The sequence below is a fragment of the Lagopus leucura genome, unplaced genomic scaffold (assembly GCF_019238085.1).
Source record: "Lagopus leucura isolate 7727_CA_CO unplaced genomic scaffold, USGS_WTPT01 Super-Scaffold_100019, whole genome shotgun sequence".
In the NCBI taxonomy this organism is placed as follows: Eukaryota; Metazoa; Chordata; class Aves; order Galliformes; family Phasianidae; genus Lagopus; species Lagopus leucura.
The window spans coordinates 8355765-8496166 of record NW_024962273.1 but is presented as its reverse complement, the minus strand read 5'-3'; the positions used below and the strand labels follow the sequence as shown (position 1 = coordinate 8496166).

Here is a 140402-nt window from a genome sequence, read left to right as displayed (position 1 = left end):
AACATCTGTGAGCGTACGGTAGCAGAAATAAAAAGGGCCTGTGAGATGTTTCTGGGTGAAGGCAGCTTGCTGCAGGAGACTGTTCCAGCTTCACTAAGCCTGCCTGCACCTGTCATCAAACATGGAAACACTCAATTGCGTATCATAAAGGGACACATTGAAGAGCAAAGGGTAAGTCTGTCCTGCAACGTGACGAACACAGAGCTTCCTCCAAGTCTCTGCAGGCTTTGGAACCTCAAAGGGCAGAACACGCATTGTACTGGCCCACTCAGTTTGATGAGAATTTAGAAAGGGTAAAAAAGTGCTGTCCACAAACAGTTATTATTTAAAATGGGTACTGAGCATTAGAATTGTTTCTAATAGCATTGCTTCTTTCTAGCATACATGCTACTACGGGATTACAGTAAGCAGCAAAATACTGGATGATTAGTAATAATATATTATTATGTTTAATCTTCTAATAACATCGTAGGAGTTCACATTTTACCACGCATTCCCTAGAAGTTAATTCTGTCTTGTCTTCTGTATTTTATATTCTTATAGCTGTCAGCTGAAAATAACTTGCAGAGGCGATGATGTACACCTTACCTTTAAACAGTGCAACATTCAAATTGATGCATTTAATTTGCTGGACAGAAAATTTGATGCAAAAGATGTGAGCTTAGTCATAGTATTCCAACAGAGGCATTGGACAGACAGCTGCATCACAGGAAGAGCATTTCCTTTAATAAACATAACATAACTTTTACATTAAAGAGGTACCTTTATTCTAAGCTTACAAGTAGTAAACTTGAAGTTTCCTGAAACTTTGAATTCTTTCCTTCTAGACTACAGCTATTGTTAGCTCTGTGTCTTTGGATGGGAAGTTTTGCTCTCAGATCTCAACGCCAATGCTGCAAAAAGCAGGCCCAGCCCTTCAGGAGGAAATTCTGTCTCAGCTGAAGCATTTCTGCTATTATAAGGAGATAATAGTAACAAAAGGGTATAATCTACCCTGTGAGTTTGTACTTCACGTCATATGGCCACAATTTAACCACGTGGTACTACTGTGTGAGGTGAGGATCAGTTAGACTGGATTTTAATTGAAGATTTTAACATTGAGTGATGTGAGGACTAAACCACTTCTTTTTCCTGCAGCAACTGAAGGAGGCAGTTAACAATTGCCTGTGTTTTGTTCGGGATTATCCATCGCCCTCAATTTCCTTTCCAGAAAAGAATTGGTCACTGATGCTGCCTGAGGCTACGGTGGCAGAGACCATGATTGAAGAGGTGTTAGAATTTGCCAGGAAATATCCTGAGAAGAAAATAGATGTGCAGTTCGTCCTTTGCCCAGATGACAACGCTACCTATCAAGTAATACATTTCTTGCTAACTATCGATAAGTTGAACCCAAAATAGCTGTAAAAATATTCCAGATGACTACAAGCTAAAATAATGTGAATTCCATGCTATTTATAACACTTGTGAGTGGCTATTTCCTCAGCAAACTACTTGCCTCTCAGCATGAGATATTATTCTTCACAAATATTTTTCCTCACTGACTTGTCATCACCCTGTGATCTGATAGCAGGGAGAGAGAGCTCTGAATCTGTCACATCTGCCAGCAGTTTTATGGCAAGGAGTCTACTCTTAACTATGCTAGTTAGGGAGTAAGCATATTCTTCATCAGCACATTTCTTTGAGGGATATTTTTGTTCAAAGTCTCTTATCAGAGAAGGGCTTCTCACAAACTTCCATAATGAGGAGTGTTGGGGCAAAGGAAGGAGGCACACTCTGTTTTAAAGCTGAGTAAAGATTCATTAACATTAACCTGCAAATAATGTAATTACATCTGCTGTGGCTTTGTGAGCTCCATTGTGACACCAGAGCCGTGGGGGATTGGGAAAGGTGCTGTTTAATGTGTACATGTGTTACCTTAAGGGACTTGGAATTGCAACAGCGCATTTGAAGAGTCAGAAATAAAATTCTGGCTAAAGCTGACAAATATTAGCTGTAACATCAGAATTGCTTACAACTGCCAACTGCTTATCTAACAGATTTTTGAAGAGACTAATAGGTTGCAAACTGCTCCTAAACTTTTCTCTTTCAAGATCTTCCAGGAAAAAATGAATTTAGCAGCAAGCAAACTGGAAAAGAATAACAACAGAAGTGATTATTTGAGTAAGTAATGAACAGAGGGGGCATTTCAAGTGAATAAGCAGACCAGATCTAAGGATCTGAAATCACATTCCTTTACAAATAACTTAGTAACTGCATTAACTGTCACAAGCAAAGAAGATGTGAGCATGTGAGAAATACAGTGCCAAGACACAAGTCCCTTGGCTTACTACCACTAGGTTTCTGTTATAGCTCTGCTTTTGGCTAGGACCTTGATGGCAGTCAGTGGAGTTGACTGCATGTGATGGATCACCTTATGGCTAAATTTTCAGTTCAGAGAAGTGAAGTTCCTTTAAGTTTGATTAGAAGTCACCAAAGTGATGTAACTGCTGTAGGAAAAGTTTGAACAGAGAAGTCATGCAGTCACTTCAACCATAATATAGGATATGTATGAATAAAGTGTGTAACAGCACAGATTACTTCCTGCTTATGAAAAAAATATACCAGATATCTTACTGTTCCAAAGCAAAATTTCAGAAGGATATGCTGTCATTGTTAATTTTGGCATTACTTGTCAGTATCACTTGAGACCTGTCATTTTTACATTGACAGGAATGAAGCTGGTCACTTCTTTAGAAGTCTTTCAAGCAAAAAGAAAAAAAACACCAGCCCAAGCCAAACCTGTTAGATTCATTTAAAGGAATGCAAAAAAAACCCCACAAAATTCTATGTGTTGCTTTGTTGTTTTCAAGGAAATCTTCTGGTATCTAACCACCTTTTTGAGCAGATCAGAAGAGCAGAATGTTTCTTGACTGCACACTTGGGATTACATATAGGAATTTGTGATGACAGCACTTGAAAGTTCTTCACTCTTTTGTTCCAGGTACAGAGTCAAGCAGTCAAGGCATAAAAGAGACTACAGATAATAAACTGGCCATTGAACTTCAGGGGAAGACACATTTCACATTGAAAGCAGCAGAATTATGGATCCAAAGCTTGATACAAACCCAGGAAAGTCACTCTGCTGTCATTGAAAACAACTACATTTTTAGCCTTGGTACAAAGGAATATGCAGAACTATCTCGAGTGAAACATTCTAGTGTGTCTGTGTCAGAAAAAGTGAAAGATGGGAAAGCAAGCCTGGAATTTCATGGACCCCCAGATGCTGTGATTGATGCAGTGCTCGCAACTGAAAAATTACTGCTTTTTATGCAAAAGCATACTACAGCCAAACAAGAGGAACTGCTGCAACTAACGGGTGTGTAAAGTCAACCAGTGATTAAGTAAATAAGCACATAAATAAGGTAAATTAAGCAGCAGCTTATACCTGTGCATTGCTGAGAGTGGACAGACATGCACTCAATTCACACATACACTGAACGCTAGGTTAACTGCTGATAATACCATGCTTTCACCACACAAGCCCTTGAAAGCCCAGTTGCTAGCTTTATGCCCTCAGCAACTCACAGCAACAATATTATGAATATACACATAGTTTCCTCTCAATATTAATCTCTGGCATTACTTCGAAGAATATTTAACATTCCTTGTTCTTCACTGAACTACCAAAAGGAGTATTGGAACCTTCCACATTGCCTTTGCTTCAGCTATTACCATATCTGTTTTACTTCCTTATTTGTTTCCAGGCCAACCAGACACGGATCAGCTTTCAGAAGGACACCTTGACAAGACAAACTCTACTAAACAGTTTCAGATGCTACAGGTAGACTCACACCTTCAGGCATTTAAGGACAGACAGAAACAGTTTGAAAGGACTGGGCTTCACATCCTTAAGGTAAATAAGGCATACATGGCAAAATTAAATCTCAACTGATATATCTGAACTTAATGCAAGTTCTCAAAACATATATTCACTGCTTTCAATTGACTTCAGTGAGAGGTGTTGGATAGTGGCATGGTTCTTTTTGGGATTGGCCGCACGCTTCAGATACCTTACCTGCTTGCTGCTCAATGCATACAACCCAAATCAGTTTCTTACATTGGAGTGTATAGCCTCTACAAGAGCACTTGCACATTTCATGGGTAATTGTCTGCTTGCTTATTTGTGTTACAGATTGAAAAAATACACAATCCCCTTCTATCTGCTGCATTCCAACAAGTGAAAAAAAATCTAGAAGAAAAAGGAGTTACCTCCAAAGGCTCCCACAAGTTGTACCAGCGTGTTCCTGCTCAGTTCTGTACCTTGGTATGCCAAACTGGATTTCACAGGATATATTCTCCACCAACAGGTAATATAATTTGCCTCGACATCTTTAATCAAAACAAACAGTGACTGACAGCTGAAGTTGGATTAAAATCAGAAATAACGACTATGCTGCACAAGAACTGCTTCTTATCAGCATTAAGAGTCTTATGAGCTTACTGCTTTCTGTCCTGACACTGCAGTCAGCAAGGCTCTGGAAAGATAAACCTGGATTCCTTTCTAACCCAACCACCGTTTGCAAAATTGTTAACATACACATAATGCCACGGCCAAGTTTTACTTTGTTGCAGCAGTCTTTAAAGAAGGTCCAAATCTCTATTTACTTGCTGCACATGCACATATTCAGCAGCCTGATGAGAAGCAAACTTTCCGTGCTACCACCCCAAAAAGAACCAAATGTTAAAGACTTTTTTCCTTAATATTTTTTTGTTTCTTTTCCAGACCAAAGATACGGAGCTGGCATCTACTTCAAAAGGAACCCAAACAGCCTAATTGAGGATGACAGGAAGGAAACAGACTCTAAAATCTATGTGTTTGAGGCTGATGTACTAACAGGGTTATACACTAAAGGCAAGCAGTCTTACATTATGCCACCAGCAGTGGAAGGAGATGCCAGTATGTTTTATGACAGCTTAGTAGATGATATAAGCAATCCTGACACCTTTGTCATTTGCAACAGTCTTCAAGCCCTTCCATGTTATTTGCTGACTTGCTCCCAGGTAAAGGAGAGTCCCACAGACCTCTGAGGAAACCAGCAGCGACCTGAAGAGAAATTAGTCAGAACTGTGGCTCTTGGGATGCCCCCCTCAGAACAAACTCTACTGCTTAGATTTCAAGAGGGTGCTCTGCCTACTCACATGCTGTGATCTAAGGGCCTCTTGACAGCTCTGAAACAGCCTTGAGGAAAAGTAAGCTGATAAGATTAAGGAGATTAGGACAAAGTGATCTAGAATTAAAAATGAATGGAAAACATCAGAAACTAGTTTAAAATTGTTTATATGTCTTATAGTATTCTTAGCATGTGAAGCATGTGACTATCTATTACAGGTTTGCATTTTCTTTCTTTCATGACACTGTCTTAATCTAAAGGTACTGCATATAGTTTTGAAACCCAAGAAATCCAGGTTGGTTTGATTCTTACACTTGGGAATGCACCGTGATGCGTGAAAGCATCAAGTGAATGCTGTTTTCCACCTCAGGATTTGTTGTTCAGTAAAGTTATGACAAATGTGAGGCAGTTCTTCAAGATTTCTAACAGTAGTTGCTATTAGTTTTTATTAGTTAACAGATTTGAAGCAGTATAGATTCATATATTCAAAATAAAGAGTACAAATAACACTATCAGCATATCTGTTATTTTTCCTCATAGTATTTAAAGATGGGACTTGAACCATATTTGAGGTTGAGATTTCCCAGTGCTGTTCAATCTTTTTGAATGGCTACCACACAGGTAGAGAAATAGTTCAAACCACGACTCCAAATTGCTCTCCAATAAGGTGCCTTACTGATATGTTGTAGAGATTATTTCACCCTTACCATAGCTAGGTACGTCCACACTACTTCCACAGCAACTTGAAGGCAGTGAATGCCCAAGAGCTATTATTCTAATTTCAATTTAAAAGGATTCAGTCCAGCTCTCAGGAATTCTAAAACTTTCTGCAGTAAAGCCTGAAGTTACATCTGGCATTAGGAGAGTTTAAAACAAATCCACTGTCTGAAACTAAAAGCTATTAGCAGATTTGCCATTCCACAGTTTTGTGAGTTGTACAATCCAAAGAATTTAAACCCATTACTTATGGTTCATCTGAACACCTCATCTGGTTGTAACAGTGGTGTAATGCAGAAATAAGGGCTTGTCGGTCAACATCAGGTCTGCTTTTAGACTGAAAAGTCACATATGGTTAAAACTCTACCTGGGGAGAAGGGCCTGCACAAAACTATTAAAAAAGCCCATGAGATTGTGCTAACAGAGCTTCTGAGCCCTAAAACATAGATGTGATCCATGTTTAAATAAGATTTTTTTTTTTTAAATTGCTAATGAGTTCCAAGCTCATTTGTATTTTATTTGCAGTCCCTAAAATAGCATTCATAATGGTCATAAACACCAAAGAAAATAAGTTATAAAAGTCTAATTCTGAAGTCTGGAGGGAAAAAGTCTTAAGTGGAAAAAGTTTTTTGGACCGCTGCAAAATGATACTCTTAAATAAAACCATTATTTTTTAAAAGTGATTTATGTCTGCACTGTCACAAAACAGGTCTCTTTTGTAAGGTGAGCCTAAGGCAATGTTAAGTGGCAGTGTGCCTCGTGCCTCCCCCACACATAGCTTCTAAGAACCACCTGAGGCAGCTGGAATTTGAGAATATTCTGTTCCTGTCTGAACTTTCCCATTAAAGCAGTCAGTTCTTCTTCTCCAGTTCTGACCTGCATTTCCTTGTTTCCTTATTCACGCACGACTGCCAGAATTGCCACACACAATTACCTACAGACAACTGTAGATTAAAGGCTAGGCTACATTGAAGAGGTTCTTATTTCAGCTTGCCTCAAGAGGTTTCATTTTTTAAAGGAGGACCATGGCAGAAAACTTCTTGTTTGGTTGGATGGGAGGGTACAGAACTTCAGAACAAACATCATTTTACAAAATACCTTTGGGATATTTTTGGCACAGCATATCACCTTTCTTCCTACTGTGAATAAACAACAGTTTTCATAGCTAAGTAAAATTTTAATACAGTTACACAAGGACTGGTAAAAATATATTTCTTTAATAACCTTTTTTATTAATTTATGTAACTGTTTTCCTGACTGCATTTGAAGAACATTGGAAGTACATAAAAGAAAAAATAGGGAGAATTTTAACAGCTTTCTCCAGGGCTCAGTATGTGTTCTCCCTCCATATAAAGTATTCAGTATTATTGAATATTGTGGGTTTTTTTTCTAGCATACAATTTCTACTTAAGTTCACCTGCCCTCTCTACTTAGTGATATAATACTTATTTCCCTATGTAGCTTTTTAAAAACTGGTAATGCAAAGTGTTGTACATAGTTATGTTTATCTGGTCCTCAAAAAGATGAGTTTCATGTACAGAAGCTAGGAAATGAACCCAGCACAAACTGGATGTACCATGTGTTCTACATGCAGTAGAATAGTTCAGCTGGAAGGAACCTACAATGATCTGTATGTCCAAGTGCCTGACCATTGCATGGCTAACTGAAAGCTGAGGTGTGTTATTGAGGGCATTATCCAAATGCCTCTTATTTAAATAATTACCACAGTAATTAAAAGTACCTGATCTGAGTCCTAAAACAATCAGTTAACTAGAAGCTACTCCACAGCCTCTGGGATCTCTCTGTCATCCACAATAAGAGTGTGAATAATTCCTTCCTTTCGTTTTCCACTACTGACAGCCTTAATGTAACAGCTGTGATCACCAACACTGAAGTGAGTTTCTGTCCCATCTTCTACGAATTCACCCTAGAAGAAAGGAGACGAGAATAAAAACAGATGCCCTTTTCAGTAAAATAACCACTCAAAGCATCACCTGTTTCCAGGTCACAGTCACTTGTAGCTCTCATAATCACTGCAGCCATAGGCAGCTGCTCAACAAAGCTGCAGAGCTGAGGCTGCCAGTTAAAGAATTTGGGTTTTCAAAGGACAACCAACGTTTCACACCATCAGTTTGTTGGTGCCCTCTGCAGCAGGATGAACAGATCCCCAAATTGAGTACATGCTATGCAGTTTAGATGCACAGCTCCTAACTTTCCCCTTTGTAGATGCAGTTACCTAACTTCTCATTTTGGAGTATGCATCCACCATAGTGCCAGCTCCGGTGAGAAAATGCACCCTCCAGACATGGGGAAGCCTACATAGTAGGCATAATGAAAACCTTCATAAAGTGAAAAGACATCAAATATATTAAGAGTTTTAAGTGTCTATCTGCTATGCATATTAATGCAGATGTGACAAAGATTTTATTCGCTCCAGCAACATGAACTAAGCATGAGGTGCTTAGGAATCACCTCTAAACAGACAAAAATCAGCAGCCATTAAAGAGCACAGGTGTTCAGCTTTCAGTTACCACTAAGGTGAGCAGGTCTGGTTGAGGTGGCTCTACAGTCCACATCAAACTTAAGTCCCTCCCACTCTCCTGAGCATTTTCTCACTAGAAACCCTGGACAACTGACCCAGAAGATTCATTTGTTCAAGAAGTATAGCACTGTATATCCTTATACGGACAGACTTTTGGCATCTTAACAGGTAATCCAGGAGACAAAGGATTCTGTTAATAAATACAGCAAAGAACAGATCATCAGCATGCAGATCTAGAGGTTTACCCATGCTCCACACCCAAGTGAAGCAATATACTCCTTGCTGTGGCTTAGTGAGCATGACACAGATAAGCACTGTGGCTTACTTTGGTTATATTAGAGCCATAGTCTATGAAAAACCTGTGGAAATGATCACGTACCGCTGTCTCCATTTTTTTACCGTTGCACCACACGTCCATAGTGTCCTTTTCTGTGAATGAAAGAAAAAATAAAGTAGAAAGGACTCTCCTCCCTTCTCCTAGGACAATATAAGGATTTTACAAGCCTACTCTTTGATGTTATATTTAATTCCCCGGAGAAGGTCCTAAATAACCTGAGCTACATAGTTTGTTCTTACATTGGAGAGACAGAAGGCTCTGCCACCAGTGGGCAAACAATTTTTGCTATGAATAAATAAATACTCGACTCTAAAATTAACATTACAGAAAATGTCCTTGTGACATAACAGAGAGCAGAGTACTGCTTGTCTTTTAAGTAATTATGGAAAGAAGGATACTAGGCTATCTCTTGGCACTGGAACTGCCTTTCTTTCCCCCCAGCATCTTTATCTCAGGGCAGTTCATACTATCCTTAGGCTCAAAAAGAAACCACAGTCCAGTGTGTCTTGTGCCCATGTATACAGCAATACCTAAGTGGAAGTTTCATCACTAGATGCCTGGACAAATTCCTCTGTGGATCCTTCCTCCCATCTTCTAACATACTTTGGGCAAGGGAGCAAAGGAAAAAAAAGTATAACCTTGCAACCAAGACAGTATAAAAACATTATCTGAAGGTTATGGATTAAGTTCATAGTTAAGCAGCAGTGCAGAAAACAGCATGCTGATTAGTCTATAAAAAAAACAAAGAGTGACACTGACACACTTCTTCTCACGACTCCTTAACTTCGGTTTATTGTTTCTAAGGGAAATCCCCGTTACTGAGTTAACAAACAACAGTGCTGTATAAAACTACATAGATATAACAAGATTACCATTTTTCTGTCTTTGGAATCTACTTCCAGTGTTCTCCAGACCACACAAGGTTTTACACTGCAATAGTACTAGCCACTTGTAGCAATTGGACAGATCAGTACAATAGGAAAGGCACTGCAACAAAGGTATGATGACAGAAAAACCAGCACAACAGAAAGGTGCTATAAAGAAAAGGAAAAAGATTGCTCACCCGTATCAGAAGACTCTAGGTTCACAGGGAAAAGCTTCACCCAAGAAGAATCTCCAGAAAGGGATCCTTCCCCCATGCCAGTCAGCCCTTAAATGAGGTCTAAGAGATGTGCAGCCAGGCTCCACCCCTTTCAGTTGCACGCCTGAATTACCTTCACCTGTGCTCCCACGGCTGACCGGGTCCTTTCCACAGGTGCTCAGTGATTCAGGTCATGACTGAACAGTTTCCATACACCACTGAACTGTGCTTTCTTTTAATTACCAATTGCTAAATGCACACAGGCTTTTTTGAAAACAGCAAAGTCAAGTCATTCCATATTTACTTACCCAAAACAACTCTATAGTCTGTACCACCCAAGCTCAGTACCCAAGTATTGGTTGTTTTTGACCTGTTCTCCATATATTTCTTGAGGCTTTTTCCATTGATCTCCAAAGTATACTCATATGCAAAGCCACTGACTGCATCAATGTTAATTGTAGCTCTTGTTTTGGATGCTCCAACAGTGAATGTTTCTTTACCCACCAATTTAAACATCCATTCTTTTCGTATTTCTTCCTGTAGAAGAAAACACAGACAATAGGTATTAACTGACAAACCTGAGGAAGTGTTTTAGTACTGCTGAAAAGCGCACCAGAACTCAGGAAACAGCTCAGTACTTAACTGTCCTTTTTCCTCAAGGTACAAACATGCAATGCTTTACAAATACAGAACACTTCTGCCCAAGGATGGCAAAGCACTTCATGATACTCACACCTTAACTGTAACTGAGATAAGAATGATGTTCACAGAATCACAGAATGGCCAGGGTTGGAAGGGACCTCAAGGATCATGAATCTCCAACCCCCTGCCACATGCAGGGCCACCAACCTCCCCATTTAATACCAGACCAGGCTGCCCAGGGCCCCATCCAGTCTGGCCCTGAACACCTCTAGGGATGGGGCATCCACAACCTCTCTGGGCAGCCTGTTCCAGCACCTCACCACTCTCTTTGTAAAGAACTTCCCCCTAAAATCCAACCTAAATCTCCCCTCCCTCAACTTAAAACCATTTCTCCTTGTCCTGCTGTTATCTACCCTTTCAAAGAGTTGATTCCCCTCCTGTTTATAGGCTCCCTTTAGGTACTGAAAGGCTGCAATCAGGTCACCCTGCAGCCTTCTTTTCTCCAGACTGAACAAGATCAGCTCCCTCAGCCTGTCCTCATAGGGGAGGTGCTCCAGTCCCCTGATCATCTTTGTGGCTCTTCTCTCGACCCTCTCCAACAGCTCTGTCTTTCTCGTACTGGGGGCTCCAGACCTGGACACAGTGCTCCAGATGGGGCCTCACCAGAGCAGAGAGGGACAATCACCTCCTTGTCCCTGCTGGCCAGCCCTCTTCTGATGGAATGCTGTTCATTACATGAGGCAAAGTTAGCCAAGTGAATACACCTCACGTAGTAGTCTTTTGTCTGTTCTATATGGAAATGCACTTATATAATTATATTATAGTGAATGTTGAGCATATAGCAATTTCACCTTTCCGTCAACATAGACGACACGTTTTCCTGAAGTGGTCCCATGCTCAAATTCAATTTTATGAATACCATCACTTAAAGCTACTTCCCAAACAGCCACCAAATCTGTCATCTTCTCTAAGTGGCCGTACCGAGACCTATGGAAATACCAATAAAGTCAATTAATTGTCATTGAAAGAATTCAAATACTGACGACTACAGCTCAAAGTGTTACTGCTTTAGGGCAAGTTACCTTTTACAACTGCAAAACAAGACATGAGAGAGTAAGCTTACACAATTACTTGCACGTCCCTGCTTTAGAAACATTAAAATATGACAAAACATCACAAAAACAGGCAGGTATGCTGGCTCACTCTGACAAACACCATAAAAAGATACATACCCATCCAACCTCTAGAGCCTCTGGGTCAGAGGGCAGTATAGTTAAAAACCGTACTTAGAACTCAGATGTTCCTTGCAGTTCTTTTTTGACAGGCTTTAAAGTGCAGCATTTCATTCGCTCCCTGAGCAACTGCTTCAGCCTTCTGAACTTGAGAAGTAGTTATAACAGATAAGCTCACCATCCATTGATTCTAACAGCAGTATTACCTACGTCATTTGGGAACACAACTCTACACACACAAACACGCACAGGGAAGGAGACTGGAAAAGATATCCTTCCATTCAGGACACGTTCCATGTTCGGTACAGCCATAAGTGACCGTAGCAGTGGGGATATCTTTCCAAAGGCTGTACGTGCTGCAGCTCTGCTGTTTTACCTTACTTCTTCTTCACTGAGGGTAACCTCCTCACGGAATGCCATAGTAACCAAAGGGCTTTTAATCCAACCAGCAGCAAGAAAAGAAGAAAAGCAGGATAGCAGCAAGGAGTGCTGAGAATGGATGGAGTTATGACTAATGGATTTGCCCTGCTGTAATACAAACATCATTTTTCCTACGCAAATAGCTATGCGTAAGAGCACCAAGGACGCGGCTGCCCAGCAACCACGCCGCGCCCACAGAGCTCCCTTCAGCTGCGAGGGAACCACACAGCCTCAGCATCAACGCCAGAACCGCCACCGGGACTCACACCGCCTCCGACATCCGCTCAGGGCCCCGAGCTCATCCCGCACCGCGCTGCACGGAGCGAGCTTACAGACGCAGCTTTCATTTCGGCATTACGCCGTGACCCGCCCGCAGCCCCCCCGCCGCCTGCACAACCCCTCACATCCGTACACAGCCCCCCACGCCCGCATCCCCGCCTACCCCGTTCCAGCCGCGCGGGTCCCTCCTCCCCTCCGCCTCAAGATGGCGGTTGCCCGCCTCCCGGAGATGACCGTTACCGCCACGGAGCTCAGAGCCCGCCCTCCGCTCCCTTTCGGCCGTTTCCCTTCCTTTCCTGTTCTTCCTTTCCACCGGCGGATCGCTATGACGGAGGTACCGCTGCACTGACACAAAGCGGCGCCGACGCAAAGCACCCGGCGCCCGCCCCGCCGCGTTCGGTTCCTTAGAAAGCACAAATCCGGCTGGCTGGCAGCCGTTCTCCCTTCTAACGGCCATCGGTACGAGCGGAGCGTCTGCGCGCTGTTTGCATGCCGATCCTCAGCGATCCTCAGGTTTCTGCCTCTTCCCAGCTGCGGCAGGAGGAAGCGGAATGGGAGACGGTGAACGCGCTGCTGCTGCGCCATGGAATGCAGCCCCTGAGCATCGCGGCGTCCCCGGGCGGCGGCGGCGCGCCAGGTAAGGAGTGCTGCTGGCGGGGGTTCCGGGGCAGCACACCTGAAGTCACGAGGCACTGCTGAAGCCATCAGTTCCAAAGGGTAACGGAGATGCGATCTTCAGGTACCGAAAGCCTTTGGTTAAGGCTTTGTTTGTGATGTGTGCTTCCAGATGTGATTGCTTTGGACGGTCAGGCCTCTCTAGGAATAAGACTTGCATTAAAAACGTTGTTGGAAGACACTGACCGACAACAGAAGATGATGTACGGGCTTATGGAGAGCAATCGTAATCTTAGGTAAGGTGCTGTGAAGGGAATTTACAGGTAATGCAAAACAAACAGCACTGTCGCTGTTTACTGTCATATCTAAGGCCAAAGACCTTTTTTTCTGGAGTTTTTTGTCCAATATGCAGCAATATTCTGCATAAATATCTGCATAAAAGATCTGCTTGAGCTGTTGTCTTAACTCCATCTGCTGCCACTTCCCATAGCGGCGTCTTTCCTGTGCCTGCTGCTGCAGTCTGGCACATCAGATAACTGATGTCATCAGTTAACTGGGCACCGTCAGATAACATTTGCCAGGCCTGTGCTTCTTTCACTGCACTTAGTGAAATGAGTGTAATTTAAGTCAAAGATTTATGTTTCTAGAGATGAGGTACGACAGGAACGAGGTCGGGCATCTCGAGAAGAGAAAAGGGCTAATGAATTCGAAAACGTGGTGGAAAACATTAAATCAAAAATCCGTCAGCTGGAAGATGAGACAATAGCTAAAGTTTGCCGGCAACAGAATCAGGTCAAAGAACTTCAGAAAGATCAGCTGGTTTCCCAGGTAACTCAGCACTCAGCTTTTGACTTGTTTTGGCAGCTGTAGAAGTATACTCGTTGGTCCAAATACACATCAGTCTCATGTCAAAGTTAGTACACTATTTTTAGCTAAGATTTTACATTTCATGACTAATTTTCTAATAATAAATTAGGAAAATATATGAACCTTTCTTCCGCTTTTGGTTAAGCTTCCTTGGGACCAAGTGCCTGTGTTGGCAGGTGGAGCACCATCTCCAGCTTGTTAGAATAATTTCAGAATGCTCCTGTTATCTCTTCGCAGGCAAAATACCAACAGCAGCAGCAAAAGCTGCAAGAACAGGAGGAGATTATTGCTCGTTTGCAGAGGGAGCTGTGCAAAGCTGGGGAGGAGGAGCAGCAGCGTGTTGCCACTCAAACCAAGATGTTCTGCCAGTTTTGCAAGAGAGCTCCCAAGTCCCTTCTAGATCAGCAGTAAGAAATTTTGTTATATTGGTGAATGACTCGTAACAGTAAATGAATAAATGGATTTAAAGTGACTGTTCTTGATACTTACATGGAAAAAAGTTGTCGATCTTAGGAGTGCAAGCTGAATAAATGCATGGCAGAAGATAAAAATCTCAGCCTCTGTATCCACTAGGTGTCAGCAAAGAGGGTGGAATGGTTTGTTCTGGAAACTGCATTTGCTATGGTGATTTTGTTAACGTTTTAGAATGTAAATTTAAACAACAAAGCAAAAAGCAGTAACAACAAAGTCAGTTTGGGAAAGCAGCATTTGTGACTGCTAACTGCAAACTTGCTTTCCAGGCACTTTGTGCAAGTTCTGAAAGCATTCTAAGCCTACATGTCCTGCAAGAAAATCTCCATCCTTCAGCTATAGTCAGAGATTTGACAACTTACAGGCCTCAGGTGGCTGTTGCCTTATTGTGCTAGTGTAGCTTGGTCTGTCCAGGTCTGCCTGGGATGTTTACCTAGGAGAAATTTTAGAGGGATTATATGTGTCCCTGTGACTGTTTCTTGTGCCCTCCTTAAACAACAAAAAAAGAAGCACTGAGATTGGTTCCTTGGCGTTTCTCACCTGTATATTGAAAACAGAAAATCTCAGAGTGGTTTGAAAGGAAATGCAGTTTCTCACCCATACATTTTTTCTATGGCTTTATTTCCTTGCAGCCACTTCCTTAGAAAGCACCTGCAGCTTCTCTGGAAGTGGAAGTTCTTTAGGCTGTGTCTGACCTGTGCTCTTCTATCACCTCCAATGGTCCCTGCAGCCCTACAGCTCAAGAATGTACCAGCTTGTTAAGCTTGCTGGGTGAACATACCCACGAGATGTGGGGGTTGTCAGAAGGATTTAGCTTTGGTCTCCTCTTGAGTCATTTTGCCACTTTTAATCTAATAGACAGTTAATGTCTCTATATTTCTTTTTTGGAAAACTGTGACTGAGATGAGAGAGAAGGGTCACTTTTAAATACAGTGCAGCTGTATAAGCTATCCTATACCAATAGGTCAGTAACAGTATCTTAAATTTGAAATACCATTTTCCCTTTTTCAGGTTTCTTTGTCTAATTGATTACTATGAATCTCAAATTAATCAAATGAAAAAGGAGCTAAGGTGAGTCTCATCTAATGCCTTGTGGTCCTACAGCTCAAAGTTTTCTTTCTCCTTGCTGTTCTTAAAACTTGGAATGGCAAATGTTCTGTTTTCTAGATGTCACTAAAATATAAAAAAATACAGCCAAGGCCTGTAATGATCTTGGAAGTTTGGATTAATCCTGGAAATAGCTCTCAGTCAGTCTGAGCAGCTGCTCAGTCAGGCCAGTGCAGCCAGGAGGGCGTTGTATTTAGACATTAGCTATAATCCTTTGTTTGTTTTTCTACTTTTCCTTTTGTAGTGGTTTACAGGCAGCACTACTGCATTAGCTATGCTCGATTCACTGATTTCCTAAAAGAAAGAAGGGGGAAAAAAAAAAAAAAAGGAATGCCAGCTTCTCAGCTCCACCACATTGCTTACATGATGCAGAGCAACAATCAGATGCCTGAGAGACATTCCCATAATTTGAGATTATCATCTAGAAAACTGAAATTGGATTTGCTTGCACTGTAATTTATCTTCAGGAATAAATGTACTCAATTAGTATATGAAACATCTTTCCAGAATAATAGAGAAGACCATGACAGTGTTTCTATTCTGATCATAGTTCGATTTATGGAAATTTTGTCACGTGTACCTGCAAACTAAACAACCTTGGATCTTTGTGGCAATTGAATTGCAATAAGCTGAAGCAATTTATTTTCCCTGATAGGCAGTATAAAAAAGCTGAAGATCATATACAGAGAGAAGTAAAAATCAAAGAAGAATTCTTAAATCTAGATGCTACTCCGAATTACAGAGCACTGCTTATGGTATGGAACTGCTAAGAATAAGTCCATGCAGATCTCTAACGGAAACCCCTGAAGAGCCACATAAAAATGCATGTGTGTTTGGTTTCTGTCTGCTTATTCTTATCTTCAAAGTTTGTAAACTCACTGGGCAGTGAGTTTAAGAAACTTCATCTCAATATGCAAAGATTTAGTACTTTGTTGAGTTCTCTGCTTCTCTACCTGTGGGCTAGTACAGCAGGCTCTTGATCTTAAAGAGGTCTGTTTCCTCACCTACGCTGTCTTACTATATAGAGCAAATGGGAATCTTTCTTAACATCTGACATGCTTGAAAGTGTTCAAGTTTGTTGATTATGGAATGAATGAAATAAAAGAAATAACACAATGTATGCTGCAGTCTTTTCAGAGTCAGCTTGTTGAAACAAAAGCCAGGAATGAACAGCTTTTGCTTGAAAATACAAACCTCAAGAAAGATTTGGAAACAAGGTGAGAAAGGATGAATATCGTTTTTAAAAGCACATCGCTAGGCTTTGCTGTACAAATAAGGAAACTGAAAGAACAGCAACTGTGAAAATGTTGCGTGAAATCTGTCTTTAAAATCCATTCATAAAATAATTAGTATTTTAATAGGGCAGCAGCCATCAACCTTTCCTCCCTACGCTGCTGATACTAACAGCTATTACTGTACATTGCATCATGTTGGACAACTGCATTGATACTTGCACTTCATTCAGTTAAAGCAGTAAAAAATGCATGTGGGCAAAATTGTTCTTTCCACTGGCAGTATTACTGCCAAGCCTGATTTCCACTTAAAACCTGCTGGACAGGGTAGAGAAGCAGATGGTTTTAGTAAGAAAGCCTGAACCAGCAAAATAGGTTTAGGTGCTATAATATATCTGTATTACAGTTACTGCCACACAGAAATGTAGAATTTCATTTCCGGAATGAAGTTATGGCACTACAAGAGCTTTCTTACTTTTTCGCTTGGCTGAATTTTATAGCTGTCTTTCAATGCAAGATAGATAATATGGTATGTTTTCTTTCCAACAGGCCAACTGCACAGGAATTAAAACTCTACAAGCACCGAGTGAAGAAACTAGAGAAAACTTTAAAGAAAACTATCCAGTAACTATTTTTCTTCAGTATCTTTCATGAATCCTCTGAACTATATAAAGGCAAAGATGCTCTGCAACCAATCACATAGATAGCAGCTTACAAAGCACGTACCTTATCACCACTGTCCATTAGAGCCTGGTTCGTGGGCAGCAAATGCTTCTGCATCTCCAAAGACACCCTATGCATCTCTGAAGTGGTAGCATGGCATCCAAACTGGTGCACAGCACTGTCTCTTAGTTCCATTTTGTCTTTTGGGATGGGAGTGTTACCATGGGCAGTATGGGCAGGACCAAACTGTTGTCTGCCCCTTCTGTGAGCTGTAAAGCAAGTTATTAGCTGCATTGTGGATTGAGAGTATTGAGAGTTGGTGAACTCTTGAAGATACCTGAAGTTATGTCCATATTATCCTTAGAAATTTACTTTTTTTTTTTTTCCCCCCCTCTGGATCATTGCTTAGAAAATACTTTAAAGATAACAGAAATCTACTACTGACAAAGTGTCAGTCTGGAATTTCACTTAATTATTTGTGTACGTGTGCACTGAATACTACATATTTTTAGCACTATACATTATCTGAAAAAGATACTGCTTTAAAAATTTTCACTTCTTTGTTTTACATTCTGTCTATTTAAATGGCCTTTTCACTCATGCAGTGAGTACAATTCAGTAGTTTCAGACTGAAAGCCATCCTACCGTATGTATTTGGCCTACTGATGACCTACTGTATATATTTGGCATGCAGGTCTTCAGGGAACAGTACCAGAGAAAGAACAGAAGAAAAGAAAGAACCTGGGAGTATTGCAGAGGATCAGCTGCACGCAGTTTGCCAGCAGTACTTACAGGTATGCCAACTTCATTGGCACTGTGTATATTTAGCACTTTCATAACAAAATATGAGCTTTGCTTAATTGTGTAAACTGAAGCATGCTCTTTTGAATCCTGGAGGAAAGAACATAACATGTAATGTTCTGGCTATGGCAGTTGATGTAGGCTACCTTAATGTAAACTACCTAAAGTTACAACAGAGGAGAGACTAGCTTGGCAAACCTCCAGTTGGTGGTTTAGCCTGAATTCTCATCAGGATGGAGGACAAAGATAAAGGTCCTGTGCAAAGCGTACCTTTCTGTTATGCTTTTAAGAACTGCTGAGGAGATAGAAGCTTTTTATTTTTCTTTAAGTAAAGAAGGAGCAAATATAGTAAAGCTTAGCAAAATATAAACTGTGGAAGTAACAAAGTTGTGAGGAGATAAACAGAATATTCCCCGAATGGGAAGTCTACTTGTGTTAACTTTTACTTTTCTTCTACTTAGTATCTTTTTAAATCTATGACGTATTGTGCATCTACAAAAGTCATTGATAGTAACTTACTGGAGGTATTTATGATTTATTGTTTAGATTATTTGACTGGTGGGGGCGAATTTATAATAACATGTTTAGTTTGAGCAATAACTTTTTTTCTGTCTGTTATTGAAGGTGTTGTCCAATATTGACTCTATTATACGAAGTCCAAGAGCTCCTCCATTAATATATAAGCGCAGTAAAGGGCCAGTGCAAAATTATATTAAGGAGAATGGACAGGAATGTGGATTTGAACACCTCCCACTCACTATAGAAATGTGGGCAGATCAGCTAGTGGCCCTAAAGGTAATGCACTCTCATGCTTGGCTTTGTATTCCTCCTTTAGTCTATTGAAAATCTCACAGTGCTTCTTTATCCATTGCAGAGTGTTCTTGTGTGTTAGTTTTGTTGTCTGACCTAATGTTAAATGGACAGAATATTTAAGCAGTTACTACAATAAGCCCTGTATCCTTTGTTTTAAAAGGATTTGCACAGGTCATTGAGAAAACTGTCCCTGGAATTGGTGCCTTGGCACATCACGGATCCACAAGATAACAGAGAATCCATACGAGTTCAAGACCTTCAGCTCATAGTAGATACAGTGTTAGACGAAATAGAAAACAAGGAAAAGGTAATTCTTCACATGCTGTTGACTTCTGCATTTCAAAGCCTTTTGGGGTTTAAGAAATAGCTGTGTGAAGAGATCCAATACTCCAAGACTACTTTCACATAATGGATAAATTCACCCTGGGGAAGACTGCTTTAATGAAGGTCTTTTGACCATGAATTTGCATTGCCCTGTAGTGCTAGATATTATCCTGTTCCATCTTTTTCTCAGTCAGCATTCAGAATACATAAACAGACTTAATAAACAACAGAAAACAAAGCTTCCAAAAGAATATTTTTTCATAAGAGTATTTTTGGTTTGCTGGATATATCTCTTGAGATTTAAGGATATTTGAAATGCTTTGATTTACTAATGGAAGTTACACCTGTTTTTCTTTGTAGACTAGTTTTAAAAATATCTCATGGTTTAAAAGAATCCTTGCTTTGCTAAGCAACAATTTAGAAAAGTTACCCTTTCTGTTTTCTGCAGAACAGCCAGACACCATCCTTATCAACACTGTTTGCCATGGTCTCTCACTTCCAGAAGTTGTTTGATGTGAATTCTCTGAACGGCATTTACCCACGAATGAATGAGGTGTACACAAAACTTGGGGAACTGACCAATGCAATGAGAAATCTTCATGAGCTTCTGGAACTAGGTACAGGCTTATCACCTAGCACTTCTTCAGGCTATTTCCAAAGGGAAAGCTTTGTTTTATGAGCACTGACTTACTAATCATATTTCACACTCTATTTGAAACGCAAGGTTTTTTTGTTTGTTTTAACTTGTTTTAGAATAACAGATAAATAATCTTTGCTCTAGATTTCTCCTTAGTAACTCATTCAAAGGTATGTCCAGTCCTGAAGAACTTCCCTCTTACAATCCTAAAGGCCTACTTATTTTTTAACTGTTCAGTGTCAAGAACTAAGTGCCACCAGTAGTCAGAGGCCTGTGTAGTTTCATTCTCTTCTGGATTTGCACTTCTGAAGAACAGCAGCTGCTAATCTTCCCTGAGCTCATGGGTTTAGAGGCTTGGCTGTGCTGCAGGGTACAGCCAGAGGGAAAGGCTCCTGAACTACTGAGGCCTTTGAAGCCTCATTCAAAAGGGAAGCAGACTTCCTGCCTGCCACCAACAACAGGAGGTGAAGAAGCTTCCCATCTCCCTAGTAATTACAAAGCAATGGAGTTCAGTCACCTTCTCCACAAATAGTTCCTCTGAAACTGAGTGAGGAAAGGACAAAGAACCTGATACCTTTTTACCTTTCATCACAGTAGCCAAAGCAGGTTAAAACAAGCAAACAGAACAAGTTCTTGCTGCTAACAAAATATCAGGGAACAGGTTCCCTCTATGAGGTACTTCTGTTGTGCTGCAGGAAGCCAATGAATACCCTCTCTGCATACAATGGCAGTTGACTGCTTTCCAGTGACAGTATAGGACAGACTGTAGTACCATTTCAGTCAAGAAAATATCTAGCTCTGTCATGTTTTTAGCTACCGAAGGATTAATGAGAGATTCCTTCCTCCCAGTAGTATCAGTGTATTTCTCAACACAGGCATTTTGTTTTCTGTGAATGATGAAACTTGTATGCCTAAATACATGAAAGTTGAATAAATTCTGGGCACTTGTAAGAATTGAATTATGTCTTCTTTCCCTGTTGTTACTCTTACCAGAAGCATGAAGTCTTTGTTTTCCAGATAGTTCAGTTCCACCCACAGTGGTGGTGGATACTGTTGGGAAACTGTGTGACATAATTAATGAGAATGTGACTGAACAACTACAGAGGCTTCTGGGGACCCAAGACATCCACAGGTATTTAGATCTGTTCCACTGGCAGCAATTCTGCAAACAGGAATCTTAGGAATTGAAAGAGCTACATAAGATTGATACTGGAAGAGATTTTAATCACTTGCTACACAGGCAGCTAGCTGTGACAGTAAAGGATTGACTACTAACCTACATGGAACAAATCTTGAACACTTTCAAAAGGGTATTGGTGGTAAATAAAAAAAAATTAAGGTTCCCTTAGCACTAGCTTGTTGATTTTCATGGATACAGTGATCAAAAAAGCCTCTTAAGCTTATGTTTCATAAGGAGACATAGCAAGTGCTGCATGTTGGTGGGGATATGAAGCTGCTTTAAGGTTGCAATATTGAAATGTATTAGTTGCTGAGAGAATGTACACCTCAGGCTTCCTAAAAATCTTTCGGGTGCTGGACAAATCTTATTATCAAGTGATGAGAACATAGAGGTGATAGCAAGCTGTAAGAGCTTGCATTCAGAATGTGCTGTACAAACATACAAAGATACTAACTGCAGCAGTAAATTTTAACAGGCAAAGTTAACAACACTTGACACCATCAACCTTTCTGTGCTCCTTGCAGCTTTAACTATAGACAAGCTGCATATAATATTCTTGCCTCCACCTCTGTAGCAGTTATACTGCCTGGGGTGGCTGATATATTTAGCATATATATATAGGCTGCTGCTCCAGTCCAAAAATTACATGACATGATACAAGTAGGAATAGAAGAATGTATACTGGGCAGAAACAGTGAAATCAGAGATAATCTTTTGACTTTTAACAGTTGTTGGCTGCAGGTTTCAGAATGTGAAGATGCATTTTTGGTGTAGGTGCATTTGTATGTAATAAGTAACAGTATTTTCAGAAAGCAGTGACACTGTATGGCAAAACAGACAAGAAAATGAACTTAATATGTTCTTACATTTTTGAGATAATGGTCTTACTTACAAATTTCAGTATCATCAATAAGCTAGAAGAACACGAATGCTTCTTTCCACCGTTTCAAGCTCTCATTCAAGATTTGCTCTCTCTTCTAGGTGAGTAGCATTTGCAAGTTGTAATTATCTTCACGACAAAGTTCCCTGCCAGGACTTTAAATAGCTAACACACTTTGTTTACTCCTGGTGTGCAAAAAAACATAAGGGAAGTGTGAGAAAAGGTGCTTCTCCTTGCCTTGCTCTCGTCTTTTAAGAAAGTGTCTGAAATAACTAGGTCTTCATTAAAAATAGGGTCAATTACATTCAACCATAAGACTTAGAAGCTAAAATAACTTTTTTCTTCCCCCAAAAGCATTAAAAGGTTTGAGGAATTTATTCTCTGCAGTAGTTTTTTGCTGACATTTCTAACATTTCTATTCTATGTATTTTAACATTTAATCTAGAATTTTGGTTGGACTTAGAGGCGTTCTGTATACATCTCATACAAATTTGCTTTTCATTCTGTTTCAGAGATCAATAACCTGGATGATATTTTACCTACTGTACGAAAGCTGAAGTTGGTAACTAGTTAAGAGTTAGTTTGGTCAATCCTGGGAAGACTTAACCTGTGAGGTGGCCTGTTGATTCACATGCCATTACAGCTACCTCTAATCTCTGTTATTTAATGAACAGTTTCAGACTTTTGGATATATAAATAAAAATTTGGCTTTGCCACTGCATTCTTTTAGTTTCTCTGCATTCTTACACTGAACATGAAACAAGAAAAATAACCACAATAACCTGTTCTGTCCTGGAGAGAGAACCAATACATACTGTGTTCATCTAGGAAACTGAAGCCAGCACAAAAGCAAAAACCACAAAACCACTTACCTTTCTGAACATTGCTCATCAGCAGGTATGAGATGACATTGCTCAAACTGCCTTTAGATGTAATACTTCCATTATTACTTTGGTTGTCTTGAGAGCCTATTTTAAAATGATGTTTACATCTCAGCTAGGTTTGGGATTTGAGTTAGGGACTGTCCTCTGTTCAAGTACTACATGATTTCACGCTTCCTGCTTTGTGCTGTTGCGCAGTGAATTTTTTTTTTTTTTCTGGTTATGGATTTAAATACACTGGGTTAATGTAATCTAGGCTGAAAATATTCTAAGCCTACTTCAGAAAGTGGTTTATTGCTTTTTGCCTAGAAGGGATTTGAATTTACCACGCTCATATTCTACTGTCACTTTTAGAAGGGCATAGATAAAGTTCCTTAAGCAAGACATGTCAAAGTTTATTGTAAACAAACAGGTACACCAAGCTTCCAAAAATATTTTGGTATATTTCATTCCAATAAAGCTTAGTCCAAAACTCTGCTGTTCCTCAGGCAGAATGATTTACTATCAAGGCTTATGATATGCTGAAATGTTGTAACAAAGAACAAAACATGTTAAGGCTTTACAAACTATAACCTTTATGACATCCTGGCAAACTGATCTCCCTGCTTTTGGAATCTCATCATATGCAGACCTGCAGCCACAATCTGCTAAGATGCTTTTCAGAAGCAGAATATCAATTTCTTGGTTTCTCAAGAACTGCTATTAGTCTTACAGTTTATTTTAATCGGTTCTGTAGCCTTACAGATGAAAGATGCTGTTTAAAAATTGATTCTTCTAGATGTGTAATGCTTTCATATATCGTTAAAATAACATGAATAGGCTCTTAGGGAAATGAAACGGAGAACAAAGTAATCACACACAGCTGGCAACCTAAAAATATCTCCAGGTCCAACACTTCCTTAGGAGCATATTCATATGTAAGGATTCTTGGGGAGGAGATACACCAGAAACATCAAGAACAAATGATTTGTTTTTAGAGAGAAATTATTCCCACAGTTTTTTGTTTTGTTTCCTTTCTTTTTGTTTTACTTCATTGAGAACTCATGTCAGTAGGATCATTCAGGGCACATGTCCTGAGCAGCAGATGGCTTCAAGTTTGCAGTGAATGTTTCAAAACACTTCAATTACAAAAGAGATATGTACAGTCAGTACAAAGCTTAAAAATTAATAACTTATGTACATGAGAAGAAATCAGTTTTTCTTGCGTCTACTTCTTGTCAGCTCATACCTGCAAGACAGATACAGAAAGCAGTTTAAGACTTTCTTTAAAGAGTTTAAACTGTCATAACAGAGAACTTGGGCTGCTTTATTGCTTGTGCTTTGTAGGCAGGAGGATGGCAAAGGAGGCTTTGGAGATGGCCTCAAACTTCAGCCTTTTACCAGGAACTCTGGATGAGTCATTTTTCTCCTACTGCCATAATTGCTGTATACTTCCATGAGACACACAGAAGCTGGGCATGGGGAACTTGGTTTCCCTACACTGCTGACCACACTACTGGGAAGCTGCTGGGCTACACTCACTGCATTCCTCCACCTCCTTCACTGAAGGATGAAGGAAGAATGACTGCCATTAACCTGAGACTGAGAAGGAGAGAAAAGAAATGGTTCTTAATCTTTGCCTCAGACCAGTACTTAAGATTGACGTCTGAACCATAATGAACATACAAGCAGAACTGTGAGTGGCTTATTAAAATAGCTTCTAAAAATGCTTTGTAATTAGCTTTTTATCATACATATATATTGCTAATCAGAGTATTAATTTAGCTAAGATCTTTATCCAAGTCATTTGTTGCAAATTTACTTTAATAAACATAATTCTTTATTTATGTAACCCAGTGGTTTTTATGCAATTCAAAATATGCTGAAGACAGAATAATTGACGAGGAAGCCTCTTATTAAAACCCTTTCACAGGATAGATATCATGCTATTAACCAGATTAACATAAAGCTTAGATAAAACTACCAGATTAATTCCAGTTAGTCCTGCACTTGCAGGTAAAACATTATTGTTGCTTACCAAAAAACACAGCCTTTCTGCCATCACCCCAACAACACTCATACAGTCTCTCAGCAAAGCCATTATTAGCAGGTTAAAAGATGAAACAAACTTACCACTGTGTAAAACCCTTGATTAAATCCTCCTGTGACAAATCAATCCGCACCTTTAAAAAACAAAGTTTTATTGGTATATATATAAAAATATATATATAAATGATGTACATGTTGATGAGCTAAGTAGCACTCTTCCACATCAACTTTCAAGCTCTAAGGCTACCGGTGAGGCTCAAGGGAGATGAGATTGATGCATTCCCAGGATAAAGGCATTTAGCATCAACACTAAGACTTAGTTTCTTAACAGCACTGCTTGGAGATTTATCTGTCACTGAACACAGGATTCATGTTTGCTAGTCACAGCAAAATTCATGTACTGTTGGCAAATTCTGTGTTTTAATGACATTTTTCTCAGTTCTACATTTGCACTATTGGACCTATCCCCAGACAGACAGCTGGACATCCCAAGAAACACATTTCAATTTCAGGATGGCTCCTTTAAAATGAAGCAGCATTGCCTATCAATTACATGAGCCCACGTGAGATTCCAAGGTGATAAAGCACAATTTCAGACTACAGTTGTTTCCATGTTGCTAGTTCTATTATTCAGATTTAGCTACCAGAGTTGCAGTTCAGGATTACAGGATTCTCTCAAACTCTGCAATTCTATTTAAACCAGTAGCATAACTTCATTAAACTTACTTTTCCCAGCTCCTTTTTTTCCTGTGAAATGAATGGCCTGCTGTTTTTCACTGCAACATCCAGTGTCCTTCTCTTGACTTCTTCCAAAGATTCAAAAAATTCAAACCTGAAAGTAAAGTTTTGAAAGGAGTGACTTAAGTCAAATACTGAAGTCCTGTAAGTCTCAGTGGTCAAAATACAGCAGTTTTAACAGAGAAGGAACACAGCTTCATGGAACAACCTTTACAACCAATGAATCGCAGCCAAAGTTTGAAAAGGTTTTACTGTCCATTATAAACTTTCAGAACACTGGTGCCAACCACAGCTTTAGCAGAGTTTGAGGGCTGACTACAAAACATGTGAACACAGCCAATTCCCCACGGAACATAAAAGGCAATAATCTAGGTTTTATTAACACTGTAAGAAATTTCTTCCAAGTCAGCTTCTTCCATGACAGCCTGCTGGTCAGACCATGCCAGGGGGATGAAGGAAAGCGTGCATCCATGATGAAATGCTGTTTAACAACCATTTTTACCCTTCATGGGAGATCAGCATGTTTTCCATTCAACTTTTATTACTCAGAGGAAATAGCCATGCCAATCCCCCAAGTTTACAAAGTAGGCTTATACCACATTAAGAGAAGACAAAGAAATAAACCTGTAGCAATTAAATTCTTCATGGCTCTGACTCATGGCTCTGGCACACATCATCAAATGTCACGTCAATTCTGTCCATGTTAAATCATTCAGGTTCTGCCCACCTGAATAGTTCCTCCTCAAGTCAGAGTTGTAAAACAGGTAATGTGTTTTGGAGCTAAGTATTGCTCAACCTATTACACTTAATTGAAGATGTACAGGACATGCCAATACTGGGGATGAGGAGGAGGATCCTGCTCCCAACACCAGTGCTGGCACTAAGTGTGTACAGTTCACGAGAACAGGCTGAATTACCCAGGATCACATTCAAGTGCGTACCTTCATTTACATACTGCACTAGAACTGCCTCTCAGACAAACTCTACTTCTAATTAAGTGCTACTGCCATTAGTTTTATACAGAACACGTTCCTCTTCAGTGGCAAACCTGTAGAAGTGTCAGCTATCAGCACAGAGGTGGCAACACATTAAGTTACTCCCAGCAGCACTCAGTGATGGCATCCATCTGTCTCAAAATGCTTTGTATATGCCTGCCTTTGACTTTTGAAAAGACATCAGATGAAACATAAGCAAAGAAGTATGAACAGAGAAGTAGGCTATGGGAGGTACTCACATGGAAAGATTGCCTCTGCAGTGACATGGAGTTAAATATGTTGAAGGGAATGTCTGTGTGCAAAGAAGAAAGTGCAGTGTGCATCTGCTAGGGTCAGGAAAGGAGGAAGGAAGATGTGACAGTATTGTATGCAGAGCAAAGTCCATTTAAAGAACTTGCACACACAGATACAGTGCCATTTCTCTCCCAAGACCTGTGAATGTTCACAAACCAATCATTAAAGCGCAGCATGTGCACACCTTCTGTGAGCCCTTGCACTTCACAGAGATTGTAACATAATTCATGAATTATAATCAATGTTTTCTTACTTTTCATCATACTGGGGGTTCAGAGTTTTTTTCTTAACAGAAGTCTTCTTCCTACTTGTCCATCTTCTATCTGGAAGCAGATATATACGGACATATGGATCCACTCCACGATTGGAAGAGGGTATTAAGTTTCTGTTAAAAGAAAAACAGTGCTGACAAGCAAGGCAGCTTCTCCCACTGTATGCATTTTAATTCCCTGTCTTAAAATCAGACCCACCCTTCATGGATTCATGAGCTAAATGCCTTTATCACGGGAGCTGAAACATAAGCAAATTAAAATCTTATGGATGACAAGACAAATTCCACTACTGAACTCATGGGTTCTTAAACTGGCATTTACAACATCAGTCAGAGGTGTCAGTCCTTGTCACGACACTTAAATCTCCTTCAGACATCCCAGGACAAGTGTCAGTTCTCAATAGCATTCACTTTGGCCAGGCAGCTTACACTTCATGTGGTTTTGCTCCAGCTTTCCTGACACAAACTCAGAGAGCTCCTTCCCTCTTTCATGCATATAGAGGCAAGCAATTGCCAGCATTACCTGCAGCCATTCACCAGCACAACAAGGCTCTGCCGTATGGAAGCATAGCGCACTGTGAGCTGAATCTCTCCCAGAGGCATTTCTGTCCCGCTGTAAGACAGGTACACAGCAAAAGCTTTAAACACAGGTATCTAATAGATCATACACATAAACCTTACAGCATGAAACAACACACGAGCTCCACAAGTTGGTGATGCATTTTCAACTAGAACCAATTCTCAGTGCACTGCTCCTATTTATGACATCTTATGGCAGTTGGACCACAGAGCATGCACAGAAACAACACTCCTGTTGGTGCCAGCTCTGTCTGCCTTCTGCACAGAGCCTTGTCCTCAGACCCGAAGTATAAGTAGCCAGAGAACAGCACCCAATTGGCCTGCTGTAGATGGAGCAGCAAAGCACAGATCAGCATGTGTTTTGTATGCTGTCTGCATACTAATGGATGCTTACATATGCAAAATGGGTTCTTTTCTACATCTCATTCTGCATGTTTCCGAAGTGGTTTCAAATTCAAGACATTATTTTAAAATGGTTTACCAATGGTTTATAAATGAAGTCTTGCTCAGAGCTAAAGAATTTACCAGTCACAAAGTATTAGATCAAGCTGATTCTACAGCCTGGAATTCACGGGTATACAAGAGACACTTACAAAAAACAAACTTTCTCAAGAAGAGAACAATTCAACTGGAAGAACCACCTACTTATGAAGGTCCAGATTGCTGCTACTGAGTTCAAAGCAAGAGGAAGGCAGAGAACCCAGTGAAGTAACACTGGGTGCAAGCCTCAGTTCTTCTACAACTGGCAATGTGGGCACTACTGCTGCCCTGGTGTGCAATGCTGATGGCACACGATGCTCTAGATCTTTGTCACTCTCTGTCTCATCAAGACTGGCAACAGTTTCACTTGCTGCAGGCATTGCTGAACTGTTACTTGTGTCCAGGTCTTCACTGTTGTCTTTTTTTGGCTGAGATTCCCGCACAGCAGTGTCTTTGCTCACAGGAGGTACTTTTGAGACTTCTGGTTTTGGTGGGGAGACAAACTCCTGCTGGTTTCCACCTTTCTCCATGACATGCATGGGACCTTTCTTCAAGGCGCTGACACCAGTCTGGACTCTCTGTGCATCAGGTTCCTCAACATTCAAGGCCTAAAAATCACCAGGGAGAAAAAATGAGCACTGCTGCTCAAACGCTGGTGTTAAATTTCATTACAATGCGACTTAAAAAGCAGAAGACTGCATTTAGAGATGAAAGAAGGCTACGGAACTAGCTATTACATTGTTTTCCTTTGTCACACTGTGTATTTACTTGTGTAAACACTGTGAGAAAACAATCCTTAAGCACTAGAGCCTCTCACTGCTGTGCAGTTTTGATTTCCCAAATCAGATTTTCTCAGTTCCACTCTTTAACATCATGAGAAGGTTCTTGGCAATGCTGCTGCACTAAGCTTTGGGAAGCCTCAAGGCAGAGCTCTCATCTCCACCATCAATTGCAGCTAAGGATCTTGTCACACTTCACCTTTACTCACTTTTGAAGTAAAATTGCATTTCTTCTCTCCTGCATTTCATCTTTTGCTTGGCTAGATTTGGAAGCTTTTCTGCTGGGAAAGCCAAGTGAAAACAGCAAACAACTTACCCGCAGCACAAGTTTAATTTTAATGAAGCTGTCTGAACTGGAATGGTCCAACTGAAATCTCTGATCCAGAGTCATGTTTGGGTCCTTAAGTAAGTGGGAGAGACATACCACTGATGTTCCCAGACAACTATCCTGATCCTTGTCTTTTATCTAGAAAAGAAAGGTTTTGTTAGGTGACAAACTGGGAAGCACAATACAAGGAACAGCAAAACAAGAAGGCATTCCATACAGATCAAAATAAGCTTATTTACTTAGGAAATATCCCTTGTTTTGTACCAAGATACTATTAATTACTTGACCCTAGCACAAAGGTAGATAACAGCATCCCCTAACAGAACTGTCCACACAACAACACACACTCCTTCCACCTTTTAAGTAGGATGACCCCAGTAAATGCAGACAAAAAGAACCTGCACCAAAATCACATCCACTATGAAAGGCTTCCAAAGGAAGGGCTTTTCTCTCACCTCAACATGCAGCGATTGGGAATGAGCACTGTGGACAAAGAAGGTGAAAGCCTGGCCCCACTTGGGATCTTTGTTGAAATTGCAGGTCTGCAAGAAGAAGATTGTGGCATATATTTTTTAATTTGGTCTGTGAGCAACAAAGAATACTGTGGCATTGATCACTAGAGAGGGTTGCAGTGATATATTTATCTATTTTAATTGAGTGATGCTACATCCCAGCTATACACAGAGAATGAAATTCCCATGTCAGAAGTGTGCACAAGTGGAGTCTCTGGCAAAACCAGAACAAGCTCTAAGAGATGTGGAAATGCTGCAGAACAAGTCAGGTGAGCTGCAGGTGGCCCAAGTTGGTGTTGGCTGGACCAGCAGCTTGCCTCAGCTGCAGCAAAGCACTGCTTCATTCCTCCCACCTCTCTACCCAGAGAGACAGAGCAATGCTTCCAGCCCACAGACACTCAGAGCCAGCTCACAAACCTGCAGCATGACAGCAAGGAAGTATCCTTGAAAAGGATAAGAAAGAAAGGTAGAGGGGCAGTTTGAAGGATGTAGAGCTTGTAGGAAGAGTGGGAGGCTACAGCTCCAGAGCCATCCACTTAAAAGATAAAGGAGCACACCCATGGGGCTCTGCTTAAGGCTGCTCAATACAACAGTTTCTTCTACCAGGTGACAAGTGCTGGCAGCAGGAGGAAAAGAGCGAGGGAAACTGGACGTCTGACCTAACTGGGAAGAGGCAGGAGGCATGGCAGAGAAAACTGAAAACCAAAAGAGGTGAAAAAGCAAGCAGAACCCAATTTCTGGGTGAACAAAAACAAAGGAAAAAAGGTGGCAGTTCTAGGAGCTACTTGGAATTTGTCACCTGAAAAATATTTAAGGAAAGCAGAAGAGTCAAACTTACCTTGCTTTTTTGAGTCTTGCTTCCTACTGTGAGCAGGACAAAGGAGGAAGGTTCTCGTTCTGTCTTCTGCCATTTAATACAAGAAGAAAAAAAAGAACAATTTATAGATTACACAAAGCAGTATCAAATCACTACTCTTACTTGAAATACATGACTGGAAAGCTGGCAATAGTTTTCATATGTAGGACATCTGAAGAGCATGACATGCAGGAGAGACTCCAGCCATAACACAGCAATCTTACCCTCTGGCATCAAGACATTACATTTAAGCCAGAGTTTTATGGGTTTAGGTTTCAATAGGTGAGCAGCTAAATGTTTATTAGAAGCTGCGAGGAAACAGGCACAGAAGTATTGAACGCTTGTTGGCCAGTGGGGAGTTTTCATCATTCTGTGATGAAACAGGGCACTCAGAATTGGTTTCTTAGGCTCAGGACATGTTGCACAGCAGCTAGAAGAGAGCCTATAGAACCAGGCAAAAATTCCTTCCCAGAATTATCAATACTGAACCTCGAGTACTACGCTCCTTCATACTAATGCTACAGAGGCTTTGCCAAAACCAAGGAGATGGTTTTGCCACTAAAACAAAACAAAACAAAACAACAAAGAAAAGTGTATACAATAAAATTCAGAATTAAGGATTATCATATGCCATGTGTATCATGACATAGGTAACTCATGAAAATGTAAAGAACATATTTAGAAAGGGAGGGAAGCTTCATTCACTGCTCACAACTGTGGGGGTGTGCGGCTTGTTCAAGAAAACAGGGAGAAAGACATTCTTTCCTACATCTGCAGTTTTCACTACAGCAGCAAGATCCAGTATTTAGGGAGTTAAAAAGTAACTTAGAGGGGAGGCATGGATGACAAAATGACTTCCGAATCTCTGAGGATTCAGAGGTTAAAACACAGAGAGAAGGAATCTGGTGGTTTGCTCTCCCACCCTTCTACTCCTAGTGGGGCAAAATGAAACAGCTTGGGATGGGAAGAACCCTTGAAGCAGCATGAAGGGTAGCATGACTTGGTCTGATGTTGGAAGCTTTCATTCTCCAATGTATAAACTTAATACAATCCCACACACAATCAAATATTTCTGTGCTGCATTCCCCATTTGATCACCTCTTATTAGTGCAAGGCTTCTCAATCACTACCTTGAACCTGTGGTCACAGATTCTGACAGTGGAAAGATTGTTTCTTTATAACAGCTACTTTCAGTTGCTATGATACAATATAATCCAGAAGGTGGTTTAGAAAGCATGGAGGAAGAACATAAATTTTACCTTGAGGTACTTGTTATTTTTTATCTTCTTTGCTCCACATTCACCATTTGAATACTCGAAGTGGTTTTTCTGAATTTGTAAGAGTATTTAAAAACAATTAATTTGTGTGCTTTTTTTAAAAAAGGAGGGTTGGGAGTGAAGGCTGTCTGCATGTGGTTTGTACTTACTGGGAGGTTGAAAGCGCTGTCCAAGTAGACTATCAGAATTGCTGTAGACAGGCCCTTCTTATCCTGCCAAGGCCAGGAACATAGAAGAAAACAAAACACAAAGCAGGTATGATCATTCACCAAGGACAATGTACAGCACAAGATAAGCTCAAAGGAAAGTTTCTGTAAGCTAAGTAGCTCTTTGCCTTTCTCCTTAATCTTGGAATTCAGAGGAGCACAAGCCAATACCCTACAGCACGAGGGCTTTAAGCAGACCAGTAAGAAAAGGCCCAGGTCTTTGCTATTCATCACACTTAATGACCTTCAGTTTATCTAGTGCAGAACTGGTCAGATTCCCTAGGACAGCAAGTCATCTAAGCCTGTGCTCAACTCTATACATTGTCATCACTAATCTAGCATCAGTAGAATAAAACCTCGAGAAAAATGAAATGTTTTTCATCTCAGTGAACTCCAATACTTTTTGGTTAACTATGAAGAAAGCAGCGACCTTGGAAGATGCATCCAAGGAATTCTGCAGACTGAATATGACAGCATTTGTAACTATGGCCCTAGCAAGTACCAGTGCTGGTATTTGGCTGTGACTAGTACAGGTGCACAGTGCTGGGATCCTACATAAGTTTTAGATGAAGAGGAAAGGGAAAAATAATCAAGGGAGAGAACTGTGAGAGGTCACTCCGCAGTCAGCCAAACAAAGCTTTACTAACTTAAGTAAAAACAGCTGACAGATTTTAGTTGCTGCTGTATTGCCATGGGACCTGAAGCAAGTAAACACCTTCCTCCCCAGGAGAAACCAAAACAACCAAACCACCAACATGTCTACACTTTGTTAGACAAAATAAAGTCCCATGCATTTGCCTGAGGTTCCCAATTTCACATTCTTCTTTGTTGATCACTGGACAAACATCAAAGTATCTGGATCCTTTAAGCATACTCACCTCATATAGCTTTTCTTGGTCATTTACTAGTGAAAGCCATTCCAGCTTTAAGTGCAAGTGTCCACTTGTTGTCCTGCTTAAGGGAAACCACTAAGTGGAGACAATAAAAAGCAACTTGAAAACTGAGACAGGATAATTTCTATATATTTCAGTCTCTGGGACTTAAATACAATAAACAATATGAATTGTACTTCAAACTTCTTAAATTGAATTTTTGATATATACATCGCAGAATGTCCATCTACTTGGGAACATGAGCCAGAAACACTGAGAGCAAGATTTCCACAAACACACAGTGCACATACTGCACATTCTGCAGCAGCAGCAGTATGAAGCAGTATGAAGTAGGCACTCTGGAACTGTTTGCAGAACACTGAGCTGCACAATGAGCCACAATAAGACTTGATTATTTGTTCCCTCAGCAATCAGACTGCTTCACCAAACTGATCTGTAGCCTCAGAGGAATAAGTGATAGACACAGGGTACATGCTGTTAACACAAGATACTCCACTGCTGGTTCAGCATAAGCTCAGGGCTGTCTGAGGTTGCCAGACTGACTGTGAACAACAACTGTAATGGCTACTTCAAGTTTTCTGAGCAAAGAGAACTTCACAAAAAGAAAACACCGCAGTGCAAGTAAGCAGGGAAGCTTCAAGCACACAGAAACAATGCAGTAGCATACACAAAGCATGAATGAATACATGTAAGTATACAACACAACTACATTGAAAAACAAGCTGTGATCTTTACCTCATCAACTGTTTTGTCATTCTTTATATCCAGCAGGCTTATAAGCAAGCTGGAAGACAAAAAGCAAATGTTTCAGTGAACGTTCAGGCATACAGCGTACTGTCGATTAGTGGACAAATGGGGAAAAAAAAAATAAAAGAGAGAAACCACAACTAGTAAGTAAAAAGCCACAACCAAATCTGTCCCAAAGAGCAATTTCCACACTTTATCTGTTGGCGCACAGTGGAACACACACTTCTACAGTACCTTCTCCCTCTTGAAATGCTTCCAAAACTAAAATATAATTTAAACAGACCTTGAGTCCAGCAGCAATCATCACTGGCTTCCAAAGATTTTCTGCAAGAGTCTGAGCCCACCATCCACCCTGTTCATAGCTGGTTGCACTAGGAGCTAATAACCTGATGTCAATATTCAAACAGAGCAAGTAGACTCCTTCAACATTAAGCTTCCTATGTGAATTACTTGGGTGTTCTACTTCAGAGATTACCATAACTGTGCAAGGCCTGGATTGTTTTCTTTGTTTCTTGGGGGTTTTATTTATTTAAAATCAAATAAATGCAAACACAGCAGCAAGTCACAGAATCACAGAATCACAGAATTGTAGGGGTTGGAAGGGACCTCCAGAGATCATCGAGTCCAACCCCCCTGCCAAAGCAGGTTCCCTACACCAGGTAGCACAGGTAGGCATCCAGGCAGGTCTTGAACATCTCCAGAGAAGGAGACTCCACCACCTCCCTGGGCAGCCTGTTCCAGTGCTCCGTCACCTCACTGTAAAGAAGTTCTTGCGCACATTTGTGCGGAACTTCCTATGCTGCAGTTTCCAGCCGTTTCCCCTTGTCCTGTCTCCACTCACCACTGAAAACAGTCCGGCCTCGCCATTCTGCCCCCCACACATTAGATATTTATAGACCTGGATCAGGTCCCCTCTCAGTCTTCTTTTCTCAAGGCTGAACAGACGCAGTTCACTCAGCCTTTCCTCATAGGGGAGATGCTCCAGGCCCTTCACCATCTTCGTGGCCCTCTGCTGGACTCTTTCCAAGAGATCCCTGTCTTTTTTGTACTGGGGAGCCCAAAACTGGACACAGTACTCCAGATGAGGTCTTACCAGGGCAGAGTAGAGGGGGAGGATCACCTCCTTTGACCTGCTGGAGACGCTCTTTTTAATGCACCCCAGTAAGCCATTGGCCTTTTTGGCCACAAGGGCACACTGCTGGCTCATGGCCAACCTGTCATCCACCAGGACACCCAGGTCCCTTTCCACAGAGCTCCCCTCCAGCAGGTCATCCCCCAACCTGTACTGGTGCATGGAATTATTCCTCCCCAGATGCAAGACTCTACACTTGCTTTTGTTAAACCTCATCCGGTTTTTTTCTGCCCAGCTCTCCAGCCTATCCAGGTCTTGCTGAATGGCAACACAGCCTTCAGGCATGTCAGCCAATCCTCCCAAAGTCCAAAGAAGTAAGATCTGATGTACTCATTCGGAAGGAAATCATGTCCAACTCTGCCTTTCCCTAAGTGCTAATGTTATCCATAGAACATCACCGAAGCTGTTCCACTTGAGATAACCATGGCTTAAGAAGCAGTGCCCCTCTTCTGTCTGTCATCTGATATGATGAGGGCAGTTCCCTGGCTGCCAATCACTTCATATTTGCATTTTCTGTATGGAAAATGGATAGCAAATGTTGCTACAAGGATATTTCTCCATTAAAAAACTGCAAAAAAACTTAACCAGAACAAAGAGAAAACATTCCAATTAGACTGCAATTAACTAGGCGATGAAGAAGTAAAGGATTTAATCTTCAGAACTGTTTTCTGAAATCTGTTGAGCAGATCTGTCAGATTATTACATCCCTTCGAAGAGCAACCAGAAGAAAATCTCACTTTTACCTGCCCATGAAGTCATCTTTATCTGGATCTGCATCATACAAGTCCACTTCTAAGTCCTGACCAAGCACTTCATGAACAACAAACTGGAGAAGAAACAGGTACTGAGTAAAAATTAAAAGCACTCACATAGGTTCACAGTTGTGTAATGTGTGAAGCACAATTCCCTGCTGTTTTGTGGCTGATCATATTACATGATATGATAACAATATCTTAAAAGAAGTTTGCTTGGTTTTGAATTAAAAGTTAAACCCAGTTAATTTTGCTCACAAAATTAGAAAAAGCTACAAACATCCCATATACAAAGTAAACCAATTCTAGAGTAGAAGACACTTGCACAATCAGACTGCTGCACTGATTGATATTTAAGGCAATGCTTTGCACCTCCTCCAAACACCCACATATGTAAAATCAGATTAACCCTCAGTGCCATTTCATGTTTGCAATGTAAATTTGACTTGTTTAAGGGACAGGAATGCCTCATCAATGAAGCAACAAGGAATTCCACCTGCTCCACTGCAGTCAGGTAAGAGAAGGTCCTTCAAGTACGAGGATGTAAACAGCTGTGCATCCTAGACATGGAAAGATCAAAAGGTTCAGTACCTCAAATGTCTCATTCCAAATGGGATTAAGATCTCTGGAAATTGTCTTGCTTCGATACTGCACCGTGCCAAGCCGAAGAAGAGCGTATGGGTCAGACTTCCCCCTGATTGCACCAAGGAAATTATCTTTCTGAACAAGGTTTTCAGCTTCTAGCAGATGAACCCTTATTACTCCCTGCATAGGAAAAGACACAAAATCAGTCTTGAAAATGTGATATTTGGATAATTATAATGTGCTGCCTCCTAAAACTGTTATTTCAGGCAGCAAGGTTAGTCAGAATGACAGGTTTGCAAAGATATGCATTTTGAGGCAGTATGTAATAAAACAATCACTTTTCCTATCATTTACCATGGGGGAGAACTTGCACAGATACACAATCCCATCCAGATAGCTAGGTAGGAAATAGTCTTCAATTTATTTTAAAATCAGAAACATACAAATACACACAGGAACATACATCACAATCAAATTGATGGTGGAATCAAGATCAATTTCCACTGACTTAAGGAGGAACTAAGCAGCCAACGGTTGGTTCTTATTTTACTGCAGAGTGGCCATTCAAATTCAATTTAGTGATGCAATTTTGCAACAGGAAGCAGCCCTTAGTCATTCATTAATGTCTTCATTAATTAATATATCTTAGGTATTCAGAAGGAGAAGGTCAGAGATGTGAATGTATCAGATATTTCAGAGATTAGGGTTGGATTTACTGCTTTGGGATTTTTTTCAAAATTCTTCTCTTTAACATACAGATGTCATCCTCTGAGCTCTGTGTTTACATCTGTTCACAGAATTACTGAAGAAATTAAGTAGCCTGCCACTTATGGATCATGTATTCACTTTCTCTAATTGAAGACTTGTGGTTTTCTAATGAGACTACTGGTTTAAATTGGTAAATGTCTCCATGTCTAAGCAGACTTCTTATGCCACATATAAGCACTCCCCACCCCTCAAAATTAAAGAGCTAGCCAATATTTACTTGCATATTTCTGAAATACTGCCTACAGAAAGGCTATGATCCAGGCTGAAACAGCTGCTGAGAGCTGGATGTGCAGGAACCCAACACATGGGTGTACATGCACTTGCACTACAGCAAACGCACATTCAGGTAGAATCACATCCTCAATGAAAAAAGAAAAACTCACGTGTGGGATAGGGAACCTCAACTGGGCAATGCTCATGTTCTTCTTCAAAGGCACCGTGATCCTGTTTGGCAGAACTAGCCGTGCAGCAATGTAATCTTGAATCAGCGAGTCAGACATTACACTGCAGGACAGAGGAAAAAGGAAAACAAACAAATCTCTACAACCAATCACCAGCCCAATCAGAAAGAAAAAATAAGGCACAGAACCAAACAAAAGTTGAGATTCACGTTCCTGATATATTTTGCATTAAGAAGGGAAATCACATTTCCAGGTATTTCAGGTAACAGGACGGACCTTCATTACACTGGAGATTGTCTGAACTGAGGGTGCTGTCTATTTTGGACTCTAGGGAACCTTCCAGTCTAATCTAACACTTATTCCTTTCCAGCTTTTCAGTTTAAAATCTTTTATTTGGAATTCCCACGTTTGTATGGCAGGGACAACTGATTCAACCTGCTTCTTCTGAGCAAGGAGTACACAGCTATCACAGACCTTCTGTACCCTCTGACTTGAACCTACTCCTACAACTCAGAAGCAGCAGAAGAAGTAAGAGGGAAATGTGGCTGCACCAAACATCTGGAAGTCTTTTGCTCCCTTGATAAATCTAGTGCTTGTAAGGCAACTTCTCAGGGGAGGACCATGCAATGAAATTGTCACAGTTCATAGAAGGAGCTGGATTCATAGAGAAGAAATGGCCTCTCCCACTCCCAGTGCACAACCAGAAGCCTGAAAGCTCCTGGCGAGAGCATAGGAGCTCCTGACAAAATCCTCCCTGTGGCAAGGTGACAAACTGTCCCTTCTCTTGAGTCTAAAGGTACAGCACCAAACTGCACACAGCTGTGTGCAGCATCTTTGGTCTCTTAAGCAGGAGAATAAAGAAAGGGAGAGCTCTTACTCAACCTCACAGCAGGCATGATTTGCTCATAGCTTTCATGTGCTATGTTGATGAGCGAGCAAGGTTTTCTGTGTTCAAATCCCTGTGAGAGAACCAGAGAGTGAAGATCTAGGACACCAAATTTGTATTTAATTATATGAGAGGTTGTAGGCAGGAACACCTACATACTTCTTCTCTGGGAGGATTAAGGAAAGTTGCATTAGAAAAGAGCAGATTAATTCCTCTGATAAAAACTGGAGCTCTCAGGGCAAACTTCAGGGCAAAAAGCCACTCTGGACTCAAATTAAGAAAAAAGTCCTTCCTCTCACTCAACATCAAAAGTCTTCAGAGATCCTTTATTGCATCAACTGGCACCTAAAGCAATCAGTCACTTCCTGTGCTGAGTATAAGTCTGCAAAGCATGTGGTGGAAGAAAGCAGAACATTACTGCCTGCATTCGCTTTTACAGAGAAAAAGGCAGTGGCTGATTAACCACTGTGTATTTTGTTCCTGACAACAGAGTTTTCTCCTTACACTGAAAAAAACAAGGAAAAAGCAGATCTCCAATCTGGTGGAGCAGATTAAAGCTTACAGTATTGAAAACTGATAAGATTTACACCCTTGCTGTGCAAGCCTTATTTACAAGGTCAAAGAGGCCCCAAGAGGCACTGGGGAACAGTTGGGTTTCTTGAAGTACAAGAATATTTCTCCTTTGAATATGCTGCAGTTTTCACTATCACGGACTAGATTTCAGTTTGTCAGAGGGCTGCAGCCCTGTGACACCTGAACTTTTTCCACTGTATGGTAACCAAACATAAGCACAGATAACCAATACCCAGATCTGCTCAACTATCTTTATAAGCAACTGCCACAAAGAAGCAGAAGAGAAAAAGTTTGCTTTTTCCAAAGTACAGTGGCCTACTGTCACTCTAAATCCCAAAGTGAAGTGATTAAATCAATTTTGACATGATGCAAGAGCATCCTACTCAGGGTTTGCCAACCCCACAGCCAGATAGGATGATGGCATATCAGCATAACAACTTCTACATATCGCTCTTGAGAATAACTTCTGGTGATTGCTGGAAAAAGTTTTCCCAGTTCCCAAACCCTTTTCAAAAAGGAATAAAATGAAACAAAACAGACACTCACTTAATTCCTGGGACATCCAGGAGGTTGCTCATTCCTGCCCAGTTGAATTCCAAGTGCTACAACAAAGGCAGAGAAATGATACAGGACCATTAAAAGTTATTTCAGGACAAATGCTGACTTTAAAGGAGAAGCAAATGCTTCTAAAACAGAGCTGACTGTTTAAAAAAGACCGTACCTGCACTAGTAAATGACTGTATTTATACATTAAAATCAACAGCTGATAGCAATTCCCTCACCTGTCCTACCTGAAATTAAGGGATCACTGGGGCTTATCCTGCAAGCAAGGAGAACACAGCAGTCAGCCCTTGGCAGTGGCCATTGGCAGATGCCCCAAGGTCATGCATAGTAAATCCGGCAGCTCTCCCTAGACTTTGAAGTTGTTTCCTCACTCTTTCACTTGGAGGTTGGCCTGTGCTCTCAGGCAGGGGGATTTACAAACACAGATTTCAGGAATCTCTTGTTTATTGTATGAAGAGAAATTAAGTTTTTCATGAATGAAAACAATGCTACTACACATAAAATTCATGACTGGAATGATTTAAAATACATCTAAAAGCCTATGAAATGGCTCCTGTGCTGTTACCATTGTAAATTCCTCCCCTTCTCAGACGGAAGCAAACAACTCTTCAGGCATTACTGCAAGAGAGTGAGACAAACACATTTCCTTCCCCTTGGAATTGAAGATGAGCATTTAGTAATCAGAAGTTTGCTGTTCAAACACCTGCACTGCAAGATATTCAGAGTTATGCAGGCTGGGTTACCAGCCATGGCATTCACTACAGACCATCCATATATTAAAACTGTCCCAGAGCCAAGAAGGCTGCAGAGCACAGTTCCCTTCTGACTCACCGGTTTCTGCATAAAAAACAAGGTCACTGCTCCAATGAAAGGGGCATCAGTGAGAAGAGGTTCCAGTATCACTCGCAAAGTCCCATACAACTGCAAATACAACAGATCAAGGAAAACCCTTTAAAGATATGCTCAGGTACAGTTTCAAAACTCAGTTTTTCAATGAAGTAAATGTATTTTAAAATCCCACTTCAAATAACTTCAAATTACTTAGAATTTAACAGCAATAACCTCCTTTCCCCCCAGACTATTGTTACTGTTACCAGGTGATGTTTTCTAATTTCACAGAGTCTCTCTGCCATCCTGACTGCCATGTAATGCTGTCCTACTGCTTTCAATACTATAAGAACAGGCTGTAGGTCTAATAGAAAACACTCACAACTGCTCCAACAGAACTTTCTCTTTTGAAGTTCTCTACCAACATGCGGCTCCTCCAAACTCCAGTGGCAGAAGCTGGCCCACATGAGCTTGATGCTCTAGCACTGAACCTGTCTAAGACTAAGAAGCTTAAAATAATATTTAGGTGCTCTGCAAGGAAGACATTATTTCCGAAGCCAAAATACAAGGAGATAAAACCATCCATCCCAAGCCAGGAGCAGCACTGCACTCACCTGTACACCTTTCACCCCAAGATTAAATTTCGATATGTCCATGTGAATCTCGCAGTCTCCTACATAACTGAAAGAAAGTTCTCACATTATTCCACAGTTTGCAATAGTTGAGCGAGCAAATTTGGGCTGTACAGAGTAGAAAGGAGCTTGACAATTGCAACATGACACCCCAGGCAGAGAAACTGAAAAGCAACTGAAAAGGTTAAGTTGAGCACATTAAGCAAGGGTAAGATCCTCACAAAAGAAACCCTGCGGTCAGCTAGGATATTGATTGCCTGCAAAATGTCAAAGCGTTTGACATTTGTATTTCAAGGTTACTATCTCATTCTTAAGAATGGCAGTTGGTTGGGGCAGCTTGCTGTTAGCAGGGAAACAACTGGCTCACTGGAAATTCAAAGCCATGGCAATAGCCCTCTTGCTCCGCTGATCCCATAGCACAGTGTGGTGACCCATCTCCTCAGTCATCTTACCATCACCAATGGGTGCTGGATTTTATACTTCACCCTTGCCCACAGCCAAAAAGCCCATCTGAAGGACATATGCATCACTAAAAATAATATGGTTTCCCTGAAGCTGAATTAAAAATCAATGATTTACAATGAGATCTTAGTCATGGAGAACATCAGGCCTTAAATAAAATGAATGCCAAGAATGGCACTTTCACAATTTAGAAATCACCTTAGACTTTAAAGTACAAACATCATCTCACGCTAAAAGCAGTAGCCACTCCCCTGAGGCAGAACCCACTGATTTGTTGATGCCTCTGGCAGAAAACAATTAAGAGCTACCAAGTTCCCTCCCAGTTCTCCGAGAAATAGCTCTTTTTGGGTGCAGACACACAAACATACTGCAGGCAAAGCAGAATGGAAGGTACCAAAGCAAGGTGAGCGTGCATTGCTTGCTCCCCTATGCTTACCTCCAGCCCACAATCAAAGGAAGATTTGTTTTTGCTCTGACCACAGGCAGATGCACAAACAGCGAAGTTACCATTAATTCACACTGCAATTTGCACATAGACAGATTACTTCCATCCCCCCAAAATAAAAATCTTGCCAAGAATGCACGACTTGAATTTGTCTCCATTTCTGCAAACAAAGTTCCTGAATTTTTTTTAAGAGTCATTTTGCAGAATATAGGAAGTTTATAATGCTCAGATTAAATGCCTTTAATGTTAGAGCATTTCTCATTTCTTCAGTGGCCAGCCTCACAGGCCATGTCAAAATTAACACAATCTTCCCTGCAGGCTAGACATGTAATTAAGAAAACTTATTTTAACATGTATTAATCTCTACAATTTTGACATCATCTTACAGTTCATTACACTGGTTGCTAACAGAGCCTTGTCAATATAAAATCTAAATGAGAAGCCAAAACGAGTCCCTTGATTTGCATTAATTAGTCCTAGAGGATTTAATTCAGCTGTTACCAGTGTCCAACACAGCAAACAACACTAGTGGTGTCTCATTTTACAATCCTTATGCCTCTCCACCGTCAAAAACTCTTCCCACCCAGTTCTAGATACCTGCCTTCCCTTGTAACATGTCAATACGTGCAATCTGGTTTTCAAGTCTAGATGTCAAAGCTGCCTTTGCCCCTTTTATCAAAGCCTAAGTCTTTAATCACCCTCAGGTCTGCTTCAAACAGGCACCACTCCCACACTAGGCTGCCCAGTAGGAAGGATGCACTCTACTCATTAGTTCTACTCCTCATTTCCAGTTCAAGTTGCTTATGCTTTCACATGCCCCTCTGCTGTGTAAGCTTGCTGTGCTCTCTGCTCTTCTCCCCTAGACAGAGAATGCCTGAGCTGAGCTGCTGGGCTCCAAGCCTTGATGCTCATATGCACAGAGATGAGCCCCTCTGCTGGCATCCACAGGACCATGCTTTGCCTGCACGTCAGGGGTGGAAAAAGAACTTGTTTCTGTCCTAAATCATATTACTGCACAAGGAAATATGGACAGCACACCTATGCAATGGATGAAGATTGAAGACAAGCTTGTGGAAGCATGCTTATCCATGTCTCACCTGCATCCATCTGGAAAAGCTGGGCCCATAATGTTGAAAATAGAATCGCTGTGGTTGGAAAAGACTTTTAAGATATCTGGTCCAACCATCAACCCATCTTCCCTGTGCCCACTAACCATGTCCCTCAGTGAGATATCTACATGTTTCTTGAACACCTCCAGGGACAGTGATTCCACCACCTTTCTGGGCAGCCCATTCAATGCTAACCACTTCAGTGCCTCTCCTCTTTCAGAGGAGAGATTTTTCCTTATATTCAGCCTGAGATGCAATGGTAATCCCACAGGCTTAAGGCAGGGATGCCACAAGATGTCCCTGCACTGTTACAATTACTGAGTGTGCTGAGATCTCTGGATGCTACCTGACACAAAGGGTTATTTAACACCTGAGCAGGGCAGAGGCCATCCACAACATAACAACACCCGCTATGATGAAGCAGCTCAGCCTTCCCAATTGTGGCCATCCCAATCAGCACTGCAGACAGCGATGAGCCAAACAGCAGATCAAGTTCACGTGGATTCACTAGTGAGGAAACTCCCACAAAATTACACCCATCAAACACCAAGGAGTCATGCTACTAATATGCAGACACGTCAGTTCTGTAATGTTCACTGCAACACAGCAACACTTGTCCGAAACCCAAAAGGGAATTTAGTCTCAGCATTGCAAAGTGCACTACAGCAACACCACAGCAATTACTCCATCCTCCTGAGTTGTTACACCAGGACTCAGCTCTGCGGGCAGATCCAGCCACTTATATCTCACCTTTGCCCTTAGAGGGAAAATGAGAAAGGAAGCAGGGCCAGGTGAGAATAGAGAGCTCTGCTGTTAGCACTGCTCAGAAGGCTTCTCTACATGAAAATGAGGTCACTGATGTATAACTTTATCCCCATGCACCCTTCACCTAGAAAATAATTAAGACAAAGTGCTTTCACTTCATCAGTGGGAAGTCATAATTTAATTTTAATTTTAATTATTGAGCTGGGAGCATTGATTAAGAAAAATTGTGATGCCTCCCGTCAAATATTAATTGGGAAGAGAGCAGCAAAAAAGAACCGTCACCAGCAAAACTGGCTGCCTGAACAAATACAAATCCATGAGATAATCTACAGGTGTCTGAGATCACTAATGAGTTGGTCAGACACATTTCCACATCAGTACAGATAACACTCATCTATTTAGATTGTGAGCATCCACGCTGTTCCTGCTTTTGTTGAGGCTTATTTCCAATCTGAGCAGTAGCCACAGCAACATGTGGAAATCCTCATGGAACCCTCTTACACAGTCATCAGCTCTCTGTGAGCAGCCACAGAGACAAGACTGCACAGACACACGTGCCAGGCAGCTGTGGGTATAATCAGCCACCCAAACCTGACTCACCAGCATGCAAGGAGGGGTAGCTCAAGTCCATCTCCTCTAACCAGCTCTTCTCCCAGCACCAGCTGCATTAGCGCAGACACACAAAGCTATTCACATACCTAAGAGAGACTGTTCTGCAATGGGAGTTTGCCTCACTCCGGAAAAGTAGAGGTTGCCCCTTTCTTTGATTAAGGAAAGGTGAAAAAAAAAGAAGAGAAGAAAAAAGAAAAACACACCCCAAACTTGTTCCTTTAGCAACCTGGAAAAAAGCAGGTAAATAACCATCACTGCCCATGGATTTGCTTCTTACCATTCCTGCAAGTGATGCACTATCTCCTGCAGCAACTGGACAATGCATAGTACCTTGGTCACTTGCAGAAGCTGAAGTCAGAATATTAACATAGGAGAAACAAGGTTCTCAGAACAGCCTAGGAGAAGAGTTCCCCATCAGAGAGACAAGGCATGCTGAAGGCTCTTGTGTGAATACACGAAATACCTGGGTTATCAGATGACAGTTCAAGCTAAATTACTGTCACAAGGAGGAACAGAAGCGAGAGGCCAGTCTGGAGATGCTGATGGGTCTGCCAAAAGGACAGGAATGAGGAGGTGGGGGAATCCCTCTGTAACTCATTGTTAAGGCAGTGAAAATGAGTATGTGGGAGAAGCAGCCTGGAGAAGTAGTTTAATAGAGAACAGTATCTACCTCCCACAGAGCCTTCAAGGCATCAAAACCCTCGACCTCTGTGTGGAAAGCATGATTGATTTGCCACAGGCCCTAAAACTGGTCTGGCTGTTACAAAGAGCACTTTGCAGACTGTGCTGAAGTACAACATGGCTAAAAATGAAATACTTTGTCTTGCAGGGAGAGAGAGTGCCCTGCCAAGGATGGGGATGCTACCATGCCACTGCCTGCTCTGTGCTGCTGCCAAGACAATCTGCAGTTTTACACTGCTTTTTCCTGGTACTACCATGAAGAAAAGCCATTTATATTGGGTGGCCCAATCACCCACCACAGAACCACAGCAGCATTCAAGTGGTAATTCCCCCACTCATTCCATTCTCCAGGCAAAACCAGAGGAGGGTTTAGTTCTGCTCAATGTTAATGAAACACACAAGCTCATTCAAATCAGCCTGGAAGGAATCAACAGATGTTTTATCTAATTTTTTTGTTGCTGTTAATAGAGTTAGAGACAGTTTTCTACTAAAGAACAGTTTTAATTTTAAAAAGAAAAAAAACAAAACACACTGGCTGGCACATGCACATAGTGATTAAAACGAGAGGACTAATTTAGGGGAAAGAATGAAAAAATAAATAGTGCAAGTAGTTCCGCAAGAACTGGAGAGGTTGGATTGAAGAGAAACTACATGGGTGCAACTGACAGAAAAGCAGTTCCAAGACTCAGATTCTTTCTGTTGTGATGGAGAAAACAAGGGACACAACTCCATGTTCATGACAGCAATGGTAGGCCAGCACAGGTAACACCTGTATCTGTGCAGGTGATAGCATGCTCTGACTTAAAGGCTAACGCACAGCATCTCACTTCTGCAAATAACATCCAACTGGGAACTGATTCACTCATATCACTCTAGGCTGATATCAGGCAAGCACCTCCACGCTGATGCTAGAGAACCATGTGTTCAGTCTAGCACGACAAACCACACACATTTTGCTGGATAGACAGTGAATTAAGGCATAATCAATGATGCAATGTTACCATATCTGCAGGTCTAGGATAACTTGTCTTCTGTCAATTTCTTTGGTGTAGACTTTTACTCCGTTGATTCTAGGGCACTAAAACAAAGACAGACGAGATATGATATAGTTATTATCTATTACTTGAAGTCCAAGTGAAGAGTCCTACCCAGTTCACTCAGTTCAACTACAGTAGTGTTCAATAAAGACTTTGAAGAGCTGCATGTAAAGCATGAGTAAGGCGCACAAGTTTTTGTCTTAAAGACCTGATGTGAACAGCCCTCAGATATAGGGCTGGTTGTGAGCGGTTCACATGCTACAAGTCTTAGGAAGCACTGAAACTTCCTTCTATAAGAAATGCAGACATGCCTCTTTTTGCTATTTCCAGATGCATGACATTGACAGTGACAAGAGATGTATGTGTCTCCTCTATCATCTTTCTTTCACTGTGAAGATGCTCAAGTCAACGTGAGGAAGGACAAAGGAGGCAGCAGCATCGTAACAGTGCCACTTATTAAATGCACAGAGCTGTTAAAGAGCTGAACCTCAGAGTCCCAAACAAATGTTCTCCCCTTTTCATCTGAATTTTTCACAGAAACCAAAGGACAAGTGTTGCAAAGCATTCACACTACCTTCTCACCAAACTGGATCTTGGTAAAGGTGCATGTTTTCAGATGTACACTCTTTGCTCTAATTTTTGGTTCCACAACTTCTTTAAATGTTTTTTCCATGATTGTCCCAAAGTATGGCCAAGCCTGTTCAAGGACCTACGGAACAGCAAAAGCAAAACATCTTATATAAAGTGTCATTCGTACATCTTTAGTCGAGAAATAGATGCAGATTACTGAACATGTGACAACTAATGCATGCCTGCCCTTAACAAATAGGAAGTGCACATTTGTGCTCTTAAGCCACTTCTTATGGAAAGATCCATCCCAGCTCTTCAGAAAAAGAAACTGCTTTAGGAAGTGAATACTGAGTTTTCAACCCTATGGAGTCTGTTGACTGCTTCTAATCACATTGGCTGAGCCAGCAAAGCCCAGGGTTAAAGTTTCTAAAGCACAGCAGTCTCTAATTACTGGGAAGTGTCACAAAGTTCCCTGGAGGTTTATTTGAAGAGGAGAGAGTTGAGCTTTTACTTCAAAAGAAAGTTTCTCAAACAAAAACAAGATAGTTACTAAGGTGTAAGTTGAGCTGTTTTGCTTTGTTTTAGAGCCCAGTTCCAGGGAGAGCCAGATTCTAACTGCTGATGGGAGGACCTGCTCTGAGAGCATCACTGGCAAAAAGAAATACATACTACTGCTTTTGCTAAAATAATAGTACAGCCACAAACACATATGTGCATGTGTACACATGTGCACATGGACTTTTGGTTTTAAAATCTCAGAATGAAGCTGTGTGGTCAAATTCATCACATCTGCATCAGCCAGGTGCACACATCTGGCTCTCACCAAGACTTGTAACAACTCTAGAAGCTCTAAAACTTAAATACAGACGCTGCTGTGACTGAACCTTGTTGTAGTGACTTACTAATCTTCTTAGGCTTAGAGTTTGTGCTGGGATTCAGCTCAGAGCACACAGCCTCACAGACTGGAGTTCAGAGCTCCTCACCTTGTTCAACCACTCCACTCGCTCAACATCAGGGAAATGGACCTGGAGGCAGAGAAAAACAAAGTGAATGCCACATGCAATCTGTTTTGGTATACTGTGTCACATGCCAAAGATACCACAGAGTGTGGTAATCTGAGATCCCTCTGCTCTCACACACAACTTTTACCATTTATTGCTTCTATACAGTAGTAGAAAAACTACTAAATTGTAAAAGGCAAAAGCAGACAGGTGTGTTGATGCACCAGTATGCCTCTGGGCATGTTTATGTGATTAAAGCAAGTGTCATATCCTGTTCCTCATGAAGCAGCATTGGATTTCTCACCCCTCTTGGTCATGCAATGGGAAGCCACAAGAAGCTGCTTCCCTTCAAGATGATGAGATGTGAGGGCTCTGTTTCCTGCACGGACTCACCCTGATCAGGACACTGTGCTTTGGAAAACAAGAACCTGTCTAGAAAATTCAACTGATGTCCAATTTGAAAACATGAGCAAAGGTCCACAACTGCCTTACTACTCATCCTTCTGGGTGTAGTATTTTCTGCCAGTGCTGCAGGCTGATGGGTATTTCAGAAGGGAAGGACAGGATGGCAGCTTCTCAGCTCTGCAGACAGACTCCAACAGAAAGGGACTCCTTACACTGTCATCTAGCCTGATGGGCAGGACTACATGTTACCTCCACATACAAGAGCTGTAAGCTACACTCTTCAGTCAAGGGCTTTTTGTATAATTCAGCAGCAGGGACGTTTGGATGAAACAGAAGATATTTGCAGATAATGACAGGACAAGGAGAAATAGTTTTAAACTAACGGAGGCCAGATGTAGCTTTAGATATTAGGAGGAAATTTTTCACTCAGGGTGATGAGGCACAGCTGCCCAAAGGAGCTGTGGGTGCCCCATCCCTGAAGATGATCAAGGCCAGGTTGGATGGGGCCTTGTACAGCCTGAGCTGCTGGGTGGCAACCAGCCCATGGCAGGGAGTTGGCACTGGGTGGGCTCTACAGTCCCCTCCAACCCAACCATTCTGTGATTCTATGATAGGATTTTATGAACTGACAGTAGTTTGCCTTTTTTTCTAGCCTGATGTGTGATTTCAGAACCTGTTTCTCTTGCTCAAATAATGTACCAAATGATCTCCAATTATTCTGTTTAAAAATCAAAGTGATATTGGCATATTGTTTACAAGCAACTTCCTTTGATGCTCTGAACAGCAACTTTTCCATTAAACAAGATGCGAGCTCACTGAAATGTCAGCCTACCCAGCTTTATTTGCATGATAAAGTGAGGATATTGCACCAGAAGGGACAATCAATACTGATAAAACGCAGCTGACATTTCACAAGAAGGAGGGTGATGTGAATCCAGGGACCTACACTTCACCTGCCAGCCCTCCATCTCCCACCAGATGACCCTGTGCCAGCATACACAAATACAGGGTGGCCCAAAGGCAGCTGGTCCCCAACTCCAATGCACTGATAAGCACCACAGTGTTCTGCAGCATCTGCAGGACTGTCCTGGATCAGTCACGGGCAGAGCAAAGCAGAGATGGAAGTGGTGTGGCAAGCTGTCCTTCAAACAGCCTTCCAGACAGAAGAGGGGATGTGACCCAAAAGAAAGAATAGACCAGGACTCAGACACCACTTAGGCCTCCAGATCTCAGTAAGGAAGTCACAGCCCACCTGTGAGACCCATACCATTAAATGGAGTACAATACGAACCCCTACACTTTGCTAGAATTATTCACTGGAGCCAGAGCTACCAGAGGTGCAGCTGTAAAAAGTATCCAAGAAGTGAGGCCAGTGGCCATTAGGCTGGAGCAGTACCCAGGAGCACCAACCATGAGATGGATGTTCCAGCCGGACTCACCTTAAAATAAAGCAAAACAAAAGTAACTGAGCTATAGACATCTAAACTGAACAGCCCAGGGCAAACCCCAAACAGCAGCCACCACGAGTCACCTGTGTCATACCTGTGTCACACCCCAGATCACTGCAGCAGGACTGATGATCTTTAAGGTCCCTTCCAGCCTAGGCTATTCTATGGTTCTATGATCAGGGTCGTGTTCCCAAGCTTGCCATGGTACAGCATGGATAAGAGAAGCAAAAAGTACTTCTTGCCAAGCCCAGAACCAGCCACCAAGAGCTGCCAAGTTCACATGGTCCCAAAATAAACCTTACTCCATAACCTTGGGTAAGCATGCTATCAAAAATCAGTTTTCCTCACCTACAAAAGCAGGCATGCTACTTGCCAATATTTCAGGAATGCTTCAAAAATTACTTAGCGTTTGAAAAGAACTTTGAAGATCAAAAATAGGAGGTGAGGGCCGATTACCAGCAAGTAAGAGAAGTGTAGGTTTCTGCAAGGCTCCACCTTGCCCTGGAGCAGGCCACACCAACCATCACAGCAATAGCAAAACTCAGGTGAGACACAACAGCACCATTCAAATGCAACACAGGAATGTATCCAAAGGGGTTGCTTGTCTTTTGTTGTTTCCTTTGTTTGTTTGTTTTTAAGGAGATGGGTTTCTCAGCTTCCAGTGCAGGGGTGAAGAAAGAACGCCTAAAGAAGCCTTTTGCACGAGGAAGGAATTGGCAGACCATGCTTTAGAAAAAGGCTATTCTTTACCTCTAATATCAACAACTTCTCACGCAAGCGGTTTGACATCTCGATGTACTGGGACCAGACTGCTGAACACAAGCCAATTTCCAACCTGATTTCCTGTGGAAGCACAGTCTGCCCACGTAAGTGTATAGCACAGGAATGCTTCCACTCCAAACTCACCATCTGCTTTCAGCCAAGGTACTGGTTTTTGGAAAATAACCCTGCAAATTCCCTGGAACAGATGGTTGAGTAGATGAGGGAAACCCTCCTCATGTCTCCTCCAAAGGGAAGGCTGTGATACAAACACATCTCCTAAAAACTGATCCCAATGCTGCACAGAGCTTGAGCCTGCACTGCTCTTGCAAAGTACAGTTTTTAACTAAGTGGAATCATAGAGTCACAGAGCCGTTTGAGTTGAAGGGACCTTTAAAGGCCATCTGGTCCAAATCCCCTGCAATAAGCAGGGACACCTACAGCTCCATCAGGTGCTCAGAACACCGTCCAGCCTGGCCTTGGGCATCTCCAGGCATCCACCACCTCTCTGGAATCAGTCTTAACTCCTCCCCGAATGGATCATCCTCACTGTACAATGGGGCACCCAAGAGGACAGCTATTTACCCATCCCCTGTCCCCTAAGATGCTGCCAACGTTCCACACCAGCAGTGTCTTTTCTAAGATTATGCTGCAGCTCCAATTCGCGCTCCCACCTGAGTTTTATTCCAGCTCCCACCTCTGCACGTCAGGAGAGAAGAACAGATGGGACATTTTTAGAGCTGTTACAATTGAATGCTTTAGGGCAAAATGAAAGATTAAAAAAAAAAAAAGATGACACCACAGACAATGAGCTGAATAGGCAGCAGGTGAGGAACAGCCTTCAGGACTGACACGGGGTGAAAGAAGCAGAAAATCGAACTGAGGGAGGGAACAGAAGGAAAATTGAAAGTGAAATATAAAAAAAGCACCGAGTTTAAGCTCACTATGCAAGCAAACGCCAAACTGAGCAGAACTTATCAACGACGAAAAGCAAAAGGAGGAGATGCGGCAACGCTGATAAATGCCAAAACCAACACACTGCGCTCTGCTGCTCCGGAGGGCTTTAAGCACTGTGGATGCGAACCAGCAGAGCTTTCATGCCAGACGGGCTCCTGCGGCTGGTGGGAAACAGCCCCTTCTGGGAGCGGGAGGAACTCAGCTGGGAGCTCCATCCCACGGGCGCGCAGCTGCCGGCTGCAGGAAGGCGCACCGAGGGCTGCAGGCTGCGCAAAGCTCCTCGCTGACCATCAGTGCTTTCACGGAGCGCTCCGACAGATGCAGCTCTTTCATACTCTCTCCCTGTTTCCCTACTAGTCCCCGGCACGTTTATGAACGCTGAGCAAATGGCTAAGAGACACGGTCGATCCTTTTCCTATTAGGCAGCAGGGCACCGAGCAGCCGGCCAGCGGTACTGCACGGAAAGCACTGTCAGGCTGTCACACTCACTCGCGTTAAAGCCTAGAGGACGGCCAACAACGAGGAACAAGCCAGGGGCTGCTTCTCCGCACCACCAAGAAAGGCAGAGTGTGTTGTGCTCGTAGATATACTTATTACTTCTTTCCAAACGGCAGGAGAGAGAAAGGAAAGGTAGAAAACTAAAGCATCTAAAGCATCTCCTAATCTACAACAGCCGGAACAGCGCATCTTTGGAGGAAGATTTCTCCGGGATACTACACGAGCGATCGCACAACTTCCAGCTCAGCTCTCCCTTTTCCCAGCTCGGGACTCGGAACCGCGCGACCGTCCCCGCCGCCCGCCCCACTCACCCATGCCGGCAGGTGCCGGGAGGCCAGGCCCCGCCGCACCGCTTCCCGCTCGTCCTCCAGCAGCACCGAGGCGGCCGCCAGCCGCTCGCGCTTCCCCCGCCGGTTGCGCGCCCAACCCAGCGCCAGCGCCAGCCCTAGCAGCAGCCAGCTGCCGCTCAGCCCCAGGTACCCCGCCAGGTACACGGGGCCGAGCCACAGCAGCGCCCAACCCGCGGACGAGAGCAGCGCCCGCTGCGGGGCGGCTGGGCGGGAGGCGGCGGGATCCATGGCTGAGCCCCGGCTCCGCGGGGTCCCTCGGCCGAGTGCGGAGATCCCGCGGCGAAGCGGCGGCTGCCCCCGCCCGGCGGGAGGCGCGTCCCGTGCCGCCTGCTGCCCGCCCGGCCCCTGCGCTGTGCCGCGGGGAGCGCCGCGTTGTGCCGCCCCCTGCCGGGCGCCCCGCGCAGCTGCCCCGAGCCGTTACCGCCGACCTCTTCTCCCACATTGTCGTAACCGCGAGCCGCCGCTGGATGCTCCGTGCGGGAGGCAGCCGTGCTGCGGAGCAACCTGTTGGTTCTGACCTGTTGGTTCTGATGCTGGCAAGGGTCAGAACGCTCCGTGCTCCCTCTCTTTTCGTTCTGATGGAGATGCCGTCAGGGATGTCGCATTTTTAAACACTGAGAATTACGCGTTAGGGAATGTGGTGTCGTTTGGGAACCATCCATCAGCTTTGCACATGCTTTTACTTTCAGGAATAGCGATGCTGTATATTTCTGCACAGGCTCCAGGAGACATTGTAACTGTACAATTCCACATTGTGTTTTCCACTGCTGTTTTTCCCGTCAGGCAGAGGCTCCTCTTTGTTCAGCAGATGAGCCGAGAACATCAGTGCGTGGTGCCAGCTTTTATTGTGGCTCCTTTTTCACAGCGGCTGCACAAGGCAACAAATGAGGAGCCAGACAGAAACCTTCGAGAAAAGGAAGCTAACCGTGACTGGGGAGAACGAGGTTCAGTCCCCATAGGATTTGTTAATTGTGGGTCAGTTAAAAATCAAGCAGTACTGCAAGCGATCCTCGTTTGTATGTTACTCATTGCACATGGCTGATCTCTGATGGAAATCAGTTCAGGCAGCTGAAAAAAATCGGGCTTCAAATGCCTCACATTTGACAAACTGACGTGTGACATCTGCTGTTGCCAGGTACTTTCAGATACAGCCCCCTCACTGCATGAGGGGGGACATGTTCCTCCTGGGATGCTGCAAAGACAAATCAGAATCAACAAGTACTCTGTGCAGCAGGCAGCAAAGCCTTGCAACTTGGAGAGGCAGCTTCAAAATGGAAGCTGGAAATATTCAGCCCAAACTCAGCTACAAACAGTTAAGATGTACCTGAACGTGGCATCTTTATGAGTATGAAAAACATATTGGCCAATTTCATAAATTATGGTGTCTTTTTTTTCTTAGTCTTCACCCAGTTGATAAAAAAAAAAAAAAAAAAAAAAAAAAAAAAAAAAAAAACTGTGCTCAAATTAAAGCATAATAAGAGAACTCTCTGTACAAATGAAAAGAGCATTTCCAGTCCTGCAACACAGCCAGCAGCTGCTGCTTTGTGAAGAAGATGCTTCCATGAAAGCAGAACTCTGTGTCCTACCGGTTAAAGAATAACAGTTTCCTTCTGTTTTCTTAGGGAAATATTGAATCACCATTCAAGAGGCCAAGACCTATCCATTTTCTATTGGAGAAAGTACGACCCAGACTGTGAGCGGATTGCTTTCACACACCGCATTTTGGAGCCACTTAAAGGTGGTCTCATTCTCAATCACAAGGAAATTTCACAATGTATCTCTCAGTGTTTGCAGGACAGTTAGTAAGATAACGACCCAAAGCTTTGCTCTGGCACGTGTGGCTTCACCTCTGATATAACTTGACTATCAGCACTGTAGTGCATTAGAGCTGTGATGAAAGCATATGTGGTAGCAGAACATGACACAGATTTTACAGAAACTGCAAGCCTTTCAAAGTGCATTAGTAGTGAACTTGCTGCCTCTTCAGCTGGCCACTGTAACTAAGGCAACCTGCTCTAAAAGTGGGGAGTTATGAAAAACCACTGCCAACGCCTTTTCTAAAAGAATGAACTATGGAGATCACGTAAAGGAATTAATCCAAAACATCCATGTACAGCAATGCAAGATCAAAGGGTTTAGTGAAGATGACTTTCTAACTTTCTTGTATCTACAGGGCTTGTGACCAATTCCCACATTAATGCTAACAGTAGAGGTGAGCTGTCTTTTCTCTATGCACCCACAGCAAAATAGAAAGCACTTATTTAAGGATAAAAGCTTATCCCCTGCATTAACAGAATTACTTCTTTATCAAGACCCGATTAAAGCATTTGTCCTCTTTGGCACTCCATGCCATATGACAAGGAGTTATTGCTCAGTTTCCTCTGGGTTCACGCTCTGCATCCACGCACAGTCCACCCTGTTGAGCAAAACCAACATCCCAGAGCAGAGGGCAAACCCCTTATATCTACTCTTAGCGGGCGTTCTGCTGAGCTTGGAGAGCATTTCCCCAACAGCTCTGCTTGGGAATACGTGCAAAATAGGATCACCTGATGCTGACTTTTAAAGTCTGCTTCATTATGCTTTCACCCTCATGCTGTGCTTTGTATCTTGCTGGTTCACAGCTTCCATCTCTGCTTTTGTATAACAGAGAAGCACTGAACAGCTGGTACTTTTTGCAATGTAGTGAAATAAGTAAGAGCAATTTAGATCACACAGCCACTTGCTCTTGCTACAGAAGGGCCACTAATATGAGGGCAGAGCAGAGGGGTGCAGAACAAGCACCTGGAGGTAAAAAGGTGGTGTGGCAAAGTGTTCTTGTCCTTCCTACCAGCAAATCCCACATTGCTCTGACATTGAAGAGTCACAGCAGATATCTAGGTTAGCAGAATTTGGAGAAAAGCTATGCCTTTTATACACAAACTATGTATGTACATATACATACTGCATATATATATATATACATACATACTATATATATACACATACGTATATAAACTGCACAGATGAGAAAGTGAAATAATAGAAAGCACAGTCTGTGACAGCAGTGGTAGGAGAGAAAAAATAAACTTCCATTAAAGAGAAGACAGCATTTCCCAGTGTTTCCAGAGATGGACTTCGAGCTGGAGCTGTCACTTTGCTGGCTCTGGGGACAAGACACACCATTTTCCTGGCTCTAGGAACGACTCTGATCTACCCTCGACATCAGCGCACCGCTTTCTGCTACTGTGGAGCCCACACTGACCCGTAAGCAGCTGCTGCCACCTGCTGAACACAACAGCTTTTACTTCAGGAAGAAAGGCTACGGAGAACAGCGCAGGAGCTGTCTGAGAGCAGTTAGATCTGTCTGCCCACGACAGACCCGCGGATGTTGTCACAAAGCAGCTCTGCATCCCATCATTAACATTAGTGCACGATTTGGAAGATAATTTACAGTCTGGATTGAATAAAAATAATTTATCAAATTAAAAGTCTGTACTTAGAAACTTGACTGTATTTCACAAGCAGCATCAGCAGAGATCTGAAATAAGCCAGAGGAGCTTCAGTTTACTTTCAGACATCTTTGCAGAGTACCATTTTATTAGTGTAGAAGACATTTTAAACTCAGAACCTCAGCCTGTTAAACATTCTCTCTTCTAAATTTCTCCACTATCATGGATTTATTGTTGGTTTTTTTTTTTTTCCTCCTGTTTGAACAACTGTATTTGCAATAGGATAGGTAGAGGCTACTGACACACATTAGGCTGTGAAAACTGTCTTTCAAGTGCATGATGAAGTTACTGAACAACCCTATTAATAATTTATAGCTTAGTCTGCAATCTGTAGAACTTACATTTTGCTGTATTTCGAGTGCTTAAAAGCCTTGACTGAGCTCACAGAAACCTCTTCTTTGAGGAATTAGAGTGCTCAACCCTTGTGAAACATAATAAAAGTGTCAAGCAGTGAGGAAGCTAATTTATGAGTCACAGAGCTGCTGCCCTAGTTGGTACCTCTCCATCAGAGGTGAAAGCAGGAAGGAGAAACTTTCTTGTTAAGTTTCATAGAGCTGTTTCTTCTTTAGCATCTGCAGTGTCACAAACCAAAGGGGTTTGCTGATAATCTATACCTGCTTTAACCAATAACACATTGAAGCTATTTTCTTTGCACCCAAACTTTTAAAAAGTAATAGATTTTTCATCCAGAAGGAAAGGAGGGAGGTAAACACCGACCCTTTCTGCTCCTTTCTTTCTGCTGCAAGGCTGCCATAACTGCACCTTCAGTAAAGTCCATCTGAAGTGCAGATTTACCCGAGCGCTCTTCATGTCTTCAGTGTGCATTTGACAGCGTGGGACACAGATCACACTGGGGCATGCAGAGTTAACAGTAGCAGGAATACATGTGAGACTGTGAGGAACGCCATTTACATTTCTGCCTGCTCAGAAATCCCTTCATCATAATGGATCCTGACATGGGAACATCTGCCTGTTGTGTCCCACTTGGACAGTGGCTGCCAAAGATGGCACAGCTTGCAGCAGCACAGCCAGGCTGGCACAGCGTTGAGAAATCAGTTGTATAGAAGCCACATTCCTAGAGCTGAGTTATTGCCAAGGAGCAATGACAGCACATTGCCTCCCAGCTTCTGCTGGGTTTCTACGTTGCATGTTTAGCCTTTTCTGTGAGAAAGACAAATGTGCACAGCCCGACTGACTCCCTCTGAAGAGTTCCTACCACCTGTTTGCGGGGTGTGCTTTCAAGAAAGAGATGAAGGGTTGGATTCTGGAAAGTGCTGCCTTTAAAGCTCCAGAAAGTTCAATGAAAACCTTGTTCATACCAGATTCAGTGCTGAATCTAATAGTTAAGAGCCTTGAAAACCTCCCTGAGCAGGCAGCTCTACTCAGTGCTACAGTTTTGGACTCAAAGACATGCACTGGATGAGTTTTCAGATGAATTTTCTTAGCTTGCCATGAGTACATGCAGCACACAAACAAACACAAGACTTAAAGGAATTGCATAGTACTATGGAAGTAGCTTAATATGAGCTTAATACAAAATGAAAGTTTTTTCTATCAACCAAATCTTTTGTAAGTGGTAAAAGTGTGTAAGTGAAGGGCAAGGTGATATACTGAGATCAGTGCTTGAAGTATGCCATTATGCATATGAAGATAAGTGCACAGAAAATCAAATAAATACTCAGCACTGAGGGGCAGAGTAAGTGACTGCAAACAGATTATCCGCTGTTTTGAATTATTTTGGCTCCATTAAGTTTAGTGGAGTCAAATTAATAGAGAAGAGCTGACTGTCTGACCTGCAGTTCAGCACACACAGCATTAATGCCATTAAAGCTCATTTCCAAGAGCAGAAGCTTGGGTAGAGAAGTTAACAAATGTCTCACTCATATAATGAGGAATCCTAACTAGTCATTGGTTTCCAAGCTAATGTTTTCAGCGTTCGTGGCCCCAGTCTAATTCAGAAAGCAGGAGAGACAGCGTTATTCAATCAAGGAAGCCAGCATTACCTCTGCTGTTGCATTAACTGGAATTACCATTTCCTGCTCCAGTGCTTACACTTCTAATGTTAAAAAAGACATAGAACTGCCGAATGAAAACCATATTTCATGCTTTAGGAGAAGGCAACTGTTGATATAGTCTTGCTGTGTTATGGGTTTCATTTCAGATGGCCAATACTGCTCAGCCTAAGGGTAAACCCCATTGTATTTGAAATGCAAACAAATGAATGTTTAGGGAATAGCATTTCAATGTGGCCACTTGGAGCTCCAGACATCAAATTCATATGCTTTCACTGCATACTTAAACTAAACCATTTATCTGGAAAACTACGTCACATCAACTGCTAGCTTCTGCCACTCTGCTTCTAAAACTTCAAGCTCAAAACATTAATTTATAACCATGCATTACTGGGCTGGTCAGATTTAATGCACACAAAATTTAACGAATAGAATCTTTTATTTCTGAGGAAGTTTTTGTCAGCACTTCTAACATGGATTCTCACACAGTGTTTCACATCTGTTCACCCATTAAGCACAGTTTCAGTGGGAGACAGGAGTCAAAACACACCAAGACTCACTCTCAGATCACACTAGGATAACTACTCCAAAAGCAGACAAACAATGGAGGCTTGTAGATGATAATGAAACTTAGAAATAAACTGAAACAGGAAAGGCATTGGTAACGATAAAGGACAGAAAGTCAAGTTTACAGGTGTGGCATTTTGCATAAAAGGACAGTATATAACAAGGCCAGAAAACACAGAGCTGATGTTATATATAAACAGCTCCTATACACTTAATAAGTTTGCTACTGACAGCAGCAGAAAATCCTCTCTCGAGATCACTGTTCCAATATAACTCCTTCTTTCGGACATTAAATATTTCTGACAACAAAATTCTTGAATGGTATAAATGAAAGCCATTTAAGTCCAGCTCTGAATGTGCTTGGACTTAAAAATGAATCATCTGGTGAACCTTCAGCTTTAGGTAATGTAATGGGTATATCATAAAGAAGACACTGACTGGGAATGTGCATGGCCAGGAGCAGTGTGCTCTTCTAAGAACAGCAGTTTTATGATAAAGGTGTGAACAGAAGTGCTCTCAGAGAAACAGAAAATACCATTTTGATTACTCCGCACTTCAGCTGAGAGATCCTGCCAAAAAGACTGCAGAAAGCATATGTCTGCTATTATCCAACCACAGCCCCAAACAGAGCTGCTTTCCTAGTGTTCTCCCTTACTCAGTGTAAACTCAGTTTTCCTGCTTATTTTTTTTACTCTCCTAATGCTAGAAAGCTGTAATAATTCTTCAAGCTGCTGATGAAATAATATTGTTACCATATCATTATAAACAGATATTCTCTTTTGAGAATATTGAGGTTTTTGAGGTTTTTTCTGTTGTTGTTTGCTTTCAGCAACACTTTTTCTTATCATTGAAAATTTAAGTCAGATCAAAGTGTAAAAAACATATATCCACTGGAGGGCAGGCCTGAATCTGGCAAACATGATGAAAAGGTCTTGAAGGAGAGATAAAAAATATTATGTTCTGCTGAATGGAAGTTGTCCTGAGTCAATCAGGACTCAACAATTAAGAACACATTTTTTTTTCCAAATCAATTGTCCCACAATTTTAGTTGCATAGTCCAGAAACTGAGACTGTAACTGTTCACATCTAGTAATGATTCTAAATGAAGTCTCTGACTTTGACTATAACTAAAATAAACCGATGATGACATCTGTCAGTTGAAATCTGCAAACTCCAAGAGGACTTTCACTTGATCAATCATCAGCTGAATTTCAGGACTGAACTCAGCCCACAGTTTTATTGTTCTCAGAGCAGCACTGCCTATCAGCATGGGCGTGCAGGATTCAAGCTCTGAGCTTCCTGGGGTGAGAGGTACTTCACAGGACAGTGCCTGCAGTCCCAAGGCATACTGAATGTGCTCAAGACGAAGTGGTGCCTGGCTCCACCTCAGCCTCACAGCCAGACCAGACCTTGGGCACACACAGAAAAGGGCTGTTCTAGGTGTGCACCTGATGTCCCACTGCTTGCATTTGCAATCTGTGCACACTCTACTGCCAGATCCCCTCCCACTGTGGAGATAGATGGCTCTGCCTTAATCACATGTGACTGGAGCAAATACTTCATACTGCACTTATTTCTAGAAGGGACTGAGTTTGGCTAAGAAGTTTGAGATGCTAAACTTTAGACAACCCAGATAACTTTTGATTTTAATGCCATCTGTATCACAGCAAAAGAATGTATTATTTCATAGGGCAGCTGAAGATCCCATTTTTAACACTGCCAGATTTTGAAAACCCAAAGTTTTCTTTCAGACAAATTGAAAGCTCAATTTTCTCCTTGAAGTTTTCCTGAGTGCATATTAAATTAACTTCTCTTTGTATTAGTGACACACAAGAAACAAGCCATTCCCTCTTATATTACTCTAGTAGCTGCAGAAAAACAAAAATAATTAAGTCAAAAGCAGCCTGGCTTAGTGGGAAGCGTCCCTGCCTATAGAAAGGGGGTTGGAACTGGATGAAGGTCCCTTCCAATCCAAACCATTCTATGATTCTGTGAAAAGATTTCAAAACGTGTTACCTATATAGCTCAGATACTGTCAAGCAATTCTATGATACAAATTAATGCTTTTTAATGAAATGACTCAATCCAAAATTCTGAAATTGACCAAAAATTCTGAGTGCCTGGCTGGAGACACCTTGCATTTGTGTAGAGTCCTTAATTTCACATTTCTCTCATGTTGTCAAACAAAATATCTGTAGCCTTTCTTGCCTATACAGATTCCATTTTTTTATGAATTAGTATCTGTTTTCTGCAATACAAACTAAAGTCTTACCTGAAAATGTGAATAAGGTGATGACACAGGTTAGCACTGTGTTTAGAGATGAGCTGTTGGTGATAAATTCAAAGAAAAGATACTAAGAAGTCCCCAAATAAGCAGCTGGAAACAAGCTGGGCCCGAGAAATGGTCAGGTCTTTCCTCTTGAAGAAAACCAGAAATATTATCATATCTTTAAGCAAATTAAAAAGAATTTCATAAGAAACTAAACATCCCCTGGCAGTATCTACTATAAGATAAGAACTGTCACGTTTTATGCCAGTCAGAAGAACATGCTTGAAAAAGACAATGCGTTTGAAAAAGGGGAATATTTGCAAAAGGCTTTAAGTACTCCTTAAAACATCCAGCAGTTTAAGTGTTATTACAAGTGTCCAAGAATCCTTTCAGCTGAAGGAAAGTCAATTAGAGCCAAGTAGCTGCCTGAGAGCTGGCTACCATGAGTGAGGACAAAGTGACTAGTGATTAAATTGAATAATAAAATTCAAATATTATCAGGGTCTTCTCCACCCAAATCTAGTCTCCTTGATCATTCTACTGTTGGCTGTATAAGAACTCACCTGAGGGGTATTACCTTTAAATGGACCTCCCATACTTTCTCCATGACAAGAAGGCATTATCCCATCTCTGTCAGTGGAAAGCTTTGTGTTGTAAGACTTCTGTTGGGTATTTATGGACACTTTCTGTTAAACATAGCAAGTAAAACAGTTATTCAAAGGGAACAAGATAAGATAAACAAAACATAGAAATTACTAAAACTAGAGCCCATACACACGCAAGACTTTGGAGTGTTAAACTCTATATAAATGACTTTAAACTGATAAGAGATATGCCTGCAAGTTAAGCAAATAATTGTTGATTTAAACAATATTTTTGTTGCTGTGTTACAGTGTCTGGATTTCTTTACTTTCAGGGACCTGAAAACAGGTTGTGAACTTCACTTTCTCATATTTGCATACTTTAACAGAGACAGGCCAATATATTCACTTATTTGAATGATAAGATGGATTCACAACGATGTGTTCAGTCTCAACCAGTAACTTTTGCTTAGAGCCAAAAAATTCTGTGACCAACCACAGACATGCTTTCCATCATAGATGCCTCCTTTGGTTTTCTTTATCAACATTTTATCAGAGCTGTACTGTTTTGATTTAATGCAGAGGCTCTTTTGGAAAATATTTTTCAACTGGACCACTCTCATAAAATTTATCTATTCTCAACTCATGGTTTTGGGAATACTTTCTTTCCTTATTCCCTTCACCTCTAATATTTATTTTATCCTAATAGGTAAGATCCACCTTAGTAGTGACATTCAATTGTACATCAATCTCCAACTCCTGGAATGGATGTTACAGACACTTAAATAATAACCATAATCATAGCAATAACTTGTCACATCTTTCTTGAAAGTACAGGAATGGATTCACTTCAGTGCCAGATTGTCACTGCACACGGTGGAAAGTTTTGTCATCTTTTATGGCACTTACAAAATTATTTTTATTAAAAAGGAGATTTTCACCGTGCTCTGGTATGTTTGTGAGGTTGGGAGAACAGGCAGGATAGCTGTGCTTTCACATTGCCTCCTCCCGGATATTTTTCCATAGCTTTCTGGTTATTTTTAGAGTGATTATTATAAATTAGTAATGTCACTCTGTCCCTTTGGCAGTATAACACACTCCAGAGCAGCAAGAATAAACAATCTGTGGGGCCTGAGAGACTGAAAGGAGGACTCCGTCCACAATTAGCAAGTTGTTGCGATGTCTGAAGTTAAAGATTCCTTTGTTTGCATTCTGACATGCTCTCTGCTCAAATCTATGAAGATACTGGAAGCTTTAGTGCCAGTGGCACCAGAGGGAGTTAGGAACTTGAATTTCTTGCCATCTGGTCCCTGAGCGATTCCCAGCGGCATCTGACGCCGTTACAAACCCACAGAATTTAAAAGAGAACATTTAACAGCATTTAACAATGGAACAAAGTGAAGGCTTTTCAAGGAATGCAACCTACTGTCAGGCCCCTGGTGTGCCATCCCAGTCTAGCAGAATGAAGCACTCCCCTAGGCACCAAGTTCCAAGCTATCTCTCACTATAAAACTAAGATTATGCTTTTGGAGCAAACATTTAATATGGCAAGAAACAATATAGGCTAAAAGAGCTGGTACTAATGGCACTGATAACAGTGACAAAATGCTTGTTTACAGACAGTGTAGATCAGAGACAAAACCCAAAACTTCTGAAGAAAATTCAGTACGTCAATTCCGCAAAATCTGCCATTTATCTATTATATACCAGATAATAATGGTTATTATTATCATTATATAGTCCCCCATGGATCCATAACCTAGTATTTCCAGTGGGTTAACAGGCGAAGGCTGCAAAAAGGAAAGTCTTGCTGCTCTAGGATCCAACAATAGCTAGATATAGCCACAGTCCTCACTCAATCCAGGCATAACCACAAGTTTCTTGTGACCAACATAGTGTTTGATGTTTCAAAGGAAAAAGAATAAAACTAGCTTTAACATTAACACTGTTTCCCCCAGTTTTGCTCTCCTAGAAACATCTGTTGAAGTTTTCTGGCTACTCTCATATTACACCTTCTTCAGACCAGAAGATGATGGCCAAGTAACTTCAGACAACACCAAAAGGCAGAAAGAATCAAACAACATTGAAATAGGGTGACTTTTCAGAGGCTTGATTCTTCCCCTAGAAACAGCTCTAGGCCCTAAACAGATGTTCAGGTGAAGCCTGTGGATCTTTTAAAATTGGTATGTCTCTCCTAATAACAACAGAAAATGTCAGAGGTCTCACACTGTCTGGCACTGTTACAACAAACAGCCCTTTAGCTACTGATGATTAAGCAACAAGGTTTTTAATTTAATAGACATATATTTTTTAAGATTTTACAAGTTCAGGAAAAGCTTGAGGATGTACTTTGAGCATAATCTGAAGCTCGGAAACCATAAGAAAAAGAGAAAGAATGGCAAGCCGATTTAAAAGTATTTCAGACATTTTGGAGATCTGACTCATGAGCTTTGCATTTGGCATTAATGAGCACACCAGCTGAAGATCTGGCCAGCAGTCTTGCCTTCTGGCAATCATGTAACACCAAAGTCATACGAACCTCTTCTGTCAATGCCAAATACAGACAACAAACAACAAGAAAAGTTCTGTACGTTCCCAATTGGTTCAGTTTACATCAGCTTAAGTTTCACTTATACTCAGGGGTGCTCTTTCTCCATTCTATTTTTTCCTTCTGGTTAATTGAGTAATCAAGAACACTCATTATACATAATTGTTATTTTATTCACTGTTAATTGTGCAGAAGTAAGGCTGCATTCTAAAACACGAGTCTTTAAGTAGGTCTCAGCAAAGGTGGGAGGTTTGACTGAATCACAGAATAGCTGTGCATGCTTGTCTTAATCAAGGTTGATTAAAATGTGGGCACAGTGAGCCTGCCTTGGCTGCTGGACGCAGATGTTGGCGACCAGTAGGAGTGGAATGCTGCCTTTTCTGCTGGATTTGAACTATGCAGTTTAACTTGAGTCATGCCTCTCAGCAGGGGTGTGCATGAGCACATCATGAATACAAGCTTATAGCTTCTACCTATCCTGCTTTTGACAAGGCAAGAACGTCACCCTACTGAATTAACTGATTGCAAAGCGACGGATGATGAGAAGTACCACTGAAGTACCTGTGGTGCCATAAACTGGTATTTCCAGTGGATGAGCAGGGAAGGCTGCAGAAAGGAGAGTCTTGCTACTCTAGGTCCCACACTGTGTTTCCAGGTAGCTTTGGAAGAGAACTTGTTGATCAAGTGGCATGTTTCATGAAGTAAGAGAGCATAGAAGTGATCAGAGATGTGGCTGCAGTAGGTGTGAAGGAGCAACTAAGATGGCTGTCTATCACTGTTACAGCAGACAGAGCTGCTGTGCTCCTTTTCAGCTGTTTGCAGCATTATCAAAAGAGCTACTGCAAATTCTGCAGTGCTCCAGCAATGACCTGGAGGGGTTATTAGCAGAAGGAACTGAACTTCAGGGACTCATATTTCTGGGCTGGTAGCTTCAGGGGAACTCAGAAGTTTTTGGGCTACCCTCTGGAGTGGTGGATGCTGAATGCTCTTCAATACTTTCCAGCTTTCTGAGCCACACTTCGCATTCCTGCTCAAGTACATAAAATGACTGTCTGTGATTGCTGACAGTAGCTGCGTAGGGACATCTGTGCCTACTATGTTACCCCAAATGGTAAGTTTGTTGAAAGATGATGCTGTTTGTATAGTAGGGAGTTACTGAGGCAGGGAAGCAAAGAAAGAACTGTCTGAAAGCAATTCTTTCTTGATACTTGTCCATTTTCAGGGTAACACATAAAGAACTAATCATGCAAATCCAAACTCAAGGGAAATAAGCCTTTGTTTCTTCATCTGGTGCCCTGAAGCTCAGCCAATAATACATACAGTCAGTATCCCTGAGGTGACAAGGTGCACTGCTGATTTACAGGCAATGCACATTGGATAACTGGAGACTCCACACTGTGAAATGATTATAAACCAGTAATTAGCTGGTGAGAGAGGCATAATTTGCTTCAGAATTTTGAAGCCAAATAAAATCAGCTTATGAAAAATAAAGCACTGTTAATTCAATCCCTGGTGCTCTTAGAAACTCATAAAACCTGACTGCAGTAGTAGGAAAGGTCTTCCAACAGCAGGAAAAAAAAAAAAAACAAAGAAACCTGAATGCATTTAAAAATCTGTTCAACTAAACAGTAGAATTGGGTCCTGGAAATTTTCTTTAAAGATGGAATCAAGCACTATTGCCCTTGAGCTTGGAGAGCTCTCACTTATCTAGATACAGCTTAACCTTTGGATGGTAAAAATGAGTGTGCTGGAACTAAACACTGCCTGGCACAAGCAAGCAGCTCATCAGAAGATGTTTTTTTATGCACCATTGCCTTAGAAAAATACTTCCTGCAGGTGTTCTGGAGTCACCTGGAGTTTGTCAGGAGATGCCTGATTTAATTTTCAATCCCTGCTGTGGTCATACAGAAATCAAACAAAGTCCCTCACAAACAATTAGCTTCTGCAGGTATTAAGTGGCACAAGATAGCCTTATATGACGTGTTTGGGGCGTTTTGGCCAAATCATGATCTCTGGATCTCTTTCGTGGTAGGAAGATGCAGGCAAGGAGAGCTGATTCCTGTGCTACTAGAGCTATCAGCTGTAGACACCAGTCACTGCTTTAAGTGTTCTCTGAAGGATTTTCACATTTGGAAAAACAACCACCATCACTACAAGATTTTATAATGCTAGCCACAATTATTTGAAGGGGGCTCATTCTCAAAAGCTGCTATTCAGTGCACAGGCTCACAGTACAAAAAAAAAAAAAAAAAAAAAAAAAAGGAAAAGAGGAAAATAAAATAATTTTAAGAAAATTCTGCCTTAAAAATCACCTCTATGCAAAACTAAAGCGTATCACTGACAACTCCCATTTTCAGAGGTCACAGAAGCCTTCAGAACATCAGCTGCCTGAGGTCCCTCTAGAAACTCAGTGAATTACATGCTTACTGACTGCCCAGCAGCAATTCACAAAAGCAGCATTTACAAAGAAATTTACCTACACTGGCACAAGGTCTTGGTTTTCTGCCTTTACCTGGCTTCCCGAGGAAATGACAATTTGTGTACATCTCATCTGATAATTTCTAAACCTGCTAGCTATTTCTAACCAAACAGAAGGAGTCAGTGAGAACTAAAATCCTTGTTGGTTAAATAGCTGAATCGAAGCCTTTGGCAAGCCTCTGCAAGGCAAAGGCTGCTTAGTGAGCATGGCTTTTACTAGACACAAGAAAACCTGTGCAGAAGAAAGACCAAATACCCAAACCACAAGAAAAACTTCAAACTGAGCTTGGAATGACTCAGCCTTTGTTACAAACACAGAGGTCACAAGGTTTCTTTAGGCTGAGGCTCATTAAGCTGTTTTTGTGAGCTGAAAATATAGTTTCATCCACTTCCTTACCTCAGACACAGAGATTGCTGTTTTTCTTTCAGCCATTTTATAAAAAATAATTAATCTACATTTTAAAGACCTCGATGAGTTGTCTCTCATCATGGAACAGTAAGTGAGATTGATACCCAGTTACTGAGCATTCAAGCTCACAGACCATTTCCATATAAAATAACTATGTTCTTTTTTTTAATTTGTAAAATGCCACTTTTACTTTATTTAGATGTTAATGCTTATTTCTTATGTAATAAAAGGGAAAAGAGATAAAGCACAAATCAGTGGTTATTAACCTTGCTAATAAGACAGGCTTTTTGAGAGAGGATGGATATATCTTAATTGGTAAAACAGATGCATTGTCATTTAGCCAAGTAATCCTTTCCAAACAAGGGAAGCAGTAGCAATTTTATTTTAAGTGGGTGGAAATAAACTTGTCACATTCTGCACATCAATTTACACATTCTTACTTTACCATTTCAGTCAGTAAGAATATAGCCCTTTGATTCTCAAAAGAAAGCAATCTACAAATTAACACTCAAATAGGTGAGAATATTGCTATATAACATAATTGATCTTAATTTGCAATGTGAAGTACTGAACTCAGTCTGCACATTCATGTAATTAATATAAAATAATGAATTCCCATGAAAAGTGCTTTGCATCTTTAACATGAGTATAAGAAAGCACATAAAAAGATGCCTCAGAAAAGTGTCTTCTACAGTTTGTAAAAATATAGCCTTAAGGCTGATGATTGCACAAGTGCTGCTGTACATGCCATTGATTATGAATGCCAACTTTCACACTATTGCTATTGAATCCTGCTATCCAAACCTTAAAAAAAACCCAACCCTATAAAGCAGTGTTTACTAACAGTTAGCAGTTTTTTAGAGCCAACTATACACACACATGCATAGAAATGTACTCCAAAATTTATGCACTGGTTTAATCCATTATAGATAATAATATTGATAAAAAACAATTGTCAAAAAAAATTCCAGTGGACTGAGTAAGTTTACACCAAAAGTACAACTTCCATTACTTGACTCCTCACACAAATCTTTTTTCTTTCCATTTACTTTTTGTAACCCCTCAGCCCTTTCCATAAAACACTGAACAGCTGAAGAACTGTGAGTAACTATTAATTGCAAGTTAGAATTCTTATAATTTATATCTCTTCTCTGAAAGTGCTGTGTAGTCAACCAGGAGAACACTTAAGTAGCCGCCAGTCTGAAAATCTAAGGCTTCTAGTTACCTAGCCAAATTGCACCTTTTTAGACATACCTGGGTTTCCTCTGATTATTACCTTCAATGGGAAAGAGTCAGCCTCATACTATGAGCCATCTTGGAAGGAAGCACGGACTGTGAGGTCTGTGCACTACTGGCTGTGAAAACAGTCCCTTAGAATTTCAGGAACAATTTAAAGCAATGTAACAGCTTTTTCTCAGTTTGTATGTACACTGAACCCTGGCCCATAAAAGCACTAACACATAGAAAGGAGTATCACTTACATAAAATGGAATTTCATTTCTTTGAAGGGCTGGCATCCACCGGTGGAGAACAGAGAAGCTTGACTAATTTCCACTGGGATGACAATGAAACTCGGTGGAGGAGAGACTACTGTATTAAAAAAAAAAAAAAAAAAAAAAAAAAAAAAAAAAAAAAATCAACTCTGGTTACTCTGATCACCTTTGTTTCTAAACATTTACTCTAACAGGCTTTAAAGATATACTATATTTGTAGTACAAGCCAGTTTGCAGCTTTATTTTCACACATTTTCCTTATTTTCTATTTCCTTCAGCTCTTTAGTTTGTCTACACTGATCTCTCTGAAACAAATTTCTTCTCCTAGGGGCTCTGGGAAGAAGTATACCTCCCAGAAAAGTGTAACTATTACTGTATTTTCCATCCCTCCTAGTACAGAAGTTACATAATTTTTTGACCAAATAGCCTGGACCACTCTTCAAAATGAGCCATTAACTGGAAAAAAACCCAAACAACAATTTCATCCTATGTTCAGCTTGCCCACAAGAAAGTAGGAGTCACTCGGTTGAAAAGTTCTATATATACTGAGAAATCTGCTTTCCTACAGAATACATCTGGAGCATCAGAATTCTCTCCTGAAGCTCTGGATTTCATCATTCCAATCCACACCCCCTTTTGTCAAGAAACCTGTGCATTCAATCAAACACCTGAACAGCTAATTAAATCTCCTTGGACATCATCTTTATGGATAGTAACAGTGTTCAAGTCTTCCATTTCATTAAGAATCTCAAGTTTATTATTTAGAGTCAAGACTGACATACCTGCAGAAATTTAAGGATAGGCAATAACAACAACAATCTGAAGAATTTGCTCATTAGCGCTTCTCAAATTTTATTTAAAAATAATGAGCTGTAGATTAATCACCAAGCTATTTACAAGGTAATACTGTGGTTCTCTGATCCTTCACACCATTAAAAAAAACAAGCAGGCCCATGGCTGAGGGTTGTCATAGGAGCAGTTACTGTGTTTGGGAAGTTATCACACAGAGTTCTTGATAGAAGTAACGTTGCTGGTGGTTCTCTTTTATTTGCATAAGTAGCTGCTGAACTCACTGAATACAAGTAGATATAACTGTGACAAAGGAGGCCTCACATATTTACAGGGTGAACTGTCGCAAACCACAGATTTCATAGAATTATTTTTATTCAAGAATAAGGGTTTTATTTAGTGCTTTCATCTTCATCTTCTCCATCTGTTTTTGAACCCTTCCTCTGAGTCCGTTGTCTTGGAGTTGAAAATTTCCATCAGGATGCTTGTGTGGGTCTCTGCAAGAAGTTTAAAAGATTATTTGTATTTATAATAGCCAGGGAAGCTACTTAGCAGTGTGGGCAAAAACAAAGGAAGGGACACACATTTTCTCTCTTTTTTTAATATTGACCACAGACAGTTTTCCATTACTTATGCAGATCTGCAAAGAGTCAAGTTACGAAAAAAAAAAAAAAAAAAAAAGCATTCACTCTATTTGGCCAGTTAGAAAAATTAACCATCTGATAAATAAACACATACTAAGTAGAGTTTTTTTTTTTTGTCTATGAAGAGGCATATTGCAATGGCCAGAACAAAAAAAAATTATTTGCCTAAAGGATAAAGTGTGGAAGCTGCTGCAGAGGAGCACAGTGTTACCCATTGGTAACAGTGAAGAACCTTCCAGTGATAAAAGAAAGGACTTGGACTTCACTGCTTGCTAGTAACATTTTGGTGCGTGTCCTATTAGATGTAACATATACTGAAAAACCTCAACTAAAAGAGACTGCTCAAATGATTCAGACACAGACAAATTTGAATGAAATGAATATATGAAATATAGATACCTAGAGGTGTTTAATATGGAAAAATACTGTCAGTTTTGAAGAAAACACCAAAAGAACAAACCTTATGATTACAGAACTACTGCCCCAGAAAAGGTACACTGTACCCATCCACCCAACAGTGTACAACTGTGCAGGAAAAGGATGATTATTTTGTTACATAGGCTATATCAAATCCCCATGTTCTGATAAGCAAAGTGTCATAAGATGCAAAAAGCAGCAGGGTCAGACACACATGTTTTTACAGTGAATTACTTTCAATCAATGCTGAGGTAATCACAATACAGCAATCAGTGTTCTGTCAGAGATCTCATACTCAGCACTGTTTTAAAGTTTAACGGCTGACAGATGCAGAAGATCTGGATATCAGTCATTCCCTCTAAAATCAAAGAAAAAAAGAGACTTCGGAATCTCGTGGTGAGAACTCTCAGTTTCAGGCAGTTACGCGCATCCTGAGTAGATAAGCATCTAAGCATTGTCATGACCACTTTAAAGAGACTGCATCGGTTGGATGGAAACATCAATTCAGAAAGACACACAAGGTATCTGTGAAAACACCAGGTTCTACTTCAGCAATTTCTCCTGTGTTCCTCTGAAATCACTTATTTCACCTATACTGCCTACCACTCAAGTCCACTGCCCCCAGTGTTCCACTTACCAGCTGATATGCCTCCTTGCATCCTTCTTGTAACATCACATACCCCCAAATTTCACATACTTCATCCACTTCTGATTCCAGCCCCACAGCACTGCTGGGCAGCCTTGTACCTTTCTAAAACCACTGTGGTAATAATCAACTTCCTTACAGATCCTCTTTTTCTCAGCTTTCCTAATCCTCAAGATTTCTGTGCTGAACTACAAACTGAGTACATCAGCCTGACAGTACTGGAGGCAGCTGGCAGAATTTGTCTCTGTGAGAGGTTAGCTTCATGATAAAACTGAAGTTAAAGACATGCAGGCCAGGGTGTCATTTTAAAATCTGTTTTCATAACTCCAATTCTGAGATCGTACTTACAGTGCAAAATTTAATACAGGAGTCTTCTGATTTGCTCAAAGAGCCAGCTCTGCAACCCACTCAGTGACAGACACCCTACAGCATCTCAGTACAGCTATCTCCATAATTCTGAAGGAGACGTCTTCAGAGTCCTTCCCATTCCTCTTCTCTAATTTCAAATTCTACTTACCTTTCTTCTTTTGCTGATTTTATTTTGCCTTCTTCTGAGATCATCTGCTCAATTTGTGGAAATTCAGCACTCAGCATCTCTGGAGTAAGAAGCACTTCAAATTCATTTTCATCTGTCCCACTAAAACCATTAATATAAAGAACAATCAGTACTTAAAATTTTTTAGACAACAAAACCAAAAATATGTCTTATTCCAGACACACTATGTGCTTTTGCCTTCAATAATCTTTCAGAAAATGTTTAGACACATCCACACAAGCAATTAAGACAATAAATCACATTGAACATAAAAGAGGAGAAACTTACAGGTCAATTATATTCTCTCTGTCTCTCTCAGGCAAGTTATACAGCACTGGTGGTACATCTCTTGGAAGCATATCTAAGCTGTAAGGGTCCCTGTGATGGAAATGGTATTTAAGATGAGCAGAGAGTAACTGCAGTTAACGTTTACATTGTGAAGCTTCACAGAAGTAGCTGTAGTTACAGAGAAGATTATTGTTTTTAAATTATCCTGGAACAAAAATAGTACACCAGAAATGCATGCAGTATGAGCCTGAGAGATGCTGGCTACCAACATGCGTTCAGGTGCCCACATGTTAAAAGGTTTTATTATTCATAGTTCTGCAGGACAAACACAGTTCGTACTTCCTGGAGCCTTCTGGTACTGAATCAAAATGCATTCAGTGCAGATGTTACCAAAAGTCCAGACTGAATCCAGGGCTAGGCATTAAACTTAACCCACCCTCCAAGGAGAGTGAGTAGGGGTTATCATTCATTTTAGATTGCTGAGAAGCAAGCAAGTCAACCCATAGGCCCACTTCTACCTCTGGGACTGGTCACCAGTCATGTAGTTTCAAGCAGCCGAAATTGCAGGTGAGAGGCCCTGTCTACTCAGTGTTTTTCTTACCTAGATGTTGTACTTGTTGATATGGGAGTGTTAGGAAATGTCAAATACACCACTGGTAAGAATCGCCTCCAGTCCATTACTCCACAAATCACTTCCTGAAATTACAAGTGCTATTAGCCTTCTAAAACATCATGCAGTGGAAAGAGAAGCTTGCAGGACAGAGCATCTAACTTCTTGGTTGAGAAGCAAATGTGGAGACCTACATTTCTCCATATTTAAAAGATACTACCTCCACTGCAAGGTCATGAAAATACAATAGACGGCAAAAAGAAAGAGCAGAGAAACACTCAGAGATAATTCAAGTCTAATAATAACAAGTTACTCTGATCCATGCACTGATTATTTAGGTGCACACAATTTTTACTCGTACAATAAACTACAAAGGCCATACCTTGTGATGCAGAAACTTTTTTTGTGTGATTGGAATACTGGATCCTTTGGGGCACTCCTTGGTAAAGGTATATTTCGGATGAGGACAAAGATGATACTCAATATTTGTTTCACAGTAAGTTAAAGGAGGTAAAAGTGGAAACAATCCTGGAGTGGGGTTCTAAAAACAGAAGGTTATTTAAAAAAAAAAAAAATTCTGAGCACAACAAAGAACTAAACTGATGAAAATTCAGGTCTTACATTAATATAGTCTTCCTAAACTCACACTTATTATGACTTCATGGTTCAGTGTGACCCTGATCAACTGTCTCTTCCCTGCATCACAGACCCATAATCTGCCTTGTTTATTCATGTTCTGCTGACAAAAATCCAACAACTTATTTACTCCCAAATCTAATGTTGGTTCTCTGAACAGTTCAGAATCCAAGGAATGGAACTGACCTTGCTGTAGTGGAAGTGAGCATTTTACCATCTATTTCACTGCACTAGCATCTGTTTCTGCATTTAGTTCAATGCTGGGTAACATGGGATCAGGCCTGGATCTTACACTGACATGACAAAGGGATGAGGGATACACAGAAGATTTCATCAGTAAGTCCATTGGAGTCCTGGCTGCATTCAGTGGGTACAAGTTATAAGTGTTATGCCAAGACCACCAGACCAGCACACTGGGCTTTGGGCCATTTTAGCTAACACTGAAAGACAGCCACTCAACTCAGGCACAGCACCATGCTGCCATGGAGATGCTGCCTGTACCCATGTACAGCACTTCACTGAACCATACAGCTGTCTCTGCCCTCTCACAATCACCTAGGGACCCTCTAAGGCTGTGCTGCACTGTGTGGAAAATACCTTCTGCAGTTGGTGCCATGTAGCACAATCTATGTGAAAAGCAAGTAAGAGAAAACCCTCCCACACACCTGGCTATGATTTTTCTATGCCAAATAATTGGAAATATGGCTTTGATATGCTATGAAAACTAATGGAAACTAAGGCAGCAGGATGCAGTGCTAACAAACTGCCTACCTTCACTTTTCTCAGTCTACTTAAGGATCAGGCAGAAGCACGGTATCCTGGCTGAAGATAAGACTGAATCTGTCCTACTAACTTGGACAAGAGTATGAAGTCATAGAAGGGCTGAGATGCCAAGATTATGGCTTCTTTTCTACTGTGCAGATGAAGAAACAAATGGAGAAGGGAGAGGCCCCAAGGTGTATCAGGGAATCCTGGGATTAGTGAGCATTTTTGGAGTCTAGGACCAGTTCACTGCCCTCACAGGCAATTTTGTATTACCAGCCCTCCCCCCTAACCTGATCCAAATTCCACGTCAAAATGAAATGGTGTCACTCTCTGCAGGATGAGCTCTGTGGTTCCCACCTACTAGGGCCTGCACCATAAGGGATTATCACACTGACAGGTGGTTTTAAATACCAATCTGAGTAAGAGAACTGACCACTAATAAACACCCTTTCACGTCCCTTCCCACTTTGTGAAAGCCAACTTCTACTTACAAAAATGCGAAGAGGGTTGCTCTCTGTAGGGTAGACTAAAGCTTGGGGAGGAACCAATTTTAAAAGGCTGATATCTCTTTCTGCTACTTCTTCAGATGATGGCTTGTGATAGTCCTTAGGAGAAGCAACTACTTGAACCAACTCATCCTTGAATAAACACAGACATCAAAGGTTTTCAGAGCACGTGGAGTCTTTCGTTGTAAAATGTTGGAACAAAATTAATCAATTGTAGAAATACAGAAGTGGGAATGACTTCATCAAGGCAAGTTTATATTAGAAATGATCTGTTACCTGGGCTCCGTGTCTCAGAGCTCGGCAAAGTTTTTGAGTTTTATAACTTGCAGCTGTACGGTGTGCACGGAATGGCTGATACTTTATGATGCTGATATGCTGAGGAACCTAAGCACAAAGGAGAAAAAGATGCTGCAGGATATGACAATAATCATTTTTTATAAACTCGCAGATGGAATGGAACTTTCCAGCTTTGTCACAGACACATCACATATCTGTGAGAAAAGATATTCAGATTGCCATTCTACTATGCAGAATACAACCAAAATTTTGAGAAGCTGTACTTAACCGGGGCAAATGGAATGAGTGCATTAAGGAACATTTCTTTTCTATGAAAGACTGTGGGATTAGCACTTTTGTGATCAAATATACTGAACTTAATGAGGTGGAGAAAAGCTCTATCAAGCAATATAATTTAACACTGGTAGGTGAAGAATAAGGACATTAATAGAAAGTTTCTATACTTGTTATAACAACTGTGGAAAAAAAAAATAACAAAGGAAGAGGAAATTGAGCCAAAACCTTCACTGATTTGAATCTGAGGAAGTATTCTCACTTTGATAAGGAGTGGAATTTGGACTTACGTTATTCAAAAATCTGAGAGGGAAGGCTTTAGAGGTCAGGAGAAAAAAAACTGTTTCTGAACTCAAAGTTAGAACAACCCACAGTATTACACATTTCAAGACTTGATGCCCATTGATGTCACTGAATCAGGTAGAAAACACATCTAACTGGACTGGTGAAAGAGAGAAACAGGGAGCTGTACTGACTCACCTTCAAGCTGTAAGAGGGAAGGAAGCGTTTCATTTTCACATCTATACGTTTGACAGGAATTGGGCCAAGGGCATCAAATTCCTGGAAGAGTACGGTATTTTAACCCCCCTTACATGGTGGACATTTTGTTTTGCATTGACAGTAGTTCATCAGCATGGCTATCTGAAAACATACTAGATAATTATGCAAACATTTTAATACTTCCTCTGCCCTTCCTAGGGCACTTCAGTTCCTTTTAAAATTCGTTTTCCTGGGCAAAAATCACAGATTTTAACTAACTTTGGCCATTAATATATTAAATATAATTTCAGAATGAAATTGAGAGAATGCAGATATTTTAACTGCTTTCAGCAGCACTCTCAATAAATCTGAAGTCCTGAACTAACTCCTTGGAACTCCACAACACCAGTTATGTTGTAAAGGATAAAAAAGAAAAAAACTGTACTGGGCCTAGGGCCAACATCACCAACAAATTTTTTGAGTAGTGGCCACCATTTTGGTTACTATACCTACCAAATCACGGTGTAATTTGCGGGAACTGTAAAAGGGGAACTGAGAAGGTAACATTAGATCTTCTGATATGCTGGAAGAAATGCATTTGCATTCTTCTCTCTTCTCTATTTGGCTGAAACTCCCATTTTCTGTCAGGAATGGAAAGCAAATATTAAGATTTTGTAATACAATTCAACACTGCTTCAGAAATAGAATCAAGACACAAAACATATTTAAAGATCTTCCTAACACAGGACAGGTTTATGCATTTTAATAGAAAAAGCAAGGTAATCCTTCCTAAAGTCCATCTGTATGGTAGTGTGCACAAAACCTTCAACTAATAAACAGATCTGATTTCCACATTACAGCCCACCCATTCAAGTAAGGTGCTCTATTTTCACTCAACAAGGCAGAAATAAGTCAGAACACCTCTACTACGCCTCCTACTTCAAGCACCCCTGCAACTCCTGCATATGGGGAACTAAAGAGTGCCTGTTCACACAGGCAGACGGGCTGATATGGAAAGGTGTTCCAACAGTTGTTAAACAGTGCATGTATGAGGTGACATACAATAAGAAACACAAATCCTCTTCAGTCTCCACTACTACCAATTGTGGCTGCTCTATAAATATCATGAATAATGTGTATAACATGCATGTATAAAAACATGTCTTTTTACAACAGCCATTTCCACTGTGTCACACATCTGTTTTTTGCTTGAAGACCCCTCTGTAGGGACTATTTATGCATATATATCAACATGTATTTGATGCACCAGACATACCATAGCTTAACACAAATTATCAATAACTCATTGTCAATCTACCTATCAACTGCATCTTCTGCTCCTTACCAGATATGGAGCCTTCTTCCAAATCTCTGTCTTCCCTTGTCAGCCCACGGAACAGAAGCAGTAAATGATTTAGACGAGACTGAATCACAATCTGAAGGAATTATTTTATATTTAAGTATAATATTAAGCTTAACATCCTAAGATTTACAGTCATAGCGATATGCATACGTGACAGCTGTATACTACAAAGGTCACCCAGACCACCTGTTTCAGAATTTTTGCTACACTTTTCTGTTCAGAAGGGATAAAATGGAGAAAAATTGCTTTTGAAAGAAATTTAACTCCACAGCAACATTACACAAAAGAAATGGACTGTACAAACTATCTGGGCCATTTACTTCTAAGAGCTTCTCTCTGTGAAAAAAGGCTTTCCTTATAAACAGACCATAACTCTTTTATTAGAATTTATGCCCATTGTTTCCTGTGTTCCCACCATAGACCACAGCAGAGAGGCTGGCTTCAATAACCTCCTCAAAGGAGTTGAAAGTTGCTGTCCACTCCCACCACTTTTCGTCTTCAGCAGAGTAAGTCCAGTTACCTCAGTGTCTCTGCACTACCCAGACTCCAGGCACCTTGACAGACTTATACTGATGTAAATCCATTTTACTGATATATTTTTTTATACTGAGGTCCTAAAACTGGTCATAGCATTCTATATGCATTTTGAAGTCTTCCCTTTTTGTTCAAAAGTATTTTTTACTTAAAAAAAAAAAACAACTAAATTCTTCCACACTTTGTTAGTATTGATTGATTGTTGTAGTTTCGTGGTTGTTTTTTTGTTTGTTTGTGTTTTTTTGTTGTTGTTGTTTGTTTTTTGTTTTTTTAAATCTTTAACCAACACCTAAGGACAATAATCACTCCAGATCCTTAATTTCTGGTGAAGCAGAGACAACTAATGAACCATCAAATCCCTAGCTAGCTAAGAAATCTTGTTATGTGCTAGTCTGCATGCTCTTTTGTGCTGTTTCCAAGGCACTACGCTATCACACTGCATTCTAGGTGTTCACATTACCTTGTATGCTGCTTGTTGGAATTTCCTCAACATCCTTTTTCTGTTTGCCCAAGGGTCATTACAGAGCAAGTCAAATGTGGGATGAACATTTGGATGCTGCATGATATTTAAAAGGAAAAAAAAAAAGGATCAAGGGATGGATTTCCTCCATCCTTGGCAGAATCCCTACGTTATCTCCTAATTCTGAAATGAAGTTAAGCAAAAAACGTTCAATCAAATTACTTCATTCCAGGTCCCTGTCACCCTACTTGCATGTAAGCAGAATTTTTCACTGCGAGTCCTAAAGTAAGGTAATCAAATACTGCAGATGCAATATGGTGAGTGCAGAGGTAATATAGCACGGTCTTCATTCACAAATAAAGGACAGCCACCTACTAAGAGTGGAGTCCAATACGTGGGCAGACAGACAGTAGGAAGAATGGACCAGGTCTCCAGTGAGTACATACTTCATCCTGCACAAACGTGAAGTTGGAATAACAGTAAGGGTTCAGAATGAAGGCCCAGCAAATTTAGCATTTCTCTCCAATAATAGCTTGGAATAAAAACTTACAGGAGGGTGAAAGATCACAGTAAAACTAGAGAAACAATTCACCAGAATAACCCCCCAACATCTAATTACCTCTTGCTTTGGACATACTTGAGATAGAGGCAATATTTACATTTAACACCTCGAATCTCTTCAGTTTTAGATTGATGTGACAGAAAAACACAGCACCAGATGGGACTCCATCGATGCTATAGTACAGTACTTCTCCACAAGAGAATAGCCACTCAACCAAAATTTAGATTAGGAAGGTGCTCAGAATTGCACACAACCCCATGCTGTACTCGCCAAACAATTTTCAACACTTAACAGGCATAAGAGAACAGAAACAAACCAGCTACCACAGCTATGATGTTCTGTAAGAAGCAAGCAGAAATGATTCATCCATTATTCCTTCAATAGCAGACTATTTATTAAACAAAGTTCCCAATTATTCCAGGAAATGAATCCTAGCAATTACCACAGAGACAAAAACAACCCTAGTTACCAGAACTCTTGTCAATTCAACCTGCAAGATAAAGGTCACAAAACTTGTGATTTGCTTAATTTCACGTTAAAGTATGAGAATGCTACTCCTGTGAAAGCTCTCAGGAACGAGCAGTATGAACCTCAGGTTATATTTGTAGATTTCTAGTTGTCTCTCACATTAGTATTGGTATTAGAATACCAGAATGAGAAGATGAGCTGTGCATGCAGCTCACTGCTGGCTTTATGGCAGTAAAATGGGGAACAGGACATTGATTCAGAAATGGCCATACTAGGAGGAAAAGCATTGAGTGACAAATATTTACGGCTGTTTTTTAGCTTAGCAAGTGATAAAAGCAAAGAAACAAACCTGCTCAACAAGCCGGAAAACACGTCTGGAAGAAACCTCTACTTTGTTCCTTTGAAACTCCTCTTCTATGATAGGATCTCCTCTTTGGATCTAATTTGTCACCAAGAAAAATAATCTCATTAATGCAAAATATTCAGTGATTTCTTTTTTTTCCTCATTTACAATTAGTGGAAACTCACCATGTAACACTCTACAAGCACTTCACAAAACACAGACTTCACTCTCTTTCAGTGAGTGATTATTACAACCTTGCAGTAAGTTAAACAAAGTAAAATAATGTTCTTTTTGGACCAAGAGACATCCACAGATACTACAACCAACAGATAAGTATGTAAATGTTTCTAAACAACGTGATTATACATTTAATTCAATGATATAACAAGCTAACATTCTAGATTGTGGGTTTGTTTTTTTTTACTTATTTCCTCCTTTGCTATTATTAAAAATAATGTTTGAATTTATTCATGCTTAATTCAGTGTATAAATTGAGCCTTGATCCTGTCTATAAATAATTTTACTGCCATAACCAATGCCTTGGAACTCAGTGGGAATCAGAAGCTGGCTGTATGTCTACAAGGCAAGATAGGAGGAAGAAGTCCCTGAGGGCTGTGCCATATGTGGACAAATATTTTCTGTCACTACCTATTGTTGCTGTCACCTCCACAGAAGACAGACTGCAGTCTGGGGTGACTGAAAGAAATCAAAAGGCCATGAGAGCAAAGGTATAGCAGAACATGCTGAATTATCTTCCTAAGGCACTGTATGAGAGTACTGACTGGGTTTAGCTCTTCAATAGCGAGTCATTCAGAAAGGTACAGCATAAACAGAAGGCTGACTGCATCCACAGCGCTGAAAGGACTGCTGCAATGCGATGTAGCTACATGGAAACCTACAGGTTGAGCAAATATCTAATTACAGTTCCATTAATAACTTAGTAGCTTATCCTTCCCTCTGTCCACCTCCAAGAAAAAACTCTCTCAGTAACACTGATACAAAGAAATAAAGATATAAATGCATGAGGAAATTCAACTGACATGGGTTTGTATCAATGCACTACGAAAAACTGAATATGTGAAGAGCATAATACAATTCACTAGTGCACTGCATGTAGTCTGAAAGTATGAGTTCAATTCTGAATTTATAGAAAAAACAACAAAGACTAACCTTATATTGCTCTTCTTCCTTTTGTCGATTTTCAATAACCTCCCTTTTAAATTCTGCAGATATTGGATCTTTGCCTTTACGAACTTGCCTGTATTTCCAGTAGAAGGAAGAAAAACATTTTACTTAATGTACTGTTTGTTTTATTTTAAGTTTGAAAGGCTGACTCTCCTGTTCCTAAGACATTTAGGGGTCTGTAGTATTCAGCTAAAGAGCAATTCCACAAGTGAAACCCCAGTATGCTTACGCATGGTTATGAATTTTGCTTTCCACCTTTTGATGCGCAACTTTATTCACACCATTACATATTTTAGCCTTGACTTACTGACAACCATAACAAAAAGGCACAAAGCAGGATGGAATGTGCGAAGTTAGATGAATAAAGTTTTCAGGAAGTTCCTGAATGCAACTGTAATACAATCAAAGGTATCATTGGGTACACTCGTGTTGCTTTTAGGCAGGAGGGATGAAAAGAAAAATAAAACAACGGTTTCTTAACTGTAAAACAGGTCTATCAGGACACGAAATGGCCGCATTACGAACCAGTGCATATTGCATACATCATTCACAGAGGCCTTAGTCAAGCAAATCTGTGTTTTAATTAACACTTACCACTTCAGATTATTTGCTTCCTCTTCCTTAATGTTTTGTTTGACTTTTAGCTCAAATACTGCTTCCTTCATCTGCCTTGTTTTTATTCCTTCATTGCCTTGGCAAAGGACTGCAAGAATATCAGAAAGCCACATACTAGATTGAATTTTTAATTGGGAAATAACACCCATGGTGATCACTGAATTCATTAATGCACAGGCTACTTCAGGTAAAGTGAATTTCTTACAGAAATAACAATCACATAATCTCAGCAATTCTAATGCAAAGTTTCTAAACAGAAATCTGGAAATACTGATAAAACTGAGCTTATGCTGCTTAACTATGTTACCTTCTTTCAAGTTCTTAATCTTCAATTTGCCTGGTTCCTGATTCAAAACAGTAGCTACAGCATATGGATTTGACAAGTCTGTGGGGAATTTCAGGTTCTGGTATTCAATTTCCTAAGAGATATAAATTAATAACAAGAAACAGAAGCAAGAAAGATTTTCAGTCCAGGAAAGAACTTGCACTTATTTCCTCACACCTTTACTTTTTGAATAGCCTTGGATCGCGGTAGGCTGAATTTGTCTCTTCTCCACACCAGTGATTTTCCAACAGACACTGCTTTTTTCTCTGGACGCTTTTGTTGTTTTTCAAACGGTTCTTTTCTAGGCAGCAGAAGGAAAAACATTGCTAAGTACTCTGTAAGTGGTATCTAATCTTATTGCATGAATTTATATCCCTTCTAGACATACAAGGACACTGGAAATACTTTTCCAAATTACAAGTGGAATCAAACTTCCTAATCTGGCTAATTTCATAGTTCACAAAAAAAAAATTAGGTAAAGCTCAAAAAAACGTATCTTGCAAGGCCTCAGCAATAAGAATAACACACATCAGGCATCATAAGCTGAAGATATTCAAGGATATAGGGTATTATATTATTCAAGGATTAAGGATATTTAACATTATTTTGCAACAGTTTAAGCTTATTCAGAGGAAGTGCATTCTCAGTGAATGATGTAAGAAACCAGGTAGAAGTATTAACACTTGTTAACATTAGCTTGTAAGTGACATCAGTGCATTTTAAGTCACCACAGATACAAATGCCTAAAATGATCATAGCACAACAGCATTAAATACTATTGCATGGTATCTTTTAGAACTGGGCAAAGAGCAGTCAGCCACACATACATTTGACCCAAATGGGGTGTTGATGTTCCTGTGAACACACATACATAGGGTTCTGAGTGGAACTGTGAAATCAGTAACTGCATTTTCATTTGTGCTGTTCCATACTCAAGGGGTGAGTATTTCACAGTTACTTCCTCTTTCCCATTTCCTGGAATAATTCCTGTGATTAAGGAAGAAAAACAGTAAGAGTTCATCTAAACATGAGCCCACTTAAGTATGCTCAAATGAATTCTGTACTACATTTTAAAAACAATAGTAGTGTTTAAGTTGATGGCAGTAGGCCTGGAAAATGTTTCAGATCTCAAAGCGTCTTTCCATTACTACCAGTTAGCTTAAAACCACTACCCCTTGTCCTCCCTTGATATATTGCAACTATTTAAAATACACAGTCAGAAGGAATATTATTCTGAAGGAATGACCCAAACCAAAGCAGTAGCATAGTTCACCTTTGTGAACCACACATCCAGTAGAGTATAAATACTACTTCTAAAGAGGGATGACACATCCAAAAATCAGAAAACGTAAAATATTCAGAGTTCACATCAAACTTGTCATAACTACAGGCGAGATTTTTTTTTCTAAGGTCATAAGTTCTCCACACTGGGGGAAAAAAAAATAGATTAGAAGCTTTATAATCTCAGAAGACTATTTGAGCAACTGCATTAATTTAAATGTTAACAATTTAGTTGTCAGCATTGACAGGAACACTGCTGTTTAGCACTTTGTCAGTTAATCACCAGTAATTTCAAATAATTTTCAACTTTAAATAGGTGCAATCTACCAGATATCGGCTGGACAGTGAACGCTCTGTGAGGCTGAATAAAATCAATGTGGAATTCAAAGTCTATTGGGCAGCTGCACTGCAACGGGATAACATACTCCTTACTGAAAAGAGAGTAAAAAGGAAATAAAAGTTAAACTACAGCTTATATACATCTTGATATACCTGCTAGTTATTTTGCATCCTGACTTACTTCCTCTGACCCACACAGAATCTGATCAAATAAAACTTCATACAATTTACTTTACAGAGTTTATGTTTTTGTATCCTTACATTCTTGTATGCAGCAATATCTAGTCAGTACAAACAATCAAAACTGGAGCCACAATAAGTACAGAACCAGAAATCAGTCTCATCCCATAACCACGCTTGCGGAAGAAGATGAAAAAAATACTAAACTCTGCACAGTTTTCAAGAGGATTGAGTATTCCAGTACATCAGAATGACTGGACCACCCCAGAAATAATCATGCTAGGGCCTCATTTTCATTAAAGCCTTTTATGTTTCACAGTGGTTGTTGGAGGGGTATTACCACATATCTTATCAAGCCGCCTTGCCTTTGTGTGTATGTGTTTTTAAGTATCAAACAGAAACACAAAAACATCGTTGTAATGCCATCCATCAACCTAGGAACCAAGTCCAATTTACCCAGGCTAATTCCTGCTTTTTGACTGAAATCCTACCCTGCTGATTAGCAAAGAACGCATGTTATACACAGTGTTCTTTTGTAAAGTGCATTTTGAAATGGCTAGGGAAATAAACAATAGCAGCAAGGGTTTTTTTCTCTGTCTTAATATAACCTGTTCATGAAGATGTAATGGCAAACTGGGAAAGCAATTTGCTTTAAGGTGTAGTGAAGCTTTCAAATCAGTAACCAAAGTGCCTTCAAAATGTGGCAATCATTCCTTTTGTTGCCTAATGGATGTTCTGGGCCTAAAGAGAAAGCTGGGTGGTAGAATGTAGGACTTATCGTACACTTCTGGAAGTAAAAGAGATTTTTTCCATTGATATCAGTGAGCTGTAGATCACAGTTACAGGGATTCTTGTAACAACCAGAAAGATGGAACGCAGAATGGTGACACCAGAATGGTGACACAGTAGGCATAACAACAAAGGGACAAGCGCAATGGAATGGTGTTACAAAGAAAAAGGAGAAGTGCTCACCCATCTCCGAAGATCTAGATTCACAGGGAAAGCTCCCCAAGGGAGGCATCTCCAACCAAAGACCTTTCTACAGAGGCAGTCAGCCCTTAAAAGAGGTCTAAGAGAGGTGCAGCCAGGCTCCACCCTTCCAGTCACACAACTGAATCGCCTTCACCTGTGCTCCCAGGGCTGACCTGATCTTTTCCCCAGGTGCTCAATCAGTGGTTCAGGCTGTGATTCAACAGTTACCATGCAATTCTGCACAGTAACAGGTATTTCAGAGAGCTTTACATTAGTACAAATCAATATAGTTTTAAACACAGCACAACTAGACACTAATCAACAGGTTCTCCTTTCTCCTTTTCCCATTTCCAGTTTCTGTTAACAGTTACTACTTATTTGTTCATGAGAGCAGTCAGTGTCACATCTACCACAGAGACAGAGTAAGATGAAGTCTATGCTACCAGAAGATCATGTTAAATATTTTCAAAAAGAAGAAACAAATCTAATGATTGACTGATCTTTGGATTGAGGTTAGCTATTTGCTATCTCTGAATTACACTTACAATTACCAGCTCACAGTTTAATTTCCAGAACCATTCTTCTCAACAAGGAAGATCTGTTCTTTTTAGGGTTTACTAGTGCTAAAAAGACATAGCACTTGAAGGTGTACAGATTATAGACAACAGTTATATTGTTTCACCATACCATGAATGAAGTGAATCAGCACCAACATAGACCAGCTAAACCTCATTTCAACTATGTGTATGTTTAGTTTGTACAGCATCCACTTTCCTGTGAATGAGTGCCTGAAACAGTTCATACACAGAACTGTTTTGCAGTCCAGACAGTAGCTGAATTCCTTAAAGCTTATAAGACCTTAAGATGTACAAACAGGGGAAAATGAGATTTTCCGGGTTTGGTGCATGTCCCACAAGAAGTGGGACATCTATAAGGACTTGTGTCCTTAACACACCTCTGACCAATCAATACATCAGACATATTTATAAATGATGGAAATTCCAACACGTTCACAGTAGGGTAAGCATGCACAGGAACGACTAAGGTATCTTCTCCCTGCAAAAGAAAGGGGGTGAATATTTATTTAGTGTAATGAATAAATGTTATGCCAAATACAAGTTTCTGTAATAGCTGGTAGGTAAGTGAGCACGGCATACATTCAATATCATCTCTGTGGCTGCTTAGGATCTTGATATTCTGCTTGTTTACAGTATCCATCTGTTTTACCACACTTTCAGTAACTATCTAAAGCACCTCCAAGTGCTTCTCTGCTAAGACACTGCACAAGTGTGGCATAAAGTCTGGGCAAAAAAAAAATAATTACAGAATAATGACTATTTTGTATCCACAGCTCTGGGATATTTACAGAGAAAAAAAAAAAAAAAAAAAAAAAAAAGATGCTTAAACCCAAATACTAAAATCCTGACTCACTAGGAATAAAACCCACAAAGTTCTAAGTGATTAACTGTACCTTTATTGTAATCATAAAGTTTGAATAGTCCCTTCATTCCACTAGAACTTTAGGTATAGCTTCTCATAATAAATCCTCACCTGACAGTGAATTCGGATGCAGTCATAGTAATAACGCCACTCATCAGGACAAAAATCAACAGTAAGCACATATGACAAGCCGGGGATGAGTCGATGCTAGAAAATGACCCAAAATAAGATAGAAGTCATGTAAAAGCTGCAAACAAACAGTGCTGCCTGCAAACAGCCATGTTAAAGCTTTCTGACACTCACTGTTTTGTTGTATTTAATCTGAAAATACTTTGTCTGGGGTGGTATAATGTGAGGGTTTATTACGTTGCCAGAAATATTTATCAGCTTCTGTAAAACAAAAAAAAAAATACTAAAATGATGTTACAATATAAGAGATCAACTGAGAAAGCCAACAGTATGTTTTATGAAACCATCCACAGGCACATTAATAAAGGAGGCAGACAAAGGGAAAGCAGAGAGATGAAGAGGAAATACTCAAACCGTTCACAAGAAAGAAAAATACGTCTATGCCCTGACTTTTGTTTCTTAAATTCTATTGCTCCTAGAAGAAGGCTAGGGCTGTTTTAAACATCCGTGCACCAGAGAACACAGTTATAGACTCAGCGACGGTCTGTCCAAGTACATGTTGAAAACAGTCCTTTTCATAGTTAAAGCATGAGTCCATGACTTGCAGGTCACATGCCACTCTAACACAGGCACATGGAAACAAATAAGTAAAACAGAGACCCTAAAGGAGAGTGGTGCATACAGCATGGTACTTGTCTGTTTCGTTACCACAAAACCACTGATTTTAAGTGCTGCCTTTTAGAGTACTTGTAGAGCAAATGGCCTCATGACCATAAGCCCAGCTTCTGTTATCCTTTTATAAGCCCCAAGAGGATCCCTGCCCTGACACTTACCAGCGTCTGCTGATGATGTTTTCCAACTTCATACCCTCCATAGTGTAATACAGCAGGCTCTGCCTGTATAACATTGCTCTTCTTATGTTCTGAATAAACCTCTACAGAGAAAGACAGTAAAGCATGGAAAATAGGCAACCAACTAACACACACACACACTACTGACACATTTAGCAAGTATATTTATGTTGAACTCAATGTATTACAGAGAGAAAAAGGAAACAGCTTATTTGTCTTGGTAAGCAGGCATGACTCTTTAAATTGAGGCTTAAGGTGACATCTACTACCCCAGCAGATCCATGATTCTTTCACCAGTTTATCTCATGGCATCTGTCTCTTCAACAAGCCACCACAAAACTTTCGGGTCAGCCAGAATAAGTACAGCTGCTATTTTTTTTCCTGACTCCATCTCTCATGATTTGGACTCTCAGGGAGACATAGGATGGGAGCTTGGCCTACAAGTTGAGAAAAATAATCTAATATCCTCGAAGTAACTTACAGGATTGCTCCAAGGTTGGGGAACGGTCAGAGAACACAAACTTACTTGATTCTAGCAGGTAACTGGGGATAGCACGTCTCTTTTTAGGTTCCTCCACCAGGCTATCCAGGACACTGGGTATTTTCTTGAAGATTTCTGTGGAGGCTGATTCAACCAAGTCCATGTTAGGACTCAGTTGGAATCTGAATGGTACTAAAATTCATCAGCACCTAGGGTCAAATTAAAATAACATAACAATAAAACTGTCTTCCCACTGATAACATCTGTTGGCTAAAATCTCCTAAAACCATTTAGAATTTTTTTTTTTTTATTTTCCTTCTGAAGTAGATTACAGAATACAAACCCCAAGACCAGTTAAAATCCTTCCCCTCGCATGAGGAACGGATTTACTATCTAACATTCTTGATTGTAACTGGTAAGCATAAATACTAGATAGCTAATTGCCAAATATCTTCCAAGGTGGACATAAATTATACAGCAAATTTCCAATCACTTCAGAGAGCTAAGTGTCAAATAATCAAACAGATTTGCATCACTATTCATTTTAAGATTATTCACATTAGGTCCACAGTGGTACAGAGACAAGGGCTTGGTCCTCAAGAAGCCAAGCACTGTGTTACTACTGATGTTACATGGTCACTGAACACTGGAGAATCCATGCTCAGCCACAATGCATGGGCCTTGTTACCAGATACGCAAAGCTCCATCACGTCTACAGAACTCCTGAAGTCAAGTCAGTACAAGGGATCGTAGCTTCAGACAGCAATTACTTCTGAAGAAAGCTTACAGCCAGAAAGTCTATCCCACTGCAGGAGAGAGCATGGCTAAACCAGGAAAAAAGGAAGGACACCTTTGAGCTAGTAAGCTGAACTTAAAGAAACTTGATTCATCCCAGCTTCCCAAAGTACACCCCAAAAGGTCTGCTGCAGAGATACCACGTACTAAGGACGTGTGCAGGATGAGGTGATTCCAGAAGCCTCACTCCCATGGCAAGCTCCAGAACTTCATCTGTTCTAGGGCTTACAAGGGACACTGGCTGTAGGACATTAGAAGGTTCCTTCTAATGATACCACTATCCAAACCGACTTGTGCAGGGATGTTCTTCTAATCTCTCCTGAGTGTTTGGGTTATTAACTCGCAGATTCATTTTTAATTTTTAAATATTAATATGAGGGATAAGAAAATTGGCATTTGAATCTTTTGTTTAGATAGCATCAGTTGGGTTATTTGTTTAGTGATGATAATTATAAAACCAGAAGGCCAAGAAAATTATAAATCTTGTTTTAAGTAAGCACAGTTATCAGAACATAAACTTACGTAATGAAAAGAGCAAACATTGCACAATAAGAACACCAGATATTACCCATCCACAAGAAATTATCTTCCCAAATATAGCACGCAGTCATTGGTTCTCCTATGAACAGCTGCAGGGAGAGAAGGAGAATCAGAGAATCATAAAGTTTGGAAAAGACCTCTAAGAAACAAGTCCAACTGCTGACCCATCCCCACCACACCCACTAACCATGTCCATCAGTGTCATATCTCCACAGCTCCTAAACACCACCAGGGGTGGTGACTCCACCACCTCCCTGAGAAGATACTTCTGAGTTCAACAGCAGCCATTATGATTTTTCACCTCTTGAGATGCTACATTTTATGTCTGCTCTTCATGAATGGGAAGCTGGGAGCCCAGCTCAGGATGATGCCACATTACTATCAGTGCACACCTGAACGCACTCAGTATTATACCTAACAGACACTCTTCCTGCCAGGCTCATGTCATGGGGCAACTTTCTTCTCTGAAAGAGTGGTGATGCAGTGGCACAGCTGCCCAGGGAGTGGTGGAGTCACCATCCCTGGAGGCATTAAAGAAGCGTGGAGATGCGGCACTGAAGGATGTGGTCAGTGGGCACGGTGGGCATGGGTGGGTGATCTTGGGGGTCTTTTCCAACCTTAATGAGTCTGTGAACTTATTCAGGAATAGAGGCTCAATTAGCTGCTTGAACAACTGTGCTGGTTATATAATCTACACTATAGCAGTACTTCAAGATCCAGTGCTGCCAAAGCTGAACTGTTAGTACCAAAAAACAAAGCCTAGGAGCAATATTGCTTTCGTTTTGCTTTGTCACTCTCATGCAGGCTTGAATGGCCCTAAAGGGCTCCAATATGTAATTAACACAGATCAATACAGGTGTGAGGGAAGGAGAGCAGAGGCAAAGCAATGCCCTGCATACCTGGGCCAGCACTTCTGAGTGCTGATGAGGTCCCACACTGCATTCTGTGGGATCAAGCCTGGCATTTGTCTTTCTAGATGTCTTTCATTTATTTTTCTAGAATGCTTTAGGTCTTGCAGACAAAAGTTGAGTGATTTTGCAGGCTCATAACATTGTTCTGGTTTACAATCTCACATATCATTAATCAACAAATAAGACAGAGGCTTAACAGCACATACTACCACTACCCTAGCCTCAATATTATTTCCCACTCCGCGACCCTGAGCACACACTTTCCACACGCAACATAGAATCATAGAATCACAAGGTTGGAAATGACCTACAAGATCATCTAGTCCAACCGTCTCCACATCACCACTGCCACCACAAGCACTAAACCATATCATGCAGCACGTCATCCAGACGCCTCTTGAACACTGCCAGGGACGGCGACTCCACCGCCTCTCTGGGCAGGCCATTCCAGTGCCTGACCACTCTCTGAGAGAAAAAGTTCTTATGTCTAATCTAAACCTCCTCTGATACAACTTGTGGCCATTGCCCCATGTTCTGCTCATTGCCTGGGAGAAGAGGCCATTTCCCTCTTCACCACAACCTCCCTTCAGGATGTTGTACAGTGCAGTGAGGTCTCCCCTGAGCCTCCTCTTCTCCAGACTGAACAATCCCAGCTCCCTCAGCCGCTCCTCATAAGACTTGTGCTCCAGACCCCTCACCAGTTTCGTCGCCCTTCTCTGGGCACGCTCCAGGACCTCAACATCTTTCCTGTAGTGAGGAGCCCAGAACTGAACACAGTACTCGAGGTGCGGCCTCACCAGTGCTGAGTAGAGGGGGATGCTCGCCTCCCTGCTCCTGGTGGCCACACTATTTCTAATGCAGGCCAGGATGCCGTTGGCCCTCTTGGCCACCTGGGCACACTGTCGGCTCACGTTCAGCCGAGCGCCAACCAACACCCCCAGGTCCTTCTCCACTCTCATAGGAAACCTGCGAGATGAACCACGCACACAAGTACACCCACCCTGACGCTGCCCCACTCACCTCCGCGCCGCGCAGCCCGCGCCGGTTGCCGGGCAACGGGTCTCCACGCGGGCTGCACCACTTCCGCCCGGCAGGGGGGCGCCCGCCTCCATCGGGGCGCCGCGCTGAGGGGACGGCGGTGGGTCGGGGCGGCTGGACAGGACGAGAGATTTCTGCAAAACCCGCCTTTGGCGCAGAAAATGGAACGGCCCGTTGCAGGGCTCAAATCACGTCGGGCTTCCAAGCCGTGGGAATATAGCGGAGCAAACAGTGTGCTGACATAGTTCTCTTCCCACGGAAACGCGGTTCGTGCGCGCGTCTCTGTTTGCACGGTCCTAACGGAGCGTAAACCTGAATCCACATCCGGCTCCATGTCAGAGGGCCTGAGTACAACACATGGCTGGAAAAAGCTCTGCAAGGTTATCGCAGAGGCAGCACATAAACGCAAAAAGGTGGCAGAAACGAGGGTTGTTGGCCAGCAGAGCTGCGGGCCTCCTTGGGATGGTTGAGATAAATAAGGATTGGGAACTGAGATTTAAACAGGTGATTCTCACCTCAGTTTCATAGCTCTGTTATGGTTATCAGATGCAAAGGTTTGCACAGGTGGCGGTTTCCCAGTTCTTATCTTGCATCCATCTCCTGTCGAGCCCTCACCTTGCACATAATGCCAGGGTCACACAGTGCGAGGGTGTTCATTCACCCACCAGTGTCTAAATCCAACATCAGCTCCCCAAAAACCCTGGGCAACCAGTGCCTGTGTCAGCAAATATCCCCCACCCAGAAGTGGGTGAAAGAAAAGCTCCCTTGGTGCCACAAATGCATGAGCAGTGGATTTCAGGACAGGCTGTGACAATGTGAACAGAATAATAAAATACTCTCTGAGCCAAGGGAAGAGGCAGAATGACTTTGCTCCCACTGAGGTGACACAGCACTGCCTATGTGGTTTCTGCAGACTGCTGCAACCACATTGCTTGGCTGCCTCTCAGACCCCCTTTTAAAAACTTGTTTAACCCTTCGACCAGTTTTAACCAAATTCTGTGAGCAAGCAGACTTCTTATGCAAAAGTTCCTACAAGTTTTGTGTGGACAGTGGGAAGGAATGCAGAAATAGTGGCCCTTTGCAAAGGAAATGCTGAGCATGTGGTAACTTTCTGTTGTGTTGCCCACTGGGCAGCTGCTGGGCAGGACAGCTATAGCTTGGTGCTTCTTGCCCAGTTCCTAACCTGGGGACACTAAGGGAGATGAGGGTAGCGTGTAGGAGAAACAGAGATCATCACAATTTGGCTGCCTTAGGGAGCACAGGTAGGCATGAGCTGAAATTACTGTGGTCAGAGCAGACATGGGAAGGGTACCATGCTCTTTAGGAAACCCTTATTCCTCCATTATGCTGCTTAGGGGGGTGGCTTGCTCAACACAGTGACTGGATTTTCAGTGCACAGTAACAAGCAAAGTATGTCATAGTCACAGTCAGTGTCTTGGCAGGAAGATCCAGAGCACTCCCCGCGATCTGGGAGCACTTCATCACATTTAACTTGTGCCTAGGTGATGGGAGATGGCAAATCAGAAAATGTAACAAAAGTTGTTTTGAGACATTTCACCATAGCTGAGGTTTGCAGCTGACTGAGGCTGAGCACTGCTGCACAGAACAAAGTTTGGCTCTTCTTGAGGCCATGCTCATTACTGTGCTAGAAGGAGACTTGTCAAGCCAAGGCTCAGCTCACAGCCAAGGTAAGCAGAATTTTGCAATAGTTTTGCTAAAGAAACAAAACCTGTGAAAATAAAGTGTGGCCAGCTGAGAGGGAAGGGGACTGCTCAGGTACACTTATAGGGAAGCTGAAGTCTACATCCCACCACAAAGTACCACAAGGATACAGACGCAGTGGCACCTTGCATTCCATAGCATCAGGACCAAATGCAGACAGGCTGATTCTCTGGATGATATATAAGAGGATGGAGTGGAGCATTTAGAGTCCTCTTCAAGAATAAGGTGTGGAAGAACCAGGTCCTCCTGCCCTTTCCCTCATGCCTAACCCCAAGCCCTAGCTCACCTCCAGCCCCCCAGTTCCCCCACAGCAACCTCTGCCACCCTTCAATCCCCACTGCTGAGTGCTGCATGCTGGCTGTGGGAGGCATGTGCAGAGCTGCTGGCAGCCAGAGCAGCACAGCCAGCCTGGATCGCATTCCTCAAACCCCGTTTCCCAGCAGGGCACTTATTCCAGGGCTGGGTCCTCCCCTGGCTGCGTTCTACACTAATGACTATTTCCCCTTGATAAATTACCCTCACCATCGTGGGGTTGACATCTTACACTGGAGCCCTGCTTGGTCCCTTATCATGGGAGCATGAGGAATGATCGTTCCCCATCGACACCCATCAATAGCAGTGAGTAAAAGCCAGGAAGGCAGGCAGACGATAGCAGGAACATGCCCCACAGAGGTGCTGTTATTCTTGGGACAGGAGGCTGCTGCAGAGGAGGAGGAGAGCTCGGAGGGTGGATGGGGGGGTCCTGTCACTGCTGATGCTGGCTGGGGTTCTGCAGCTGAAGCATTGGCTCAGGATGGTCAAAGCTGGGAAAGGAAAAAGCGAGGAGGGAAAGGGACAAAGTGAGGGGAGCTGAGAGGCAGGCAGGAGAGCAGAGACAGCCTGGTGATCTCTGGTGCATGAGGAATGCAGGAAGCGGGCTTTGGCTGAACATGTGGACCATCTCGGTGATCATCTTCGGGATTTCAGCTGTTCTGGTAGGTGCTTGGAGCTATTTATTCCTGATTGCATGGAATAATGTTGAATGAATAAATGCACCTCTATCCCATGAAGTCGCCGTGTCTTTCCTTTAAAGGTCTGTGTGTAAGCTGGGATTTATTTTTTTTTTATTCTTGCTTCTGCTGCTTCCCACATTAATTGACAGCATTCAGACAGCCAGATGCTGGCTGTCTCTGTTTCCCCAGCTGTATAAAGGGGAAAGTGTTACTGCTTTGGTAAACTCAGGAGGGAATCTCCTCAGGGGAAATGCCCACCATTGCTAATGCCTCCCCTGATTGGGGCTGAAGGAATATAAAATGATATTTGCCCCACACACGTTGGATTTTCCTTTTGGCTTTTCCCATTTTCTGGGAATTAATGTGCAGATTGCTGCTGTGCTCCAGTCACCCAACACCATCAGAAACACAGCTGAACCTGGAGTGTCATCTCTGAGTGCTGTTCAGGTGCTTTCCAATTCTGAAAAGCACAGAAAATTGAGTCCGAAATCTGTCCACCCAGTTGTGAGAAGTTAGGAGACAAACCCCCAATCCGTATGAAGAATCACTGCTGTATTGGCAAAATAGCTCTTTGTCCCAGCAGGGAGCTGCCTCGCTCTCTGATAAAACCTGCATAGATGTTTTAATTGCATTGGGAATGCAGTCTGCATTGCTTTCATTGTGTTTTGTACTAAAACATCAACTGTGCTGGTTTTCTTGCCATTTGGGTTTCTTATTTTTAGGTACCACCAAAAGGCTCTGTAAATGGATGTCTTTATTCAGGGTGCTGCTGAGAGCACCTCCTTCAGCTCGCTCTCTTTCCAGTCCTTCAGAATACAAATTTTGTTTATGGCATACAGCCTGGCATCCTTTGTTTTTCCTTAAGCCACTTGTGAAGCTTGGACCACTTATTTTCAAATTAAACTGTGTGGAAATTCAGTGGATGCAAATAATCTTTGTATTAAATAGCATTTAGATCCACTCCTTCACAGGTTAAGAAATGCACTTTGAACATTGAGTTAGAACAACTATTTCTGTTGGAATGGATTTTATGTGATTAGATTTCTTTTGGCATCTTAAATTTTCTTTGATGAAATAAGAAGTGTAGCTAACATGATGACTAACATTTGTTTTACATGTGCTTATACTGCAATGAGCCACCCTCATGGAGACCAAGCCAGTTCTGTTGATCTTTTTAAATGTTCAACACTTCAACACTATGGTTTTTAACATATTTCCAAGGTAGCTTCTGGAAATAATGCAACAGAAGTCAGCTTCAGGTCTGAACAGTTGCATTTGTTCTAGTGTGTGATGAAAACATTAATTGCTTTACTATTGGTAAACAAATGTTCAGCAACAGAGAGTGATAAATAATGTTTAAATCATCTGTCAGTGCTCAGAAATGATCGAATTCAGCCTTCAGCCAACAACAGAAACAGCTAAATGCAGTTACATTTCCTTGGATGTATTACTCCATTTGGACGTCTCTCGTTTTTTTCCAGGATCGAAGGGATTTAATGCTTTTAAATCCTGGTACCAGAGAACAGCTTATTTAGCCTGAATTCTTTGCACAAAAAATTCAAGAAAATTCATTTCATTATGCAAAAAAATGATTTATTTTAGTTTTATTTATTTCATAGCTCACAAGGAGCTATGCAATTTGTCATAATGGGAACCTGGTTGTAGCCAATATTTTCATTGTTTAAAATGATGGAAACAGCCAAAAGTGGTGCAAGTAGATTTTCCTGCTCACTGGGGACCAAGCAGGTCTGTTACAAATGAGAATCAGGCTATCATGTTGTGTGGGAGGATTTGTTATCATTAAGCATACTACAAGGCGAAAGGACTGGGATCTTGTCCTAAAAATCACCTTACAATGATTTTCAATATGTGCCATTTTAATGGCAGATAGCTGTTTTGTACATTAATTTTGGCTCAGCTGCATGTATCATAAACTGCACATTCAGAGACTACATCAGGACTGAGTTAAGACTTGTGTTTTAACCCTTCCTTGTGAGAAAGGAGGATGGGGAAAGAGGTCTGTGAAAGAATGAGCTCAGGATGATTTACAATCAGTTCTCTTGCAAGAAATCTCAGTGAAGTGCTGCTGTTGGCTTCGCTCCTACAGCTCCATGATCGGTAGCAGGGGAACAGGCTTGGGTGGCCTGCAGCCAGTGGACATATTTGGACTGGTTGTGCAAGTGAATGTCACCTAGGAAAATGAACTGTGAAGGTCTGTGGTTTAACACTGCCAGAAGTGGCTGACTGACTACTCCAGGAAAGTCCAGCAGTGCCCTGAATGTTTCTGCAGTCCTTACGAGGATCACCTTGCTCAGGCACTTTGTTTAGCAGAGTAACAGGCTCATTTCTCTCAGTAACAACGTCAACAAATGGGAGAAAGCAGGAACCGAGTCTGTACTTGCCTACTGCTATCAGAAAAGAGCAGACTTAATTAAGAAAATTGACTGCATTTCAAGGAAATATTGCCCACAACCAATTGACTGCATCAGATGGAGAGTAGGAGCATAAGGAAGGCAAGCCTTGCTAAGTAAGTTTTAAGAGGAAAAGTAATTCTGCTGCTTTTATGTTTTCAGATCAGGGCTGTCCCTCCTGTCTGCGACCTCCTGAGTGTCTTGAAAAAGGAGGAAGAAAACTGTGCTGAGATTTTGTCCCTGGAGGCAAGGAACAGGACGCCTGAAAACGATCTCCTAAGCTCAGGTGAAGGTGGGTGAATGTGCAAGGTGAAAGCTGTTCTCGAGTCGGGTGGGTAGCTCAATACCCCCATGTTCCTCCAATAGGAGGCACACAAGCAGTTATTTAAGCTTGCCTGTGATTGGAGAGTTAGCTCTGGCAGCAGCTGGGTCGGCAGCCCCTTGTAGCACTCAGGATCGGGATGGAGGCAACAGATTAGCCATCAGTCTGATTAGCCATCACCACTGGGGGTGGGTTTGTGTCATCCATAATCTTGCAGACTGAACTGATCCTGAATGACTTCTGTAGACCATGAAGTGGCAAGATCCTCATCAGCACGAGAGGTGGCGGTGCTCCATGAGTCGTGCTCTGTGCAGGGTTTGGAGCAAGACATGAAGCTTTTGCTTAGTTTCAAAGCCTTCCTCTCTAGCTGAGGGTGTTAAGACACATGATAGTTTCGCTGTTGCCTGGCCCACAGGCAGGACTCAAAGGGAAGATCTATTGCATATTTTTTAGCTTGCATTTTTCTCTGTGTTATCCATCCCTGTGATCCATGCAGACTGATGGGTGTGAGCTCTGCCTTGGGGCGTGATGATAGTGGAGTACTCAGAGGAGCTTGGCAGATATTCCAAAATGCATATCTGTCTCATTGCATATAAAAGAGACTTAATCTAGTTTTCAGTTGTATCCAAATCTTAAGCATCCTCTTCGGTATTTCAATACAGGAGACCACTGCCCTCTGTGCCCCCTCCCTATATCCACACAGAAAGAAGCTAAATGAACAGGACTGTGTTAAATCTATGAGAATGCGTTTCCAATGGCCATCAAAATAGCTCTTTAAACTGTTGTGCAAAGGGGACGAAACAGGGCACTGTGGTGTGAGTTCAGGGCTACCCATGTAGCAGAAAGCATTGAACTGAAAATGGGCAGAGTGACTCAGCCCGTGTATGTCACCGTAACTCTGCAAACACACCTTCTCCTGGCAGAGAAACTCCCCCAAAATAAACAAGGACAGGGTACACAGCTGTCCTTACGTAATGGTTTCTGAAGAGAGAGCACAGGAATTTCCTTCTGCTGGTCTTTATTCAATGAGGGTCTGTTACCTTGGTGAATTATAAAATAATGGTTTTATTACAGGAAATAATGCTTTTAGTCTGCAGATTTCTTCATCCTTTAATTATCTGCATGTCTGAGTTCTGCGTCGAGATAATCCTGCAGGACTTTAATCTAAAGAAGAAGAACAAAGCTCTGGGGACCCTGTGCCTGTCCTCAGCGTACCACGCAGGGAAAGAGAGCAGCTTTGCCCAGTATAATTCTGAAGCTGTTTAAACTCTTTGTCAGGTTGTGCTTCTTTGTGTTTACACAAGGATTACGCAAAGAAAACATCAGGCTGATTCAAAGTGGGAGCTTTAGAAAAGTTGAAATGTGATCTAAATGTTTCACCTCTGCTTTCCTTTATCTTTCCAGCACCATTCAATAGTTCCCAAACTGGGAGGACAGGGAGCAGAGGAGGGCCTGATGTAAGGCTCAACACAGCCCAGTTTGCTCTGTGTCTGGCTCTCAGAGACCAGAATGGGATGCTGGGGTTGGTTTGAAACCAGAAGGACCTGCTCTGTCCCATCCAGTTCTCAACAGCACCCAGAAGGACTCGCTCTGTCTCACCCAGCAGGGCATCCCTGTTACCGTAGCTTCTTTAGCCCTTAGGTGATGCTGCACGGTGCTTTGCTGAGGGAGGTGGTGTGGTGCTTCATTTCTGGGAGATGAAGCATGATGTTTCATTGGTGTGTAATATTGTATGGTGTCTCATTGCTGGGAGAAGTTCCATGGCGTGTTGTTGTTGCCTCCAGGCAGATGTGCTGGGATGTGGGATAACATGAGCTGCTGGCCTTCGTCTGCTGTGGGATACACTGTCAGTGCTCACTGCCCCAAATTCTTCCAGATGCTGACTGGGAAACAAGGTAACACTAAAAGTACACTGAGTGTTTTTTGTTCAGTGTGGTGTTTAGAAAGATGTCACCCTCAGATCTGAACTTGAAGGAAATTCTGTCCTTTTAAAGCCGGATGGCCACCTAGCAGCTCCATTTCCATCACTAAGCTAAAGGTAAGAAAGTAGTAAGATGTTGCAAGAGTTTGTTTTTCTTAGTCAGACAAAGAAAAGTGGAGGAAATAAATGCTGTCATGTAAAGCAGCTTTTTCACTTAATTTCTTAAGCAAAGGGAGCTTTCTTCAGTCAGTCGGTCTTTTCTTCCAAATAACTCTGGCTGGTCTCAACCAAGCTTGACGAGAGCGAAAGTTAGCACAGCATTAAGTTTATGCAAGCTTTGGCAGAAACAACCAGCCAGGTAGGGGAAAAGGTCCTCTTTTGTGCCTCCCTCAAGAGGAAATCTGCTCTGGAGTTCACCCATTAGCTGTGACAGTCTCCATACAAAGAAGTGGCAAAAGTGCACAGAACTCAGGTTTCATGATCCCCATGGCTCACCAAACTCCTTGCTCAAAAAAAGATGGGCTCAAGCAACTATTTTTTTTTTTTTAAATGTATTTTTCAGTTAGAAACCAAGTGAAATTTATTCTCAGTACAGTACAGTACAGAAATTGCAAGCCAGTAAGTAGTAGTTTCTACCTGCTTTCTGCTCATTTCTGCTTTTGAACAATGTCTGAGAAATGTGCTTCCATTTCTCTCTGTGTTAATGATTCAAATCAGGAGAGGTCGGCTTTAGTTATAGAATGTGAATTAATGAGGTCCAGTGCTTACAGAAAAGCAGGCATTGATTTTGTGGAAGGAGAAACAGAAGACAACATATCAGATTGTCTAATAAGGATTAGATAACTAGCAGGATAAGCATTTAGCACTCTAAATAATATCAGGCACAAACTGTTTGCATCAAAAGAAATACCACGCTGCTTTCTGTACACACAGACAGCAGCTGCCCACTGAATGCTGTCATCTTGCATAGGGACAGAGGAAACACGACACAAAGTCACAGTCTTCTGTCGGGCACGTGCTCACAAATCTCCAGCACAGCAATACTGAGCCTTAAATGTGTACAGTGCAATCCGTGCTGGTGCAGCCACTAGAGGGATCCGCTCTCTGCCTCTGCCCAAGCAGCCATAATCGGCTTGGGAGGAAAACAGGAATTTGGACATCCAAAGGTCATAGCTACATGTTAAATGAGCATTGCATTATCTTGGAGACAGATAGGCTAACAGCTTTAAACTTTAGTTGCTCTCTTGACTGAGAAGCTGAGAGCTGAGCTACTTCTGATAAGCATTAATCAAAGTGACAGCATTCAAAACAGAACTTCTCCAGGCTGAGCAGTCCCAGCATTCTCATATTGTAAGTTCTCCTGTCCCTTGCTCATCTTTGTGGCCCCATGAAGACAGAACAGTGGGGAGAGATGTTTGGGAGAGCTCTTTCTCTTGCTTTTGTTGTTGCTGTATACTGCAGCAGAATACAAAAAACCTGTTTGAAAACAGTCCTGGCCTTTCCAGTGATGTTAAGCTGGAACAAGATGTTCATAAAAGCATCAGAGTAGTAGTGTCAGGGTACTGACACACCCTGAGCTCTTCCCACATGGAGATCTCAGCATGTTTGCAGTGCTTTGCAGTTGTACAGAGGTGGGTGCAGAGCAAGTGAGGACACGTTCTCAGGTCGCCAGGATTAGTTCAGAGGCAGCAGGAGCCCCTGACTGTCCTGACAGCCCCAGCAGGGCTCCAAAAAACATAAACCACTGTCAGACACCACTGTGTGCTTATCTCCCTCTGTTCTCTGAACACTGCAGGGATGTTTTGCAGAAACTGGATGCCTCAGAGTCCCTGTGGCTAGTTGTGTACACAAAAATAGACTTTCAAAGTGTCTTCTGTCAAGATTTCCACTAAGAAGGGCTGCCGATTTCAGGTTTTCATTCCAAACAGCGGTGAAGCAGGGCACTGTAAAGGGTGTCTCCTACTGGACAGATGCATGTGATTAGGACAGCAGGCAGTGGTGTTATGTCTTTGTGAAAGCTTCTCTTCAGCCTATAGCCTATACCTGCATGGTAGGGCCATTTTCTGCCAGTGAGATCACGAGATGTTTAGGTCAGGACTGCCTGCTTCCACAATTAGTGCAGGACATGAATGTGAGCACATTCACACCTGTCCTGCTTAACCATGTGCATCTTGGTGGCTCAAGTCACACTTGACTTGGGGAGTTGGACGCCCAGATAGGTGAGAAAACTGCCCTGTACAGACGTCTGTCTGAAAATGAGATGAATTCTGTGAAAGCCTCTTTTTCTCCATGGACTGGGAAGACATGAAGGACTCAATGAACCTAAGTGTTTTCCTTTCAGAAGTCTAACTTAACTGAGTTAGCCTAGCCTCTGATTTCCATTAAGTGCAAGATGATGCCTGGATCTGACAGTGAGGGCAAGCTTTTTGCTTTCCATTTAAATCCTATCAATAAAAACTGTGCTGGTCTAACATTTTGCATTCTTTTCAGACTGTGACAAAACATGGTGCAAACCTGAGTTGGGAACATCTGAGTAATTTGTATGGAGTATGAATCCGTGATTGAACAAATCGTATGTTTGCTGATCTTGGAACGCTGGCCAAGAAACACCAGATGTACTGAACAGTATTATTTATGTTGCAATTAATAAAAACACATCCATCACAGTCATCCCTGAGTTGGCAAACAATATTATGACCCACACAAACACGCTGGGCAAGTATCAACATAATCAGCTCAGCTGCATTTCACCTCCAGCTATGCAGAGCTCACTGCCTGGGGAGAAAGTGTTCCATTGCTCTTGGAGCACCCCTACACATTTGTGACTGACTAACAAAGGTACAATTTAAAATGGTTACACCTGGTTTTGCTTTTTTTGTTGTTAACATACAGGTTTTGTCTATCGAAACTGCACCAGCGAAGGTTGGTCCCATCCATATCCAAGACCAGATATTGCTTGTGGCTACAATGTCAATGACACAACAAACGAAGCGAGAGTGAGTCTGAGTGCCTGTGATCTAGCATTGCTTCTTTAGAGCCCTGGGGGAGGGACGTGCTCAATCTGATAAATAGAGACTGAATAATGTGATTTACCCCAGGCAGGGTTGTGTATAGGTTTTCTTCAGCACAAATGTTTCTTCAAAGGCTCGCTGAGATTAAAACTTCAGCAGCTGATTTTACAAGAAAATCTACTTGTTAAGAAACAAGGGCAGCCTTCTCTTGCTATGGGCTGATTTCTAACAGATGATCAAAGGTGAAGATGAGAATATCTGTTCCCCTGCAGCGTTCCTATTTCATGACTCTGAAGACCATGTACACCGTTGGGTACTGCACCTCCCTGGTGACGCTGACAATTGCCTTGGTGGTCCTGGCCTCTTTAAGGTGAGGAGAAGCATCATTGGTTGGGTTTGATCAGGACCTCTGGTCATCTCAGCAAACACAGACACTTCTAGTGTCTTTCACAGCAAGTTAAACATTGTAAATATTTCTGAAAAGCTTCACATAAATCAGTGATAGGAATGAGTTGAGTTCTGTTTCCCCAAAAAATGTGAGAGATTTTCTTCATATTATGTTCTCCTGCCTTCTCCAAAATGTAGCTAAACATAGTTTGCAGGCTGAGGTTTGCACCACTTCCATGATAAGATTTTGCCATGTGTCAGTGTCCCTGGGCAGGCTCTCTTTCCTCCCTCTTCTCCTCACTGGAGACTAAAACTTTGCTCTAAACACCGCTGTGTTGGCTTCTGGGAAAGCATTGCATGTTTACAGCAGTGACCTGACAGACAGCTTATCTTAATGCATCTTTATAACCTGGAATTTGCACTTTAGTCCTTATTCAGTGACCAGTACGCTAGACCAAGCATATTGGCATGAAATCCTAGTTCTTCTAGCAATGTTTGCCTTTTTTTAGTACCTGAGTGGAGCAGATGTGACTTCAGCTTTTTAAGGCCTTCTTTAGGGTGTCCTTCTTTGGAAATGCACAAATCTTCTTTCCAGAGACAAAAAAAGCTGTGTTTTAATATCTCAGCTCAGCATTAAAAAACTGACATGCGTTGTCTAGGAATATTATTTCATAGGAATGTTACTTCATAGGAGTTCTGTCTTTGTTACAGGAGACTTCGCTGTACGAGGAACTACATCCACATGCATCTCTTCACATCGTTCATTTTGCGAGCCTCATCAAATTTCATCAAAGATAATGTTTTGTTTTCCTCTGAAGACACAAACTACTGTGAAGCATACACGGTAACCCTCTGCCTTCCAGCTTGCTCCATGCTTCAGCCTCCCAGCAGGATTTCATCTGTAGTTAGCATGCAGGGAAGGAAATCTCTGTCCTAGCTTTCTATTTATCATACTGAGAGAGATATGAGGATGATAAAGGAGCCCAAGCTGGAGCAAACACACAGAAACTCAGGCGTGCTTTCTCATGGCTACAGATGCCCATTTGCAGGTATCTACGATCCCACCAAGTATTGGAGCAGAGGGCGTCCAAGTTGCTCAGAAGTAGATGTCTGCATTCATCTGCTGGCCAGCAGTGACTGGTGTCCACAAAAGGCACCCAGTGTTCAGTACATGGACACAGAGGCACCTAAATATGGCTGCCACGGCCTGTAAACATGAGATAAACCGGGGTGGAGATTCTTACATGAATCATAGATCCTGGTAAATGGTGCTTAGAGGGAAAATAGGAGAACACATTAAATATTGCTGACTTGTACTACAGTTTGAGAGCTGCTAATAAGATGCAAGTTTGCAGCCTCAGGTTCTGGAAAAGAACCACATGAATTTGGAAACTTTTTTTTCCTCTTCTTTTAATTGGCAACAAAATATCTTGAAGATATTTGGGATCAGGGCCCTGGAAAAAATGTTCAATGCTTTAAACTCTCTTGAAAATAGATACAAATGACAGAAAAAGTTAATTACCCTCTGTTTCCTCAGGCTGGCTGTAAGCTTACCATGGTCTTCTTTCAGTACTGCATCATGTCTAACTACAGCTGGCTCCTTGTGGAGGGACTGTACCTCCACTCTCTCCTGGTCATTTCCTTCTTCTCAGAAAAGAAGTTCCTTTGGTGGTTCATCACCCTTGGATGGGGTAATGGTTCTCCTTTTAGTAAGAATAATTGTCAGTCTTTTCTGCCTTTGGGGTGGATTTGTGGAGCAGTGACTGGCTTTTTCAATTACAGGTGCCCCAACTGTCTTTGTTGCTGCTTGGGCGACTGCAAGACAGCTCAGTGAAAATATTGGGTAAGCTGCTTGGAAAGGGCCAAGTTGTGCAGATTGCTGTGGGGATTTCCTGCTCATTCCACACCACTGGCAGCCAAGCAAATCAATTGCCACTTAATTGTGGTGCACAACTGGATCCAAGCACAGGGGAAGAGGAAAAGTCCGGCTAAGCAAGCTGAGAGACTCAAATTTCATTTGAGCATTTCTAGGGGTGGGAGATGACTTTCAAGTGTGTATTCATCTTGTGAAGTTTGAAACACCTGCACTTGATCAGTGAAGCTTTGTTCTTTTCTTCCTTGCAAAGTTTTGAAGCAGGAAAAACATCCTGCTTTAAGAGCGGGATATACTTCTTGTCCAGTGCAGGTGGACAGTTTTCTGCTTTCCCAAAAATGCTGTACCAGATAGGTGGGAACAGGAAATTCATATTGTAGAAGAGGAAGTAGGGACCTACCCTAAGTGCAATACAGACCAAATCCCTTTGAAAACAGACCAGTGTTTTGATAACTGAATGCACCTTCTCTTCTATTTTTGCAGGTGTTGGGACATTAACACAAATGCCAATACCTGGTGGATCATTAGAGGCCCTGTAGTTCTGTCTATTTTTGTAAGTCTTTTCTGGAACAAGCACATTCAAACTGTATTTTCAAATATTGTCAAGTTAGACATCATCTACTCAACATACTTCAGAAGTGTGTTAATGAACCAGTCTTAGACATGTGCCTGAACTGGTGTGACACATGAATTACTGCTTAAGCAACTTCTGCACAGCAGGTATTAGTCAATGACCAATGCCCTGAAGCCAAGTTGCAAGGGAACGCTAGAGCATCCTCCCAAGAAGCAAGAGCCTGAAGATCAGGTTTCCACATCATGTTGATTTCATATGAACTTGGCTGGCTTGTGGAAGCTTGTTTTGGACTGTTTCAAGGAAGGCTTTGGAGGAGAAACCAAGATGCTATACATTTCAGTACAATAGCTTTTCTGTCTCCTGGTCACTGCCCCTCTTAGCAAAGCCAAAAACAACTTGCCTGACACGATCATTAACTTTTGTTTTCAGCAATGAAAGCAGCTCACAGGTTTCACACACTGTAGGTCAGTAGACAGCAATTAAACTGTTAAGGCATTACTCACTGAAATGAGATATAGGCATTGAAAATCAGTGTGAACCTGCTGGGTGAAAGGCAAAGCTGATGTAAAGAACACTTTGGCACAAATAATACTTTACGTCTATGGTGTGAGCAATTGCTTGTGCTCACCTTTGTAGCTTCGGGTACTGAGGCCCTGGAACTGCTGCTTGGAGATAGTTGTTCATCCAAGTGTGGTGCCCTGGGGGTCTGCAATGATTCATGTAAAGCTGCAGTAGAGGAAGGTGAGAGCTGCTAGTCTAGCAGCCTTCTGGCACTCCAAGCCAGAACCTAGAGGTTTGTGGAGGTTTCCATGTTGCCAGCAGGTGCCATTATGTTTTCAAAACATAAACTGCAACACTTGCACACTCACAGAAACCCAAGTCAGAGGTGGTGGGTTCAACCCTGCGCTCATTTACCACTAAGCAGTCCTTTCACCCTCACAAAAGCTGCAAAGCACACAGGGATTCAGGGTCAACGAAGCCCTGGCATTCACTTTTCCTAATGACTGTGAGGTGAAACCCCAGTCCTCGTTCATCTCTAAGAGTTCACCTCCATCCCCTGGAAGCCCTAATCTGCCTCAGGCAGAGCCATCTGCATGCTCCTGCCTGCTCACCTAGCAGAGGCTTTTCTCAAACCCATAAGCCACATAGGCAAACAAACAGCCAGACCTTGAGAATTCAGATCTAATCTCTTTATTCCTCTCAGCACACGGTCCTTAGCAGTTCAAAGGGCAGAAAATCAACACTGATAAGCTCCTTTTTGCTCCCTGACTAATGAGTGTTGCTGTGGTGCTCACTGGCAATTCCTCCCAGGGGGAATCCTCCTATTTCCAGCAGATTTTCATCAGTAAAGAGCTGATACGGCTGAGATCTGATCTTCTGAGTTTAAAAAAAAAACAAAACACCAACAAACAACACCACAGAATCCTCAGGCCTGAACCCCATTTATCTCAACACCCCCACTGTATTTCCCTGCCTTTCCTTCGTGGACACAGCTAGCAAACACTAGGGAAGCCCCTAGAGGCTGGGAAGGCTGGGAGACGTGAGACAGGGATGGACACAGTGACAGCTACTAATCCTACATGTCAGCCCCAGCCCCTCCATTCTCCCTGCTCAACTACAACCCAGTGGCTCTGCTGAGGCCTGGCAGCTGCATTTGTAGTCATGGGACATTACTGTTGGCTTGATTTTTTAGTAATATCTTTCATTTTCTTCCTCTATTTTTTTTTTTTCCTCCAGGTTAATTTCATTCTCTTTGTCGACATTTTAAGGATCTTGATGAGGAAGCTCAGCTCACCTGAAGGACAGAGCAGCGATTTCAACCAGTACAAGTTAGTCCTGCACACTGCAACTTTACACCATGTCAGCCCTCCTTGGCTCCTTCTGCCCCTTCTACATCAGCTTTCCCCTTTGTTTCTGCTCTCAGGAGACTTGCCAAGTCAACACTTCTCCTCATCCCACTCTTTGGGGTTCACTACATCATCTTTGCTTTCTTCCCCGAAGACACAAGTAGTGGCACAATGGAAATCCAGCTGTTTTTTGAGTTGGCTCTTGGATCATTCCAGGTAATATTTGACATGCTACTCTTTTTAAGGCAGTAAGAGGAATAACGCGAAGCTCTGCACAGAACAGAGCCCTAGTGGCAACAACAAGCTGCCTGGTTTCCTTTCAGATATCTCCTCCAAATTTAAAAACGGAAACTGCAGTTCTAATTCTGTGACCTGTATAACCAAGATGTTATAATTGCAATATAATCAAAAGAGTAAGGCAAACAAGGATCACAAAAGAGAATAAGTAGAAGAGCTTACCCTTGGGTTGAGCTCACTAGAAGATATCAAAGAGGAGGATCTCCAGAAGAGATCCTTCCCCTCTGGTAGCCAGCTCTTAAATAGGTCCAGGAGGGGTGGAGCCTGGCTCCACCCCTTCCGGTAGCACAGGTAAATTGCCTTCACCTGTGCTCCTCTGGCTGACTCATGGCTCACCTCAGGTGATCAATCAGAGGTTCAGGCCGTGACTCAGCAGTTCCCATACAGTGACCACAGTTCTTTTTATCTTTCAGGGTTTTGTCGTGGCTGTACTTTATTGTTTTCTTAATGGTGAGGTGAGTTTTGTATAAATAACATTCTTTTCTGTTGCTCAAGTATATCTCATGAATTAGTAGGATACGTTCCCCCATGAGTTACACATTTTATTTGAGGATTTTCTTCCCAGATACTTAACATCACCCCTGAAATGCCTCCCAGGCAAACCTAGGTCATCATATGCCAGATGCAAACTTCACTGCTTAACTACTGCAGCCCTTTCCTAAACCAGATGGCATTATTACCATCTGGCAGTACAGGATGGCAGTACTACCCCACACACTGTCACACTGAAAATCAGAGCCCAGTCCTCAAGTATGATGTCATCATCTGTCATACAATGTGTTTTTTCTGCTTGATCCTTGGGGAGGGAATTCATAAAAAGCTTTATCAGGTCTAGATTTATTAGGACTCTCACAAGGCAAAGCCTTCGGAAGATGACTGTTGCTTCTGTTGATGCATAATTCCCAGCTCCTGGTGCTGGTAGAGGCAGGGGAAAATGTCATCCAGACCTGGGAGATCCCGAGGTTATTGGAGGGGAATTGAAAAACCAAACTGTTAGTGTCTAGAAGGTCGGAAGGAAAAGTCTCTTTGAAAGGAACGAGGGCTTGAAAATGCTTTGAATGGTGTTTTAACAGGGTTTCAGAAAAAGTGGTTCAGAAAAGATAATCTGCACTTATTTTTTACCCTTAGTGTCAAAACATCCTGTTTTGTAAATAATACAAGAATCCTTGACAAATCCAAACCAGACACTTAACTACGGCCAGCTAGTCTCGGTAAACAGCTTCACCAATAATTAAACAGAAAAACAGGTTGACAGAAAATCACGTATCTACAGCAGTGCTATCTCCAGAAGTGACAAGACACAGGCCCTGCCCTCGTCCCTTAAATGCGGCTTACATAAACAAATCCAGACCTTGGCAAAGGTGACAGTCTCTCCCTTTTCTGTTATACTGCTCTTCTTGGTGCAGGGCTCCAAGGTAAACCAGCCAAACCAAGCATTTTGTGGTCTTTCTACATAGGTTCAGCTGGAAGTGCAGAGAAAATGGAGACAGTGGCACTTAAGCAAACACCTGCGTCAGCAGCTCAGCACCTCAGCGAGTAACGGAGGAAGCGGCCTAACTCAAGAGATGCAGGTGACCAAAGCGAGTCCACCAAAGGACAGGAAGGCAACTCCCCAAAGATCAAGCATGCTTTAACACTGCGTTCTTAAGGGACACCTCCATGCTCAGATACATGTGGTTAAACCTCATGGACTGTGCTGGGAGCCTTGTGTATATATCCCACAGTGCGACTTGGCTGTAGAACAGCACTTCTTGAAGCACATCTGTTTGTCTATATCCTGTGTAGCACCAGAGTTACTTTGCAAGGCAAAATGGGCCAAAACATTATTCTCTTATTTGGGTTTCTGACCATAGTCATTTATGTTTCTGTCCATACTGATATTTTTAAGTTGCTATTTGTACCTTAAATGTAGCTCCTCGTTTTCTGTGTGGCTTCCTTCCAATCCTAGGCCAGGCTGGTGGGTTTCAGATGTTTTGCCCTTCTTCCACTGTTGAAGCTGGAAAGATATTCAGCTTTGCAAGATGGTAGTTACAAACCATTCTTTGATAAAACCCATGGGTTTGATATGCAAGCCAATTCACACCTAGAATTTACCAGAGTTCCAAGTCCTTCAGTTGTGGTGGACAGTGACAGACACAGTGAATACAAACCACAGTCAGGCTTTTGCTTCAGCTGTGACTGCATGTGCATTGCGTGGGTACATTCCAGTGATGGAGTTTTCTTCCTTTGTCTAACAATAGAGATCTTGAAAATAACAGTGGTCCAGCTTTTTTGGTTTTTTTTTTTTGTTTGTTTTGTTTTGTTTTGTTTTTTGTTTTTTTTTTAAGGTAGAAGGAGCTATTTTAGCAAAGACCAAGAGTGGCCATGAAAATTGCCCTTGTTTGAGCCTCAAAAAGATAAAAGAATTCAGCTACCAATGCAGTCAGGTCTGCTATTTGTTTCTGTATCTTTACCCCTTCGAGGCAGTCCTTACCAGGAATTCCTTGAGGGCAAAGATGAATGAACGAAATTCCATCTGTCACTTTCTCCCTGCTGGTGGTCACACATAAGACATCATCAAAACAGACACAGCTCTGCCAAGTGCTGACAAGAGGCATTCCCCAACTGCTTTGCCAAAACAGGTCACCTGCAGCAATGGGAGAGCTGGGCGTCCTCAAAAGCAGAGGGGAAAAAAAAAAATCAAATATAAAGGGGGGAACTGGTTTCCAGGAATTAATTTTAAGCTTGAAAACAGCATGGATTTGTGTCAACTTTGTCCTTTAAAACTCAGCCAGAATGAGTGGAAGGAACAGCAGAAACTAGATCAGTCCTGTGAGTGAGAAGTGAGAGCCCACTTAAAGGTAAAAGCTCCTGCTTCTCACTGACTTTCTGAAGTCAAGTAAACCCTTCTAGTTCTGAGGTTTTTACTCAGTCCCAGGTCATTTTGTAAGACAGATGTGTCCAAAAAGAGACAACCATTAGCCTTATTTTCTCACTAGCCCAGAAAAGCTGCAATATGACCAAGCAGAGCGAAACAACCTCTACATTCTCTGTCTGAGAATTGAATATTTGCAACTCAAGCCAGAGCAGCTGCTTGTTTTAAACATAAGTGCCGTCTTCTGGAATGAAGAAATACGTATCCAGAGATCTAATCAGGTGTAATTAAGCAGTTCTGATGCAATTATTTGCTATCCTAGAGCCTGGCCCAGCAGTGATGGCACAAGGTTGGATGGAGCTTAGGCTGAACAGGCCTTATTGATCTGCAGAGCTGCATCTCCATAAAACCTCACTGATATCAGCTGGTGTTGGCAGTCCTCAGAGCTTTGGGAAGAGCAGATCCGTGATGGCAGGAGCCAGAAGCGGGTGGCCCCATCCCTGGCACTGCATAGTAGGTGGTGGCACCTCACCAACCTTCTGCATGGACAACGTAAAAGCATTCTCCCCTACTGGGGATCTCTGTGATAAGCTGCACTAATAGATGAGTGGTAATGGTCTTAAGTTGTACCAGAGAATCTCAAAGTCGGTTATTAGGAAAACTTTCTTCTCAGAAAGAATGGTGATGCACTGGCACAGGCTGCCCAGGGAGGTGGTGGAGTGACTGACCCAGCAGGTGTTCAAGAACCATGAAGATGTGGCACTAAGGGATGTGGTCAGTGAGCATAGTGGGAGTGGGTGAAATGCTATAACGTGATAGAAAGCACAGCAATAACAGTAAGTTGGCAGTCTTAGGCTGCAGCCAGTGGGGACAAACCCAAATGCAGCAGCTGCAAAAACAAAGGAAGAAAAATTAGCTTACCTTTAGAAGACCTTTAGTAGGCAGGGATCTACAGCAAAATACCCTCACCTTTGCTGCCAACCCTTAAATGAAGGGATAGGAAGGATCCTGGCTCCACCCCTTCTGGTCACTCAGTGCACTGCTTGCACCTGAGCTCCCCTGGGTTGGCCCTGCAATCCCACGAGGTGCTCAATCACTGCTTCAAGCTTTGACTTAGCATTTCTGCTACAATGGGTCAGCAGTTGGACTGGGTGATTTTAGAGGTCTCTTCCAGATTCCATAATTCTATGAACAGGAAAGAAGAGACACTGATCTATGGGATCTCTGAGATGACTGCACATAAATGAACAGTAACAGGGAAGTAAATTTCAGTGAGCAATGCAAAAAGCAAGAGATAAAAACCACCATTTGGGTTCAGAGCACAAAGACTCCAGCTTCAGTGCCCTGAAATTACCAACACAAAGGCTGAGCATGAACTCCATATTCTGCATTCACTGATTTTCCCCTTCTCAATACTTGCTCCTCAGTATTCAGTGCACAGAAGGCATTTGTTATCAGCGTGCCCTCTTTCACACAAGCAGTTTAACATCCTCCTAGGATGCTGGTGCAAAGCCTGTAACTTCTGGCTATTCACTCCAAGTCACTCAAGAGGCTGTGCAGCTCCACAGGCAGCAGCTCCTTCAGCCCTAACAGCAGCACAGTGAAACGTAAGGCTGAATTTAAGAGGAAGCGATTGATGATTTTTTTTTTTCCTCCCAACACAGCAACAAGGAAGTTCCCAACAGAACTGTCAGAAGCCAAAAAGCAGTACTGCTTTGCAGTGAGTTGCACAATGTTTCGCTGAGCACTGAGGGAGCTGCAGTGAACTGTTTCAGAAGAGGGGTTGTGCCAGTTCACAGGGGTTGGAGCCCTGGCTGGAAAACAAGTGAAACCACATGAAGGAGACGAGTTAAAAGGGCCTCTACCTACTCAGCACTGGGAAGGGAAATCCAGGCAAGGGTTCTCCAGAGAACACAAAGCCAAACAATGCTCAGCCCACAAACCAGGCATCTGTCAATGCACAGCCTACAAAGCTGATGTGGGCTGAAAATCAAAGTGGCACTAGCAGTCCAGGATACGTTCCTAGCTGGTATGGCTTAGACCATCATTTCTTCATTCTTATCTGCTAGCAACGTTTTGTGCACAAGTTTCCAATTAAAATTGGAAACACAGAAAGTCAGAACAGCTCATTAAAAGGAGGCAGTGTTCATTGCTTTGCTTTTAAGAGATACAAAACCTTACAAGATAGATCAATGGCCTCTCCCATCAGGACAGCACCAGGTGATAATTAACTTGCTTGAGATTACATAAAGCAATGCAGTGGTGATGCTGGAAACTTATATTCCTTGCATTTAGCTAAACCTATTAGCACTGCAAGCCTTAAATAAAACCTATGTGAATACATCTGTACTCAGTTACCACTTCTCTGGGCCAAATGAGCACAGCTGGAGAAAGAAGGAGGATGCTCTAGACACAGGGTGCGGTGTGGGAAAAGGGAAACAGAGGACACAGGAAGGAGCTCTTTAGCTGGTAAACATACCACATGCAGCAGGAAGTCATTCAGGCCTGTGAGGTTATCTCTGTCTCCCACAAAACACAGCCGACCTCTCCTCGTTTCATAATACAAGCAAGCAGGCTGCGTGGGTTGGTGTTTGAGACGGAGGGGAATGGAAAGGGGTGTTCAATGGCTGTGCAGCCACATCTCCTTCTGGGGGAGCTCAGCAAAGCATCAGGCTGATATGTTTCCTGAGTAAACACACAGAACTGTGCCTGGATGCTACATTAGCCCTGCTCACCCCTCCCAGCCCTTAAACCTGCATTCCAACCTCTAGCTATAAAGAGGGAATGACAATTCCGTTATTTCAAAGACATTTATTAAACAAAGTTCAGGATTATTGCTCAGCGCTTCCACAGGCTTCAGAAAATGAACAGTCACCAACTGCTCTGCAGGTTGCTGTGTGTAAGGACAGCTGTGAGACAATCAGCCCTGTTTCGTAGCGTTTTGCCACCAAAATGCACATTCACCCTGCACTGCTAAGTCAAGCAGTATTATACAAAACCAGTCAGAAAAAAAGTTTTGGTATTTTCCCTTGAGGATTCCTACCCCCAACAAAAGAGCTCTTCTGCAGAGAGCAGAGGGCATCTTCAAATCACTCTCAATTGCAAAAAGTCTTGCAAGAACATAAAGGCCAATTGACATTTGTCTCCCCCTCCGAGGCAGGAGGGCACCAGCCGGGGCACACTGCACCCTTCCCCAGGACCAGGGCCGCTGGCAGCATCCCACAGACAGTTCAGTTCTAATAGCAAATGCCACCAGGAAGGCATTCAGTGAGGACGCACCCAGGATTCTGGACAGGGGGGGATTATCCTGCCCAGCACAGGCACCCCAGAACTGGTGCACAGTGACTTCAGCCATTCAGCCACCCCATAACCATGGGGTGCAGCCACCTGGGACTCCATCTTGCCAACTCTGGGGCAAGAACCCAGAAGAAGTCCTAAGGCTTGGGACTGCTTACAAACAGTTCCAACTCGAAGCTGCTCATTTGTGCCTCCCATGGCCTTCCTGCTGTAATGTTTTTGTCTCAGGTATAAAATTGGGTTCAATTGCGTGGAAAGTAAGAATCTTGCTCAACAGCTATCAAACTACAGAGATGAAAACACATAGAATCACTTGTCCTAAAATGAAATACAAGCTGTTCTAGCAGCAGATACAGAAGTCATTCAATCAGAGGCCCTCAAATACTCTGAGCACATTTATCTCAGAGTCAACAGCAGTGTACGTGGGAAGGGCAGAATGTATTTGGGGCAAAAAACCACGAGGTCTTTTGCTGAGGTCTTCATCAGACAACATGGGGAACTTCAAAGCTGCAGAAGTTTCAGGGATTAACTGGGGCACTGGCAGGGAGCGACCAGCCTCCATGGACTTCCACCAGCTGCGGCAGGTCAGAGCTCCTCTAATCATCTCTTCCTCCAAGGTTAATCAAGGGCTTGTTCCGACCAGGAGGACCTACAGTTCTCTCTGCCCAGAAGAAACGTGATAGAAGACTCGCCTAGAGGATGAGCTCATTGCATATCGAGTCTAATAATTGAAACTTCCCAGCAAAGTGGTGTATGACAGGACATGGCCTGCCCAACCACAGTGCCCACCCAACCAGGGAGTTAGAAAAGAACCCAGGATGAGCAAAGTCCCATCACAGCAAACTATATATGGGGCTGTGGGGTGGCCACCAATCTATAGATAGGACAGATGCAGGGAATGCAGCAACACACAACACGGGATCACATTGAGGTCTGCACGCCTTCTCTTTCAGAAGAGAAAAGAAGGAGCAGGACCCAGCAAAGATTTTCAGTAAGCTGTGCCAGTACGCACAGCCAGGCACAAGCACATCCCTGAGATATAACAAAGCCACGAGGTACACTGGAGTTGGATCACATGTGAGCTCCAGAGTGTGGGGAAAAGCCCAGCAGTACTGCACCACAGCAGCACAGGCTGGGTAAGGCCCAGGGCTGTGCCCGCCGGTGTAGGCTACAGCCTGCTGCCCTCGGCATGCTCAGTGGAGGTTTCCTACTCTGTTCACCCTTCCAGAGAGCCATGTGCCGCCGGCAGCCAGCCCTAGTCCGTGCCTGCCATGCTGCTCATGCAACGTAAGGCACCGTGTCCTTTTCAAACTTCATTAGGCTCCCTTTTCTTCCAGTCTAATTGGCAAAGCTGATTATGCAATGGCAGAGCATACCCTTTGCACCTAAATCTTCCCTGCCCCGTTTCGGGGGTGCGTTATGCTGTTGATGTGGAGCCCGCTGATCCCGTTGAGGAAGAAGAGGAAGGCGGCAATGAACTCACACCAGTACGTCAGCGTGAAGCCTGTGAAGGTGAGATGATCCTTCATGAGGATCAGGAAGCTCAGAACCCCAGTGGCTGACAGTAGAAACGAGCCGAGGATGAGCACCGAGCCCATGGACCACTTTCTTCTTGAGCTAGCATCTTCGCAGACTTGGGAGACCATGAGGAGCTCCAGACCGAAGATAGCCACGGCCACTGCGGAGGACACCGTGCTGCGGATGAGGATCATGCCCACATTGAGTCCTTCCACATGGGCCAGGCGCAGGTCAGTGACACACCGTGGAGCGCTGTCATTGCCAATGGCACAGAAGTGCCACAGGCCAAAGAGCTCTCCCTTCGTCAAGAGCCAGCGGCCGTCACAGACAGAGATGGATGAGAGGACCACAGCGATGGCCAAGCACAGGATGATCAGGCTCCGGATGAAGGTCTCAAAGAAAGCTTTCTGGGGCCTCCTGTGTGCCAGCAGCCTCTGTGCCTGAGGGGGAGGAAGGGAAGGAGCAAAATGAGAGTTATGAGAGCTGCGTTAAGCTGAAATGAGGCCAGACGAATGAAGTTCGGGGATTTATAGGAATGATGCCAGTGGTCAAAGTGCCATAGGTTGGCCACACCATGCCACAACGTAGTGACAGGTTGCACCTAAGGTATAAGAAGGCGACACTGCCCTTCAGGCTCCCTGGCATCATCAGGGGTGCTTGCATGCCAGGACCCAGCTTTGCATGGCTTGTCCCACACTGAGCTGCCTCCTAGCAGGACTGGGTGAGCAAAGAGCCCCCAGGAGGACAGAGGATGATAGCTGGGAGCTGGCAGCTCTAAGCCTGGCTCTGCACCCCCGGGTTTGGGGCTCTGCTCTAGAACATTGCACACTGAATCCCACCAAGGGAGTCCACGGTGCCGCTGAAGATCCCAAGCAGCCCCACCAACGGGAACCAGTACCGAGAACAGGGAAACCAGAGAAGTCTGCCCGGAGCAAGAGCCCCCCGTCGGGGCAACGAGTACCGCACCCTGCCGGTCCCTCCCGCCTTCCCCCCGCCCGGCCGTACCTGCGCCCCGATGGCCGTCATGCTGCCGGCACAGCTCGCCGCCAAGTGGCTGGGGCGGGCTGCGGCCGCGGCTCTTTATGGCCCCGGGGGCGGTGGGCTGCCCGCCCGCTCCGCCACGCCCGCGGGGCCGGGGCGCCCTCCGGGCCCTCCCGCGGCTGAGTCAGCGCGGCAGCGGCGGGCGGAGCTCAGCTCAGCGCTCCGGGACCTCGGATCCGGGCTGTGCCCCGCGTCCCCGCTCGGAGAGCCTCTCCACGTGCAACCTGGGGCTGTGCTCGCTCTTATCGGATCCCGGTGCACTTCTCGTTACCTGTCTCCACCTGTGCTGTCAGCAAAAAGGCTCTGCTCGTAAAGTTTTATGCCCCGGTTCTTTTTCTTACGCGTGGTTTGTTATCTTGTGAATTACCGATCCCTTTCTGCAGCAGTAGCACCAGCTGTGCCCGCTCCATGGGTGTAAGAGTGTCTCTGCCCGCAGCCCTGCTCCAGGTCCTTGCCGGGGCAAGCCAGCCATCCTGTGCTGATGGTCTGCATGCAGACTGATGGCAGTTGGACACAGGCAATAGGTATCTCTCGCTGCTGGGATTTGGCTTGGGCTGTTTCCTGGAGCATTATTGCTACTGTTTTTTCTTCTAGAGAAAGGCATTCTGAAAAACATGTTTACGTTGGGTTTTGCAGTTCACATTTTAATGATAATTCTGACCTTATTCTTCCTCTTGTCCTACAAAAGCTTTTACTTACTTGTTTCTCTTCCAAGCCATGTACATAATTGCATTATATTTTTATCAAACTCTGCTTTGGGATTTTCCTCTTCTGCAACACGTGGTGGATTTGTGCAGGGTCTGCTGTTAAAGCTTCCTATGTGGCCTTGCTCTCTGTGCCAGTTTTTGCTTCCTGAACTTGTTTCCAAACGAAGCTGATGCTTTCTATGTCCCTTTCATTTCATGTTCACCATGAGTGTGCTATTTGTTATACAAGTTGAACAGTATTTCCACAGCTGCACTAACTACACTTGCTGGTACAGTTGCTGTTGTATTTCCAGCTTTAAAGTTCTAGATTTAACAACGCTTACTGTGGATTGGAATCTCACATAGGCTGTGCTGTTTCATAGGGCCTGAATTTTGGGTGGTCCATTCTGGAGCCTGAAGTTGGACTCAGTGACCCTTATGGGCCCCTCTGACTCAGGACATTGCATGCTTTGCTGCACAAAATGGACAAACCCTGCTTGCACATGAGGGTGCAGCCAGACAGAATGCATCCACACTCAGTGGCAAAAACCTCATAGGCCTGATGCTTCTGTACCATAGGTTCTGCAAAGCGCTTGGACTCCTAATTAACAAAATAATTAAGTGTAGATCTAACTTTAACACTTGTGTTTTCCTAATGGCTTCAGCCATCTATTCTGTGATGAGAGGCGCTTCCTGCTGAGCAAGGGCACGTCAGGGAGCAGCAGCGGGAAGGCGCACGTGAGTAAACATGTGCATCAGCTCTGCAGAAGGAGGAACTTACAGTGACTATTTTGGAAACCAAAATGCTCCATTGCATGCTTGGGTTCCTGAGCAGACACAAAGTTATGTGCCATGCTGGTTCAGCAGGGAAAAGGACAGGCTGGAGGTGGCATTTGTGCAAACCCAAAGTCAGTTTCAAGTCCTGCCTTTAATTTGGTTTCCCCCAAATACAAACTGCAAACCAGAAATTGCAATGCAATTAACACTGGGATGTAATTCGTCCTTTCGGATTTGCTCTTTGCAGAAGTTGCCAAAGGAGGATGCAGATAATAGTGGTGTGTTAATTAGTTACCAGCAGTGTCTCTCCTTGTTGCTGGGCCGGAGATTCCTGCTGGTAGAGATGTGGGATTTATAAACCTGCCGGAACCGCACATCTTTCTCACACAGAACAAATTTCCCCTTGGAACAAAGGGAACCAATTCTACTTTCTGCCTTTTCCAGATAAAACATCAGGGCTGCTCAAAAGACAGGTTGTGGGAAACTGTCTCAGGACGATTATTTTGGAAAGCTCTGTATGAAAAGTGCTTTACAATAACAAGAGATCTATGCCTAAAAAGGAAAAATAAGAAATTGATATTTTTGTCTGCAGAGATGTTAAATGCATCACAACAGTATGGCAAACGACCTTTAAAACTCTTCCAATGTATTTTTGTTGCAGCTGTGTTAATTCACTTGGGCTTGGGACAGTGCCAGTTTCATTATTCTGTTTATAAAGTCCCATTTCTCCATTGTTCGAGTGGGTATTTCACATCCTCTCCCTGGAGAGAAAATTTTCAGGGAAACGTGTTCATAAATAATGGAAATTACCAGAGCTCACTGTAAAACATGGGAATAGCTTCATCTGGCTCCGTTAGCTTAATAACTTCAACATCGAAGAGCCTTCTCCAGCTTTTCTCCTGCAGAAGAACAAAGAACAAACACTGAAGCTCAAAATTACTTCTAAGATTTCATTTGTCTGTTAAAAAGAAAAATTCTTTCCAATTATGTCTTTATAACTCTTGAGGTGGCAACTGACCTGGCTGGGAATTTCTATCTTTGTTTCTATCATATGGCTATCTCAAGGTGAGCTCCCCTCCCAGCCAGAAATTGAGCTGATCTTGAAGACAAACTGATCTTCGACACTTTGTGGGCTGAGCCTTTGGGAGATGCCAAAGGGCTGTATGAAGGACAAGATGATTTCCTTCACATCTGCCCAAAAATGTGAACATAGGGAGTTTTATGAGGAGGAAGAAGTTGTCTTGCCTCATTGTGTTTTTGTTTTTTTCTTTTTTCCTTCCAGTAGATAGAAAATACAAGCTCAAGAAGCTGTGTCCAGCTCAGGCTGGGTTCAACCCAAAACCAGCTTCTGGAATGGGGTAACAAGTCAGCTAGTTGCTGGCAGGAAGTTCTCGAGTCTGGCAGCTTCAGAGAACTCAGCAGTTATACTCAGCAAAACGTGCCCCAGGCGATGGATGTAACAGAAGGGGGTTTGGGGCTGTACCAGGGCCCTACAGCTCACACCAACCCCTTGTCACAAACGCTTCAGCTCACGGTTTTCCTCACATGGCTGCAAATCCCTGCAGCTGACAGGGCAGCCCTCACACGCACAGGGACGTAGTGAAGCGTGTAAAGAGGAGATGGCTCCTGGGCCAGATGGTTTCGCTTTGCCTCTTGGCTGCACGCCTCCCTGCTGCCGACGTCCTTACTGCACACAGCCGGCCGGGGGCATCACGCATCGCCGATATCCCGCTGCAGAGCTTTGGGATCGTTCATCCAAATGATGCGGCAGCTGTTGAGGTTCTCGTAACTTGCAGAAAAACGTTGTAAATGTGCTGCCCGTCACAGCGACTCCCAGATCCCTCCCAGACTAAATCTAGCTAAAAGTGAGAGGAGAAACTTTAAAGAGAAGGACAGACTTAAAGGAGTACATTTTGTATTCTGGAACAAAAAAGTTTTTCTCGTTTTCATTGGTTATTGGACCTACTGCAGCATTGCACTGCAGAGACTCAATATCAAGGCTCAGCTCTTTCTCGTGACCACTAAGAACTCGCTGGCTTAGGACACATTGCAAATTCACTGCAGCTACATAGTCAAAGTTATAAATGCCAAGTACACTGAAGTAGTGGGCATACGTTTCTGATTCAGAGCTCAATTCAGAAGAGCCGCGTGCCTTCTCCTCCCAGCACTGCTATGTGGGGAACACCATGTCTTGCACTCTTGGGTGGAGATGAGCAAGGTGTCTCTGGCTATGGCAGCTAAGCAGTGTCATTGTGATGCTTGTCAGGGTGTGGAATTACCTGCCCGAGGCAATCCAGACTTGCAAACAGAAAAAATGTGTGACATAGAATCCAATGGGCAGAGATTATGCAACATCCCAATTTGTCAGGACTTTGGGCCTCACGACAATAAGGAACTTCTCACTGCAGTGGCAGTAGTTGGAGCTACAATAATCTTTGCTAACACAAGGACTATTGCAGAAGGGAGCTGCTGAGCCACCGATTCCGTGTTCAGGCTGTTTTTCATATCACTGCTTTCGTAGACTTACTGAGCTCGAGTATTTGGACCAGAGGTACCAGGACTGCAAGGTGTCTTCTCCTCAGGCCCATGCTTATTGACCACATTAAACTTTTCAACAGCTTCTCCATTTTTGTGAACAGTCTCACATATTGGAAGGTTTGCAAACAGAGGCAGGACACACCGAAGTTTTCAAAACCCCTCTGTACACTGTCATGTACTCTTGATAGAGCAAAGGATTGCTCTAAAACTGGATGGCAACATGGTTAAGAGATGAATCAGTTCTACCGAGTGGCAAGAGGGACAGACCTTGACAAATAAATGTACAAGCACTGGGAACAAACAAACATCCTGAAGCCACAGACAGAAAAGGAAATTAAAGCTAAAATACTACTGCAGTGACGCTTCACACAAAAGCTCTCTGTTACTATTCTAGAAAACCACCCATGTTGTGTTTCAGTTTTGACAGATATGCCCCTTCCAGTGGAAATATAAGCTCATTTTGTAAAGGAGACAGACTCACACCTAGGGTGGAGAGGCATTATTTGCTCTTTAAGTCAACAGCTGAATACTAGTTAATCTATGGAGCACTTATCTGAGTTTAAAGGTGCTTATACTTGTGAATGAGAGGGGAAAAAAAAATCAGTCTTCTTTTGCTGTATTTCTGTTCTATCAACTTCTACCCTTTATAGTTTATTACTGGACTCTTTCAAACATGCTGTGTCTATGTGATATCAACTCGTCTTAGTTCACAGCACTGACAACTTGCAAGACAGAGTAACTTCTGGAATTAGCTGTGGCATTCAGAAACATATCCAAGCCTTCCATTAATAATCAATCCCACCAGCATGCACCGCACAGCTCAGATGCTCACTCATTTCAAACTGGCATTGCCCAGTATTGCCAGCCCTGGGCACTCTGTAGATAGATGCCTGTATTTTAAACAGCAAACACAATTGTCACTTATTCTTAGCAAGCACTATCATCAGGGTGAAATAAGTTGAAAGGTTAAAACAGTGGTGTTAGGAAACATGGTCACTCCAGATTAAGACTGGAGAATTTTGATAGAAAGATGGTCACGTTCTGCAGTTCCCCTCAGACTGCCTTTTAATCAAATAGGAAGCAGCTTCTTGGTATGGAACAATTTGTTGTGGACCAAAAGCAGCATAATGACAGGGATTTGTTAGAGCTACAGAAGGAGGATTGCACCTTCAAGTTTTTGGTAAGAGCAAGCAAAACCCATGAGAAAAAACAGTGTGGAAAACAAACACCCCCCTATAGCTTCTTTAATTGCACTGGGTACCAGTCTATGCAAGAACTAACAGTAGAAGTGCAATAGACAGAAGTCTTATCACACATGCAAGTTAGCATTTATTATTGCCTTATCCAAAGTCCAGATTCCGTTCTGCACGCACTGCAAACTCAGCAAAGCAGATCTGAGAGCATGTATGCCAGCTGGCCTCTGACCTGTGGCGTGTTAGGCTTGTTCCAGAGCATGTCTTTTCCTTCCACAAACACAGCAAGGATTGGGGTGTTGCTGTCCTTTCTTTCATCTAACACAGATGAAATAGCAGCAACTCCCTGAATGGGTGTCAGAACAACCTCCTGTTTTGCAGCACTGCCCAGAAACATCTGCTCCTCCAAGCATGTCTTATTTCAGGCAGAGCAGTGATTCTGAAGTTATATTTTGGTTTGAGACTTGCTGCTGCTTCTGTTTCAATATCAAGGGCTGTATTCCTTTACAGTTGTCTATTTTTACCACTGTTTTAGTTTAATAAAAGCAATTACCTCTACCTTCAGATTTGCCTTCAGATGTCCTGAGACCATTCCTGCTGTGGCATTGCTACTGCTAAGGCATTCTATCTCACTCCCCCCCAGCCAGCACACACTGTGCAGCCTGTAAGTCAGCAATATATTCAGAATAGCCACACAGCCCACATGTTTACAAGACATTCACCCTGCTGCCAGACCACCAGCACCTCGATTGAGTTCACAGCCTTTTTCAAGCTGTAGCATCCATAAACAATGCAGCATTCCTGGAGAGAGAGCGCCTGCAGGAGGTCAGCTCACAAACAGCACTCAGCGCTTCATTCAGTAACGATTTCTCCAGTTAAAGGCCATGCAATCAATATTTGTGTGCTGCTTCTCATCCCAACACTGCTTACAGTCATCAGTACCTTCCACCTCTTATTGCAGAGCTCTTGCTTCTGTAACAACTCATACTCTGCAGCTTCTGAGTTGTACAGCTGATTACCAATGGGCAGACTAGATATGAAGACCACTGATGTTACTGTCCTCAAAACTCAGGTGTTTCTGAAAAATCAATCCTAGTTTTGATAGAAAGCATGTTGGCAAAGCATGTTCAAGTACATAAGCTGCCAGCAAATGAGCAGAAGTGGAAGCATTTGCCATTGAGAGTTGCATTCTGCTACAAGCTGGCAGAATCTTCCACTGCTAGCCAGCGTGACAAAATACAGCTGCAAAACAGAGCCTGCTGTGAAATTCAAGGCTGGCAAGGAGAATCCCTTCTGCTGAATGTCTGCTTTTACTTATGTTTTGCAAGGTGAATATTTCACTTATGTCAAGTAACTAACAGAGGCTGCAAGAGGAAGTTGAAACCTCCAAAATGTTTATACCACTTACCGAGGGGAAAAAAAAAAGCAAACCAACAACAGGAATTCAAGTGAGTGATCCTCAGGAGAACAGAGAACAAACCCAGTCGCTTTCCAGAAGGTGCTATTATTTCAAATCTTCATCCATTCTGATGTTATTCAGGACAGCAGCAATTGGTATGCCTTATTCCTATACAAGGTGGAGACTTCATTCTTACACGCCCTATGCTAAGCTGGTTCAGTGTCACATTTTAAGCACCCTTTCTGGCAGCTGCAACTGCACCAGGTCATGCTATGCAGGCAGACTAGCTAAGGAGCTATTTCAGATTGTTACAACTGTGGGCTTTGTAAACTTCTGCTGACTTTCAAGTTTTTCATGAAGAGCCGTGTAAGTGTTAAACCAGTGATTCACCCCTCACTGTAGCTGCAGTACATGGCAACGCCAAAGCTCTGTATCTACAGTGGTAAGGCATAGGGGGCATCAACAGCTCATCTGTCTGCAGAACTCTTTCTTTCACAGAGGACGCTTTGTGTTCAGATCCTGAGAATCTGCCATATCTAACACTGCTGCTCAGGGATAACATCTCCAAGAAGCACTGTATGGAAGATCATTTGGCAGTTGTTGAATCAATCTGAACACCTCAGGCAACAACGACCAAGCACCGTGTTCTAAGCATACAAAGCATCAGACACAGCCTCAGTGATAATCTCTGTGCTCCAGCTTTTGTCAGTTCCAATTTATCCACAAGAAATTCCCAAAGCAGCACCTGACATCACCGGTTTGGTTTGGATACAAGTGAAACAGATTACTAAGGCCCCCTGGTGGCACGACTGGAGAGGTGAGCGCTAACCACCGCTTTAACCTTAGAGTTCAAAAGCTGTGACACAGCCACTCGTGAAAGAGCTCAGAATAATTCCTCGGGGACGACCATCACAACAGCTAAAGTATCAAATGCACTTTAATGAGTTCCAGATTGTTTTGTTCTCAAAATTCAAATGGTGTCAGTACATTACACAGGTATGTGACCTCCCCCTGAACTACAATCATGACAAGAACAGGTTACAGTATACTTCATATTTAAAACCATCATCATCATAAATCAGTTTTCCACAGTATTAGAAATAAGGCATGTTTCAGATGTGCAAACAGATGCTCTATCCAGTCCTCAGATACCATATTTGCCCTTTAGCTCTTCCACTTTTGCTACATAAGCTTTCATTGCATCTTCTTTAGACATTCCTGAAAGACAAACAGAGGAAGCAGTCAGAATACATACAGTGGCTCAACAAAATGCCCCGAGGCAGCTTTTCTTTGAGCAGGGACACACAAATGCAGAGACAACTGAAGCCTGGTGACAACAGTGTCTCAGCTTCATCAGCTCAGAGTTTGATTCACAACAGCTGTTCTTCCTGTTCCTCTACTCTGCAAGATTCACGAGCCTGCTCATCTACAAATACATCCATGCTATATTCATCACTGTTTATTTGCCTGATCAGACAGTTTTAAAGCTCCCTTATGCACTGTTCTGTTGACTATTCAGAGATAGATCTTTGAACATTTTTCAGTTTTGACTCCCTTCTATATGGATGTTGCTGATTTACATGTGCATTCTCAAGTCACTATTAAAGGAACAACTTTCTGACATGTTACTTACTGCAGTGCATCTGTTTTGCCTTTCTCTCAGCTAGAATCACTGCCAAGTTCTCCACATTCAATAAAACATTTCCCTACCGTAGCTGGACAGAAGAAACATGATCAGCAATAGAATAACTCCCTTAGCAGGCATCTTTTTCAGTATCTCAGCCTGCACCTGTACAATTACATTACATAAAAGATCCATGAGCCTTTGTTAAAGTACCTGCCACAAGCGTAGAGTCACTCAGTTCTGAGTTAGGAATTAAAACAGCCTTCAGCATTAGGATAGTATTTACATGCAAGTCACAGCTCCCTGCTATACTATTTCACAGCATAGCAGAGAAGCTTAATAGGGTCACTTGGCTATGAATCCAGTATCAAAGTTTTGAACAAAATTGCTCAACGGTTTTACAGCAAAGCTATATTTGTATGGACAACAACTAGACAGTGCTTTAACTCTATTGACTCAGTCCCCATTTACTGTAGGAAAGCTATTCAAACAACTCAGACTGCATTTGGATGTATGCTGGCTTGGTTAAAACACTAGAAAAACCACATTTTCATAGCTTAGACTCCTTGTGATGCTCCTCAGCAAATATCTCAGCAGATCCCAGTAGAGGGATTCTACTCTAGAAGAAAAAGAACAACTGGAAGGAACTGGAGGAGCAGATCACTGTGAGGTACTGCTAGGCTGGGACTCAGAAAGGAGATTTAAGTTTCTGCTGCTGCTACAGTTTGCCTTTGTGTAACATTTTCATCCAGCTGGGCAACTTAAATCTTCTTCTGATAGACAGCCTACATTTTTCATAACTATTTCTCCCTTGCAGAGAATAAGAATTATGATTTTATACTCCTAAAGCTCTTACAAGGCAACACCATTTGATTTCTTGCTGAACCACATGTGGTTCTCTGAGTAGTTTCCCTTAGTTTTATTTATTCACTTTTAATTTTTAAGTAGACACTTACCTTTCAATGCATTCCAGGCATCCCACTTTGCTTTGCCTTTGAAGTCAAGCATACCAGGGCGATCTAGGAGAAAGGATAAGCAGCACAGTTAGTTTGTGTGGCCTGGCTGTAGATAATTCTGACTCTTTTCCTGAAGCCTATTTAGTTCTTAACCATGATAAAATACTCTGGTTCACCTCAGCAGCTACCCCTTTCTAACTTGCAGTCAGAAGCACACATGCTACTGGTAGCAGTAGAAAAGCTCCCTGTCAAATTCCTTTAAGACAGCAGCATCTGAACAGAAGAGCATCAAATGGTGCCATTTGGTCTCTCACTGCACTTTTTGAAAAGAATACTGTGGCATAAAAACAAGCTGATTAAAGAACATCAGCTCTAAAGTGAAGCAGAAATGTCCTTAGGTCATGAAATGCCCAAAGACAAGAAATCAAAAGCCAGTAATATAAAGCTTAGAACATCTTATCATCAAGTAAATGGTATGTTTCTAACAAAGTACTTCCTTTGTTCTGTCATTCTGTGAGTATAGGCATTGAATTCTAACTCACCTCATTACAAGCCACACTGTAGCCAAACAGAGAACAGGGTTAGGTGTGGATGTGTATATGATCAGTCTTCATTTGACATCTATTCTGTTTTTACTTCCTCTGTCTCAATAAATATAGTTCCTGAGATTATCAATTAAACAGCACTGGTAAGTAGCCTAACCATTAGCCACAGAGGTCCTTTTGTGCTGCGCACAGAAATAGCTGGCAGCTGTACTTCTCTCCAGCACAAAAACCTATCAGCTTACTCTTAGATTGCTTTCCCAGACAACTCAGCTATTGCTTATTGCTTCACTGCAATGCAACCACTTACAGACGTGTTGGTACATTAACAGCTCTACAGCACCACTTCACTTTGGTAAACTAAAACACTGAGCTCCAACCATGCCAAAAGGATTACATCTTGAAATCAAGCTCAGTTCTTTCACCCCCCAGTGCTGTCTGTCATGGGGGAATAAACAACTACATACACCCACACTTATCATTTCCAGTACATTTCCTTGCCTGCTCTGGATTCAGTCAACACTCAGAAACCTTCGGAAACAACCAGTTCAGGAGGCCAGAGCCCCATCGAAACACCCCTTTTCTTCCTAGCTCTGGTTTCTCAAGTGCTACACAAGGTCACTAGAGACAGGGTTCATTCTAAATGCTGGTCACAGTCTGAGCTTTAGTGGCATCACAAGCAGCAGCAGAGATTTGGCACAGCGCTTCCACAGAAGTATTTCTGCTGCAGTTCTTCCATGATATTTGATTGCAGCTTGATATTTGACTGCAGCTTTTATAAGTGTTCCTTCTCCTGTACGCATCCCGGGTTATTTTCCTCCTTTAGTTTTCCAGTACTACTTTTAGCGCTCTAGTTTATCACTCTTCCTAGTGCTGCCCACACCTGACTAAACGTGCTCACACTGAGCAGCATCCCTGCCCTCAGCAGCCCCTCACTGACGGAGGTGCCCAGCAATCCCGCAGCACGTACCCGTGTTCACGTCGCCCACCGTGGCCTGCTTGTAGTGGCTGTATACGTCGAGCATCTCCTGGTCCGTAGGCTGCGACTTGAGCTGCTTCACCTCCTCAGCTGCCTTCTGGAACGCGGCCTGGGGGAAAAGGCCCCATAGCAGGACGTGGGTCAGCACCGAGAAGGAAGAAAGGGACGCCCGCCCCGCGGCCCCGCCGCCGCCGCCGCCGCCCCTACCTCAGACATGGCGACGAACCCCTAACACCGCGCTCCGCAACTCTGCCGCACCGCCCCGGCCGCTCTGCCGCCTCAGCCCTCGCCACCGAGCCCGCTCGCCAATCCCGGCGCCGCGGCTAACAACGCGCCAATCGGCGCTCGCGGGGGGAGGGGAAAATTCGGGGAAAGGACCAATGGAAAAGCAGCGCCGCATGGGAGAGCTTTGGGGAGTCTGCCCACCTCGGCACGGGGCTCGGACATTGCCCGACAACGAGGCAGCCAGGATTGAGGGGCGGGGACGGGGCGCATCGCAGCCAATCCCGCGGCTCGGTTTGCTCAGGATCCGTATCACCCGTCAGATATGATTGGTGAGACTGCGCAAGGGGGCGGGGCGGAGGGCGAAACCCGGAAGTAACGGCTGCGGCCTTGCGGTAAGGTTGGGAGCTGCTCACGCTCCTCTTCCGGGGTGTGGGGCAGTCGCCATTTGTCCCTGGGTGCGTGAGGGGAGGCTGGGGGTGGGCCTGTTTAAAGAGGAGCTTGGGCTGGTAAAACAGAGCAGTTGAAAATTCTGCTCTCTATCAAAGGAGTATGAAGTACGTGGAGCCGTTCTCCATTCATGTCATTACGAATTAACCCCATTAATTCTGCTGTAGTATCCCAGGAGAATTATTTGCGTGTAAGTGGAGGGGAGTTTTCAGTCCCTGAAAGGAGGTGAGAAGGAGCATTGTGTAATAGCCCGGGGATCTTTTTGGGATATTAATGTACAACATAAATACATTTAAAAAGGTTTGCTTTTGATCACACAAGTACGTTCGTTTAGAGCACAAGGGTACGGCAGGTAAAATCACCCAAACGACAAATTGATCACTTGCATTTATCCATAACGTTCTTGTCTGCTTAGCGGAGTCGGGTGCCGCGGTACACAGTGCACACATGGGCTGCTTCACGTGCAGGGCCAATAAAACCCTGGGTAACTGCTTGAGATTCCTTTGCTGCTTCTGTAGAACTACTAAAAACAAAGCCCTGAGAGGCATGCTGCTATGAAATGTCTCCTCATGTGTGTGAGTCTATCACTGAGGCTTACCTGCACCTTGTTTTCCAGCTGTGCCCATACACAGAGGAAAGTCAATAGTTCCTCTCTTTGATGTTTTCCAGGTTATTTAAAATTAATTCTCATGTCAGCAGAAAGCTCAACCATCACAGTTCGCCTTGTTCGCTCCTTTCAGCACCGGAATTTCAGGCCTGTGGTTTATCATGGAGTTAACTTGGATCAGACAGTGAAGCAGTTCATTGCTTTTGTGCAGAAGGGTAAGGGATTGTTATTTATTTGCTTGTCCTTTTTGTTGTCAACCCTACACTAGAAAGCAAAGTGGAAAAAAATGTGGGAATTCTGTGGCTTTGGAAGAGATGCCAGATTTGTATTTTGTCCTCTGTGCTTTCCTCCCTTGGATGAGAGGTCTGCCCCTAATGAGAGCTTCCAGTGTGCCATGCCTGCATTTGAGTGTACTGCTCTGTCTGCCTAAATCCTCCAAGTGCTCCATCCTTTTTGACTGCCAGACAAGGGCATTGCTACACTTGGCTCCATGCCTCGGGCTCCTTGGGCGGTGCTGTCAGGCAGCTATTCAGAAGTTAACTGGGGGAAATAAATAGATTTTAAGGAGCTTTTGATCCGTAGGAGTTGCACCACTGTGTGGAATGTGGGAATGAAAATCTGTTTGCTATTTGTGAAAGGAGAGGGGATTGTGAAAAATTGTTTTTGACACTGTGAGATCTGCCTGCTCGCTTCTGAATTTCTGTCCTCGTCTTGAGCTTTGTGGTACAGATTTACTCCTCTATGGACGTTATGTTTCCAGAATCTGTCTGAAAGTGACAGTGTATCTAAAGGGTAATAGATGCAGACCAGCCTGTGTAGCAACTCATTAGTAAGGGTGTTAACTAATCTTGCAGGTATATTTCTTCACATCTAAATGGAGACATTCACAGTGTAGAGATCAACAGGCTTTGATTCATTTATTTATTTTGCATGATGTCAGCTTAAACAAGTCTGGAACTGTTGCAACTGATTGCATTTGAGCAACTTCTGGGATATTGCCCTGAGCATCACAGCTGTACTGTGTTTTCAGCAACTTCCTTTCTAGTAGACAATGATTGGCATGGCTAGATCTTAGGATGCTTTTAGAGAACGACAAGCACTTTCAGAGCATATGGTACAGCTGCAGTTATGAAAAAGAAAATTAAAAAACACACACACACGCAAAAAAACTTCTTGCTTTTGATGTGTGCGGTATTGTAATTCATTGTTGAGACAAAACTGGTGCCAGCTGTGTTTCACAGATGGGTATTACTGTTCCTGGTCCAAAATCCATGTTTCCTTCCTTTTCTGTAATCTGTTTTGAAGGAGGAGTTTGAGATAAGTTTCTAAACTGGATTTTTGCTTTCAGCCGCATTGTTGCCAAGTAACTGATAGCAGCTGGGCCTCACAAGGCCTGGGTAAATACCTAGATGTCACTGGGGACACTGGCACCAGTGAGGCTGTGTATTGTATGTATCTAAAGAGTTATTTTCTACTGTTTGGCTTCCTTGCTGTGACTGGTTAGCAGAACTGTGTTTCCTGAACAATTCAGTTAGTAATGATAGTTGTTAGGATGCTGGAGTGTAAGATAGTGAGAGATGCTGAACTTTGAACCATGCGAACCATTAACAGGATGTTTCTGGGAGATTTCTGAAGGATCAGACTCCTGTGATCACAACCTAATTGCACTGAATTGCTGTCTGCATGGATCATTCAGTTCAGAGGGACTTCATGCTCGAGTGAAGTTAAGCCAATACGGACTAACTGCAGAATCTGAGCCAAAGGCTATATTTCAGTATTTAATACTCTAACGACTCTCCTGTGCCGACGATTTATTTTGATGTCCAGGGTGTATGCAATGCACTCACATGCATTACTAGAAATATAGAAAGATAACTTCATTCTTTGTGATTTTCTTTAACAGATGTGCCTTCAAGAACAGGTCTTCCTCCTCCTTTTAAAGCTTACAAATACGGTGGGTATTTTTTCTTAATTTATCTCTAGCAAAATGCAGCTGTAATCTTTTATACTAATTTAGACAGTTTAGGAGATGGCTATTTTAGCATAATCATGCTGGTTGCAGTGCCTGCCTATATTTGCAGCTCTTGTAGTTGGGATGATTATACCTCCAGGACCTGAAGAACCTGACCATTGTTTTGAGCTTCTGTATTTATCTTTGAATTAGGCTGCATGCTGTATGTTCTTTGCTAATAGGTAGCAATATTTTTTGATATTAATATTTTTATTACTTTTATAAGCACCTTTCAGCTCTGTTTTTACTTTACAGAACAGCTTGTGACCTCAAACACTTTGAAATTGTAGTTCCATTTGTACATATGTATTTGGGTATGTTTTTACCAATTGTGAGATCAAAAAGGATCATGAAGCAGGAGCTTATGGCAGTAGAAGGAAAATGCATAAAACTCATATTCGTAAATAATTTACATAATATGAGAGGAGCAGGGAAACATCACTCAAAGTAGATAAGAAAGCTCTTAAATAACAGCTGACAGAGTGAAATAGCCTGGTATCAAATTTAGGCTCAGTCTATCTTCTAATGTGAAACAATGTTTGTGTTTCTTTGTATGAAGTTTTGCATGATTGTGTGCTATCATCAATTTGGAATGGAACATACTTTCAAAATAAACTAAATTATCTCAAATCTTGGAGCGTGGTAACTCAGATGTCAGTCACATACCTTCTCCTCAGTTCAACAATTCTATAAGTTCCCTTGGAGGTTTGTTACAAGTGATCACCTGTCTCCCACGTTCTGGAGTTACAAGCTTCTTTCTCTTCAGTGATTTTAAAAACTGACTGAGAAACCAACTTAATACATGCAAATAGCAGTTGACTCTATTGGCCTATTAAAAAAAAAGCCAAGCATGTCATTCTGATAGCTGATGGTGTGAGATGGAAACAGAAGAAGTTAGGGATTAAGATTTGCAATTGTCAGCAACAAGGAGTTGAAGATCATTGTTTTTAATGTAACACCTGATGTCCTAATAGTTTGAATTTGGAGGTGCCCTTCCTCCCCCTGATATCTCTTGCTTTGTATGGATGAGGGAGTCCATCTAGGACTGCAGTTACATGCCTGATGCTGCCTGTCCCTGCTGTTCGTTCTTTCTTCACTTTTAGTTTTGCCCAGAGCAAATGTTGTGGCTGAGCACCTGATTGTGTTGCGTAGGACTGTGCATAATGTGGATAAAAAACATCACAGAACTTCACAACCTGTTAGGCAAGTCGGAGAGGGCCTATTTCTGTGGGATGGCACCAGCTATGCTGAAATTTTCACAGAAAAAAAATTAAGCCCAAGTTCCTCACCTTCCCCATAGGCTGCGAATCATACCTCCAGGTTCTTGATTTTTGGCATCTCTTGTGTGTTCTATTATCTCTATTGTATTTTGGTGATGAAAGAGCAGGAAGACTTCTGCATGAATAGTGCTAGTAGAAGTTACACATCATTAGACTGAGAAGAATTCTAGGCCATCTTCTCAACTTTCCACCCCAACGTTACTTCCTTTTTGCTGATGATGCTGGCCTGAGTGCCATCTTGTGTCATTGACAGCTTCTCCACTTTTTCCTCCCATAAATATGGAACAGTATGGTTGATATTTCTGACACAGAAAGCCGCTTCATATTTACTGCCATGAAGGATCCACTACAAGATAAAAAAAAAAAAAAAAAAAAAAAAAAAAAAGCTGGGAACACAATAGAATGGAACTAAATTGAGATGAAACAACAAAAACGATTGAGAGGATGCAGCTATGATGAGAAGAAAGTGCAGTTTCATCTCAGTGACAGTTAGAGAAAGCATTTAACAACTCAAATGAGAACACAATAACTTACTGGATGCCAGTGGTAAAGATGTAAATAAAATATAGTCAATAGATCAGAGAACAACTGTGCCAAAAACAGTAAAAGAGGAAATGTGGCAAAGTACACCTAGAAGCTTAAAACTTGGAGGATTGCATTTGCTGTGGTAGAATGGTTTCATCATCACTGTATGTTTTTGCCATGATTACTTGGTCTGGTTGCAACACTTTAATTCAACACTGCATAAAAATATCACAGGCAAGTACAAAGAGAGTGTAGAAAGAAAAGAGAAATTGTGCACGTTAATGGAGAAAGAGCTTGCTCAACAATTTCTACCATGGGTACTTTCTTCATGGGAAGGAAGATCTTGAGGAATGATCTGAAGTGATCAGGTTGCTGTGTTTTCATCACTTGCTTCTTATCCACTGAGCTGTAGTAGGTGCAAGTGCATTAATACTGTTTGTCCTGCCCCATTGCATGTGTAAAACCTGTTTGGTTAGAACACCCTAACTGGTATTTTGACATATGTATATTTTGCTGGCAGTTGGGATGGCTACTTAGTTATTGTAATTCAGGCAATAGACAGAAGATCCTTAAGTTGTAGTGCCTTAATGCTGGAATGACTGGTGTAAGACTGGCTGCAAGATTGGGAAATCAAAAGGTTTTCTCTTTCAGACTGAATTGTTAGTAACAAAGACAATTTCAGACAATTGTTAATAATAAAGAATTTTTCAATCATAGCCCTTTGTTACTTTTTTCTTCCCTAAGTATAACTTCCAGCATTGCCTGCATAATAAGCCTTATTTTAGGAAAACACTGTATTTTCTTTCAGATACAATGAAGATTATTCACCAAGCTCACAAATCTAAGGTATGGCTATCTGCTGCTTTCTTCCTTTTTACATGTTTTAATGCACGCAGACCTCTGCACTGTAAAACAGGACTGGAACAAAGACAGTAAATTCTTATCTTTGTGTTCCTGTTCTCTAATTTGTAGACTGGTGATCTAGTAGTGAGTTTGGAAGATGATGACAAACTGATTTTGAAAGAAGACAGCACACTGAAAGCAGCTGGAGTAGGTATGAGGACACTTATATTGACTGAAGGTGCTGTTCATTGTGGTTGTCATTAAACTGATAACTGGCTGATTGTTTGGATAGCCTGCTGAAAAGTAAATGGTATTCCTGATGCTCTTTACACTACTTGATAATTATTCTGGGAAGAAGGCAGGATAATATACATTCAAATCATTGAACTGAGGGCAGTGGGTATCTGCACTCCAAACGTTCAGAATACAAATTGTGATTTTAGAAGGTATGCTTATAATTCTGCAGAGAGCAATTTTAAATGATTGGCAGATAGGTTATTAGTACCATGCCTGCTTAGTCTTACCAGTAACATTTAAACTGATGTTTTGGTTAGTAATGTAAGTAGTGGAACCAATATGGAATAATGAAACAAGATTAGATTTGTTTTAGTGTGCAACGTACAGTTCTTGATAGTCAGATTGCATGGAAAAGCTCAAGTAATGTCATTTAGAGAATGTGCTGAACGTAGCATGAAGTTGAAGCTTGACCTGATTTCTCACATTTTGACAGGGGATTGCATATAGGGCATGTCATTTGGTAATAATGTAAAGAAATGTCTGTCATGATGAAATTGATGGTCCCTGGATGTCCTTTGGGCTTCTCATAAATGTGGCTGAATGGCTTTGTGGCAGCAGGGCACTTCAGGGAACGTAGTCACATTCCACCTTGATATGGACACACACTCATTTGATTGTGCTTTGCCTAGCTGTGGTGCATAACTCCCTGCACTCTAAGTGCAGAGGTGTCAAAGAAAGCTCCCTCCCGCTCCTGAAGTCCTCTGATTGCTTCCCAGAAATAATACATGTATTTTTTTCCTTATGGGTTTCTTGGCTCTTTTGTCTCATTTAGTGTGAAAGGTTTCAAAAAGTAGAGCTTCTGCCATTTGGCCATTTACTTTTTGATGACATGGGGGGAAGGGGTTTCTTCATTGCTTTTCTCTGGGATGTACCACAGCTGCCTCAGTATGCCTTTCCCAAAAGTCATTGTCATCTTTGGCTTTTTTTAAACTAACCCAGAGCTTTTCAGATAGGAGAAAAGTAATTCCTCAGGAAGGAGGATTATTGGCACTCAAGCCTTATAGATTTGTAGTTTAGCTAGCAGAAGCTTCATTTAAGCATGATTCTCGTCTACCTAAGATGCAAAAGGCAATAACAGCTCAGAAGAGAGACTGGTGACAGCACTGAGTGTTACACTGGAGCTGGTAGTATCCAGAGCTGTCCACATTCAAGAAGGCATTAACAAATATTTGTACACATCTTTGCAACTGAGATTGTAGCTACAGTGCTGAAATGGTTCAATGTGATCTCAAAACAAGTATCAGAACATTGAGGCTAGAGAAGAGCCGACTGCTCTGTGCATATGTATAAAGAGTTTGGTGGCTTATTAAGAGAAGGAAACAATTTAGGGTATTCTACAATTTTGATATGTTCCAGCATTTATTGACCAGAAAATTAGCCAAGTTAGGCATGGGGTCTTTGTAGTGAAATCTTGTAGCAATCCTTCCATGAGAAGTGGAAGATGGGAAATCAACAAAGTGAAGCATGATAGCAAGTACCATTAATTATCATTTTGTACACTTACAGCAGAAAGACTTGAAACCTCCTATGGGCATATTATGGCTTTTTCCATTATTTAGTCTGGATAAGATTTTCTAGAATAAAACAATTTCTGTTAGAAAACCTGGGAAATTTGGAGACTGGCAGATGTTTTTTTCTAAGCTGCATTTGATCATCTTTGACACTTAACAGGGTTAGGTTAGGAAATTGTAAGTTTGAGGACATTAGATAGGTATCCTTGTAAAAGCCTCTGTGGTTGTGGTTATTGTTACAGCTATGATCTAGTCAGCAAAGTTAGTGCTCTTTTTTTGAAGTAGGGTATATGTAAATAAAGCATTCAGGATTCATTGCTAACAGTCTTGTTTGTTTTCTAGTTGAGATTCTAAAACCCCTTCTGCTATTTTCCCCCCCCCCCCCCCCCCCCTTTTTTTTTTTTAAACAAGACAAGCAGTCTTCATTAACTTCAGGTTTAATTTGAAAAATGAGCGTGGAACTTATTGGCTCAGCACCTTAAAGAAGTCCATGTTTAATAATTGTGAAGGCTTTCCATCAGATTTGTCTCTGTTCTGAATTAGTAATGTTGCTGACTTATTGTTTTATAAGAGGAAGTCCTTGACCTACTGGGTTGAAAGAATTGTGACTGCTCTGAACCTTTGTGGGTCCTTTAGCTCTGCCATATCCCCTGTGAATAATTAGAGGTATTTGAAGGTATTGCTGGAGAAGCCAATTTGTGTCTTTCACTTTGCATATTGTTGAAGCCTCATGAATTAATCATCAGCAGGGCAAAAAATTAACTTCTTCAGACACATATTTTGATGGGTCATAAGGGAGAGCGTAAAGTGATCTGTAAAATATTCTACTGATCCTCTAAGTATTAGATTATTATACCTACAGGCTAATTTCATGGAAGAAAATAGTTTCTTTTTCTTCCCTAAAAGACAAATGCACAAAAAAGAGAAAGTTACACTTCATTATTTTTCTGGCATTTGAAGGCATTAGAAATGCAATCACTTAATTCGCTGAATGCAAAACAGACAATTCTGTAGCCTACATTAAACAAATCTTGAGGAATCTTGTTTATGTGCTTGTATGTATTCAGGTTCTTGTTCTTCTAACACAAGAAAGCTGTGCATTTAGTACTGGATCTCTTCAGTAAAAATATGAGGTGGTGGGAGGAAGGAAGTGTTTGGTGATTTATAATTGGCTTTGACCAACAAGTCATCAGTCGTCTTCTAAGGCTCCAAATAGCTGCTTGTTGTTTGTGGCGGTTCATTACCTGGTGTGCTAAATCTTTAATTTTTTTATTTGTTCTAGCAAATGAGACCGAATTAGCATTCTTCTGTGAGGAAGATTACAGAAACTACAAAGCTAATCCTGTTTCGGCCTGGTGAAGATCCCAAGAGATTGTTTTGTTTTCCCATACTTGTTGTAAATCTTCCTTGCCCTGCTTAATGACTTTTTCTTTAAAAGATCAATAAATCCTTGAGGATTGCTTTGCAAACAGTGCAATTCCCTTCCTATAGAAATTAATTTCTGCCAATATGCTGAGACTTAGAGAGGGAAGGCTGGGGGACGTGCATGGGTTTTTTGCCTCCTTCCTCTCACATTTCTTTTCCCTTTGCTTTTCTTTCACAATGGAGGCAGTGCAAATGCTCTGACCTGTGGCACACATTCCCAGTACGATCCTGCAGTATTATGTCAGCTTCATATTGAGAATATACACCACACAGTAAAAACCCCTCTCAGTAGTAACTCGTAATGAAAACTGAATGTTTTTGTGTCTGTTTCAGAGAGCTTGACAAGAGAAACTCTGTATTTTAAGTAACAGATTTACTCCACTCACTTTGTTTAGGTTCTTTTGTTTGAATGGTGCAGACTGGCAAGTGTTTCAGGCTCTCTGCTGGTGAAAGCTTTTCTTTATACTTCCTTCCAGCCCTCCTTAGCATGCTGAAACAGAAAATAACTGTTTAGAGGCTTTTGTATTCCAGGACAAGCTTGCTTGTTACTACACTGCTTTATGAGAATACCTTCTCATCCAAGGTAGAAACCAGAGTTACGCCAGGGCTTCACTGTGCAGAAATAGGAGTTGGGCATTGTTACAAGTAGTCTCAAGGATCAAGGTTTCAGTTTTAAGAATAAAACCCAAGTGATTGCATTTTTTGCAAGGAGAGGCCCAGTCTGACAACAGATGGGATTGATTCTTTCCTGCTTTCCAAGCACCAAATGCTCTGTTGCTATCTGGTAGTTCTTGGTAATTCCAGACTTTCCTGGAATTAACCAAATTAAGAACAACAAATTAAGAACAAGAAGAAAGAAGCAATCATTTATCTAGTTTAGAAAGACAGTTATAAAACTGCTTTCTAGGGGCTTGCCAAGTTGGGACTGTGTCTTTAAGCCTTTCTTCACTGAAATAGAAATGATTCTGGCTCTCTGCCTTTGTTCTGCTAAATCAAATGAGATCTTGTGCAATTGCTTTAGGCCCATACGTCTACCCTCAGTTCTGGGTCAGAGCTGACAGCACCATTTCCACTAGAGACTCTCCAAAGAGGTAAACTTACAGTTTCCTAGAACATTGATTGTTAATTTTTTATTGGCATGATAGTGAAAACAGATGTATGATTTCCAAAGCTTCTAAATAAAAGTTCTTTTTGCCTTAGATGTAGGGCTAATGCATTGTTCCCACCTCATTTTCTCTATCCTTCCTGACAACTCTGTGGCTTAAACTGGAGACCTTTCAGGTAGCTACTATTAGTTACATTAAAGCAATGGAAAGTGCAACAAGACAGCAGAGCAACAGGATCCCAGATCGCAGCAAGTAACAGTGCACTCAGACACGACAGCAGGGGGAACAGAAAATAAAAGAAGCTGCTTACCTTCAGAAGGCCTGTAAGGTCCTCAAGCAGGCAGGGATCTTCAGACAAAATGTCCTTATCCTTCCCCCTGCCAACCTTTAAATGATGTCTGGGAAGGGATGGAGCCAGGACCCACCCCTTCCACTCACTCAGGTACATTGCATGCATCTGAGTTCCCCTGGGTTGGCCCTGCCTTCCCACCAGGTGCTCAATCACTGGTTCAGGCTGTGACTTAGCATTTCCACTAACCAACAGTGTTGCTTCAAACAGTGTTATTCTTCTGTGAAAGAGGTCTGCTATTAAAAAGGAGATAGTGTATTTATCTTGTAAGCACACCTATGTTACTGTGTTCTCTTGACATCTAAATGCTGATGTGCATGCTCTGATGAATTTACGGAAAAAGTTTAACACATCCATCATCTTTCAGTCCAAGCCTCTTTCTTTTGCTGGTCCCTGCTCCCCTAATGAGGTTTGATCTGACAGATTTACAGTATTGACTGTAGCTGTGTGGGAAGTAGATGGCATACCAGAGAAAGCAGTGTCGTGGACTGTTGTACCACGGCATCTCGATGATAGCTTTCAGCATGTCCAGGCTCACTGAGTGAATATTGCCACTCTTTGCTTCTGTTGTGGGAATTCTAATTTGGTCTCCAACCCTCTCAAACAGATTTGGATTGGTTTTGTGATCCCTTCTCTTTAAAGAACTGATGTTTGAAAGAAATGTCAATGTCCTTTCTGTAGTTACAGCTTGTACAGTACAGGAGTTCAGTGTGTCACTGAGCATGTTGCAGTGAAGGAGCAATTCTACAACATCAGCAAGAAAACTGTAAATGTCTTAATGCAAACGAAGAATTGTGTCTGTTGCTCTAGATGAGTTTCTCTTTCCAAAGGAAGAGTTAAAGCAGTGCTCACTGAGCTCTGTTCTCCCTGGCAGTGGCACTTCACTGGCTCCTTTCTGCAGCAGCACAGTAGAGCCTTTTGTAATGTTGTCCATGACCATACTTGTAATCTGGATTCTTCCTGAAGTGAGTTTCTATTTTTTTTAATAATACTTTTTACAAAACAAACAAACAAACAAAACCAAAATACCCTCAAGCCACCACGAAACCATAGATAATAACAGAGAACTTTTAAAGATAGATTCTGTTCCAACACTTTGATTGGGATATGGTGTAGCAATGCGTGTTTCAAAATTGGTTTGATTCCAAGATTGTTGTACACTGAATGAAATCTGGGAACATGGGCTAATAAATTACTGAAGTCTGAGATGTGTTGTTATGAAATCCTCTGTATGTTAAAGGAAACCACCCACATAGTTGATACCAAACTTCGTTAACCTGGCAGAAGGCCATAAACAGTGTTAGTTCACAATAACTGTTGATAAAAGGTGACTTCTCCTCAATGTATAGTGGGATAGATCGTATAATTTTACTCTTATTCTTTGACATTGTGGGGTTAATAAGGATTCATTTCACTATGTGACATCCTTGGAACATTTCACCACCCTTATTATGAACAAAAAGAGCAGTATCCAGGGTGGATGCTGAACTAAGAGGCATCTTCTCCTTGGTTATAGAAATGTAGCAGGGAAAGGTGGTCAAACTGGGAGTTGGGGAGTTGGGGAACTACCATGCTTCTCAGAGAATGAAAACTGCTTCAGAGATTGGAGTTTGGTTAGGCATGGATGAATAGCTGCTAAAGGAGAAGAAATGGTGAAAGGAATTACCATGAGGAGGGATAAGAGGTATTTGTGAGTGAGTAGACACAGAAAATCTTGTATGTACAGCTCTAGTGGCTTATATATGCCACTGGAATAGTGCTGATTTTTATACCAGTAAGGGTATGAAAATGGTGTTTTTATATCGTTATGCATTTCAATCATTTTTTAGAATTGAATGCAGAAATGGATGTATGATGTGTGCTGTTTTTTTCTGGCTCTGATATATTTCTGCATGCTGCTGCTTTGGTGTAGTTTTCTGTCTGCATATATTCAAGTTGCTCCTTGAAGATGCAAGAGTTAAGAACTTGGCACAGCTGAATGAAATGCTGCCAGTGACACAGAAGAGTCCTCAGAGATCACCACCATTAAAGTTGTGCAACTGCTTTATCTGATGAAAACGTTCTCAGAGTTGATCCAGAGATAAGCTGTAAGCTGTGATGTTTCTCTTTCATTCTGAGTATTCAGCACATCCCCATGGATCGTTCACTTAAAAATGAACTTGCAGGTCACAGTGCATCATTTGACACAGTGATGACAGGACATTTGTGGACTCTGTCCTTGGGAGCTAAGAAATCTTGAATGTTCAAAGAACAAGAATGAGAAAACAGAACATCTGATACTCATTCTTGGTCTCATTAGACTGATATGATCTTGGCTTTAGAGGCACTGGCAGCTGGCTGGAGGCATTAAAAATGCTTAAGGCAACTTGCACACTTCTGCTTATTGAACAGTTTGTTGGACTGAGCTCAGCCTTGCTGTCTGGCACCACTTGGCACCACATCTTCCTTCCAGGATTTCCTTCTCATAGTAGTACAGGGCAAGGATTTGCAAATGAGTAATGAATCAACCAAATATGACCAGTAGATCATTTTGCCACTCTTCATGTTAAGAAGGCACTGATTTTTTTCCTGCTATTTACTGTCTTACCACGATGTTGGAGAAGCAGACACACTTTGTTTTTTTCCCTGCCACATCCCCTTCCTTTGTGCTGCCATCTCTGCTTATTTACAGAATGTTAGTGGTTTAGTGCTATGCAATAGCAGTGTTTTCTGTGGAAGTGAATGTCCATTTTAAAATTAGTGAAGGAATATCCTTTGAAATAAAGAAAAGTCCTTCTCTATGGTGTAGCCAGTTGTGCACAACAAAGGATCTTTTGTTGCTTTACAAAAGGACTCACACAGGACAGCACAGTCCACTGGTCAGTGAAAACAAAAATGTTTTTATTATAATGCTTTGTATCTTAGAAGGAGACAGGAGAGAGGTTGCATAAGAGATGCAAAACTCCAGTGAAAACCCAGGAGCTATTGCCATAAACCATCTCTGGCTACAGGGAAAGCCACCAGATGTCAGCACAGCCTGTTTTTTCATTCTCCAGAACCTGTGTAAGACAAGAGATAGTGAATATTTAGGAATAGTGCTTATCTATGAATTAGTTTAGCCTGCAAAAGTCTGTGCTAGGGCTCGGGTGATGAAAGCTGAGACTTCCCTTGCGGAAAGTGTTTCTTTTTATATTAAAATCAAAGAGCGGCAAATTGAACTGGTATCAGTGCTTAAATTCCTCTTGTTAGAGAGCATCCTTTGCAGAGCTGGTTCCAGCGTGTCTAAATCTTTGCATGCTGTGAGGAGGCATTTGCTGAACGTTCATTTGAGGAATTGTCTGGAAAACATCAGCGTTAATTTGCTGAGGTTTTGTAAAGTAAACTTTAAATATGCCTTTTTTTTTAAACACAAGGAAAACCACCCGGAACAGACACATGCAAAACAGAGCAAAAAATCTTCAGCAACACAGCTTAAGTACACAACAAATGCGTCCTCCATGCTTCTGACTCTAAGCTCCTAGTATTCCTTGTAGGGCAAGGGAGGAAGAGAACTTCACGCTGTGCCATGCTTTCTGTGCTGTGATGAGCTGAGATGGGAGATGAGTTTTGGAGCCCAAACCCAAGCACTGTGCAGAGCTTTATGCTTTGAATGATTGAAGCGTACATAGATGCTGCCTGGTTGCAAGGGTGCCTGCTGTGTGTGCGGTGCAGGGTGCCTGGGAGGTGTTGTTCCCACTTCTCCTCCTGCACAGCACCTGGTTGTGCTTTGCTGAGAGCTCCCCTTGAAGCCTGGCAGATGGCTGAGAGCAGAGGTGGGTGGTGTTTGGGCTGGTGATGCAGCAGGGGGCAAGAATGGAGCATAAAACTCGTGTCTGCCTGTAGGTAGGATATTTCTGGTCAGATAATGGATTGTATTTTTTGTTTGCTGACTTCCTCTTTCTCTGCTAGCAATGGGTTGTTCTCTTCATCGTAGGCCAAAAGCAAGCCAGAAGTGAGAGTTTCTGTGGGTGGTGAACACATTCAAGAGCTCAGTATGACAGTGTAGGTTAAGAATAGAATTTATCTGTGTGTCCAATTCTGCCCTCTGGCAGGTGACACAGTGCTGTGTACTAGGAATGTCAGCAAGGACTGCAAGAGCACGTCTGTCTACTCTCATTTCACATCACAGGAAGGTTTAATTCTGCTTTCCAGAGAGTCAGCAGGGCCAACGACCCAGCATAAGAAATCATGTTCAGAGTGTGTTACTTTTCTCTTTGTCTTTTCTAAGCTTCAAACATAATCTTTAAGGCCAGTTTGGGAAGCCTCTTTTCTTTTATGGATCGAGGTGATTTAAGTGGAAGGTATGGCAGCAATCTGTTTTAGACCGGACTTTGAGGTCACACCTTTGGCTCTGTGCATGCATTTGGCATCCACCCTACTGGAGCACATCTGTTGCTTTTAGAGTCAAAGCGGCAATCTAGAAGTGGCAGCCTCATATCCTAACAGTTTTATGGCAATTTCTCCATGTTTCCCTATCCCCAAATGGAAGGAACCTGGCCTTCCAGAAAGCAGGCTTGAATCTCACACAGTATCTTTGGTTTTGAGACAGCTATGTAAAAGCAGCCTTCTGGTTGTGGATAGCTCTGTAAGCCAGCAGGCTGGCATGCAGCACCAGCAGCCAAAGCTAGCTAATTGCAGATCACGTACGGGAAACAGATAACAAGAATAACTAACCAGCTGAACAGCAGCTGTGGTAGATCTCCCACTGCTGAGGTTTCTAAATCTAAAGCAGATTATCTTTCTAGGGGAATGGCTGTAGTTCCACTTCAAGTCTTTGAAAGATTCCTCTAATACTGTGGCTTGTATTATGTGATCCTTCTGCCTGGCTGTACACAAGTTATTTTTAGGCTTTGAATAAGAAACTCCTTTGCACGCTCTGCCAACAAGAGCTGTCTCTTGTCACAGATGGCACCTTCCTGCTGTGCACTGCCCGCTCAGCTTTAGAGTGGGCCTGACTGCCTGTGCAGAAATTCTCAAAAACTGATGCTTCTTATTAAGGTACAGTAAACAGGTGAAAGAAAATTGCCCCCTTCTAACAAATCTCAAAGCTGAAGCACCATCTGCTGATCCCATTAGCTCAGTGCAGGTCATTTTGAGCTCAGGGATTTACCAGTCTTTTGCCGCTGCTCAGAGCAGCTCATGCAGGGATGCCAGCCATCTTGGAGATCCTGGAGGAAATACATTGTACAGAGGTGCTTAAGCAGCTGCATTCCTCTAAAGATTTAGCTGGAGTTTGATATATCACTTTGTAAGTAAATCCCTGAAGAGCAAGAAACCAATTGCACTGTTAAAAGCCTTGCATTATAAACCAGAAGGAGTGAGGGAGCTGTACCTGCAGAGGTTAAGCTTTGCACAAGAATTTAAATGAACTCATTAAAAT

General features: G+C 42.2%; 9 protein-coding genes across 20 annotated transcripts in view; 4 read left to right on the top strand and 5 right to left on the bottom strand.

The window, feature by feature from the left end:
- Positions 1 to 5662, top strand: part of PARP9 (poly(ADP-ribose) polymerase family member 9) — an 8098-nt gene extending 2436 nt beyond the window's left edge. For both annotated transcript variants that reach the window (XM_042878039.1, XM_042878038.1), the window contains exons 3-10: positions 1 to 171; positions 828 to 1055; positions 1138 to 1353; positions 2091 to 2160; positions 2981 to 3355; positions 3744 to 3892; positions 4172 to 4346; positions 4763 to 5662. The exon at positions 1 to 171 is cut by the window's left edge and continues 647 nt beyond it. In XM_042878039.1, coding sequence (XP_042733973.1) covers positions 1 to 171; positions 828 to 1055; positions 1138 to 1353; positions 2091 to 2160; positions 2981 to 3355; positions 3744 to 3892; positions 4172 to 4346; positions 4763 to 5067 — 1689 coding nt within the window. In that variant the 3' untranslated portion in view covers positions 5068 to 5662. The remainder of the gene's footprint in view (positions 172 to 827; positions 1056 to 1137; positions 1354 to 2090; positions 2161 to 2980; positions 3356 to 3743; positions 3893 to 4171; positions 4347 to 4762) is intronic.
- An 821-nt stretch (positions 5663 to 6483) lies between these two features.
- Positions 6484 to 12615, bottom strand: FAIM (Fas apoptotic inhibitory molecule). Of its 2 annotated transcripts, none has more exons than XM_042878043.1 (5): positions 12564 to 12615; positions 11321 to 11456; positions 10136 to 10364; positions 8789 to 8838; positions 6484 to 7794 (listed from the first exon to the last, which is right to left on the bottom strand). In XM_042878043.1, the coding sequence occupies exons 2-5, from the start codon at positions 11429 to 11431 to the stop codon at positions 7645 to 7647; spliced, it is 540 nt and encodes a 179-aa protein (XP_042733977.1). In that variant the 5' UTR covers positions 11432 to 11456; positions 12564 to 12615; the 3' UTR covers positions 6484 to 7644. The 2 variants fall into 2 exon arrangements, with proteins under 2 accessions (XP_042733977.1, XP_042733976.1); XM_042878042.1 differs by lacking the exon at positions 12564 to 12615 and adding an exon at positions 12388 to 12477.
- CEP70 (centrosomal protein 70) lies at positions 12591 to 22711 on the top strand. 2 transcript variants are annotated; one of them, XM_042878040.1, is made up of 16 exons: positions 12591 to 12734; positions 12932 to 13037; positions 13188 to 13311; positions 13663 to 13843; positions 14120 to 14289; positions 15365 to 15424; positions 16116 to 16215; positions 16589 to 16677; positions 17242 to 17316; positions 18050 to 18149; positions 18781 to 18951; positions 19130 to 19276; positions 19742 to 19910; positions 20948 to 21062; positions 22012 to 22091; positions 22503 to 22711. In XM_042878040.1, exons 1-16 carry the CDS (start codon positions 12606 to 12608, stop codon positions 22562 to 22564), a joined length of 1878 nt encoding a protein of 625 aa, XP_042733974.1. In that variant the 5' UTR covers positions 12591 to 12605; the 3' UTR covers positions 22565 to 22711. The 2 variants fall into 2 exon arrangements, with proteins under 2 accessions (XP_042733974.1, XP_042733975.1); XM_042878041.1 differs by having other exon boundaries at positions 12662 to 12859.
- A 638-nt stretch (positions 22712 to 23349) lies between these two features.
- On the bottom strand, positions 23350 to 52302 carry ESYT3 (extended synaptotagmin 3). Its single transcript, XM_042877870.1, has 23 exons — positions 52036 to 52302; positions 47640 to 47681; positions 46661 to 46795; positions 46051 to 46127; positions 40958 to 41024; positions 40347 to 40436; positions 39498 to 39553; positions 37475 to 37595; positions 36330 to 36503; positions 35730 to 35812; positions 33843 to 33891; positions 33093 to 33182; positions 32158 to 32220; positions 31991 to 32059; positions 30714 to 30779; positions 29819 to 29905; positions 29352 to 29501; positions 28422 to 28864; positions 27721 to 27810; positions 27180 to 27311; positions 25626 to 25731; positions 24984 to 25033; positions 23350 to 24099 (listed from the first exon to the last, which is right to left on the bottom strand). Exons 1-23 carry the CDS (start codon positions 52300 to 52302, stop codon positions 24063 to 24065), a joined length of 2544 nt encoding a protein of 847 aa, XP_042733804.1. The 3' UTR covers positions 23350 to 24062.
- A 16437-nt stretch (positions 52303 to 68739) lies between these two features.
- Positions 68740 to 86540, bottom strand: CFAP221 (cilia and flagella associated protein 221). Of its 2 annotated transcripts, none has more exons than XM_042877868.1 (23): positions 86379 to 86540; positions 85835 to 85935; positions 85176 to 85262; positions 84984 to 85079; positions 84388 to 84488; positions 82269 to 82372; positions 81488 to 81647; positions 80838 to 80961; positions 80643 to 80754; positions 80315 to 80423; positions 79706 to 79802; positions 78542 to 78631; positions 77163 to 77258; positions 76151 to 76241; positions 75319 to 75446; positions 74806 to 74886; positions 74032 to 74139; positions 73741 to 73887; positions 72231 to 72389; positions 71840 to 71934; positions 71239 to 71328; positions 70933 to 71052; positions 68740 to 69205 (listed from the first exon to the last, which is right to left on the bottom strand). In XM_042877868.1, exons 1-23 carry the CDS (start codon positions 86494 to 86496, stop codon positions 69082 to 69084), a joined length of 2538 nt encoding a protein of 845 aa, XP_042733802.1. In that variant the 5' UTR covers positions 86497 to 86540; the 3' UTR covers positions 68740 to 69081. The 2 variants fall into 2 exon arrangements, with proteins under 2 accessions (XP_042733802.1, XP_042733803.1); XM_042877869.1 differs by having other exon boundaries at positions 79706 to 79793; positions 86379 to 86539.
- A 5642-nt stretch (positions 86541 to 92182) lies between these two features.
- Positions 92183 to 108121, top strand: SCTR (secretin receptor). Of its 4 annotated transcripts, none has more exons than XM_042877885.1 (13): positions 92185 to 92313; positions 94905 to 95028; positions 96849 to 96959; positions 99878 to 99981; positions 100269 to 100366; positions 101095 to 101227; positions 101921 to 102074; positions 102166 to 102226; positions 102740 to 102809; positions 104568 to 104659; positions 104755 to 104893; positions 105388 to 105429; positions 106432 to 108121. In XM_042877885.1, exons 1-13 carry the CDS (start codon positions 92236 to 92238, stop codon positions 106606 to 106608), a joined length of 1383 nt encoding a protein of 460 aa, XP_042733819.1. In that variant the 5' UTR covers positions 92185 to 92235; the 3' UTR covers positions 106609 to 108121. The 4 variants fall into 4 exon arrangements, 3 of the variants coding, with proteins under 3 accessions (XP_042733819.1, XP_042733818.1, XP_042733820.1); XM_042877884.1 differs by having other exon boundaries at positions 92186 to 92313; positions 94905 to 95034; XM_042877886.1 differs by lacking the exon at positions 92185 to 92313 and adding an exon at positions 94511 to 94543 and having other exon boundaries at positions 94905 to 95034.
- A 2503-nt stretch (positions 108122 to 110624) lies between these two features.
- Positions 110625 to 113701, bottom strand: TMEM37 (transmembrane protein 37). The gene is made up of 2 exons (XM_042877824.1): positions 113649 to 113701; positions 110625 to 113083 (listed from the first exon to the last, which is right to left on the bottom strand). Exons 1-2 carry the CDS (start codon positions 113667 to 113669, stop codon positions 112511 to 112513), a joined length of 594 nt encoding a protein of 197 aa, XP_042733758.1. The 5' UTR covers positions 113670 to 113701; the 3' UTR covers positions 110625 to 112510.
- A 7495-nt stretch (positions 113702 to 121196) lies between these two features.
- DBI (diazepam binding inhibitor, acyl-CoA binding protein) lies at positions 121197 to 124686 on the bottom strand. Its single transcript, XM_042877825.1, has 4 exons — positions 124586 to 124686; positions 124370 to 124487; positions 122858 to 122920; positions 121197 to 121495 (listed from the first exon to the last, which is right to left on the bottom strand). Exons 1-4 carry the CDS (start codon positions 124592 to 124594, stop codon positions 121422 to 121424), a joined length of 264 nt encoding a protein of 87 aa, XP_042733759.1. The 5' UTR covers positions 124595 to 124686; the 3' UTR covers positions 121197 to 121421.
- Positions 124687 to 124932: 246 nt separating this feature from the next.
- Positions 124933 to 136210, top strand: CUNH2orf76 (chromosome unknown C2orf76 homolog). 5 transcript variants are annotated; one of them, XM_042877955.1, is made up of 6 exons: positions 124933 to 124995; positions 125720 to 125872; positions 127561 to 127611; positions 130282 to 130319; positions 130446 to 130527; positions 133407 to 136210. In XM_042877955.1, exons 2-6 carry the CDS (start codon positions 125740 to 125742, stop codon positions 133481 to 133483), a joined length of 381 nt encoding a protein of 126 aa, XP_042733889.1. In that variant the 5' UTR covers positions 124933 to 124995; positions 125720 to 125739; the 3' UTR covers positions 133484 to 136210. The 5 variants fall into 5 exon arrangements, with proteins under 5 accessions (XP_042733889.1, XP_042733892.1, XP_042733893.1 ...); XM_042877958.1 differs by lacking the exon at positions 124933 to 124995 and adding an exon at positions 125000 to 125058; XM_042877959.1 differs by lacking the exon at positions 124933 to 124995 and adding an exon at positions 125099 to 125157.
- Positions 136211 to 140402: the final 4192 nt, after the last annotated feature.

Coding starts and splice junctions, on each gene's coding strand:
- SCTR (XM_042877884.1), top strand. CDS start 92,236: ATGAGGAATGCAGGAAGCGGGCTTTGGCTGAACATGTGGACCATCTCG. Junction 100,367..101,094: donor GTGGTCCTGGCCTCTTTAAG/GTGAGGAGAAGC, acceptor TCTTTGTTACAG/GAGACTTCGCTGTACGAGGA. Junction 105,430..106,431: donor ATTGTTTTCTTAATGGTGAG/GTGAGTTTTGTA, acceptor CTTTCTACATAG/GTTCAGCTGGAAGTGCAGAG.
- CFAP221 (XM_042877868.1), bottom strand. CDS start 86,496: ATGGACTTGGTTGAATCAGCCTCCACAGAAATCTTCAAGAAAATACCC. Junction 77,259..78,541: donor TTTTCCGGCTTGTTGAGCAG/GTTTGTTTCTTT, acceptor AATATCATGCAG/CATCCAAATGTTCATCCCAC. Junction 71,935..72,230: donor AAAAGTTTCTGCATCACAAG/GTATGGCCTTTG, acceptor TTGTAATTTCAG/GAAGTGATTTGTGGAGTAAT.
- TMEM37 (XM_042877824.1), bottom strand. CDS start 113,669: ATGACGGCCATCGGGGCGCAG. Junction 113,084..113,648: donor TGACGGCCATCGGGGCGCAG/GTACGGCCGGGC, acceptor CCTCCCCCTCAG/GCACAGAGGCTGCTGGCACA.
- CEP70 (XM_042878040.1), top strand. CDS start 12,606: ATGGCGGTTGCCCGCCTCCCGGAGATGACCGTTACCGCCACGGAGCTC. Junction 13,038..13,187: donor GGGCGGCGGCGGCGCGCCAG/GTAAGGAGTGCT, acceptor GTGTGCTTCCAG/ATGTGATTGCTTTGGACGGT. Junction 13,312..13,662: donor GAGAGCAATCGTAATCTTAG/GTAAGGTGCTGT, acceptor TTATGTTTCTAG/AGATGAGGTACGACAGGAAC.
- FAIM (XM_042878042.1), bottom strand. Junction 8,839..10,135: donor AGACTATAGAGTTGTTTTGG/GTAAGTAAATAT, acceptor TTTCATTCACAG/AAAAGGACACTATGGACGTG. Junction 7,795..8,788: donor GTAAAAAAATGGAGACAGCG/GTACGTGATCAT, acceptor CCTTTCTTCTAG/GGTGAATTCGTAGAAGATGG.
- ESYT3 (XM_042877870.1), bottom strand. CDS start 52,302: ATGGATCCCGCCGCCTCCCGCCCAGCCGCCCCGCAGCGGGCGCTGCTC. Junction 46,796..47,639: donor GAGTGGAGTGGTTGAACAAG/GTGAGGAGCTCT, acceptor GCTGTTCCGTAG/GTCCTTGAACAGGCTTGGCC. Junction 25,732..27,179: donor AACCCCCAGTATGATGAAAA/GTAAGAAAACAT, acceptor CTTTACTTTCAG/GTTTGAATTTTTTGAATCTT.
- DBI (XM_042877825.1), bottom strand. Junction 122,921..124,369: donor GGTGGGCGACGTGAACACGG/GTACGTGCTGCG, acceptor CCTTTCTCCTAG/ATCGCCCTGGTATGCTTGAC. Junction 121,496..122,857: donor TGCCTGGAATGCATTGAAAG/GTAAGTGTCTAC, acceptor TTTGTCTTTCAG/GAATGTCTAAAGAAGATGCA.
- CUNH2orf76 (XM_042877955.1), top strand. CDS start 125,740: ATGTCAGCAGAAAGCTCAACCATCACAGTTCGCCTTGTTCGCTCCTTT. Junction 125,873..127,560: donor CATTGCTTTTGTGCAGAAGG/GTAAGGGATTGT, acceptor TTTCTTTAACAG/ATGTGCCTTCAAGAACAGGT. Junction 130,528..133,406: donor ACTGAAAGCAGCTGGAGTAG/GTATGAGGACAC, acceptor TATTTGTTCTAG/CAAATGAGACCGAATTAGCA.